Source organism: Argiope bruennichi, chromosome 5, assembly GCF_947563725.1.
Source record: "Argiope bruennichi chromosome 5, qqArgBrue1.1, whole genome shotgun sequence".
Taxonomy (NCBI): domain Eukaryota; kingdom Metazoa; phylum Arthropoda; class Arachnida; order Araneae; family Araneidae; genus Argiope; species Argiope bruennichi.
Window position 1 is genome coordinate 33,023,290 of NC_079155.1, and position 136,089 is coordinate 33,159,378.

The following is a 136,089-nucleotide window of genomic DNA, read 5'->3' on the forward strand; positions in this document are numbered from 1 at the left end:
AATTTTGAACGCAATCCGTTCAAGAGAAGTTTACCTATCCATTTATCGCTGTGCATGTGAACACAGTAACTCAAAAACACACAGAGCTATTAAAAAAATTACCATATCATCGAATGCCTATGCTTAAAACTTGGATCATATCGGCTGAAAGAAAGATACTCAAAATTCACACTCGCTTTCCTTCATCCTATTGTGAAACACAAAACGTATCTATTGAGTTAGACACACATTAACCCTTTCTAGGGCCGTGGGAAGTATGCTTCCCACCAAATTTATCAATCTTTGTATGAAATTATGTAGGTTGGCATAAGTTCTGACAAACTCTTTTAGAAAGACAGAAACTTAGATGCTCCAGTTTTTATCTCACACAAAATGATGTCTTGATTTGCTACTTAATTATTAATTAAATATATCTAATAAACTAAATGAATCCCTTTTCTTATTCTAATTTCAAGCCTAAACATATTTAAACATAATATGACTAGAAAAAAATGGCCCTTTAAAGGGTTAAATTGAAGTAGGGTGGACGGAAAGGAATGGTTCTTTGGAGTTGCCATGATTTTGCTAACCTTTTAACTCTTTCCTTACTCCCGTAATAAGTTCAGAGGATGCTCGCGTTCATAAGAAGAAAGCGGGAAAGAATTGCTCTATTATCTTATTATTGGAGAGTCAAGGGGAAAATACAATATTGCTTCATTTTTCCAAATTCGTCGACAGATCAGTTATGTTCATAGTTGTCAAACTCACAAATCAACAAAGCTAGAAAATTTTACTAGAGCTTTTAGGTTGAAGAATTTTCTATTAACCATTTCGTTTAAGATTACTATTTAAGTTAAACCAGAGGGAGTTGTCACTCCAAAACTTTCTCGCATATTCTCCAATAAAGGTATCATCCCAGAGAACGCCGTCCAGGGAATTGGCGTACAATAGATACGAAATATTAGCTTTTGAAGTAAAATTAGCATTTTTCTTGGATCTATCGTGTCAGCCTTGGCGATTAATCCCTAAATTTGATATAATTTATTGCGTTTACATCTCTCTAAAAGACGAATAAACGGTGAACCCCCTCAATGTATTTGGTTCAAAATTTGATAGGTGTCCACACTATAGATATTAAAATTGTGTACCGAATTTTACTCATTTAGCTCTCTTCATTTTGTAATTATTGTGTTAACTTATATTCGAACAGCCAGGCTTACAAGACTTCCTCTAAATGGCTTTGCTTTTTAATAGAACATCTACAAATTTTGTGTGGAAGCCGTATACCAAATTTCATTCATCTAACTCAAAGCATTTTTGAGTTATTTTTGTTACAGACAAACATAATGCGATTTTTTTTTGTTACTCATGGAGATGTTTTAACATGTGGATTGGTCAAAATTTTGAGTTCGAACGTTTTTTACAAATACAATAAGTCAATTTTACGCGATCGGCTAACATAATGATACACCATAATTAATTACAATTTAATACTGTCCAGTAGAAACCTTCTAATAAGTAGTTGAAGGAATTGCCCTGAAACAATATATTACTGAGAATGATGATGGAATGAGTAAAATATAAAATAGGTTTCATTGCAAGTGTTTTAAAGCATTTGCAATCATATTCGATAATCTCTTTGGCGCACCCAATTCATCCTGACATTTTCCTATTTTCTGTCGATCGGATTCAATCTGTATATGTTTCTTTAACAACACATAAAAAGATTAAGCATATACTTACAGGGGGTAACTTAAATAAATTCTTCAACACCTAAAGCACTAAAATTTGAAGTTCGAACATTTTTTTAATCGCAATATATATGGCACAGTTTCGTGCTGTGCCTTTTGGATAATTATTCCAGTATTTCCTTAAATGGCAATGCTGAAATAAGAAAGAAAAGAAGAAAGAGAGAGAGAGAAAAAGGCTCGTCAAACATCATAATATATGTTAGAACCGCTGGATCTATTTCCTTCTTTGAATTCTCCCCTTTCGTTGGTTTTCTTTCTTGACAAACAAGTCTTTACGTCAATATTTTCAAATTTAAGGTGTAGGGAAACAAAACAGTCTTTGCAATTCTCGAGAAAATGAAGCATTATTTCAGGACCTTTTCTCGAAATTAAGTATTTTAAAGATGCCTAAAAGTGGTTTTCAAATTTAAGCACTTCTTATGATACAACGAACTTGTTCATCATCTTAACTCATAGCATAAATTTTTTGTTGCATATAGTTTCCATGACAGGCCCTTATACTTTTAATGAAAATTATTTCCAGTTTTTTGTTTTCAAAAGCATTGGACCAAATTCCAAAAGATCATTTGATATTTTTGGTTGATTAATAGATGTTTCAATGAATAAATAAAAATAAATGCTATTTTTCGGGCTTATTTACGTCTAGTCTGTCGATACAACCCCTCCTCCACCATCTTCTTTTAAAACTCCAAATAAGAAAAGTTGAGAGATTTAGTATTATTATGAGTGTTTTCCATTCATTATTTTACCACGAGATATATATTTGGGTCATATCAATTACAAATATATAAAAATTATTCGAATCGAATCAAGAATAAAAATAATTCACGATTAGATTTTCAGCAATGTAGTTTTCTGGTTTTACTGTCTAAATTTTTGAAAAACGACTCTTTTCTAAAACACATATGATACTCAAATTGAAATATTTTGAAGTTTATACAATCTCGCTGTTACGTTGAAGAATTTTGGCAAGAATCAAAAGGTAAAGCTATTTCTTTTTACATAAATTTATATTCTTTGCTTTCAAACAAAACAAAAGTTAGTTCATAAAAATTTTATTATAATTTATTTTGATTAGCAGATAAAAGAACCATACGCTCTACGTCATAAGTTTCTAATAAGCCCCTTTACAGTTAGGAAAGTCTATTGCTTTTGTTAATTTTCTCTCATTTTGCTGCAACTGTTAAATATATAAATTTTTCTTGGGAATATGATCTTATTAGAAAAATTCAACGAATTGATTCATTTTGTGTCCATGGCACGGCCCTGCTTGACGGTTTTCCCTTATTGCTCAGCGCCGTCAATATCTGTACGTTCATTCTCAAACATGCTTCAGTAATTCTCTATAGCCTGGCAGGGCGTTACATTTTCATGAGACATTCATTCATGCAACTGTCAATAAACTGGATGTCACTTGCAGCTGCCGAGGCATGTTTACGACCGATCATTAGCAAAACTAAAATTGCCACTCGTCATACTAGAGATGTGTATGTGTCGCAACCAAGTTTCTTCAAAATAGCCTTTCAATGAAATTTTTTAGGAAGGCGTACAACTAACCTACGTACAATCAATAAAAAATTGTTTTTGAAAGTAGAGAGCTCAAAACTTTCATTGACAAAGGACTCCCCTACAGGCCTTTATCCAGTTCTAAGTAGCTGTTCTCCAGCAGGAGCTTTTGTATTGCTTAAGAAAAGGACTCCTGTGAGCAGTAATTTTGAAATTCACTAGAAGAGAAAAAGGTATATTTATATCCCTTAAAGTAACAGCGGGAGTGTTTTTCCTTCGATTTTTTCGCACTCTGTCCCAATATGGCAGATTTCCTTCTCTTCAACTGCAAACACGCAGGGAATCGCAGAGGGAGCACTAAGCACGCGAGTGAGTCACGTGCAATGATAAACAAGAAATGTTCATAAAAACTACCATACTTCCTTTGCATATGCTGAACACAATTGACGCATTTTTACTTTCTCGTATCCGTATACAGTAATGTAACCATTAAAAAATTCGAATACGGATAATTTGTTGAATTGCCGAGTTTAGACTTCGAAAAACACAATTTTGGAATTATGTCCGCCTACCTGTGACATACTCAAAAACATTAAGCCAGATGCATGAAATCTGGTCTTTAGACCAAATTTTGAATAAAATCTATTCTGAGAAAGTCTGTCTGTCCGGTAGTTTGAATTATATTAAAACGAAGGGAGCTAGATGGATAAAATTCGATGCACAGATTTAATATTACAGTATAGACACCTAACAAATTCTGGACCAAATTTAATAAGAGGCTGAACGGCACGTAAACTTAAATGCAATGACTTAAATATATGAAATTAAATTCCTGGGTTCTTGGATACTATTAATAAATCGGCAATGATCTCACGATAGATTCATTCAAAATGCTACATTCACGCCAAAGGGGGAATAATTGTCTGGCTACAATATGTCAATGCCATGCAAGTCGTTATTTTCCTTACTTTAATAAATGTTATCTATCGGACCTAAAGTTTCGGGCAACCACTCCTGTAGACAGAATATGCGCTTTGGCCGAAGCCTTTCCTTCTGATTTGATCCAAAATTTGGCAGTCATATTTACAATTTTAAACAAAAAGCCATACTCAAAATTTTTTCCCCATCTCATATGTGAAGATGAAAAGCTTCGGGTATGTTGGTTATTTCTTTCCTTCATATTGTGGTGTGTGACTGCTATTTTGACATCGATGGCAATTCGTATCTCTAAGAGTAAAGGGATAGACAGATGTATGAACTGCACCATAATAAGGCTATGTGTTTATCAAACATTTTCTTTCCTATCCGTTCATTGAGATTAATACTTATTGCTAAGTCCAGGCAGGGAGAATTGCTTATGGTTATCTTTACGTTTTTGAGTTATCACATTCACGCAAATATACAGATAGATGACGATTAACTCAGACGGATTTGGTCCAAAATCTGTTATACTTATCAGTTTCAAATGATAAAATCGTCTAAATGCCACTCAATTCTGTATTTTGGTTGTCACGCTCACACACCAACAAATTCATATGTATGGATTTTGATTAAAATAATCGAAAGGAATCTTCATCCGCCTATTTTACTGCATTTTTTAGTTATTGCATTTACAAAATGACATAGTTTTAACAAGTTAGCACTTTTTACGAGTACACTCATCATGGAGAAAGTACAAAGCTATTTTGACAAGTTTATTCATCAGAAGTAATAAGTAGTGACATTGTGTAATTTTTGAGACACAATTCAGATACTCATTTTCCGAAAGGTCGAAACAGTGAACTGGTTAAAAATGTTTTAATCGATCAAAAGAAATTCACCAACACTGAGTTCAAAATCTTAGATGGATAAAATATTTTTTCTTTTTATCCCAGAAGGTGTTCTTTCTCCCATGTAATCAGCACCCCCCCCCACTCTCCTATTTTCTACACCCCCTGAATATAGTGCAGAAATGGAGTAACACCAAGATAAAGGTGAAAAAACCCCCTAGATATTATGCAAGCAAAGTATGTTGTATGAATTGCCAAAACAAATATTACTAGTTAGCATGCTTCCATAAAATATTCTACAAAACTTCTAAGCACTTAATTCAGGGTTTCCACTCAAACCTCGGAAAACAGAAATAACTGCCTCGCAAATTGAAATGGGACTGATCTATACAAAAGGAAAGGTGCAAGTTTCTATACTACACAATTGCAAATAATATTACTTCATTTTTGGAAACCATCACTGCGATTTTTTTTATTTTTGCAATCTTTAGAGATCGGTATAAGAAAATGTCCCTGTATTTTCATGGAGGCGTGGCTATCTTGATAATTGTCGAACATCTCTTTTGAGTCAAATGTGCGAACAAGCAATCATTTCCACTATAAATATAAACTATTCAACAAATGAGAATAAAGGATATTATTGTCTAAAATTTATATTGTTTAAAATTCTCCCATTTCCTTCAACTCAATATTTTTCAATTTATTACAATTATTTAATGCATTGAGACTTTTATACCAATCTTTGTAAAAAAAAAAAAAAAAAAAAAATCTTATTAGAACCAGCATAGGTGTTTTTACTGTTATGCACACTTGAAATTGCTCCTCCTTTTTAATTCTGCTCACAGGCAGAATTAAAATAAGTGAAGAGAAAGAGATGTAAAGACTTCCAACTTGTACACCTTCTCCAGCAATGTAATACAGCATGTTTTGTATTGTACAAGATGGTGAAAACTGATCATGCATTTTGAACGCTCTATTTTGTTAAATGAATCCAAAATTTATCTAAGCCTGTATTCTTAACACACTCAAATTACGATTGACAGTTTGTCCAAAATGTGCAACAAATATACAATTCTGATTAAAAAAAACTATGCATAAAGTTTATGGCACTACAGGCGCCACATTATATATATATTTTAATCATTACGTTCACATGGCAAAAAAATATTTTTTCTAAACATATACAGAAATCAACAAATTTCAAACAAAGAGCAAAAATGAAATTGCTCCTATCTAGCTCAATACATTAATTTACATTTACATTAAGAAAATTTCAAATCAAAAATGCCAATTTCAGATTTAGTGAGTTCTATAATGTCGATATATAAACATATGAAGGACCAATTTTTTTCAATAATTTCAACACCTTCATGATAACTACAGTACTTATTCTAACAGAAAAAGATGAATTCAAACAAAACACTACAAATATTGTAGCTTTATTTATTATGAATTTCATACCAGGAAACTTTCAACATCAACTGACTGACAGGAAAACAGAACTAAATAAATGAAATATAGTTAACAAATTATAAAATGTATAAAGGAATTAACTTCTCGCATTCCAAGGCAGAAAAAAAATACAACTTTTTGAAACCAGGTTATTTATTTAAAATGGAATTAAAATTACAATATAAGACATTAAACATGTAGTTGAATGAGCTAGAAAGAAAAGAAATTTCAGTTACAATAATAATCTTATTGTAAATTCTTATTTCCAAGAAAAATGATTCTTAACTCCATAGACTTCCGATGCCTGATGTTAAGAAGACATTTAAAAACTTGAGTGAGACAAATTTCACATACACAGTTGCTACTTGAAGGAAACACAAGAAATTTTGACCTTAAATCTGTAAGGTTTTCTTAACACTACAAAATTCGTAAGTAAATGAAATTTCACTACATTTAAACATCTTTACACCTCATTTCTTTTGAATGCAGCATGCTGGTTATGTAACAATGATATTCCAGTCAAACAACAATATCACAAAATGAATATTTACATGATGGAGACAATTTCACCGTTAAAAATTGTAAAAGCAAAAGAAAACTCAAGCAGCACTCTTCTTTCCTTCTTTCTCACCACCTTCATCATCATCGCAAGTATTGCCAGAATGCCATATCAATCTTTCTTCATAGAATTTAATTACAATTTGAGGGCACTTCACATTTGCCGTCTTAGATGGGACAAGATCTGCTTCATCGCATCCCTTCCTACAAAAATCAAACAAGCATTATATAATAAATACATTCTGCAATGTTGGAATAACACATAAATTTATTCACATAAAATGTACAGTTTTTACTTTTTATTTGAGAAATGAATGAACTAAGGAGTGAGGAATAAGACCTTTAAAGTAACTTAAATGACTTGGGTTCACCCAAAGTAATGCTCTATAAAATTTTCAATTAAATAATTATGTACATTGATCACTTAATAGCTTTATCAACAAAATATTTTTAAGCGTCAAATTTCAAGAGTTATATAACTCATATTATCATAGAAGCATTACAATATTTTGTTGATTAGACTATATATTTTCCTAATTTACCATCAACTGGTATATAATTTAAATATCCCTATTCTGTAACAGATGTTTTAAACCATTTCATCAACTATCTCTAAGATACACTAATAGCAACCAGGATTTCTCATGACTAATTGGCTTAAGATTAAGGAAATGTCGATCGTTCCAAAGTTGTAATCAGGGTGGTCAGCATTACTATTCTCTGGATCTCCCCATTTTCCACATCTTTCTAAGATCTTCAGAATGATGTCACTTTATTCTCTTAAATTATTGCACAATATGTTCTTAACTTTATTTGAAAAATTATTTTACTCTTAACTAAAATCAATGTAAAATAAAATTTAATTCTTAGGGTGGAATTTTTTTTACTTACTGAATTTCACATAAGCTGCAACAATATAAAACTTTTTTTTTTTTTTTTTGCAAATGCATTAACCAACGCCAGAAGATACATGACCACATAGATTGCTTTTCACCCAACCAATCATATCTCAGAACTGTTTGTCAAATTTACTCACAAAAAATGAAGTATGAAAGTATATGCACATTGGTAGAGTGCTTAAGAATGAAACGATTTGTTTCCTTCCAGTAGGATCTCCCTAATGCATACTGTTTACCAACCCATCAATAGAACTGAACAATAATTTTATTGACAAACAAACATTTAAAAATACAAAATGAAATCTGCCTCAAAATAAGAGAAATCCCTCAATGAAATCAAAATTGTATTGACTTTTAGCTTAAAAAAAAAAAATCATGCCAGTTTAATGCTTAGCTAGTAAAATAGAGGTAAAGTGTGTGTGTGTGTGGGGGGGGGGGAGAGAGGAAGATTATGAAACATACCTATAATGTATCAAACAAATTCACTTCTCATTTTTAATTTTTCAAAATTATAGAGCAGTTTGTTGAACATATGGGAAATTTTAAACACACACACACACACAAAAAAAAAAGGTTAAAAGAAAATATAATATCCATTTCATGATGTCCATAGCATCCATTAATATGAAGAATTTAGTAATTCATGTTCATAATTTAAAAAAATAAATAAAAGTAAACACAAGTTTTACGGAAATAATAGCAATAATGCCCAATACTTCATAATTCAACAAATCTCTGAGAAGAGGGATAAAATTATTAGAAAATACTTATTTAATTAGGATAAATTGTTTTGTAATTATATTAATGAATCAATATTTTACAACCAGTTTTGAATATTAATACCCAAAATTCATGCTTTCATTCTCCTAACACTGGTATGATGGATTTAGCGTTTGAAGGAAGATAAGAGGGGAGGGAGCTCCATTTATATTGTTTTAAATAAAACAGACCATTAAAGCTTAAAATCATAACAGCAACAGAAGCTGGGCTTTAGTTAGGCTGCCTTTTCCCATAGTACCTAAAACCATTTTTGATAATTATGACAATTTATTGTTCTGGAAGGGGGGGGGGGGGAAGACATACCATTCAGCAAAAACATTATATAAGTCATAAATTAGATATGGTGGTGAATCTTTCTCTTCCATAGTCTATTTTAGACTCTCAACAAAAGTTTGATTTTCATTAGTTGCCAACAGTGTTCCATTTTACTTAAAAATATCAGCAAATTGTATTCGATAATAATTACTGATTTATATAAAAAAATTCCATCTTTGTAAATAATTTTCATCTGGTTTCACAAACGGTTGGCCACCCAGGTAAAATTCAACATTTCACAAATCGGTCAGATTTAATTGCAACAGATAGAAATGTTTATTTTCTTAAAAGCTGGAGTGTAAGAATATTTTGAAGTATATTTATAGATCAAAATAAAATATTACGGAAATCATTTAAATCTTTCTGAAAGTTAACTAAAAACTCAATTTTAAGATGAATCAGAAATGTTTTCTTTGAATATTTTGAGATACTATATAAATTAAGAAAATTATTCAGTAGTACACTTAAGACCTCAATGCTGAATGAGCCTGTTTTCAGCAGTCATATTTAAGGAGAAGGGAGAGAATGCTTGGTTTCAGTAATTTTTTTGTTATATTAATTGCAGTTTTATCATTTAGTTTAATTTAAAGAAATATTGCATGAACTGACAGGAAATTAAAGAGACATAATAGTAATAGGCCAAAAGGGATCCCAAATGAGATTGCTTATAAAAAAAGATTTTTCATTTCTAAAAAAATCCTCTGACTCCAGTAAGGCAGCTTTAGGTGTGTACTTTCTTTACAGCGAAGGTCAGCACTATTTCTTGAAGGCAGTGACTTCTTCAAGCCCACTTCCATGAATCTTAAGGCAATAGGGATTGGGGAAGCATTAAATAGTATTGCATACTTTTTTAATACTTAAAATAGAAGAAAATCAACACATTTTTCTAATCAATGCCAAGCCATCTTTAAAATATTAAAACTATTATAATATAAAGACAAACTATAGGATTACCATTGTGACTCAGTTACAAGGCGTTTTTGCACAAAACACACAGCAAATTTTGTTATCATGGAAGGAAATCATTTTGGATACCCAGTGCATTATTCTGTAAAAGGGTTGTCAATTTTTTAAAAAAAATTCTAAATAGAAAGTGCTCCTAAATAACATTGAAAGACAGGAAAACTTCAGATTGTAGCATTTTTCTCTCCTCTCCATACAAATCTAAATTCCTTGTTCAAGTGTCATTCAGAAAATTTATCTTTAGTCGTGAATTGTTATTCATGTACTTCGTAACAGTTTTTGTATTTAATCATTTGTTGTTATTTTTTCATTATAAGTAAAAGACAGCATGAACTAACTTATCCGCTTGGATGAGTTCATATTTTATAACAGCACGCTTAGAAAGTCAGATAGTTCAAGAAAGTTTGAAAGGTCTTCAAAGTTAAAAAGCAAATGAAACAACATTGCATTTGATTTTCAAAACCACTTAGAATTATCTATACAATTTATTTTTAAGTTCACAGGACAGCATCCCATATCAGTAATGTTCGATTTTCTATTCTCAACTATTCTTGAATTCATTCTTCTCAATTTTCAGATGACAGAGAATTTTAGATTTTTAAATACTCCGTCCACCAAATATATTTAATGGGTTTAAACTAGTTTCTATAAATCGTCATCTCTAAAATAAAATTTATTACAAGTCATTTTATGAATTTTGATGTTATAACAAAGTATTACATTATCACAAGTACGGTTTCCATAAGCTATATGAGGACTGATAAAACTAAGATTACGAAAGATTAAGCATCAACATTTTATATTATTAAAAGATAGTAAGCATATCCAAGTATATATTCATTAAAAAAAATTAAATTACCATTTGATCAAAAACATCAATTCTCCACCATTATCAGTAGCACCAATGATTCTTTCAGGTTCAAGTTGGCGATCAAATCCTCTGGGCTTTTCCTCCTTTAGATTGAAAGCATAAAACATCAAATTTTAACAGGAGGGGCAGATGAAAGTTAGTTTATCCATTTATCACTTCACCAAACATTCAAATATTTTTTTAATGCTAAGTAATAATCTGCATTTTTATTTGACTAGTTATTAATACATTTTTATTTCCTTTCTAATATTAAATAAAAAGTTTCTATAATGTTTTTTTAGCCACAATAATAAAAGATAAGCAATTTTAAAGTTAACCTTAAAAATATAGTAAGTTTAAGAGTTTTTCCTATTATGAAATATAAAGGAAATTAACACATTAAATGACATACCTCTGACTTTTTCTTCGCCGGAGCTTCAGTTCCCTGCTCCGCTCCATTCAACTTTCTTTTCTTTTCAGATGACTCTTTTCTTTTTTTATTCCAATTTTTTTCAAACTCTTCAATGATTTCAGGACAATCCAAATTCTCTTCAGGTTCCCAAGTATTTTCTGAACTGGGGAAAAAGTCATTTGTTAATTGAATTATAGTCATCACATGCTATACATTCCCCCCCCCAAAAACCAAATTCATAATAGAATAAATTCTATGCATGTATATCAAAATTTTTTTAAATCTGTGCACACAGAAGTCTTTAAAAATCTTTTACTGCAGCCAGAACAAGGCTTTTTAAACCCATTTATCACAATTATTTTATCAGTATTAAGAACTTAAAAGAACTAACATACTGAACATTTTATTAAAGTTATTGAAATGTATAGGTAATACAAGGAATTTAGAAATTTGTAATTTAAAGAGACGAGATAATCTTTATGGATGGAGTTGCTTTTAATGATCAACAAGGTTACAATTTCTTTTCTCTAATTTAAATGTGTTAGTCTATTATATTCCATTATAATACAAATAATTAGCTGATCACGTGAAAAAAATTTAGTTTCACAATGTAAAGATTTCAACGCTGAATTTTCAAAACTACATATTGTTATATTGTATTAATCAACTGCAATAAAATTTTCATCACCTGAAAAAAATTTCTAGAATTACAATGTCACCAGTAAAAATAATAAGGTAGATAATTAACCATTTACAGCAAATAAATTTTGTGATCATGTTCTTAGAATTTTATAAATTGCAATGAGAACTTTTAAATACTTTGATCCTTGTAAATTATCATATTTTTATCTTTTGTAAGAAGTAATTCACACGAAAGAGCTGCATGTTAGCAATCATGAGACTACTCCTTCATGCATTAAGTTTCAGACTCTGGTTACACCAGAGAAAACATTTCATATTTCTTATGTTAAACAATTCTTTAGAAAATGATTTCATTTTTTAAAAAGCAGACGAGGAAATGGTCCACTAACTTATTTAACAATAGATATTTTATAAATCCTCCGATTTTGTTTTCAAAACACTAATATTTTAGCGCACTTTGTTAATTTCCCCATCATATAGAGACATAAGTATTTTTGATTACTGTTCGTTTCAATATTCTGAGACAACCACTTTTCATCAATTTTATCTGATTAAGGAGAGAGACATGGAAGAATGAGCACATTTCCGGAATTCGTCTTATTCAATACTTTTTTTGTCCAACCCTTCCACATGTATGTTAATACTGTGTCGTTTCTGACCGTATTATTTTAATTCAGCCTGCGAATAATCCGAGTTTATTTTATTGTTAAATGTAAATATAGCCACCTTTTATCTTTCCTCTCACCCCTATCTTGATGAATTAAACCTATCCTAATGCATGTGTAAAAGCTCGGAGGGTTTTAGAATTTATTGTCAAACAATACTTGAACTTCAGAAAAATGTATGTATGCACAAATAATAATGCAATAAAAATAAAGATATCATATTTTAGTGTAATTGAATATACCTAATTTAATATACTAAATTATTGATACAAAACTATCTCAAAACAATCAATATCACACAATTCCCAGAAAGTGATAAATCTCATCTTGCTCTGAGTTTTAGTTTTATTACTATGTATTTTATTATCCATAATTTAAAGTCTTGTCAATATCATATAATCCATAAACAAATGTTTTATCTATTTACATATTCTCCAAGGAAAGATAATGCTATCTTATAGCTACGACTGCACAAATGAAACTGAGAGAAATAAAACACTAACTAAAATAAAATAAATGCAAACAGGAAAATTGATAATTAGCGAGCATGTTTCTTATATTCACATTTTATTCTGTATACACTCACAAAAATCCAATAATTCACACACTTTCCCAATCACAGTTGATATCAGAGAGAAATACTAATATAAAGGAGCAATCTCTGGAAAGGAACTGGTCTTCTGATAGACCTTCCATTCTGAAAACCCAACACAATCATGAATGACCCTTCTAGACAAGGTTCAGGCATAAGCCATAAATGCAAGTACGCGATATATGACTCTGAGGGCAGAATCCACATATGCACTATTTTCCTTGAAAAGTTAGTGAATTGCATTTTATATATAGTATTTGAAATTACAATAATCGTAGAATATTCTAATTGGTTTGCTCTATTTTATATTGGAAAAACTAGTCAAGAAAATAAAGGTTCTGCCAATATTTTTGTTATTGTTTGAAATGCAGACGGCATCAACAGTAGATTTAGAGGTCATGAATTGGCATATGAAATTTAATTTTCAAAATTAAGGGATTTGGCTGGTGACCTCTGTAATAGGATTTCCCCCACAGTGAATTATACAGGAAAGCAGTGCCCCACCATTTTTCTGAAAAATGGAGTGTACAGAAAGGTGGTTGATATTGCATTTAGAAGGATATAATGCATAACATAAAGCAGTAAAAATCAGACCAGTGGTTTGAAACGGTAATTTTCAATGGTTTGCTATCCCTATTTAACATAATGGATGAAGGAAAAATAAATAAATAAAGATCTTACTCCGGATATCCTTGCCATTTAAGAAAATACTCAGTCTTTCCAGCAACTATCCGTTTGTCAAGGATCTTTTCTACAATGAATTCTTCAGGCTCATCAGCAGGAACCTCAGGTTCCCCAGGGACAGCTTTTTTATCATCCTTCTTACTTTTCTTAGACATTTTTTCTAAAGCTAGAGAAGAATATAATATTGCATTAATATATCAAATTAATTCAGAAATACAGATTTAAAAATCTCAAATGAAGATATTCACTTAAAAATAAATATTTAAAACAACATTACTAAGGGAAGAAAGATAAAAATGTACCACAGAAGTTCAACTGATATTAAATACCAAATCCTTTTTGTAATAAACATCATTAAAAATATGGTCTAAGCGAAAATTAGTGTGCACCAGCTGTTTGTCGCCAATATTGCAACCCATCGGATATCTCTTATAGCAACCGTACTGCTGTTTTGTTTACTACTTTTTACAATGGTTGAGTTGTACATAAACTACAATTACATTATGAAAAATGTTAAATTAAAAAATATTTATTCTTTTGCAATTTTTAATTGTCAGTATGCGCTTTAAAAAAATCGTCTGCATTCTCACTTTAAAAGACAGCTGCAATGGAATTCTTCACAATTCTCGTAATTCTTTTGGTGTTATAACGGTTGGTCTTCATAATTTGTTATGTCGGGAGTATTTGTATTTCGAACCTGTAGAATGGATGAAGGGCGAGTTAAATATGCACACACATATATTTTACGAGTTGATGAAGTTAGGAAAGGATGCTTGTTTGAAATTTTGTATTGAGAATGGTTTGATATCGAACCTGTAGAATGGACGAAGGGTGAGTTAAATATGCATATATATATATATATATATATATATTTTACGAGTTGATGAAGTTGGGAAAAGTATGTTTGTTTGAAATTTTGTATGGAGAATGTTCCACTTGCTTAAATCTCCGTTTTTTCTTTTCTTTTGGTTATGTACTGTTTCTGTTATCCACACAATCTTTATGTTCAATGTGCTAGCGAAGCCACTAGGTTTCCGCTCCTAGTGAAGCCGTACGGTGTTTTTTTTTTTTTTTTAAAGTTAAAAAATTTTGTCCAGTGCCTTCTACAGATGCCCGAGGGGGGGAAAAGAATGATAACCGTAACTGTTCCGCGGAAGTATTTGTTTATTTTGTCCGCCATCTTTATTGGCGACTTGGCATTGTTGGCGCAGCTGGGTGCACACTAAAATTCACTTTTACCAAAAATATTATATCTGATATCAAATGAAATTGTTTGAAAAAACCATCCATTAGAATTATATCTATCAATATTTAAATAAAAAGACAAAATATTAGCAAGCAAACTCACATATTCTAAAAGCGATTTTATATCACATCTTAACTCGAGTTTGGTACAGCTTGGCCTGTATTGGCCCTTGCGCCATAAAAAACACACAATCAAATCAAATATATCACCTCACTGTAATAATATAAACACTCACTGTAATTCCATTAAACAGCTGATGGAATGGCTAAATTTCAGTTATATTTGAAAGACTACCCATAACAATACTAAATTGAATAGATTCTGTTGTTACTTCAGTTCTGCTTTTCCTCAAGATTTCAGTGCTTGTAGTTACATTTTAATCTGGGTATTCTAATATAAACATCATGTACATTTTTCGCAGTTGTTAAAAATTAGCAATTACTTTAACAATAGGTCAGTTACAAACTTCTTTAAAGTAGGATTTATCCTTGACTGATAGCACAATTATTTTATCTGCCATAACTTATGAACTGTAAGATACGGCAAAGTTGCCATAGTATTTTGGGATCCACATGGTCCCTTCTATCATCATCTTTCATTAGGTAGATTAGGTCTAACTCGAATTGTGTATATATACATCAGGGATGCTACTCAAATCTGGGGGGGGGGGGAAGAGAGAGGGGATTCCATGTATTTTTCTTGTACATATATTAAAAAAAAATGTATCATCTAGAATTAGCAAAACAAAATTTATATAATGGGAGGGGGAGTCTATATTGCATCTCATGCTCTTTAAATTTTAAGTAACACAAAAGTAAGGACTCGGGTGAAACAAAACAAAACATCTTTGTCATAATACATATAACTTAATAATAATAAAAAAAAAAACATTAAAAAGCAAGATCCCCCCCCCCATTTATTCAATTTTGGCAATTCAAGCATTAAGGCTTCAATCTCTGTAGATTTTTCAACTATTGCTTTCATGGAGCTAAAGATCTAATCAGGAAATAAATTTTGTTTTCAAATAAGGTACTGTATGGACTAACATTTTTTTTTAAAGGTAATTTCACTTTTAGTGAACATATAAGAAAATGTTTCTGATATATTTTTGAATGAATGAAAGGATGAATGAGATGCAAAAAGTTTCAATGCTCGTAAAAATTCAGCTTTAAATGATTGCTCTTGAACTACAAAGTTCAAAATTGGTTTATTTTCAGTCACTAAATCTGACATTTTTTGATTTGATGCACCATTCTTTTAAGTGAGTATCAATGATGACTCACTTGAACTGAAAATAAATCTTGTACATCTTTTAGCATAACTAGTAAGTACATATTTTCTCATATTATTTACATTTCTTATCTTCTTACAAAGCAAGCAAAATGCAACAAATTCAATAAACTCAAATAGGGTAGATTGAACACCACTGCACTACTTCAGCAGATTAAACGTTGCTAATCATGACAGAAAAATGCATTCTTTCGTACAGTTGCAGAGGCCTGCGCATGCTTACTGCCTGCAATCTGGGCATCTCATGGAAAAAAGAACTGTATAGCAAAGAGAAACTAGACTTATCTATACAGCAGGGGGGAGAAATTAGAATAGGAGCGATTTTCAATATTACATAATCGTGAATGACAATGCTTTGTTTTTGAAAGATATCACTACAATCCTTAAGAGATCAGCATTTTTCAGATAGGAAAAAATAACTAAGAAACAAAATTCCTCATTTTTTTAACAAAAATTTTCAGATTTCTCTGCATTTTTCCATTTGCTGTTTTTCTTACTGTTCTCTCAGTAACATAGCAACCCTGATTCATTCAATCATAAGAGTTAAAGTAATATTATATTGCATTTCATAAGTTTTGATATATGCCATTACAATCTTTGCATTGTTCTCGTACTTTTATTATTGAAAAATTTCATATTCTCCTAGGCTTCCTTCCCATCTTTTCTTCTATCTAAGATCGAATAGCAGAACTTTTGGTAGATACATTCAAATACATGTACAAGATTTATGAAAATTCTTTTTTTCCCCCTTTTCCAAAAGTATATCAAATCTCATATTATTAAAATTGCCACGATTTTTATTCTTTCAAAATTGGCTATAGAAAGAATTAAATTTTGACAAAGAACAAGTTCAATTTCTCACTAGTTTTTGCTTACCAACAACCTTCCAATAACTAAAATTCTTTAGTTCCTGCCACTTGGTGTAATTAAATGTTCTAGATCATTTTATAAAATCTTATGTTATCAGTTCTTAATCATTTTAAAACAATGATGCTAGCTAAACTAACTTTTTTTAAAAATCAGTTTAAAGTTATTGAAAAAGGGCACAGTATAGCCTTAAAAATTAAATTAAAATATTAACACAAGATATCAATATAATGGAAAAAAATTACCCAAAGATGTGACAAAATAATAACAAAAATTAAATCATATACCAACATCAAAGAAGAAATAAAAAAATTGTCACCCAGAGGCGATAAATTACTAATTTTAAACTTTCAAATTTAATGTTTAATTCCTCTTAGGAAATTATATCAAATTTGAAGTAGCTTCGGCTTAAAATTAAACAAAATTTATTCTATGAAATATCTTTAGAATTATTTATTTGGCCGAATGATACTAACTTCCGATGCATATTATCAATATATAGGTTTGGAACAACGACAAAAAAAACAAACAATTTATAATGAAACTTGAAATATTTGAAAATAAACTCGTACATCTAAACAAAAAAATTAATTATGAAGATAAAATATTTGTTAGTAGCAAAAACGACAATGAAAAACATAATAACATGTGAAATATTTCTAACATACGGAAAAAAAAAGAACAAAAAATGTATAACCGGTACTTTGTGGAAACGAAAGAAAACATAATGGAAGTTGCGAACCGGCGATTTCCAATCATAAATAAACTAACTATTTTCTAAAAAGTCCAAACAATAGGAGAGAAAAGCCACAATTAAAGCTCATAATTATTAGACGCAAAAAGTTAATAAAAATTACAGCAGCATTTCTTCACTACTAGTATCGTACATCAAATTAATTTTAGGCGCCAATTCTTAAATCGACGCTAAGAGCAGTAAGAATGATAATTTTTGATATAATGCGATATTAAAAAGCAAAAAAACATGATTTTGCCTCTCAATATTACAGAATAATATATAAATCAAGAAAATTATATAAAAATATACTTCACATACCAAAACCCTGCGAAACCACGAAAGCTCGTACAATAGAATGATTTATTTCACTTCAGTTCAATTCCACTTCAGCTCACGATGTCTTAATATTTTAATGTTGAGTACATATACGGATTTAGAATATAATGAGAATTTTTCTTCGTATATATATTTCTTAGGTTCCCTTATTATGTTCTACAACACATCGTTGCATTTTTAAATGTTACTAAACTTTTTTAAGTGATTAAATACATTTGTTTAAGAAGAAAACTTCTTTTTAGTGTAGTAAATAAAATTTAGTGCCGAAATAAAAATTGGAATAATTCAGTAAATACTTTTTATATATAATCTTGTAAACTTATTTTCATTCTTTTAAAGTAAAACTTAATGGTAAAAGTTCTTTAAATATATCTCCCGCCATTTATTGCCGCATATGTATGTTCTGTAATCAACAAAAGCAGCCGGCTTCCAAAATCGTCTGCTGCAGGTCGCTGTTTGTTTTCATTCCATTTGGCGCGTCAACCGGCATATCTGTGTTAGAGCAAAGCTAGTTTTGGTTAAACTATAATCAGGTAAACTTACACTCACTTCGGTTTAATAATATTTTTCTTTATGGAAGTAGAATTTAGGATGATATGATTCATTTATAATCTTGCTCAAATGCTTTATAAATTGCTTGCACGTTTTTATTAAAAATTTTGAGGTGTAAAAGAAGAATGAGACCATATTTTTCGAATTAATTGATTTTATAAATGCACATTAATAATTTTATTTTATTTAAAAGGTGATTTTTAATAAATTTGAAATATTTCAGCCAATGAACATATTTTTTGATAGCTAGCAATTTTTGATTGATTAATCTCACTCTAAATTACAAAGAATTTATGATAGTTTTGATATGATATTTCTATATTTTTTAAAATTGTAAAAATTAACTCAAAAGGTTTTGAATCATTTGCTATCTCTGGTTTTTTTCCCCCCATTAGATTAAAATACTTGATTGCTCAGATTTGCTTAAAAAAATAATAAAATTTGATTTTCAGTGAAGTGTGATCATTTAAAACATTTATTTTTTGTATATTTATTTAGAAGTGTAAGAGATTATTATACATTTTTTAAGATCATAATATATCAGGATCTGATTTGATAATATCTACCTTTGTCGGATTAATGGTTGCTGAAATTTTTAATTAAATATTTTATGTAACTTAATATTAATGGTTTCAGCAAGATACTTTAAGCTTCACATTTTGATAGATATGCAATTTATACTATTTTGGGAAACTTTGTGCCTTTCTGTTCATTTTACTATATATTTCCTTTACTTTGTCAGCTTCTATAGAATTTGTAAAAAATGAATGCACTTTGCAATTTCTAGCTTTTTAACAATGTAACTTAATTTCTAACCTAAAACAATGTAATATATAGTATTTTTCTTTATGATAGTAGTATTTTAATCTTTAAGCTTCGGGAACCCAAACTCATAAAAGTTACTTTGAATACGGGCATTCAGTGAGGAAAGCTAGAAGATGCTTTCTCTTTCTTTTAAAGAAGATTCTTGGAAATAACATTTCCGATATCGACCACCTGTAGTGATGTCCTCTCTGTCGTAACTACGGTTGCTTTTTTTGCGGCCTTTACCATGTCTAAACCCTAGAAAAAGCTTTTATCGCAATTTTTTTTCTTTTTTCCGCGAAACATTGGTTTACTATTCTGTAGGAGAAAGTATTAAATATTATGACATTAAATAAAATGTAAATAGGATAACTGCTGTATTGTTATTTAGCACATTAAACAAAATTTTATCAATTTTTCAATTATATTTGTAATTAAATAAATATCTCAATCATTACTGAAGCTGTAAATTTAATTCTTATAAAACTTGAACACATTATTGAAAATTTTATTTTGTTATTCTTCTAACTAATCTATTTTGATAAAATGTTATGATTTATATATCATGCATAAAGATCCTAATAGTTTAAATTTCCTTTTTAAAAATATTCTCGTTTCTTTATGCATAACATAGATAACAATCACCTGTTGTTTTGTAGATTAAAATATCTTTAAATGTTTTAGTATTAATATATTGTGCTCACAGAAATCGAATATAATTTTTATTCCTAACATATTTTGAAGGGTTTTTAATATAATTACTAATAACGTTTTCCTATTCTATTGTCGATTCTTACAATTTATTTATAGTGATTTTTTTTTTCTTTGCTGTGAATCTCAATTCCTCATTGCAGTGTAGTATTTTTGAAAACTAAGCTCAATTTTGTAGACAATAAATACCTGAATTATAAAAAAAAAATTATTTTTCTGCAGAAAAATTTACTAATAAGTAGGTAATCTCCAGATTTAAGACAATTAATTTTTAAAAAGTAGGATTACATATGGTTTACTTAGAATTTGATACATAAGATAACATTGTGATTATGCTGAAAAGTAGTTAGCAAAAACTTAAAAAAAATTTTTAAACAATATATCAAGCATTCTAAATGACCAGCATTCGTTATTAAATACAAGTATTTTTACTAGCAGCTGATTTAGATTATCTTTTTAAAATTAAATTTGGAATTCCTGACTTTTTTATGCAGCTACTTTATTTTATTTCAATACAAATATTTCTGGAATAATTTAAGTGTCTAGTAACTTCTCAGTGGATTGAAATGAAGGTATAAAGATTTTAATATTTCTCTTTTGATATAGAAAAACTACTCTAATTATTATTTTTGATAGATTTTTAACAACCTCCTTCAATACTTTGAATTATAACTTTTAATGATTGATTAATTATAAATTATTAAATCAATCAATTTCATAAATTATGAAAAATGATGGTGAAACTGACAGCTTTTTAAAACCAAATGTATTTTTCAAAATCAAAACTAAAATGTATTTTTAGCTGGAATGTATCCAGTTCATGTATTAAAATTTGAAACTGAAAAAAATTGTAGGTTTTTGTAATACTGTGTTAGACTAATGCATTAGTAACTGGGAAGTATATACAGTGGGTAAAAAAAGTATTGGCAATTGCCTTAATTTATTCATATTGACAAATAAATAAAATGTTATGCAATTTTAGCTGTCATAATTAAATACAAGACATCTTAGATATATAAAAATAGTAAAACTTATTTTAATTTGCATTTTCTACAACTTTTTCTTTCAAAATCGAAAATTTGCATGCCAAAAAAATATGCTATGCAAATTTTGCTAAAAAAAATTGCTATGCAAATTTTGTTACATTGAAGCCACGTGTTTCGACTGATGAGAAACTCTACCTGTATAAAGTCTGCAAAACTACTCCAAAAGTGTCTATGCATTATTTTGCGATTATTGCAGTGAAATGACTTCAAAATCGAAGGAAGGGGATATTAGTGTTAAAATCATGATTATTAGGCTCAGAAATGAAGGTTTACCTTATCGTGCTGTAGGAGTGCAGTTGAATATAAGTTCATTTACTGTCAGAAGTGTTGTAAAAAAGTTCAGGGAAACAGGATCAACGGAAAATAAGACTAGAAGTGGACGACTTTGAATATTTTCTACAAGAGAAAAACATGCCATTATTAACAAGGTTAAGAAAAATCCTAAAATAAGTGCACCCCAGATAGCTAGAGATGTTGCTTTCACTTCGCAAAAGACTTTCAGTGTACAGACTGTACGGAATGTTTTACATGCGGGACGTTACTATGGAAGGGCAGCTAGAAAGAAACCATTCATCTCGCAATTAAATAGGAGAAAGAGGTTAGATTTCGCAAAATCCCACGTTGATTTATCCGAAGAGTTTTGGAACACGGTTATTTTTTCCGACGAATCAAAGTTTAACATTTTCGGCAGTGATGGACGACGATATATGTGGAGGAGGCCAAATACTGAATTGGAAGAGCAACATTTAACTGGTACTGTAAAACATGGTGGAGGCAGTGTCTTAGTTTGGGGCTGTATGGCAGCTAATAGAGTTGCCAACCTGTATTTTATTGATGGTATTATGACAACACATACATACATTGACATTTTCCGCCATAACTTAAAAATCAGTGCCCAAAATCTTGGCTTGGGAACGTCATTCGTTTTTCAACAAGACAATGACCCCAATCATACAGCGAATCTCACCCGTGAATGGCTACTCTACAATGCTCCTCGCCAGTTAAAAACCATACCTCAATCGCCTGACATCAATCCAATTGAAAATTTATGGCACCTGCTGGATCTAGAAATCAGGAAACATAAAATTTCAAGTAAAGATGACCTCGAACGTTTACTCTTGCAAGAGCGGCACAAAATTCCCAACAGTACAACAAAGACCTTAGTTTCCTCTATGAGAAATAGATTACAAGCTGTTATAGATGCAGAAGGTATGCATACAAAGTACTAAACATATACTGATTTTGTTTTTGCTCATAATTTTGTCAATTTTATAATTTTGCCAATACTTTTTTTATCATGTAAATTTTGGTTTTTCTCGTAGATTTTGACTTAAAAAATATTTAAATGAAAATTTCGTTATATTTGTTTGTCTTTTCTTCTTCTGTAATCGCTATGTTTAAATAAAATTTGTAAACATACTTTGTTATCAAATATGATCATTTATAGGCCATTGCCAATTCTTTTTTTATCCACTGTATGCTCAAGGTTCCAGTAGGGGTAGAAGACAAAACAAAGTGTTTTGTCACTTTTCAATGTAAAATATAATGACAGTGAAAAAAATAAAAAAACATCCGGAGGTTCCATTTAGTTTTTCTGCATCATTTGTGACGAATGGGAGCAAAAAAGTAACAATTTGTCTAGGGTGCCGATTATCTTCATAATACTATTCCGCCAGAAATGAAACTTCAAATAATTCTTCTTGTTCAAATGATTAGTAAATTCTTTCAAGTAAATTCTTGGTTCAAACATTTAGACAAATAGATGGGCCCAACTATAACCATATATTATTCTAAAGTTGCAAAATTATATTAGGTTAAAATATTAAGGAATTTATAAAGTTACAGAATTAAGAAACAGGGGAAAAGATGAAAGTTTACAACAAGTATTTCCCACAAATGAAACTATGGAAACTCATTCCATACCTCTCAGGAATGTTACTTAAAATAATTGCCGCCAAAGCAGGGTTTACAAGACTTATTAGTGCCAACAATGATTATAACAACTGTTGGGCGAAATCTCCCGACCCTAAGGTATGTGAATGAAGAAAAGGGATTTTACAAGGCAATTAGGGTTCAGCTGGAAAGTTCAAGTAGGGGAATGAAATTCAAACTCTTGTTGCTCGTACAGCAGTTGTACTGAGCCGAAAGGAAAGGTAAAAAAAAAAAATCTGGTACAACAGTTGTACCAGCCGTAAGCTAGAGGTTAAATATAAATTAAAATCTTTTACAGATTCTTCCCATAATTGAGAAAATATGATGCTTTCTTTCTTCTGCAATCAAGAAGTCTGCTTCAGGTCTGCTATGCAATAATGATTTTTGATTGCTTACAAAAATCTGATTGTTTATGCCTATCAGAAAACTTACAATTATAAAACAGACAATTTTTGATAATGGAAAATTTAAGCATCAACTTTTATTTAAAAATCCAAATTTGAATATGAAAACTTTCTCGGTGTATAAACATTTATCGAAGAACTAGCTAATTACAGTAGATTTTAGTGTTTAAGAATGAAAATCGAAGATTTAACTCCTGAGCCTAAAATCAAATTTGATAGACTCGGGCAGTATGTAATTATAAATTATCTTTATTACAAAATAAACTTATGAGCCATTACCGTGGCTTCAACTTAAGCAGAGAATAATAAAGACAGGTACCAAAGGATAGCAAAGTAGCTTTGAAATAATATCTAAAGAATGCATGAACACAAGAAATACAAAATGCATGCCTTAATTACATATTGGGCGTCACAACCAATCTGAGGTTTAATGTATAAATTATGAACATGCATTTCAATTATAGCTCAGTTGATGTCTCTTTCTAAGAATGTCTTTGAAGAAAGAGATGATTTAATTCTGTTTTTGTGGACAAAAAACTACCTTTGATTTTGAGTCCCTGGGATTTTTGTATTAGGTGGGCTCATAAAGTTAATATTACTAAATTATGAAATTTACTTAAATATATTATTTCTTATTGTAGAGATGTCGAAAAAGAGCAAAAGGAGCAAGGAAAAGACTGAAGAGTATACTGTTGAAAAAATACTTGACAAGCGAATAACTGCTGGAAAAACAGAATACTTTTTAAAATGGCATGGGTATCCCGAGTGAGTATTATGTGTTATTAAACTAAAACTTTTATGAGTCGATAATGATTAATAACAAGGAAAAAAATTGATCTTTTATAGAAAATAAAATAAGTTTATTTTTGAATGTTGTGGAATAAAACTGTATGGATAAACTAACAATTATCTGAATATATTAAATACTAGCCGCCTTTGGCGACCAGCCGGTTTGCCAATCTTATTGCATGTTAAAATTTTAATAATTAAATATATTATAGAACTCCCATTTTAGTTGCTTCTTCATGAAAATATTTTAAAACTTCAAATTTTAATAGTCATATAATTCACTCATAATATTATAAAGGCCTTCAGCCATAATATAATATGTATCTCTCTAATTTTCTATTAGCTTTATACTTTAGAATTTATACTTTAAATTAAAGTAGAAGTGATTTAACTGCAATAAATATAATAATATTTTTTTTTTACTGGAACGAAGCATTTTTTTTAAGTATGAGTACTGAAAATAGAGTCGCTGAGTATTTAAACCTTATGGGCACTAAAGAATATTTTTCTTAATTTAAATAATATCTCAAGAAGTTTTTAACAAAATTTTCTCAGAATCATCATGAACAGACCGATTAATTAACAATGTTTAGTTTTAAATGCATCAAACACTAAAAAAATAAGCAGAATAGTTTGAAATAATCTGTCCTTCAAAACCAAGTCCGTATCCGTTGTCAACAATCAGAACACAATGCGCAAGCGTGAATTTTCAACACCAATTATGGTAACGCAAATGCGTGAATTTTCTATGCCAGTTGGGGTAACATTATGCAGATTAGAAATTTTTAATTTCCTTTATTCTGTTTTATTTTAATTCAAAAGTACTTCAGAATGAATCTGTAAGATCGATTAATTAACAATGTTTAACTTTAAATGCATCAAACATTAAGAAAATAAACAGAATCCTTTGAAATAATCGGTTGAAAATATGTTAAGTTTAACCTAATTAGCTAACTAATATATTTTTAAAGAAAAAAAAAATGAAATTTTTATTCTTTAAGGTTTAGATTTTATTAATTTTGATAACAATTTTTGCTTTTTCTCTTTTTGCGAACCTTGCAGACATTTTTTTCCCCCATAAAAAATCCTTCTATACATATAGAAGCTTGTCCTGATTGACTGAGCAACATATAGCACAAAACATTGAAGTTAGGAACATGAAATTTAACAGAAAGTTACTTCTTGGGTGTTTTAGACCTACTAAGAACAGTTTTTTCAAAATTTTAATAAAAAAAACAATAAGAGAATTTTAACGTGTTTCCGCCATAACTTCAAAGTTTATTATCATACAAAAGTTATTTATACATCATTTTAAAAATTTTAGGAAGTGACTTTCCAATTATACGAACTTTGGGTACTTTTCCGTTAGCCGGGTGCAAGTGAAAAATCGCCAAATAATGTAGAATTCTGCCAAGTTTCTTACACCAAATTCACATTTGGTTCACAATTGGCGACATTTGCGCCCGGTATGATATATCATATCGGACCATATCATATCATATATCTTGCTGGCCATATTGTAACCCTGAAAGGAATGATCATTGGAGAGAAGTATACAGAAGATTCATCCTGTGATGCAAACTTTGTTTCCTGCAAGAAATGGAATTTTCCAGGAAGATAATTCAATCTCTAGAAATCTCTATTCAATCTTTAGAAATGCATAAATGGTTCAGAGATACAGTTGCTTCAGCTATTTCGGCTCCTACAGTTTTGACTGTTTAAATGTCCGAGAGGTCGGACATTTTGTGCTTCTGACAAAAATCCAAGACATACACATCTTCACTAAAGCCTAACTCATATTACTATGATGTTTGTTTTTTATATTTAAAAGAAACAGATAGCTAAGATTAAGAATGCACTATGTAAGTATTAAAGTATAAATGTCACTTTTATTTAGAGATTTTACCTCTACCTTGGCCTGCATATTCCCCTGATCTCAATATAAACAAATGATTATAGTCAGTTTTAGAGTACTCAACCCAGAATCAAAATCCTTTACTGACAGCTTTCCTGGAACTTTTACAATATCTCCTTGAAGAATGGTACAATATTCTTCTAAGCACTATTCAGCACTTGTATGATTTGATTCCCAGTCAAATTGAAGTTACATTCCAAACATGGCCCTACAATGTATTAATAATGATTCTAGTATTTGTGTGTAATGTTTCTATTATTTTGCTACTCTTAAAAATATAGTTTTTTAAAAATTCATTTGTATTTATATTTATTTAACTTATAAAAAATAATAAATATGTTAATTAAATTAGTAAAATACATTCTAGTTTTTTTTCTAAAAGATAAGTCAAAACTAGACTAGATTTTAGGAATAATATCAATGTGATCAAATGTTATTAAATAAAGTTTAATAATTATTTAAACATTATATGAAAGTTTTAAAGTTCTGATGTAAGAGTTAATGATATTACAGACAAAGAGTTAAAATAGATTAGTAGATAGATAAAATAGATAAAGTAATAGATTAAAACAGTAAATGGAGTGGTTTTTATATTATGACCAGGAATTGCAGAATTTGCAAGTTCTTTCCAATTTGAATTGATCCAGTGACTTTAGATGCTTATGTGGATATGAATTGACAATATTAATAGTAACTTATTGTAACTTGTAATTAATTTTATAGTTCAGAGAACACTTGGGAACCAGAAGAAAATTTGGATTGCCCTGAAATCATAGCAGAATTTGAAAGACAGTTCAACAGAAAAGATAGAAGATCATCAATTGAAGGGAAACGCAGGACTGATTCTTCTGATCTGTCTTCAAGAATGACAGTAAAAAAAAAGCATGAGGTATGAAAGTTATCTATAAAATGAATTTTTAAACCTTTATCTTGAAGGGTTTTAATCTGTTCTCATACTCTATTTTTATGTTTGAATTTACTGCTTTTATAAATTAACTTTGCTGCAACTCTATTTTTTAAAATATTACTAAATTTTCCCAAAGATGGTTTTTGTTATGTTTTTTTTTTTTTTTTTTTTTTTTTTGCAGTAGATTTTAAGAAACAATTTTACTCAATAGCGTAAACTCATATAATAAACTTTGCTGTCTATGGAAAAACTGCTCGAATACAAAAGTTAATGTTTGAATATGCTTTTTTTTTGTTCATCATATCTGTTTTTTGAAAATTATTGAAAGCAACTTGTGAAGTTAATAAATTTATATGCTTAATTGTTTTGCTGATTATTACATGTAGTATTTCCTATATATTATTTGTCTATTTACATATACTTCAGAATAAAATTTATTATATAAGAAGAATTCTTTAATTCTCTCTTATTTAAGAATTTTAAATGTAACTCATTTGTATCTGTTGAAGTTCAGGTTCCATTCAGAAGTTATTTTATGTCTTACAAAAAGTGATAATATGATTTCCCGAGTAAAACTTCAGAACTTTGCTGTAATTCATTTTTTGAATAATGCCAGTTTTAAAGCTGTGCGAAGATTAGTGTCCCATTAAGGAAATAGTATCAAAACATGATTTGCATTATTTTAGATCAATAATTTTCAGGATACATAATACTTAATGAAAGGGAAGCTACTCTCATGTCATCTAATTTTTACTTGATAGTAATTGTATGCAGGTACTTATGTATTAACGCAACCAGGCCAAAATTCGTATAAATCGCCAAATTTGGCGACCCTAATTCTTACTCAACTTGTACAAATTTGGCGACTAATTCTTACTCGAACTTACAAATTGCGCCAACCTGGTTGCGATAATACGTAAGTACCTGTATGCAACAATGTATTGTTGTATGTATGTAACAATGTAATTGTTGTGTTACTAGTATTTAATTGTATGGTATGTGTTACACAGCACCACTGAATATTTTTTCTCTATGGATTCCAAAATCAAATTAGAACCATGCATTTGATATGTGATTAATGAGCATGAAACTATTCCATATCTGACACCTAAATTGAGAGTTGGGTGTTTTTTTAGATTTGATATAATTTTTGCAATATTATAAGTTTGCAAATGTTATGTATGTTTTATAATATGCTTTCTTTGATTTATTTGCATAATATGGTTTAAATACTTTTCTTTAATAGTAATTTAATATTTTATGTTTTTGAAAAACAAGAATTACATAAATTACTCAATTTTGATTTCATATATATCATATTTCACCCTCCCACTTTATAATTTATTAAAAATTGGTTATCTTCTGATCAATAAAACTTCAAGTCTTGATTTTACTCATTTTAAATTGTTGAAATTTTTTTTATTCCCATAACAATTTCCTATTTCTTTTATTCCCACAACAACCTGCTTCTTTCTTTACCCATAAACAATTTATTAAGATAATGCTTGTGCTTAAATCTGAAATATTCTTTTAAATATATGTAGTTTCTTTATAGTAATGACTATCCTGAACTATTAATTTTTAAATATATTTTATTTTAAGAGCAAATTAGAAAAGTTTGCAGGAACACTGGCTTTATTTAAATATTTTAATTGATTGCATGCTGAAACTTATATGCTGGCTTATATATAAATTGACACCGTGCAATTTATAGGAGGAAAAAAGAGGCTTTGATCGCAATCTGGAGCCAGATAAAATCATTGGTGCTACAGATACTGCTGGAGAATTGATGTTTTTGATCAAATGGTAATTATTTATTATTTTAATATAGTTATTAGGAGTCTTATGCTATGTATTAATTACTGATTGCAAAATTTTTAAAATTTAAAGCTGCCATCAAATTTTTTGATACAATATTTTTTATTTCATAATTATATCACTGATTGTTATATATGTCTGTGTATAAGCCTGCAATTTTGGAACTTTTTCTGAAACTAGATAGAAGAAGCTATATATGCATCTGCTAATCTTGTAAAATACTGGCTTTTTCCATTAGCATCCAGTATAAGTGATGATTTACCAAATGTGGCACTTTTTATTTCTGTGTGTGTCGTTGCCAAAATGATTCTTGTGTTTGCTAGTTGGTTTTGGAGAAATGCTGTACAGACATGCTGTTAGAATTTTCTGCGAATATTATCACCTATAGTTTGAAATTTGCCATATAAGAATTTCCCTTTTCATTCATGTAAAAAAATGTAAAGTCACAGAAAATAAGATTAGCATGGATACTACATATTATATACAAGACAGCAAATGGATAGGGAAATGTGCTAGCTATAGATAGGGTTGCCAGAATTAAAGCTTATCATGTTGTGTTTGATATTTTACTTTGCAGTGACTTGATTGGAAAATATTCCAACAATTTTACTATCTTGATGATGATATTTTCACCTTAATTGTAATATGTTTGCAAATAATAAGATTTAAAAAAAAGTATATTTCGATTTAATTTTATTTTGAAGTTTAAGTTACAAAGTTTGTTTACATTGTTGTAGGGAGGGTGCACTTATGGCTAATGTTTGGAAATATATGATACTAGCTTTTACTGTGACTTAGTTCGCATGGAAATTTTGATGTGTATGTATGAGAATTGATGGTCTGATCAGCACTCGGCAGTGTCTGTCTAAAATCGCCTGCGAGCAAAACGACAACGCCGCCCATCACTGTCTGATTGCCGCGGATTCCTGCAGGCTGCGGTTTTAAGCCTCTAATGCATGCCTGTGCGACATTGTGCACTCGTCCCAAATTATTAACTTGTCACTGTTTTTGGTGATATTGCATGTTGGGTATTTTCACTTCCAAGATTAAGCTGCAATTTGAAAACAGAATGTTCAGTCTGGCCGCCGTTAAGCAAAGTTGCAGCAATGTCCGAGGAAGATACAGCCAGAGCTATATTGCAGTCCTTTCAGAGTTGGGCTAGCAGGAGATTCAGCAAAAATGTCTTACCTGTACCCTCTGGTGCGTTGAGAAAGAATAATTTTCATTTCTGCATTCTGCATTTCTTCAAAATTTATTTCACTAAATAACATGCCCCAGCTACAGTAAATAATGGCTCAAATGTTTAATGGGAAAAAAAGTAGTTTTTAATTTTATTTTTATGATTACTAAATAGTTTAATTCAAATGTAGTGCATACATGTAAGATAAGGCCTTTTATGATTAAAAAATGGCAAATATTTCAAATGATCTTGACTATATTTAACATTTTGGGATCTCTTTAATTGAGTAGTTTGCATTTTTCTATTAAGTCTGTTAAATTAAGTTCCGAAGTCACCCATAACCATTATTGAGGGAAAGTGATGATGAATATACATCCACATTTCTGCAAAAATTTAGTAAAAAAAGAGGATTTTTCTGTTTAATGGAATATAATATTTCATTTATTCTGCTAATTTATCATTTTCTAATAAACCCATTTCAAAATCTAATTCTCTTGAATATGTTTAGAGTCAAAACAATTATGAAAATTGAAGCTGATAAAATGAACACTCTGAGTAATCTGTCTAGACAAAACTATTTTAACATATATATAATAAATAAATAAAGATCTAATAATAATTTTTTTTTTTGTATTTTGTTATTTATAAAATTCTGAACTGTGTCTATTCATTAATTTTCAAAATTTATTTTCTATGTTATAGGAAAGGATGTGATGAAGCTGATCTTGTTTCATCAAAGATTGCAAATGTCAAATGCCCTCAAGTTGTAATTAGATTTTACGAGGAACGATTAATTTGGCATCCAAACAATAGCTGTGAAGGCGAGCAGAGCGAAGCTGGAAATAAGAGCCAGGCTTGATTATTATATTTTTTTCACAGATTTTATCAAACAATTATTGTCATCATGTAAATATTCATTTTGAAATGTTGTTCAACAAGTTTACTTTTTTGTTATGTATGTGTTATTCATTTTGAATTTAACAAAAAAAATGTTGATGTACAAATGATGCTCATAAAACTGAACTCATGTTTTTTGTTGTTGCATTTAAAAAAAAACCATAGCTTCGGAATTCACAATGTTTGTTAGATGTAGTAATAATAAATTTATATTTATTGTTTTGAATATCTTAAGTTTATATGGACCAAATGCGTTCAGATTATGTATCTAGTCTGTAATAATTAGTTACATACTTTATTCCTAGATTTTAATTTTGTATTTCTGGCTTATAATTTACTTTAATTATTATTTCTCAAAGTATTAATATTCTAAGTCAAGTAAATGTGTAAAGCATAGATGTTTTCAGAAATTCAAAGCAATTCATTTTTATATGATGCATCTTTCACTTTTAAATATTATCATTTTATCCAGTTTTAGACAAGACTTAAAGTATGTCCTATTTTTTCCAATTGTTGAATGTTCAAATGCCATCTGTTTAGAAATTCATTATTATTATTATTATCATGAATGTCATTTTTTTTTCCATTTATTAGCAGCTCTTTTATAATTTTTATATTCCAATAAAAGCATTTAACTGTTTGAAAATAATTGTCTTTATTCTTTTATTTTATCTGCCTAATTTGGAGACAAAACAGATAGAACCCCACTTGTGGTGAAAAAAAATTATTGTACAGTCATGCTGTACTAAAAACTTGTAAACATTTTAAAGGGAGAAACAATTTATTAGGTAACTTATTCTTGAAATGAAGTGAAATATGATAATTTGTATTTGGGAACAACTTATTTCTTAAAAATTTCCCTTGCAAGTATTTTGAATGACATTTTAATTGTTCTAGACTTTTAATAATTCTTTTATAATCTTTTAAATTATATTCGTTAAGTTTTTTTCTTTTTCCATTTGAATATGCTCTAAAAGCTGAAAAGTAAAAACATGAAATATTTAATAAAATCGTAATGGCTCTTTTTTTTGTTTTTGTTGTCTTGAAAATTGTTTCACAACCCAAGTTACTTTGTTTAATTTATCATTTGTAAGAATTGGCTATTAATGATAACAAAACAAACTACTGATGAGTTCTGGTGAAAGTGATATAGAATGTGCAGATTAAATTTTTGGGTTTCTCAACTTTTATATATATATATCCATGATTTGATGAGAATTTAGAATCTTGACTGAATCTATTGTGTGATCCTTTGTGTTTTTCCTCTTTTTGGTGACTAATCTCTGGCATGCGGTTAATACTATCCGAAAATCGAATTTACGTTTTCCCAACCGCTTAAAACAAAAATTTGACACAAACTATATTTGTTGTCACAAAATCAGTTGCCAAATTTGGTGTATTTAGTCATTGCGATTTTGAATTATCGCGTTTAAATGTTTCTGAAATGCAGACTGATAGACGATGAATCCCTTGTTGGATTTCTCTAAAAATTTGAAAATTGTTAAGATTATAGACGTTAAATCTGTTTCTCGAATTTTATTCTTCTAATTCTTTTCCTTTGATAGATATCGTGTTATTATATATTCGAACAGCCGGATAAACAGATTTCTTTTAAACGGATTTTGCTCACAATTTGAAAGAAATTTTCAATTCTGTTATAAAAATCTATACCAAATTTCCTCCGTCTAGCTCATAGTATGTTTGATTTATCTTTGTCACAGAGAGACGGACATTTTCCAAAGATATGTTTTTCGAACTCAAGAAGGTCTAAAACGTGGAGATTCATTAAAATACTGTTGTCTGTCCAACATGTAATGTCGGAATGTCCAAATTTCAATGCTCAGTGTTTGCTATTTTTTCAAAATGTGAATACTCCATTATCTTTCTTGTAAAACACCAAATGCTCATATTTTTGCATACTTGAAGTCTATCAAATTTTATGCTCTCTCTCTTTCTCTCTCTCTCTCTATATATATATATATATAATGATATTTTAAACTCTTAATTTAAACCAAATTAATTTCCAAAGTTTTATCTTAATTTAGCCCATAGTAATTTCATTCTCTTATTTCCTGATACAATTCCACTTTCTGTTTAATTATTTCATCTGAAGCTGTGCAAAAATGCATGCGTGTGAGTGAAAATCCCATTTTATATAAGACTAGTGATCATTTGTTTCGTCCCTTCTTTTTTACTTCTGCTTTTGTGCTGCACTGCTCTACTTGTAAATAATCATGCCTGTCTCCATATATTTACATTTTGTGCATGAGAAAGTAAAAAGTAATGCTTCTGAATTATTTTATACTAAGAATTTGATATGTACCTGAAAGCAACAGTTTTAAGGCTTCTAATTAATTTTAATGCATTTAGAAAATTACTTTATACTTAATTGATGACACTATACCTTTTTCATTACCTTTCAAGATTATTCTCAATGATCCTGTTCATTAAAAATCATTTTTCAAAATTTTAATTAGACTTTTAATTAAAAACATTTTTACATTTTGTTAACATTTTTACATTTTGTTTATAATTTCAAAGAATTATTATCACACAAAAATCACTTGTACAATTATTTTAAAATTCAGCAAATAAACCTTTGAATAATACCAATTTATTTCATCATAAATTAATTTTCTACTTTCAGTAATGTTTGAAAAATATTTATCACATGAATTCTTTTCATTGTTTTGGATATTGAATTTCTACTCATGCGCGCTATTTAGGTTATAATTTTGTGCGTTGTGTGTGTGGCTTCTAATGAGGAATAAACTGAAATAAAGATTGTAGAATCGAGCCTAAAACATTTTCATGTTACTATGTTCCAAATTAAAAGCTCGATTTTCTTCTATACGAAGTATTCAAACACACACACACAGAATATTTTAATGGTTAAAAAATTCGAATTCGAAATTTTGTCGAGTATCTACGAATCAGTCCGAAGCTCACAGTTTTGACATTAAGTTTGTCTGTGAATACGATAACTTAAAAACACTTTAAGGCAGGCGGATGAAATTTGGTACGGAATCTTTACATCAAAATTGTAGTTGGTTTAAGTGAGAATGATGACAATAAAACATAAAGAGCTAACTGTATAAAGTGAATGCCACAGATATTTAACATCCAAAGTGTAAATCCACAGGAAATTTAAGACCAGATCTCTCTAGGTGATGATTATCTGCCAGTCTGTAAATTTCTTATGAATGCTAACCGATAATTCCAAGACTCAGTGACTTGAATAAATGAAATAATTCTCTATATGATCTTGTTAACAAAATCGTAATTCTATGATAAATTTTAGTTTCAATTGGTCCATGAAAAAACGTTCAAAATGCATATTCTGTTTATATACATATGCGCTTGCGCGCGCACACACACATATTGTACTATGGAATACAACATTTTGTAAGTGCGGAATTCTGAAAATAAAAACTTGTGCACTTTTTGGGTTTCTCCGTCTTGCAGAATATCTACAATTTTTATGCTCGAGAAAGAGAGCGGTAACATCTTTATTAGGGAATAGCAAAGTTTTCTGGAAACTATTCCACTTTTGCATTAAATAGTCCAGTACTGTATTTTTTTTTTTTTTTAATTATCGAATAGTTGGAGCATTTAATCCTTAAACAAAAACAGTGAATCGAAAGTTGCCTTTTAAATAAATCAGGTAAAATAAGAACAGAACGCGGTTTGTTTTGTAATGCATATTTATTGTTTCAATTCAGCGGAAGTTTAGATGTGAATTGTAATCGAATTATCATTAAAACTGCTATTATATATTTTTATAAAAGTACATAAAACTGCAATTTTTGTGGTTTAAATTCTTGAACCGGCTGTCCATAAAAAGGTATTAAGCTCGCTCCCGAGTATGTTACTATATCAGGGTGGGAATGGGTGTTGGAAGTTAAGACGTGAGGTTTGCGCTTTTTTTAAAAAAAGTTATTAATTGGGGAGGAAAAAGTTAAATTAGAAAGTTGTAGCTATTAAAAAGAACTATAAAATAAGCTGTCGAGGGTTATGATAGCTGGGTTAAGCCTGGAGAAAATTTGAGAAAAGTGCAAATTTAAGAAAATGTTATAATTTTTTTTTTCAAAATTTGAGCTGGACTTTTAGAATTCCAATTAAATTAATACTCAGAAGGAAATAACTAGTAAAAATGCATGCAATTTGATGTATGCAATATTGATTTTATTGATGATGTATGCTATTTGATTATGCAATACCTTTTTGTTACTTTCTCATATGCGTAGTATAGAGAAATAATCATGAAAAAATTCGAACACGATTTTGACGAATCTCCACGTTTTAGACCTCCCAGAATTTGGAAATCGTCCGTCTATCTGAGACAAATATAACCCTAAACCGCTTTCAGCTAGATGGCTGAAAATTGGAATACGGTCTTTACACCAAATTTACAGATTTCTATCAAATTTTGAGTAAAATCTGTTCAAGGATGTTTATCCGTCTGACTGTTCGGATATAAGTTAACACAATAATTATAATACGAAGAGAGACAGATACATAAAATTAGATACACAGATTTAACATGTATAATGCCAAATGTACCTGCCAAATTTTGAGCCAAATCCAACGTGGTGGTTGACTGTCTGTCGGTTAGTATTTTCAGAAATACGTAAACGCTATAATTCAAAAATACAATGACGTAAATTTATCAAATTTGGTATGGGATTTTGTGACTTGAAATGTAGTTCTGCGTCAAATTTTTATTTTTATCGATTGGGGAAAAAGGGTCTAAAATACAAATTCGATTTTTGAATATTGTTAACGCATGTGAGGGATTAATCGCCAAAGATGACACGAGGGATTCAGTAAAAATGCTAAATTCACGCTAAAAGTTAATATTGTACGCCATTGCTTTGTAAAGCGTTCTTTGGCATGACAAGTTTATAAGAGGATATGCGAGAAAAGTTTGGAGAGACCACCCCCTCAGGTTTTTTTTTTTTTTTTTTGAAAAACTGATTTTGTTGGAAAAAAAAAAGGAATGTCAATACATATAAGAACTTCTCTATCAGTCAGAATACAAGGACCGAAAACAAAATAATTCTGTTCTTAATATATTAATGTAAGATATCAAATGATATGACACTAATGGCCAATTTTATATATTACAAAAATATCTAGCTCTTGTAGCAGCCTTTAGGAGAACAAAACTGCAGGGAAAAAAAGGACCAGGAATTTTTTTGTTGAATGATTGAAACCATTTAGTAGAAATAATTATATCTCACTTCAATGACTAAATCTTATTTTTTAATTTTTATTCAAACAGAAAATCAGAAATTTTAAATACGAATAAAAGTAAAAATAATTAATCAAGATTTTGATAGTGTTGAATTTGAATCAATATTATTTCTGTTGTTTATGAAATGCCAAATATTTTCCATCCATTAATCGATTATTCCTAATATATTTTACCGATTCCCATTAAAAATATCGTTCGTTCTTATTGATAAACTATAAAGACTTAATGATAGAGAGAAATCAATAAAGGAATATAATCTAATTTAGAATTGCATGAAGAATATAGATTGTGTACATACAAGTAGGCTTAGATTATTATGAGTTATCGAAAATTAACGCTGCTTGATTTCTTGTGTTTACTGTCTAAGGGTCGATCAATATACAAACACGTGCAATCATTTAAACAAAGAAAAAGAAATGAGCTTAGCAATAAGGAACATTAAAATTGTGCTTAAAAATATTATGGAGGTCGCAGTGCTAAATAATACCTTGAATAATGACTCCCTTGACTTTTTTTTAAATAGGATTATACAAGTATCATTAAATACAGAAAGTCAAAATTAATATGACTAATTTATTCTATTAATTTTGTGTATTTTAAATTGATTGAATAGTGCAGTAGGAAATTGGGGAGCTATCTAATATCTTATCTAAAAAATGATCTTAATATAAGATATAATATGGAAATCTAATGTAAAATTCGAAATTAAAATATGGAAATCTAATGTATCAAAGACATTGTATGTTAGAATCTGCAATTAAAAGGATGATTTGAAACATTGCAGTAATGATTTAATTTTCGCGTCAGCAGTGAAAAGAAAATTTTGAAATTGCTGAAGAAAAGTCTGAATTTTGCGACAAACAAGACATTCGATAAACCTCTTGCACTTCAAATAACGTCTGTGGTGAAATAAGATTTGCCGATATTTCACAAGAAGAAATGGCAACATCTCTGAATAGTGTTTCTATGGCAACGCGCTTACGGCGATCAAATTATACGTTTTTAGTAGATGGAATACGATGTTGTTAACTTTCTTCTAGTAAATGTACCTTGCAAATAAATTTTTTTATTTTTTCCGCTTGTTTTATTGCATATGTTAACGAAAAAAACTCGCTTGATACTGAAGCCCGTTCTTAGATATCAATTTCATTCTGAGTTCAGTTTCCTGAAAAGGTTGCTTCTATCTGTTCACTTTTTTTTTGGTTAAAAAATATTGCAATAAATATGCTATTCGACGAACCTCCTGTGCTTCAAATTACATCTTCCACTTGGAACCAATATGAATATTATATTGACAAGTTATCATTTCGCAAAATGATGAAACCGTTAAGATTTATTTTTCTTTTCAACTGTATTGATATTCTGAATGATTCTGGAATCTTGAATAAGATACTTGCAGCAACTCATTTCGTATTGTGGATTACAGACACAATAACAAAGTTTCTTTGTGTTGGACTGTTTACCATAGATATAACGTTTTTTACTTTAGTATCAAGATCGTTGTCCTTGATTGCATGGTTGCTAATTTATCAAAGAAAAAAGGAAGTTAGACGCATTCTTGCTGAAATTCAGGATTTGAAGAGTTCCAAAAGGTCTAGATGTTCCGAAATGGGTTTAAAGATTTCAGTTGGATTACTTTTCGTCAGTATTTTTATTCAGAGCTTTTATAGTATAGTGAATACTTTAAACAAAGCCCACACACAAAATAACAGTAGCAGTAGACAAGATACATGCTTATCCATACGAATGAATACACTATTAAACTCGAGCCAAGAAAAGGCAGCAATAACTTTTTTCTCTGTTTTACTAAATTACTATTCTGACTGGAATATTCAATATACTGTTGCAGTTTTGTATTGTTTTTGTTGCCGTGAAGCTGAAAAAGTAATATTAACTATTAATTTCAAGAATTATCATTCAAATTACCGCAAGATGTGGTATCAATATTACCGAATTCGGATGTGCTTGAAGAAGATAGAAGAGGAACTTTCCTTGCCGATATTTATTTTCTTCACAAGGTCGTTCATGGAATTTTTTAGAATTCTCGCTTTTCTTCTTACAGTTAAAGTTAGAACTGATGATCCAGTTTTCAGTGTGGTTCTGTCATTATACTTAGGTGAGACTGTCATTATCTTCGTTGCTGTAATCTTGAAAGCGAATAATTTGTTAAAATGTTACAAGAAGTTGTGTACAAAGATGTTGACTTTTTCTGATGAAACACATTCGATAAATAATGATTTTGAAATGCACAGAAGAAGTGTCCAACTGATGAACGATAAAAGCAACAGTAGTCTTACTGCATGGGGCTTGTTCCATCTGACAAAGAGCTTATTTATTACCACTGCGGCATCTTTAATCAGCTATGGTGTTATAATTTATCAATTTCATTAACACTTTCACATCCGGTGACATCAATGAGGCGCCATTGGTTACCTGTCATTTTTTTGTCAGTGACATCAAATTGGTACCATTTGCATGGCTGTCATTATTTGCCGGGGACATCAAGATGATACCATTGACACGCAGGTTGATATTTACTGGTGATATCAAAGTGGTAGCACTGGCACGCCGATTATTATTTGTTGATGTCATCAACTGGTAAGCCAGTTATTACCTACAGGTGACATCAGTGTTGTGCCAGTGGTAAATTGATCGTTATTTGCGCTGACATCAACATAGTACCATTCTTATGTCACCTTCAAACGTCATATATGCTAATCATATCAAATGAGAAAAAAGCACAAATTTGATATGCACCTTTTGAAAAATTGCGTTATATTTGGAGGATTGGTATAACCTATATTTTGATTCAAGAATTTTGTTGAAATGGAATTATTTTATTTTAAAGAGAAGTTTAGTAAAAATATATTATAATTAAAATAAAATATATTTCAACTTTTTTTAAATAACCCCGATAAACTATATTTATTTGAATAAGTCGTTTTATAAAAGAGCAGCTAAGTTTTACTATGTTGTAAGGAATTTTGCGTTTTATAATGGTATATTTTAAAAACAACTTCGCAAAAAGTCCCAGCAACAAAGAAGAAAATTTTTGTGAACTGTGCGAACATGAAAGTGTTTATATCATTGTTAGTATATATTCGTTATTTACTTGAACAGATAAAAGCAACTTTATTCACCAGTACCAATCTTTTACATTATTAACTTTAAACTGCTAAATTATAATAAATAATGCCATATATCTGATTGGTAAAGATTTTGGAATGCACAAAAGAAATATCCAGCTAATGGATGATACAAAATAACATGAACCATACTCGATGGAGCTTGTTCACTCGATGAAGAATCAATTCATTGCCATGCAGCTTTTTTAATTATTAATCTTTTTATAATCTATCTATTTCCAGTGGCTGATTTAGACATTTTACGGGGCAATGAAGCGATGGATATAGAAATTTAAACTTTTACTAAACTCCTCCGTTTAGTTTCACATTTCAATATATTTTTGACACAATCAATATGTTAATGATAAATTTTAGATAAATTAATTATTTCAATGCCTTTTTGAGAATATATGTGTTTTTATTTACTTGTTTATTATGATTCATAACTGCATGTCAATCACGTTTGTACACAATTATATTTAAGGGGATGCTTGATGTTTATAAATACTGTGAACATAATGGGACAGAGAAGAATTTAGCAAATTATACATGATCAAGTGTTAATATTATATTGATATTTTATAATTCATAGAATTGGTATGTTTTACAAATATATTTGTTTTATGATTGGGATGGTAACATTTTTTAAATAGGAATGCTAGAAGGGTCCATCTTTCATGTAAACTTGGGCAGAAGAATATTCATTTATATAAATGCTAGTTTCTGTGTGCTATTTTTACTTTCTCGTATATATGGGTATATAGAAAGTAATCTTCAAATGCAGGTAAAATAGTTACATTTTAGATTTCCTTGAGTTTCGATAAACACGTTTTTGGAAAATGTCTGTCAGGCAGTCTGTCAATTATCTTTAATTCAAAAACGCTTCCACTGGATGGTTAAAATTTGGATACGCTTTTTACACCGAATTTACAGATTTTTATCAAATTTTGAGTAAAATATGCTCAGGAGAAGTCTGGCTGTTTATATAACTTAACACGATAATTACAAAACGAAAAGATCTGGATAAATAAAACTTGATACACAGATTTCATACCGATAGCGTAGACATCTCTCAAATGCTGAACCAAATCTAACAAGGCATTGACAGTCTGTCGGTTTGTACTTTAAGAAACATGCAAACGCGATAACTCAAACACACAATGACTTAAATGTATCAAAATGGACATGGGATATGTGATTACAAGTATAGTTCTGTGTCAAATCCTTGTTTCAATTGATAAAGAAAAACACGTCTAAAATATAAATCCGATGTTCGGATGCTATTAACGCATACCAGGGATTAATCGCCAAAAAAATTCGCCAAGTATGACACGATAAATTCAGTAAAAATGTTAATTTCACAGCAAAATTTAATATTTCTTAATTATTGTACGCCATTGCCATGTAAGGCGTTCTCTGGCATGACAAGTTTATTAGAGAGTAAGCGAGAAAGTTTTGGGGAGACCACTCAGGCTGGCTTTAGTGTGATGACAGTTATAAACAATAAAAGTTGTAATATAACAAAATATTGGTGTTCCTCTTTAACACGCGATGCTCTCTCTACATTATTCCAATGTGATCTTCTCCATGTCGCATGGCATTCACTATGTCACAGAGATATCGTGCAATATTTTATGCTAGAAGTGTTCACTTTCATAAAAAAAATTGTAAGAAATGATTTTTAATACTCATTTCATAATATTCAGTTCGGTAAATAAGAGCCAAATAGAAGGCAATCATAGAAAAATATGGAATTTGGTATTTATGATCCTCATATTAAATGTAGATGTTAGCTGCTTAAAATTTAGTTCATAATAAAGAATAAACCTATTTAAGAGAATTGCATTTTAATCCTTTGACTATAACAAAATATTTATTTTAATCAATTTCCGAAAAAATATTGAGACATATGAAAATGTCACATATAAATAAATACACGCGAAGCTGGAGAAAGTAAAAACGTTCTGTATCACAGTTACAGTTAAGCTGAAGAAATAATAATAATGCAGTAAATAAGGTAAGATCTGTAAAATAAAAATTATGCAGATTTTAGAGGTATGAGACGCGGGAGGATAGAACCTGGGACCTTTTGGTTAGCAGTCCAGTAACTAACCGATTTCACCAAAACAGCTGTTCGGGTAGAAGCGCTGCTACTGGCTTATATGCAATTCACCACAGTACTCTCCCTCCAGTGAGTCGAAGGGGAGACGAACGATACGGATGTTGAGTGGTGATATATTGAGTTATTATTATTAGTAGCTGTTGTCTTAATGGGCCTGTACCCAGTTTGAATAGCACCAAGCGTTATGGCAAGCGTTTTTTTTTTTGTGGGTGCTGATGCGCCAAGTGAGTCTGACGACTTTAGTTGCGGGTAGATGGCGCCACAACAGCTGTACAAAAGTTGAAGGTTCATCGTCTGAGGTCACCAATTTGGAGGTGAGGGACGCGCTAGGATAGAACCTGGGACCTTTTGGTTAGCAGTCCAATAACTAACCGATTTTACTTCTACCCGAACAGCTGTTTTACCAAAACAGCTGTTCGGGTAGAAGCGCTGTTACTGACTTATATGCAATTCATCACAAATTAAACAAGCAGTTAATGAATCAAAAAAGACTTTTTCAATTTTGTTATTGCCAATTTATATTATAATTGGAATCAAGGCTATAAAATAAACATACATAAGTAAGGATTAACCCGATTGATCCAAAAATATAATTTCTTCTGATCGGCACTATTTTCCAGACAGTAAAGTAAATGTCTTTCTCAATATTTAATGTCAGTCTTTGCAAGAGGGATGTCTCCGTAGGATTTGATAGGGCTCTCGCTGTAGTTATAAGGTTCTGCGAAGCTTCATTCACAGATACGGCTGAAACCATTGTTATGATGAAAGATAGAAAACTGGTGAAAGTATGATACACATTCGAACTATTGAAAAATAGGCTATCTTCAGTATGATTCGGATAATGTAAAAGATAATGCAGAAAAAAATACATAAACAATGAATTGAGGATATTCGTTAAAAATATTAAGAATGAAACTTTATCATCAATAGCTTCCACTTTGGATTTTATACAGGAGTAAATGTGTAAAAACTCATCGAGATTCAAACTGCTTTTTATGGATAGTTCTTTACGAAAGAATTTCAATTCGGACCTAATTTGCAAACAAATAGCGACATAGAATGCGGAAAATATATTCCTTGGCAATGCATATAAAACTGAATTTCCGATATAAATAAAATCGAATATAATGGTATTCGAATTTGATTTAGAGTTATCGAATTCCTTTTTGAGAGCAGATAAAATCTTAAAAGACACACGAATAACTTCTGCCAAGATGCTTGTAACAAGCCATATACATTCACAAGGCATCGTTTTATTATTCATTGAATTTGAAATCTTAAACTGCTTTGCTATCTTTCTGAAACTGTGCAATCTTGCGCATAGTGTCCAGCGGCATACGCCTAATAAAATGAAGAATATTACGTTAGTTACCATTAAAACTGCGGAATCATTTGATTCGAACGCGGAATAAATGAAGAGCGCTAATATAAAATTTAATATCATTAAGATATATTTCAGGTTTTTTCTGATAATGCTATCCTTTTGCTTCAAATGAGTGGAAAAAATTAGACTGATTTTGAAAAAGAGAAATATATAAGTGTAAATTTTTGGCATTTTAGACGACATTTTTTTTTTTTTTTAAATTTTTGGTTTACTTACATAAAATTATTTTTCTACATAAATTGTTATTGTTAATTTTGGAGATATCAATAAAATAAATTGCACACTAAAGCACTGTGTTTATTTCAGCGCCCATTTTTTAAAAATTTGTTGGAAAGAAAATTCAAAGTGCAGCAAAGAAAATAACTTTTATGTCTATTTACGGAGCCAGGATATCAGATCTTTATATCTTGGTGGTAAATATCCAGATTCCATGGATTTTTCTATGTATTAATTGAGTATCATACATTTCTGGTATAAAAATTATTGCACAAATATTTATATTCCAATTCTATTTTTTAAAAATTGTGAAAATATGTACTAGGTACAAAAATAAAATTTTCACCACCTTCAAATTCAAAAATTGTTTTTTTCAGTGATCTCAAAAGTGAAGAGATGTACTAGAAATTAAATTGATTTTGTGGACTCAAAATTTTTAATTTACGAGCATTATTATTGCTGAATAAGAAGTGATATTCAGATACTTTATAAGAGTAATTCCAAGTTAACATTTGAATTTTTATATACATTTATTTTTCAGTTTAGAGATGCTAGTACGATGGCGACGAGTTATGAAATCTTTCTGTCACCTTCCAGTCTCTGAAACTTTAGCTTTGAAAAGTTATTTCAGTAATTCTTGGTTTATTTTTGAGTATTTCCGTGGTTATTTTCTGTAATTCTTACTACTAAAAAAAGCTCTGAAAATTGTATAGATATTTTTCTCAAAATTTTATTCAATAAAATTATTTCTTGAAATCTTTTTTTCTTTATTAAATAGAATTATGTTCAAGTTTTCTTGTTTTTCTCTAATTCCTCTAACTGGCATGGGAAATATTTTTAAAGTTTCGGATGTAAGTGTTTTATAATTACCTTCTTTTATATAAGACTACATGAGAAATCATGAAAAGATCCATTTTAGTAGCATTAAGGTCTGTAAATATTGTCAATTTATTATTTTCGCACATAAATGAACGTTTGGCACAATATGGCTAAACTGGCCTTTATGCCATTAAATCAAGCAGAAATAGAAATAATGTCATTATTAGTGTAATAGAAACAGAAATTTTCTATTTAGTATAAGTCTCAATGAAAGAAGATATTCAATTATGTAGAAAAAGAGTAACCTTTCATAAAATATATTGATCATTTATTTCTCATTTGATAAACACAATTACCACTACTTAATAAAATAATATTTCAAAATATGGATTTTTGTAAAGGTGGATTTTTGATTTACATCAAATCTGATCATTGAAATTTTGAAATGTGTTATATTTTTGGCAGGGAAATATTTGTTACGGTAAGATGTGATAAACTATGGACAACCAGTGGCTTTAGGAAAGCAAAATAATATCATAATAAACTAGTGCTTCGACAGATGGATTAAGATTGGAAAACAATTATTCTTCACTTTTACAGTATGCTGTTTAAATCACTGAAACTTTCCAAATGCAACAATACGGGAAAAAAATTTACTGTCACATGAACAATGCACCAATTTAAAACCGGTAACAACAACAACAATAAACTAATTACAGTAATTGATTTCGTGTTAATGATTCAAATTTTATACTGGGTAAATAGATCCCTAAAGATTTTTCTTTTAAAGATATACTTCAGGACAGCGAACTAAAACATCGAAAATTATATCTTCAGGTCTCCCAATAATGAAACTTTTTTTTATTTTTTATTTTTATTTTTATGACTGTTATTTTTCATTGATCAAGGCAGATGTTATTTTCTAGAAAGCAGAGCAAATATCCTTTTCAAACGAGCAAGGCAGATGTTATTTTCTAGAAAGCAGAGCAAATATCATTTTCAAAGGAGCAAGGCAGGTTTATTTCCATTTATCAGATAGCAAGGCAGATTTTGTTTTCCAAACGGGGAAATAGATGTTATTTTCGAGACAGCAAGGTAGATTTTATTTTCCGGCCTGGAAAGCAGACGTTATTTTCAGACAGTCTATTCTAAAGAGAAGTCAATAATGATGTGATCAAAATAATCTTTCAGTTTATTTATTGTTGTCGTCATTGTATGAACAATGTTAGTACAAAATTCCTGTCAACATAGCTATGATATCTTTAGGATATTTTCCGACATTCAACATATCGAACAACTTCGTGAAGATAATAATACCTTGTGCTAACAGAAAAGGAACAGTAGCAAAAAAAAAAAAAAAAAAAAAAAAAAGGAGGCTAATACAGTAAAGCAATTGAAGAACTGTAATTTTGAGGAAGATGCATATTTAGCAAACAATATAAACTCTTGCAAATGTTCGCGGAATATCATATCAAGGAAAACATTAAATTCCAGTTTTAATTAATTTGACATAATCATTGGAATATAATGATTTATCGCATATTTGGCAGTAGCTTGAATATAGTACCTACTAAAAACATTTCTAATCTAATTTCCACACTGTTTTATCAAGTAATGGAAATGCAATAGTGCACATAATGGAATCAATAGTGCACATAAACCATTCATAGCAGAAAAATAAGATGCTGTTACGAAACTGAAACCGATATGTGCAAATTTAAAATTGTCGATATATTGATCCCCAAAACTTTACAAAGATTTTAAGTTATTATTGTGATTCGAATGATTTCCAATAACAACCTGGAAATAATACAACATATCAATATTTCTGTTTGTTACCTTTGAAGCTATCAACTGATTGGCCGTCTTCTTTAAGTTTTCTAACATTCTGCAAGGGATATAGTTGTTGACAATCATTACATTGTTGACAATTATGTTATTCAAAGCTATTATAATCGAAAAATAGAGCGAATTTTTAACAGTTATGACATCATTACAAACATTAGAATCAGAAGGAAACTTTAGCACTTTACTAATAACTTTGTTTCTTTTTGTCTAGCTTATTAAATATATATATATGTATGTGTGTATGAATATACAGGGTTAGCAAGAAATAAGTTACCCACTTCAGAGGGCTCTAAAATGCGTTCTATTGGTCCAATTAAGATAAAATTTGAACTGCAGATTATTTAGATGATGCGCTTTACATTTTCTAATTAAAAAAGTTTTGTACAAAAATTTATCAATAGATGGCGCTGTAACACAAATGGTATTTATTTACATATATTGAAAATATGAAACATAATTTGTGTTACAGCGCATGACTATTACCATTTTTATTTGGATAAAAAGAAGGCGGATTCTGCACGAACATTAGTTTCTCTTCTGTTTCGTCATACCTACGTTGCAAGAAAAAGCTCTACTGGTGAAATTGTTCTTCCAGCCAACCAACAAAACTCCGTTGCTGAGCTAAAGGAATTTCGTCGTATGAAGCAGATACGAAGACGTCCAATGTCTCCAGGTGCCCCACGCAAGATCATGCAGAAATTTGAAAAATTTGGGCACCTTGGTATTCTTCCAGGTACGGGATGAAAAGAAATACTGTCTGCCACGGGAGTTAACCTCACAGGGACGGTCAGAAAGCGGCCGAGCCAGCACGGAACCATCTTCAGAATAACGGCGAATCAAGGAGCCGTACCGTAATATCAAATTGCCTTTCATTTCGGGGATTTAATTCTTTTAATTCATTTGAAAATTTTTTTTCACAGGAAACTATCCTGTTGACTAAATAATATGTAACATTATTTTGTTTGCAGCAGAAGGCAAACATGGTCTATGAAGACGTAGACGAGACGTTGTATTTTTTAATTTCGTTTTAATATCGATTTCGTGAAAGCATAATTATTTACAAGCAGAGATGCGGACAAGGCACGTCGACCAGAGTGCGACACAAAAGCAGAAGTAAGAAAAAAGCACGAAACTAATGATCACTAGTCTTATATAACATAGGATTTCCGGCCACGTGCCGATGGAATACATATGTTGACCTTTGACAAAGGCAACGGAAGTATCACTTTCATTTGATACGTAGTACTGATGGCGAATTATTTTTACAAAGGAATTAATTTAACCGAAAGTGGAAATATCTTAGATATCTTTAACAGAATGTTGTAAGCATTAGAGATTTTTATCCCTTCATTTAGAGCATGAAAAAATGCTGAAGACTGTAGTTTTACAAGACGAGGGTAGAATTAATTAAATAAAAAAGTGGAATTGGATCAGGAAATAAGAGGAAACGCACACACGCACACACTAGTTGTCTTTGGCAATAAGCTGACCTTTATAATGGAGATCAGTCTTGTATTATTATTGAGCAATTAAAAATGTTAATGTGCGGTTTCAATTTCAGGACGATAATGTAATCTATTGTTGGGAGTTAGAAAAAATAATATTTTAAAAAAATTATCAAAATTATCAAAAATTAATTTTTAATTTGTTAAATTAAAAAATTAGCAAAATTTCCCGACTGTTAAATCGATTATCATTTGAAAGATAATTTTTCATGTTTTAAGGTGATACAAAAATCAGTTTCATGATGTAATATTTATGAATGTTATCACAGAAAGAATGTTTGGGTAAATTTTTAATTAAATTAAATTTTAAAATTCTAATTAAAATTTCAAAAAAAAAATCTCTCTAAGGTACTCATTTCTACCTTCCAAGGTATATGTCAAACTTAGTAGCTGTAATCAAACGCTCTGATTTGTAGAAAGCCAACACATACACACCCATTAGACCTTTTACATCCATAAAACCTTTGCATTTGGAGCAATTACTTAAAACTAAATAAATTTCGAAAAATCTGTATTTTGTAAGTAGTCACCAGCTCAAGAAAGAACCATCTAACAGATTTCAAGTTCTAGTGACATTTGGTAAAGTGAGTGATATTTTTCTTTTATGTGTATAGATATGTTAAATTTTCTATACACATAATTCTATAAAGTCAAGTAATATCCAACATATTATATCCTTTGTCATATATATACCTATATTATAATCCCCCTTTTCTGATATATTTGTACGATTTATCAGCACGAATTCTGAAAGTTTTCAGGGACTCTCACTTCCCATAATGCGCTTTTTGAGGTTTCTCTGTGTTATTTTTCCTACAGCTTTGTTCCAGGCATTTCCGCTACTCTTTGAAAAGTAAAGCTATTAAAGCAAGTGAGGATATAGAAATGAAAATCGATATTATTCAATTTATGAGGAATCCGAGGTAAGCTGCTGCTATGTTCAAATAGGATGGTAAGATAAACATAATTAAAAGGTTAATGGACCACCAGGTTAATGGATCACCCACGCATCTCCACTGGGAAAATTGCAATTTCCATCGAACAAAGGAATTAAAAGTCCTGTTTGTGTAATTTGTGAAGTTTGTGTAACTATAGCTCCATAATTAATATTCGATTCATAGCATCCAGTAAATTGATATTTACATTATCGGTATAATAGAGCTTTTTTTCTTTATCGAGAAACTTTGATATCATCAGACATAATAACACACACTGTTAATTTATTTTTCAGAAAATAATGGAAAATGCTGCATAGGCTCCAGAAACTGTTCCAATCATAAACTCAGTAATTTATTTTTTTAGTTCAAAAGTGTTCAGTTCAGGTTCAAACCTTAAAAAGAGGAATGTATTTTATGAGTAAAATGTATTTTAAAGCAACTTTTACCTTTGAACTTTTTTTTACTAAAGTTACAAAAGAAAACAACTGATCCATGCTTAAAAAACTCAACAGATATTAAATATATTAATTTGACCGTTAGAATACCATTCTGTTTTTTAGTTCACTCAATTTTGAACTCAAGTTAGGTGGCAAGAAGAAAACTTGATCAAGCCTCCTACTTTCCAGATTACTACACCAGTTTCAACATGAAGACATTTCACCTTCACTTACTGATTTAACGAATTGCAAAACACGCACACAGTGAAATCAGAAAACACTTCCATCTCTAAATCAAGATTCTGCTAACTGTCTAATGTGGCATACGAATTTAATCAAGAGCTGTACCACATTCAAAATTGTTCGAGTTGCACCAATTCATTCTCATTTATTTATTAATTGGAATATGTTTTTTTAATGATATGAAATCTTGTTGATTGACCATACGGCAATTACGGATCAAGCAACTCTTAAAATGATAAACTCATGATTTGATGCATTGAAATTCGGGCTTTTCCTTATGTTTGAGAAGTTTCAAGTCGCATCAATTCATTATCACTTATTCACTGGAATACGACTTGTTAGTGATATGATTTACTTTGACTGATGATTTGACGCACTGAACTTCAGACAACTCCTTATGTTCGAGAAGGTTCAAGTCCCATCAATTCATTCTTCCTCATTCACTGGAACACGATTTGTTATGTTAATATATGGCATTCGGGCCTCTCCATCAATTCATTCCCATTCATTCACTGGAATATGGCTTGTTAGAGATATGACTTATTTCGACTGATCATATGATGCACTGAATTTCAGACATTTCCTTATGTTCGAAAAGGTTCAAGTCGTATCAGGTTGAAGATTATGCTCGAGAATGTTCAAGTCGCATAAATTCATTCTCATTCATTTACTAGAATATGGTTTGTTAATGATATGACTTACTTTGACTGATGATTTGATGCTCTGAACTTCAGCCATTTTCTTATGTTTAAGAATGTCCAAGTAGCATCAATTCATTCCCACTCATTCACTGGAATACGGTTTGTTAATGATATAATTTATTTCGATTGATCATTTATTGCGCTGAACTTCAGACATTCACTTATGTTCAAGAAGGCTTAAACCACATCAATCCATTCTTACTCTTCCACCGGAATAAGGTACATAAATGATTTGACTTTCTTCGACTGATAATATGCTGAATTTAAAGCATGAAGTCTGAGAAGATACAATTGTATTACTTTATCCACACAAATTAAACCTGAATTGGTTCATTAGTAAAAAGAATTCATTTCGTCTGATTTGTTAAGATTTAAGCTGATATGAAATAATGAATTGGTGATTTGAGGCACTGAATTTAAGAAATTTCATCATGCCTAAGAAGGTTCAGGTTGTTCCAATTCATTCTCATGCATTCAGTCAGAATGGATTCATCAATAATATGAATTCATTTCGACTGACCATACGACCGTTAAGATACCAACTACTCTTGAATTGTATTGACATTTTCGATGACAACAGATGCTCTCGATTATGTGGAAAAGTACTGTTGATGATTTATAATGCTTTATGGATTTTGAATATGATGCCGAAGGTACTTTGTTTTAATACCACTGCTGTGGATGTTTTAATTCTTAATTTTTCTTCAAAATTACTATCTTATATTGCTTGGTGGATAATTTATTGCCGTAGAAATCTTATTCGTGAGTTTCTTGAAAGAATCTATGGTTTGAAAAAAATCATTACACCTAAAAACAGACATCGTCTCAAAATAGGTTTGAAGACATGCATAGTATTACTTTTGGCAACAGTTTTTATCTATTCCACACATGGTGCAATTAATTCTTTAACTCGAAAGCAAAAAAGAAGAAATATACAAATCAAGCATAGCAAATGCAGAACTTTAATGCTACCTATGCTTTCGATATCAGAAAAAACAACTGTAAAATTTTTATCGATATTTCTAAATCATTACGTGGATTGGAATGTGCAATTTTCTGTAGTAGTGTTATACTGTTATTGTTGTTACGAATTAGAAAAGATAATTTCCGCTTTAAACTCAAAACGTCAATTTTTGTCTTCACGCGAAACTTGGAAAGTGTACCACCAAATTAGGCTGTGCCTGAAAACATTAGAAAAATTGTTTTCGTTATTGATTTTCATCTTCTTTGCTCGAGCTTTTATAGAGTTCTTCAGAGTACTGACATTCCTGCTGAACAAAATGAAAGTCAGAATAGATGTTTCTCTCAGTATAGTTACTGGCATATTTTGTGGTGTGATATTAATAGTGTTCGTAGTTGTGGTGATACGTGCAAGTAGCTTGCTGAAGGGTTACAAGGAACTGTGCTTGAAAATGTTTTCAATCCTCCATGGAATTCATGGAGTCGTAGATGGTGATTTCGAAACCCGTAGGAGTTGGCATCTGCTAATGAATGATAGGAACCGCATTAGTCTCACTGCATGCGGCGCATTTCATTTGACGAAAAGTCTATGCATTACTGGAACAGCTACGTTGATAAGTTATGGGATGATTGTTTATCAATTTCATAGTTTGTAATAGATTGAGATTGCGATCGAGTGTTTATTGTGATGCTAGCAGTAAATTAGAAATTATAAAAAAAATTTTACTTGAAAAGATTTTCAATTTCCAAGGAAATTCATAGAACGAGTGAATTTTTTCGAAACTCGTAGGAGCTGGTACCTGATAATGGATTATAAGAGCTACATTTCATTTCACGGGAAAAACAAACAAACAAACAAACAGTGGAAGTGGTTTCCTTAAAACTTTCTCGCAATAAAGGTGATATCTCGAGAACGCCTTGTATGGCGTTCTCGAGATATCACCTTTTCTTAACTCAAGGCCAAACGGACCTTGAGTTAAGAAAATTGGTTTTTAAGCTTGCTGAAAATGGAATGTCTGTACCAAAAATGTCAGAGATTGTCGTCAAAAGTCATTCAGCCGTTGATGAAACCATAAAAGGCTTCGAAACCACTAATCTTGTGGAAAATAAGCCTAAGGAAGCCCAAAATAAACTTTCACTGAAGAAGATCTGCAATAATAAGAAAATGAATGTTTCTTTAACAAGAAAAATGAAAGCAAATCCGTAGTAGGAAATTTGCATTTTATTGATAGAAAAATAGATCAGAGTATATACCTCTACATTTTAAAGAAAACATTTGTCACAATGTATGCAGAAGCTTTCTCCTGGCAACGACTTTCAATTTTATTAAGATAATGATTCGAAACATAAAGCTTATCGGGTGAGTTCCTTCTGGCTCCTATATAATTGTCCTCACGTCATAGACACTCCACCCCAAAGCTCCGATATAAATCCCATCGAAAAGTCAGGGAATATCTTAAGAAAAAAGTCAGAGAACACGCCGTTTCCAGTAAATATGAATTGAAAAGAGTATTGTTGCAGGAATGGAAAATATTAAACCTAACTTTTGTGAAAAATTGATACAATCTGTGCCTAAACGTATTAAAATGGTTATTAAAAAACAAGAGCTTGAATACAAATTATTGATTCATTGGAAATACTAACTAGTTTTCAAAATCTTCTAATCCGTCCAAGTTTAAGTTGTGCATTATTTTTTGCTTTGCTTTTCTGACATAATTTCTGGTTAAAAGGAATTAATTTATATTTTTTGTTATTTGTTTTTATAATTGCAATAAATTTACTATTAAAAATTCATTTAACTATACTTTTTATCATTTTTTTTAAAATTTCGATTGTATTAGTATTTTTCCTTTGGCGTCCGAGTTTGGCTTGGAGCTACTGTATATATGTTTGTGTGCACTTTATTGTTACCATACAGGGAGTACGTTCTTATCGCGATTCAGTAGCTAATTTCTAAGCCGTTGGTGGTAGAAATATAATTCTAGTTGGTGAAATGCTTAAATTATAGGAAGAATTAAATTTTATATTGTTTCAGTCAATAAATGCATTTCTGAAAAAGTTACGAATTCTAACTTTTTATGCGGTTTCTGCTCCTATTAATAATATTTCATATAGAATGTGAATTCTCTAAAACAATTTTAATTGGATTTGATGAAAAAAGATCTCATTTTTTCATGACCAAAATTAATCGTTATAACTGTTTAAACTAAATAAGGGTCATATACAATTTTATTTTAAGGAATAATTTTAAGAAGTAACAGTATACAATTGCAGTTTGTAAGCGATCCCTTAAGATTCCTCTTGAGGCCCCAATTTATCTATAAAATTCATTTGAAATATTATTTCAAGCAGTTTTAGTTGCATAAGAATTAGCTTTTATTATTTAAATATTGAAGTGTCAAGAATATTTTATTAAATATATTTGATAAAATCGGGGGGAGGGTCTATCTGGAATTTTGTAATTTTTTGAGAAATATATATTTATTGATTCAAACCATAATATAATTCTTCCCATCATTTAAAGCACTTTATCAATTGGAACTATATTTCTGTCTCTAACATTTAGAAATTAGCTATTGGATCTGAATAAAATAAGAGACTTTGTATAGTTAAGAGTAAACTTTAAAAATAAAATTAAGATATATAAATTCGGTTAAATGATATTAGCTTCATTACCTTTAGAAATATATTAGCTAAATCAATTAATCGTTTGGCAATTTGGCATTCCATTAAAAAATTGACAAGAATCAGCGATCGTAATAAGATTTGAACTTTGATTTTTAAAATTTTGAATTTACCTTTGAAGTTTATTAAGATGATTTAAGACGGTTTCTTTAAGGATTGTTGATGAAATTGAGATAATTTTGCAAATATATTTGTTTTAAGATTTTAAACTATATCTAAATTTCATTGTTAGAGCAAACGATTATTGTACTCAGAAAACTTGGAAAAAATATTATTCTTATTTCTTTTTAAAAAAATTTCATATGATATTTTCATTGCAATTTCTATTCAATAAATCACTTTCACATTTGGTTTTCATTTATTTATTCATCGTTAACTTTACAGATAAATGTTTCTTTCGCTTTCAAATATTTATCTTGCATTCGTTTGATAAATACTTTTTACGCAGTAGAAATATTTTATTCTCTCAACTGCCTCCTAATATCTGGTTATTTAACGGCTCGATTTTTCTGTTGAAGAAACAAAATGTAAGTATAATTCCAATTTTTAAAATCATTCATTTGACTTATTGACAGGTATATTTTGAAATTTTTTTAGATGAAAATGAAATAATTGCTTCGGTTTCGCTGGCAAAGATTTTAGAAAGGACTATTATGATATATATGTGAGATTATTTTGAAGAGGAACTTATAATAATATTTTCATTTAATTTCTTGAATACATTGACCCATATAAAATAATTATTAAAGAATTATAAAGGGTATCAAATAATTATAATAATTAATAAAGAATAATTACAATTAAAAATAATTATAAAGAATATCAAGTGGTTGCCACCATCCAAATAATTAATGATGATGATATTTTCATTTAATTTCATGAGAACAATGACCCAGGAAAAACATAAAGAAAAGAAATATTATTATAGTTGTCACTGCACAAATAAATCTGAATTCGGTATTTCGATTTTTAATAAAAGTCCTTCTACAAAGATTTTTAATCTCGCTAAATTTCAACGCAGTTTGGATTGAAAATTATGCTCCGTCATTTCCGTTTAGAATAATTCATTATACAATCAGCTTATCAATTAGACTCAAAACATGAATGTATGACAAAACCAAGAAAATATATTTTAAAAATGCAGCAATTTAAAACACTACTGAAAATCTAAAAATAAATATATGAGAGCTCGGTTCAAACCATTAATTTATTACTTAAGAGAATTAAAACTGAAGTTGAAGTAAAATTTCAGTGGTTTGCATTGCTTGAAAATACAAGGCTTTGCTAGAGATCTCTCCTTTAAACTAAAAAAGATAATTAAAAAAGCAAAACAAAACAAGGAAAAAAAATACATTTAATTTAATTTTGATTATATTTAATAAGATCCGCACAAATACAAGAGGCTTCATTACTTATGTTATCAAAATAAAAAACTTGAATGCTGGATTTGGCATATTACGACAGTAAAAAATCAACTGATACAGAAAAACAAAAACAAAAATGTAGTCTTTTTTCATGATTTTGTATATCAGCTTATCCGTTTTTGAAAGTCGGAAATAATTTTCGATGAATTGTTTACATGAAGCAAACATTAGTAGTCTTTATAGTTAGATTACCGAGAGATTTTATTTTGTGACAAAACAGTGATATAACTGAAATGTAAGAAGTATTGAAGAGCTATAGGTCAAGAGTGAAGGCTCATAAAGGTTAAATAAACAGCACCTAATCTTATTTTTGATTTTTCAAGAAACTTATCTTTTTACCCCTTATAAAGTTTCTAGAAAAAAATTGTTAGCGTTCTCGTTTAAATTTTCTATTATACAGTAAACCCTCGAATAATCGAGACTGGATAATATCTGGTAGTTAATTCCCAAATATTGTTGAAAAAATACTTCAATCTCTACTAATAATAAAGTGCATGTGTCGGCATTTCTACAGACCAAATCACTTAATTTAAAGCAATCAAAATTAGCACAGATGTAATTTCGAAAGTGCAAATATGTTTTCTGGAACGATTTTTTTTTGAAATTTCAATAAATTAAAAAAAACAACAAATGAAAATTTGATATTACTGTACAAGACTGAATTTTACTCCATCTTAAAATTTAAAAAAAAGTTATTTTTAATGATTCAGATTTAATTGCTGTGCATTTTTAAATTTCTTTGCACAAAAATCAATTAATTTTTATTTTTAATTTTGACGATTTTTATTTTATCGTATACGAAGATTAGAGAAAGTATTGTAATTGTTAAAACACTCGATCGGACTCGAGGTTTTGACGAATCTTCACCTTTTAGATTTCTCTGAGTTCGATTTGTTGTTTTGTTTGGATTTTGTTTTGCGCAAGAGCCATGGTTTTGGACTACGCTGCACCAAACTAGGGTTAAAATCATATAAATGTACAATAATTAAAAACGGTTAGTGTACAAATGTACTTAAAAATATTTATCGAATCTCTCGAAACTCCATCTATTAAATCGCATCATCTAAGAAATTTGTCAGCAAAGGATTATGATGCTAAAAACAAATAATTAAATCGAATACAATTGCATGAAAATTCGTACTCTTAATGAGGAACTAAATCTGTCGATCTAGTTTTTAAATATATCATATCTAATTTTTAGCAAATAAATATCGTTTTTTTTATCTTTAAGCTGGAATAAATTTTAGAATAATATATGCGAAAATAAAACAAACAAACAAAAAAAAAACAGAATAGATTTTATGTTATTAAACTGTAGCTCGAAAATAACAGATATAAACAGTAGGATGGAACGAAAATGGCCTTAATTTTTTTTTTTAGATTTTAGTTTGGTAATAGTGGGGAAAAGTTGCCCTTTGGGTTCCATACGAATAAAATGAAATTTGGCTACAATATAACATCTTAAAGTGCCACAAAAAAAGGTTATAAAATTTGTAAAAAATTGAAAAAATAGACAAATTTTAAAATGGGCTTTAAAAAAATTGTTTAGATTTTTAGTTTCGTAATAGTGGGGAGAAGTTATTTTTAAGGTTCAAAAAGAATTTTAAAAAACTTGCTTGCAATACTGAAACCTTCTTAAGATACCACAAAGAGCTTTAAGTTTATAAATAATTGAAAAATTATAAACTTTGATAAAATATATTTTATGAACTTTTCATACTATAATGTTACAAAAGACTGTTTTAAATGTATATAAAAATATTACAAATAGAAAAATTATTAATTGCAAAATACAATGATAGTAATAAGATATTATTTAATGTCAAATTTTGTGTTTCTTACTTCTGTGTCCTTAATGATTATAAAGGTTGCAATTACAAAATGTTTGTTTGCACTTCATTGCCACATTAAACAGTTTTTTAAAATTAAGATTTGGCATATTCACTCGTGAGTCAATTTTTGTTCTTATGTATCCTTCTCTTGCGATTGAACTACGGACATTTTGAGCTGATTCAGTCTTCGGAATTTTAAACTTTCTGACTCTACCTTTACATTCTGTTTTTCTTTTAATACACATCACAAACTAGGTTCTCTTTGAATTTTACGTTCATCACTTAGCGTGGACAAAGGGATACTTTCTGGAGCAACAATGCACCCATTTCTATGAATAATCAAGTCTATAACGTTCTTGAAATCATCAAAGAGATAGAATGAATATGAGATAAGGTTAAACGGATGTTTGGAACCATAAATACCTGAAAGTGTTAACTTAATATTAAACCATACAAGTGTATACGCTTTCACAATGTAATCAAAAGGAGTCTTAAGACATATTTGAAGGATCTGGTTGGTTTGCCTCTTCCTGTAAAGAGCACAGTTTTTCTTCAAGACTGCTATTTTCACCAGTAACTGTTTTTGATAGACTAGTATTTTTTGTCCTTTCTTGATTGAACTTAACTATTTTCTATAGTTCTATACTTTTTCTTGCTTCTTTCTTCCTCAAAGTGCTTGTAGTAACTTTATCAGTATTACCTATAACCATTTTCTTGTTAGAGCATTGATTCTTTAGAAACTCTTGTTCCATTATTACTGGTACTTTTTTTATTTACACAAGTGCAAGTTTTAAAATTTGCACACTTACAGGCAGCAGTATCAAATAAATGTTTAGCTTCTTCTCTAAACTTTGTGAAGTTGGAATCAAACTGATCTTACCCTTGTTTGCTTTTAGACTTTAATAAATTCTTTTATTTAGCATGATAAGCTTTCATCACTTGTGAAATTCTTTTGCTAAAAAAATGGGAACAGAAGCTCTTGACTATATTTGTTCTATTTTGAGAACTAAAATGCTACGTATTTCACTCACAGAAGGATTCTTCTCTGAAGCAATTTTGAGGTTATGATAACAGATTCGTAAGCAGGCAGTTCAACTTCAAGAAAATCACTAAGTTTCCCAAAAATAGGACATTCCGACATTTGTCTTGTCTTCACTAATTTAGTCTGAGCCATTTTTACTCACAACAAAGCACACAAACTAACAAATCAGTTACAAAATACACGGAGCGAAGATGCCAACTCAAATGAACTCGGCAAAGTTGCTGACTGGACACCAGCTCTCAGCTTGCCACCACACGCAGATAAATTTCCGCTTCCCCTCAATAACATCAACTCTGGTGATGTCTCAGCGTCCTGGATCCCATGCCAGTGCAATAGTAAAACTGTTTTTGTATTTCTATTCATATTATAACGCCTACTTAAAACTTTCTATTTCATAATCAAGACACTCAAAAATCTTTGAAAAAGTTTCAAAAAGTGTATTTTTTATGAAACTTTAACGTCCTTGAAGCCCCTTAAGATGCCCTCTAATATCTTTTATATTTTTAATTTATCTTATCAACACAAAAGGCAACTTTTTTGTGCTATTACAAATTAAAAATCAAAAGATATTTTTTTCGTTTCACCTTAATAAGAAAGTTGCACAGATTTGATAAAAGTTGTGAACACAATGAAAACATTAACCTTGGAAATAATAGAAGAAGGTCGCAAAATGTTGTTACTGGTAATGGTTTGTTTTTGAAAATGTTTTAATGGAAATGATTTTTTTTTAATGTCAGAAAATAAAAATGTCTTAGATATAATCTTCTTCAGACTTTTAAAAATTGCTTAGGTATTTTAGAACTTTTTTTAATTTATACAAATAATTCAATTTACAATGACACATATCCGATGGAAAGTTTATGATAGAAGTCTTTGGTGATTCGATTTTTTTTCTAAAGAATTTTTTCCCCTAAAGTGATATCAAAATATTATTTATAAGATTCTTATGATCTTCCTGTCTCCTTTGATGTAATGACCACGCACCACATTTCATCTTTCTAGCTCAAAGTATTTTCGAATTATCGTGTTTACAGACAGATAAATAGAATTCCATATACATGATCGGTTTTTCTGTTGATCAGCAGGGAGGTCAGAAGCATGGAGATTCGTCAAAATCTCGAAGTTGAATATTTTGACCATTACAATACTTTCTCTTTGTAACAAATAAGACAAATGTAAGAATCCAGCAGGATGAATGTGAGTTAAAGATTTTTGCATCAAAATGGTTGATCGTATAAAATTTTGAATACATTCGGTGAACTGAAAATAATAATAATAAAAAAAAAACATACACCATTCTTTTGGCTGTATTAAGAAATGAAACACAAAATACATATTTTTATAAAAGAGAACATGTTTTAGATAAAAGAAAGGGGCGAACACTTTTACTAGTTAATTTAAAATAAAAAAAAATTTATTTATATTATCATTTGTAATATCCATACCTAACTCTTGAATGGAATATGTACTAGAATATTTTTAAAGATGCTTGAATTCTATGAAAGAAATTAATTGAGCATAACCTCCTTTCAAAAATAAAATATATATTACTTTTGTTCTATTTTATGTTTGAAATGTCTACTGCTATTAGCCATGCATTCTCATATTCAAGATAAAACAACGTGAACGGGATTCGAACCTCTAGTTCTAAATGCCATTGCATGATATGGTTTTAATCTTGATCCGTCTTTGTTTATTTTGTTTGTAATTACCATGGCAACAATAACGTGCATACGAAATGCTTGTTTTAATAATGACCTAAAGAGTATGAATATAAATTTAGTAACTAAAACAATGAAAAGAATTGATTTAATATATATTTGTTGTTGTTTATAATGGTACTTGCCATGGACAAGCTCGCTGACTAAGTCATCGATTTTAAGCCAAGGGAGCGGCTCTTGTTTTAGTAGCGCCAACTACGGCCAAGAGTACGTCTTAGCTATTCACGCATCGCATTCGCTTGCACAAGCCCTTTTTACAGGGGGGCACATTCACACATCTCACAGATAGAACAGATGAAGTACAGCCATGCCCGAACCAGACGAACCAAGACGTTCAGGTCACGAGGAAGGCGCGCTACCCCTATGCCAGGACGCCGGCCTATTTAAAAATAATATTATTTATTAAAATAGATAAAAGAAACTGTTTGGAAATATAGTTGACAATATTAAAAAGTTTACTTTTAAATTAAAAAAATGTAAATTTTTTTTTATTTAAGTAAAAAAACAAAACAAAAAACACTTTTTGCAAGAAATTAATCTGAGGTTAATACAGAAAAAATGTTAATATTTTTATTCATTTTCATTCCTAAATTTAAATTAATTTTTGAAAAACTTTTCTTTTTCAGCATTTAATACTCAAAAAAAAAAAAAAAACCCACATACCAAATTTGGTAGCTGATCCAATGGTCTTCAATCATACCAATTTGGTCCAATGATCTTCTCTATAAGTCATTTAGTAGTTTTTTTAAGCATACATGCAAAAAACGCATTTTGCAATTTACAGATAGTTTGCCAGCCTATAAATATTATCTAATAAAAAAAATAATGCAACGAAGGATTTAGCTGGTATCATCAGAAAAAGAAATAAATAATTTTCAAAATTATCTCCCGTTAAAGATTAAAAAGATCGACATATTTCAGCGACAATCTGAAATCTATTTGCTTTGTTGTATAAAGATAACCCTTTCCTAAAAGACAAATAAAAGATAATAACCAGAATAAAAGATGTTTTTCAAAGAAAATTCCTTATTAAGTTTAGTTTAACAAATGCACACATTACTTAAATAAAAATTACTTTACAACGAAACATTCATTTTATAAATTTTTGAAATGAATTGTTTTTATTAAAAATATAAGTTTCAAACTAGCATTACACGCCTTGGGCAAAATATTGGTTAGTCGGGATATTATGAATACTAAAAATTTCAATTAAATATTTTATGTAACTATGTCAAAATGGTTTTCCCAACGTAATATTTTTAAACTTCAAATTTTGATAGGCATATAACTCGCACTACTTTGGAAGTCTTATTTTGCATATTGTGTAATAAATTTAATTTTTTGTCTATATATTTATACATCCAATTATATCACAGAATAAAAGGGTAGTCTTTAGAAATGAGTGTACTTTTAAATTGTATCACGACTGCTTGCTTCTGAAGTTAAACCTCAAATGAAAATACAATAAAATTTCAAGAAATTTATTAATACTATACCTTATGCAGAAACTTACTCAACATGTCAAATCTTTATATCTTGATCGCTAATCCTGGAAAAAAAAAACCCAACGGAAGTGGTCTCATCGAATTTTTCTCACATAATTTGTGATAAAGATTTTATAACCCCTCGCATCGCAAAATGTTGTGACCTTTGGGTAAGGCAGAGAATGCCTAGCATTCAGTGGCATATAATAATTACGAAATATTGAGTTTCGGAGTGAATGTAACATTTTTACTAACTCTGTCGTGTGATGATTGGTGAGTAATTTTGTCGATTAATTCCTAGTATGCGCTTAATAATTCTTGTGTTTTAGATGCGTTTTCTCCAGCCGATTGAAACCAAAATTTGACACAAAACTAAACTTGTAGTCAAAAAATCACATGCTAAATTCCGTATATAAGTCATTGAATTTCTGAGTTGCCATTTTCATTGAGTTTTTACTGAGTCATCGAGTTTCTGAGTTACCATTTTCATTGAGTTTTTACTGAGTCATTCAGTTTCTGAGTTGCCATTTTCATTGAGTTTTTACTGAGTCATCCAGTTTCTGAGTTACCATTTTCATTGAGTTTTTACTGAGTCATTAAGTTTTTGAGTCATGCTCATGAAAGTACTGACCAAAGACGGTCAACCTTTTAATAGATTTAGTTTAAACTTTGACATAAATCTACAATATTGGTGTTAAATCTCTTACCTATAGAAACAGATGCATACCATTTATTTCTGTAGTAAGTACTATTATCCGATGAAGCATCTTCTAAACTATTATTTCATAAAAATTGCTTTTTGTACTATCTTAAAACTCAAAGATTTACCTTAATCAAAGAATTTTCAATGATATTGATTCCACTTCCATGCATTTTTTTTTTAAATTTTAGTAAATTTTAAAATTTTATTGATCTGTAGCAATGTAAATGCTATGATGAAATACAATCATATTTATCAAAACATTCAATCGCTGCTTTGACAATGTTAAGATTTAAAAAAAATCGTTTTCTTCGGACATTAATTCCGAAATAATAGGATTTTCATTTCAGTTTTTTTTATATATAATATACGAAATGGTATTCTGTAGCAATTTGATTCGATTAAATTCATATTTTTTAGTTTTACTAAATAGCAAGGTGACATTAAAAAATGCATCACATACTAATCGTTTAAAAGCCTGAAAGGTTCATAATCTAGGCAAACAAGTTGGTCGCCATAGGTAGCAAGTAACGCTAACAATATTTTTTAAAAAACCGATTAAAAAAAATTAAAAATTGAATAAGAAAAAAAAAAACTATACTCACAAAAAACTGGTACCTTTTTTTAAAAAAAATTAAGGTGATGTAAAAATAATTTCTGGGCAATAATGTTTTCGTAAGTTATCAAGGAAAAATGCCAAAATTTCGCTTAACGTTCGGAAATGCATAGAATAAACTGTCTATACTCGTGAATGCCAACACACACACACACACACACACACACACACACACACACACACACACACACACACACACACACACACACACACACACACACTAATATATTAACTATTTTTTTTAATGTTTTGTAGGAAATATTTGGCATTGCTTTCAGTATTGTCGATTTTCCTCGTTTTTACAGCAAGTGAAGTGTGTGAAGATGGAACAGACTGTAAAAATGCAAGTAAGTAATGGAAAACCTCTACGAATATGTGTTTTATATGTATGAATAGTTTCATACACACAAGCATGCATAACAGACACTTACACATGTGTGTATACGCATACAAGTAGGTTTTACATAGAAGACAACAACTTTTGTTCATAGAATTTTTTGGTGGACAAATGATTTTAATCTCTAACTTTGCCCTCTTTATAAAAAATACCCATCAACTACAGCCTCTTACATCCTCTTTTATCATTGGAGTACAACTCTTTATGAAATAGGGGAAGGAACTGATGGAACAGTAAAATTTTCTTTCATTCTTTTTTTTTTTTTACATCGTGAAATAATTGAAATCTGCTTTCGCTATCAGGCTAGCTAACAGAAATTTTCAAATAACAAAATGGATTCCTAATATTGATTAACTAAACTGATATTACATTTCATACTGTTGCATAACAATTCGAAAATCTGTTCAATGTTTCTAAGGTGAAGAAAGTCAACAGACTCCGTAAGCAATATCAACGTTTTATTCCACATAAAAACACAAATAGGTAATAAAATACATTCGAAACGTGCACAAGTGTTCATCAGTACACAAGCAGAAAATCAATAATAATAAACAACCATTAAAGCATAAAGCGCTCAAAGAGAACTCGCTGGACTACTCACGTCTCTCGATTCATTTACTACTGTCACTCACTCTGTAATGACTGACATTAATTTTGTGTCTCGGCTTTTTATAACGTCCGTGACAGTTCATGAATGTTCTAGAAAATCATCTTATCTCTGCTCTTGATCAATATAATGCCAAAATTCCAGCAGTTTCAGAAATTTTCTATTTTCTCGCCAAACTGTCAGCGCGTTTGTCGCTAAGGCTGGGAGTTAATGATTCGGTATCTATTCTGCACCCATTGGGGTTATGTGTAAAACTTCCTTACAATGAGAGCTTCTGAGCTGAGAAACAACATTACAAATTCTCAACAATATACATTATTCCGAATAAATTTTTTTACAATATAAATCTATTTATAATAAATTAGATAAGGTATTCTCAAACTATGGGTCACACGCAAATGAACGAGTGAATTTTTGATGGAACGTGACAAGATCTTGAAGGTATATGTGTCTTTTTACAATTTCGAAAATGTGATATGGGCTTAAAATGTTCCCCATATCCATAAATTGAGTCGAAATGCTAAAATTTTAGATATTCGCTGACATATGCACTTGATACGACTTGAATTTAAATTTATGTTCTTAATTAACGAATTTAAATTAATGTTCGCCGGCGTCCTGGCATAGGGGTAGCGCGTCTTCCCCGTGATGTGGGCGTCCCGGGTTCGAGTCCCGGTTTGGGCATGGTTGTTCTTCTGTTGTTCTATCTGTGAGATGTGTGAATGTGCCCTCCTGTAAAAAGGGGTTGTGCAAGCGAATGAATGATGCGTGAGTGGCAAAGTCGTACTCTTGGCCCTAGTTGGCGCTGCTATAAAAAATAAGAGACGTCCCCCGCAGGCTTAAATCGCTGTCTTCGTAACAGCGGGCTTGTCAGTGGCAAGTGCCATAAGAAACAAACAAATTAATGTTCCTCTATAACAATTTTCTCCCTATATTAATTCAAAGTTTATGCATTCTGTTCGATAATTATATATATATATGTTTTTTTTTATCTCTCTCAGTATGCTGCAAGTCATGGTTCCACTATAGATGCTGTAATATGGAGGAATTAGGAGTCTGTTGCAGCGGAGGTTACCAATGTTGCCCAGAAGGGTACGGCTGTCTGCGGCTTGGAATAAATAACTTTTGTGTCAATGGAACAACCATCGAAAGTCCAGCCGTAAATTCTCCACAGACAATTGAAATCATACCGGCTTCGTTTACAGAAAAGGAAGAATAATTGTCAAATTAACACTTTTTTAATTGCAGTATCTAACAGATGCGCAGTAATATACAGAATAATTCTTTAAAGTGAAAATATGGCAAATATGATAATGTATAAAATGCCATGCGATTTACAAAATGAAAACTGAATCTTTCTCAAATGTAAGTTGCTATTTTTTTCATGAAGGCAACAGTTTGAAGAAACAGTTGATCCTCGCCAAATTGGCGAACATTTCGCTGGCTTGGCAATGAGATCATATCGTAATCTTGAATCTAACCAACGTGATTGTGATTAACGGAGAACTAATTAAAAAAGTTTTTCAAAAATATGTCGTGAGGTGAAAATATTTGAATAATTTTTATTATTTTCGAGCACTTTAATATTGTTATGGAAATTGTAGAATTGGAAACAAGGACTGTAAACAACTTTGATACAAAATAAATTATTGTTAAATGATTAATATCTTTTATTCCTATTTTGACTGAATAAAAATGCTAAACATAGAGTATATTTACATATACTATTATTACTAGGTTCAAAAATTTTTGAAATTAATCACTGAAGAATGAATACATATAAAAGAAGTTTATTTGGTGTTTTCTTTCAGACAATTACTCAATGTAGTTATCATTTATTTTCTTCACTCTTTCATTTCATGGGTGCCAATAGAATTGCAACCCTTGCCACATCTTCCTACGCCTTTGTTACTGTTCTTTTTTTAAACTTGTGAATATCCTTGCACCTTAACGAAGCTCTAAGTGATAGTTTACCCATTCTTTCCCTTATTGCATGGCTTAAAAATAGGAGAGAAAACGTAATAACAGCATATCTAATTACCCGGATATCATCACCCTATCTTTAATGAATATATTTGGACTTTATTATAATTCTAAATGTCTCTCCTGTAACCAAGAAAACGGCATTGAATATATTGTAGTGTCTTGATTTAGACTGATCAAATAACGAAGCAGAATTTCCAGACAATTCTTTATTTTACAGCCCTATATATACAAAAGAACAACTTGTTCTAATCTTGGTTAAATAAATAGTTATTTACACCTGTAGTAGGAGATACAACAGTCAAAGTCGAAGGCTTTCTTGAAACTCAGTTGGTTCTCGGACTCCGAACTCGTGGGCGTAGTCCAACAGTCCGCCTGCGATTCGTTTGTTCTCTCTTTCTAAAAAAAAAGTATCCGCACTTTATTTCGGCGACAATCTCCACCTCTTAATTTACATTGGTCATTTGAGCTCTCTTTCGGCCAATCGGGGTTCAGCCAAATGCTCTCTCAGCGACGCCAGTGGGTCGTGGGAAGGTCCTTTCACAAAGAGAAACATCTAACATCCAGATGTTTGGACACCCCTTTCTCTTTGAAGGTACTATCAATACCTTTTGGACGAGGAATTCCACATATGGTCTTTCACTGTAGTCGCTAATGAACAGATGCGAGACCACCCAGGTGAAAAGATCCACCATCTGGCTATCTCGAGGAGTTTAGTATAACAGCGACAGCACAGCTGGCTATAAATGTCTTATCAGTACTGGGAAACGGGGAATATTACAATATCCTCGCGCACAGTTTGAAGTAATCAACTCATAGAACAAACACTTGCAGCAAGATCGCTTTCTATCACCAAGAAATTTCCTCTCTTCAAGTTTTGCTCCAAAAGTTATTTTTTTATACGCACTATCTGAAAATTTTCTTTCATTCACTGAAGTTTTTTTTTTCTTTGATATTTATTAACTGTAATTCTTTAGCATTAAGAGGCGACAATCTTTGCTCCTAAAATCCCTTTTTATCTGTTTCATTTATAATAATGATAATAATCCTTGCGCTTTAAGGTAGGTGACTACGTAGAAAAGTCGATTATTTGCGAAATTAGGATATTTTTTTTAATTTAATATTCTTAATATTTGGACAGATTTGTTTATAAATCCTTTAGAATTTTATTTCTAAGTCAATTTTTTGAGAAGTTACACTGATTTTTGCATTTTTATTTACATATTTAGAAATAATTTTATATTTTACACCCTTAGATACTATTTTTTAAAATTCTATGAAAAATGTTTATTGCGAAAAACCTCATAAATTGAAATCTAATGTACATTATTTGTGCAAATTCGATATAATAATTTCTCAATATGTTCTACAGTTTCTGAAGTTGAGAATAAGTCATCTATTCATTTAAAAATATTTTATAGTTGTTTTAGTGTTTCTCAGGGTGAAAATAATTGAAAATTGCGTGTTATTTATCTGTCGAATCCAATACGGCTTCTTTCTTAGTTTCAGAAGCTAGATAATACATTTCTTAAGCTGTCTGCGAAATTGAAAGCAAATATATTTGATAAACATCTAAACTAGAAGATTTTTGTTTATACCTACTTTTTTATTGAATAAAGTTCTTTTTTCCAATTTTTAAAAGACTTCTGCCACTTAATTTGTAAATTTAGTTTCATATACGTGTTTTAAATATATTTTTATGCAAATATTCAAAAATAAAACTATTTTCGAACGCTTTTTTTTAAAAAAAAATACATCCCAATGTAGTCACATACTTTAAGACAATGCTTCAGTGACCGAAGTATGAAAAAGAAACTTAGGATGTGCTCAAGGAATTAAAATTATTGCGAGATGGAAATTATTGCGGATATTATTCCTTGGTCATAATAAAAATTATTGTAAATATGAAATAAGACAAGGAATCTGCCTCCAAGAGGACTTGCGAATTGGCGTATTTTCGTAATGGCATATTCAAGATTTCGCCTTCTCAGCGATGGAACCTTGAATACCTGTAACACACACGTGCACTATATATATTCAAATTGAATGAAACCGATTTTGACCGTTCGATTAAATGATATTTTAAACTAATTCATTAAGAAATGGAATGATATATTTACAGTCGGAAAATATTAAAAAGTTCCGAATTATTTTGAACGTAGTAATGCAGTCTCATTATGCAAAACACCTGTTACTAAAATTTGAAGCTAAATTTTATGGTAATATATCAGTTAATTTCAAACGTATTCAAGATTATATTTAGGTCTATTCAAAAAGGGGGCTATAGGTTTTTCCCCCCAATATTACAGGTATCATTATATATATTCCAAGTTCGGGGATATTCTGTGGCGAAAGAAGAAAGGTATCATTATATATTATCAAAAAACGTGAAATAAGTGGTCATTAAATATGTCACGAGGATAATAATTTTAGGAGCTACAAACGATCCACAAAAATTCATAGGTTTACAAAGAAAGACGGATTTCAGTTGTCGCAAAAGTAGTATATCAAAAATTTCATCTTATATATATAATTGGCTAACGTATGTGACACAGAAATTGCCCTTATTACTTATTCCTGCATGGCAACGGTCAAATGCAAACAAATCTCTATACTATTCTTTCAGGCTATTTTATTGAATGCTCTTATACGGTTTCACTGAATTCAGTGCTTCGCTATTTAATAGAGCTGTAAAATATGATTGGAAATGTTCTGATGAGGGCTCGCCGAAAACTCCACTCAGTCCGGGAGAACAAGATTGAAAGGAAATCAAGAAATAAGTGTCAAAGTGAAACTAGGCTTAACTGTTCACCAAATCGTTAATTGCTAGGACTTAATTATGGAAATTGAGGGCTATATCTCCAAAAATTATTATCTCAAGAAAATAATTTTTACATTATCTAAATTTTTTTAAAAAAATATTACTTTTTTACTGATAAGAATTTTATTTCCATACATTTTAAAAATTTTGTTTTAAATAAATTTTTAAATTTTAAAACAGTACTCAATTTGTAAAATGATCTAGGCGTTCCGGGTTCGAGTCCTGGTTCCGACATGGTTGTTCTCTTCCTTGTGTTCTCTCTGAGAGGTGCGTGAATGAGCTCCCTGTAGAAAGGGGTTGTGCAAGCGAGTGTGTGTATGCTATCTTCATTTGAGCTAGAAGTCAGACTTCTGCCCACTGGTGCTCAGGGGTCTTTACCCTCAGAAGTTACTGCGCAAAATTTGGCTTAAAATAGTCACACGACAGAAAAAAAATCTGTAAAATATTTTTATCGTTACGATGAAATTCTAGCTAATTTTATTTTCCAATCAAAACATTCAATCACGTGTTTAAATTAAGAAGTAAAATTGCTTTATTTGGATATTAATTCCGAAATAATAGTTTTTTTACTTCCGCTTTTATTTCACAGTGTATACGCTTTTTGATTTGCACCCACAATAACTTATAGCATATTGATTCAATTAAATTTATGTTTATTAGTTAAAGCTAATAACAAGATGCAGTTTAAAAAAAATGCTTGCTTTATTGATCGTTTACAGCCTAAAAATCTATAATCTGAGAGAACAATCTGGCCCTCATAGGCGGCTAGCTTGTTTGAAATTCATTAGTGGATATCTTTTCATATCGCTAATGGATGCCACATCATAAATGCCAAAAAGCAAGATGGCTGCTAAGGTAAACAATGTAACGAAGGAACACTGAAATAAAACTGTGACTACAATTAATATGGGATGGTTATTTGGCATCCGTTGGTGATGAAAAGGAATTCTGACAAGTAGATTTTAAGCAAATTGAATTTTTGCTATATAACCTTTTTCACTTGGGGGGGGGCGTTATGCCAGATTTCATTCGAACACACTGATTATTTTGAAAATTCTGAGAAGCTAAAACAGGGGAAATTTCTATAATAATTTCAATTTTTCGGGGATTTAAAAAAAAAGAAAAGAAATTTGTCATATCTGGATGAATATGTCAAAAGAGAGACTTAAATAAAGGATGGTTTAAAGGACAAATAGATCAAACAATATATCTAATTTTTTTGTGTATATTAACATGATATCTGAAAAATGCAACGAAGCAGATAGGCAATACTCAGTATGTAGTTTTTGTCATAGAATCGGTATGGATCTAAATTTAATTTTTATCAAAATAATGTAAAAGCAATAATTCAATTTGTCAACACTTTCTTGCATACTACCAATGTTATTTTTTTCGCTCTGTTATAAATATTGTAAACTTTGGGCATTACCGTGAACGCCAAGAGTGCTCAGAGTTTTATTTTCAAAGTCTCGAAGGTGAGAATGCCGTCCTTCATATTATAGAAAAGAAAATATTTTTGAAGTCTCTTTTCTTCGACCGATTAAAACCAAAATTGAACACAAAACTACAATTTTGGTCACAGATCTAATTTCACTTTTTAAAAATAATTTGAGTTTTGAATAATCGTGCTTATATGCGTGCGAAGTACAGACTGTCAATCCTTTGACTGCTTTAATTTAAAATTTGATCTTACATCTTCATTTGAGATGTTTAAACTGTGTATCAAATTTCATTATTCCAATCGCTGTGCTTTTGAATTATAGCATTTACATACATACGGAAGGTACTGATAAGCAGACCTATCCTTGATGGATTTAATTTAAAATCTGGACCGCGGTGGCCAGGTGGTCAAGTCTTGGATTCCGAACCGGAGGGTTTCAGGTTCGAGACCCGATTCCCTCGAAGAACTGTAGTGTAAAGGGGTCTGTTGCACACCAAATCCGCCAGACCAAACGTCCTTCCGATGGTGTGTGGAGAGAGGGATGCCAGCTCAGGTGTCGTCCTCGTCATCTGACAGCGGTTCATAATGACGAGGTCCGTCTCAAAATAGCCCTAGTGTTGCTTTACAACGGAATGTTAATATAACTAAACAAATTAAAATTTGATAATGATTCTAAGTTCGAGTACCAAATTTTATCCATTTAGGTCTTCATGTTTTGTAGTTATCGTATTCACTTTTATTAGAACAATCAGACAGACAAATTTCCTGTCAATGAATTTCCATTAAAATTTGTTTTAAATAATCATCATCATTAAGGTGAAATCATCCATTTGAGCCTATTTAACACTCAACATTATAGAGCCACCTCACAGACCATCCGTGTACAATTAACTAAAAATATAAAAACAACAAAATCCACATACGCATTATCTTAAAGAATGCTAAATATTCACACGCAAAACAATATATTATCAACAGCTGCTCTAAGAAAGGCTGCTCTGTTGAATCCAAGAACAACTATTCTTTCCGAGTGCTTTCTGACAAATACCAATTACTACTTTCTTGTATGTGAAATGCAGAGAAAAGTAATGAAATCGTCAAAATAAATATATAAATAAAATTCGAACTCAAGTGTCTGACAAATCTCTACGTTTCGGATAATCCTGAATAATAAAAACACATTTTAGAATTGTTTCTGTCTGTCTGTCAACATGATAACTAAAAAATGCTTTGAGCTAGATGGATGAAATTTAGTATATGGTCATTATACAAAAATTGTAGACATCCATCAAAGTTTGAGCGAAATCTATTCAGAGGAGGTCTGTCTGTTCGGCAGTCTAAATGTAAGCTAATACGATAGCTACAGAAAGAAGAAAGTTAAATAAATAAAATTTCGTACATGGATCTAATACTAGAAATGTGGAAATGTATCAAATGCATAACAAGATCCGTTAAGGGTCCATCTATTGGTCTTACTTTCAGAAACATGTAAACGCAATAGCTCAAACACGCATGATTTTAAATATATGAAATCTGCTTGTGATTTATTGAAAGAATATAATGTAATTTTGCCTGTACGTTGATAAAAAAATGTTTCCAAGTCTTTTGCCATTACTTTATTTACAATCCTCGTGTATAAGTACATTTGTTAGAAAGAATGCGAAGAAGCTTTGTAGAGGCAACATCTACTGGTTCAACAAATTGAACTTCAATTGGTTCAACAAAACAGTACGTGAATAATGCTGGAATTTTATCTACATATTTAATTTTAACAATTGTTGTTGTTGTTTCTTATGGCACTTGCCATGGACAAGCCAATCAAAAAGACTCTCTGGGAATGGATTTCTTAAAAAAAATGATAGACTTTTACAAATTTGTTCGTAATTTCATATACGAAATTTCAATCGTATCATTCTGAGTATTTTTGTGTTATCACGTTCCTAAACAGTCAGACAAACAGACAAACATAATACCAAACAAATGTGTTCTTCAAACTCAGGGATGTTTGAAGTGTGCAGAGTCATCAAAATCTATAATTCATATTTTTTGACGATTACATTAAGTCCTCTTTGCGATGATGATGTCATGTCCGCGTTACTACGGAAAGGGGTTGCAGTAGCTACTGAGGGTAAAGACCCATGAGCACCCGAGGGCAGAAGTCTGACTTCTAGCTCATATGGCGATGAAACTCTCACATTCGCTTACACAACCCCTTTTTACAGGGGAGCACATTCACGCACCTGACAGATAGAACACAGTTGAAGAACAACCATGCCCGACCCGGGATTCGAACCCGGAACGCCCAGATCACGAGGAAGATGCGCTACGCCTACGCAAAGACGCCGGCAAGTTCTCTTTGTATACTTCGTATTTAAATTTAAAAAAAAATTGACTTAAGCAATTAATGTTTTACGTCCATGGTGCGCTCTGTGATTGGAGTTCTTTGCATCTATACCTCCTACCCCCTGCTCATTGATCGGTTCGTCACGGTGATAACAGTTTTTGCCATTTCAATAATCCATCGATTTCGTGTGAGGATCGAACATGAGGCAGTATGGGTCATTCGTGATAACCCTCATGCCATTAGAACTGGAATATCTAATATGGACAGAACTGATCAGTATCAAGTATATCTAATATATAATATTTGACTATATATGGGGCTCAGGCTTGCTGAATATTAGTATTAGACAATTAGACAATAGATTTATTTGTAAAAATATTTCTGAATCTTAAAAAAAAAAAAAAATCATCTTTGTACTGTCGATTTATCAACGGATGTAGGCTGTCCCCTAAGCTAAGTAGTTAGAGTAGTAAACTGCCAAATTCGAGGATCAACATATAATGCAAATGGTAATTTTTTTATATTTTTGAATCCCTTTTTAATAATGAATTGTCTTAATTCCATTCATTGTCTTAAAAATGCTATAGATGAAAAAAATAAAAAAACATATAAAATGAAAAAAATATAATGCTTGAGTTCATTGCATTGCCTTGAAAATGCTACAATGCATTGCCTTGAAAATGGTTACAAAAATATAAAATCTCCAGTAAATCTAATTATTTACACCCTGAAGATCTTCATTTATGGTTAATCATGTGCCACTAGATTAGGAACTACCTCAAAAGATATGAAAGTTTCAACGCAAAAGCGTACAAAAATTCTGATTTTTTCCCAAAAAATTACAAATATTCATAATATGTATTGCTTTATGTCTTAAAAGATTTGTTTCCGAAAAGTCTAGTGTATTGTTATCTAGTCTTAAGGTTCTTTCAGAGCTTTGCAAATACTGGATATAGATCTCTTTTAACTTGCGCGCGCATCCCTTCTGGCTATAAAAATAAGAAAACGGAGGAATTGATTCAGATGACAACATTTTTTCGTTGCAGTTTAGTACAAGTGGAATCGGCTGTTTTCAGTGAGGAACCAGTCTCCTTAAATAATGATGCAATTTATTGTAGGTTTGATTTTTGCAAGTTGCATTTCAGTGGTACTCTCCGCAAACTGTGATCCTGGAACTTGCGAGCTAGGTAAGTATTTTAAAATTTTCTTAACTGTAGTTCTTTTCCGTGAAACCTTGTATAAAAGCTAATTATTTATCTACATGCACTTATTCCAATTGGAAGCTGAAAGGAAGTTATTTCTTAACACATTCAGCGTTAAGTTTCATTAAATGTTCATATCAGAACCAGTGCAATTCAGTAATGCTTGCTGGCATTATCTTTGTAAATACTATTGGTTCCATCACTCGGAGGCTAGTACTTTCCGATGATTTTACTTCGCTAAAGGATGCGATGGGGAAGGACGAGGGCATGTTATTCTTTGACGTTAACTTGCGCCTCTCTAGATATTTTTTCACATGCGAGTATCGTGATTCTGACAAGATTAATTCAAAATTGCATGTTCATTGCTTATATAAATCATTCAAGAAGCAAGTTTTCGGGAGTAGCTCGAAAGATATTAAATATCACTTCGTTGCTAATTGTAACAAAGATTACGTACCGCTGTTAATTTCAAGATATTACCCAAGTATTCAGTAACAAATCTTCATTTTAACACTTTTTAAAGTGATTTACTGAATTGGGAGAGGGAAATCTTGCTTCATTCATCATAATTTAATGTTTAAACCCTATCTTTTTTTCAGACAATAAGAGTCGTCTGCTGTTTTTCAGTTCAGAGTCCATGAATAATTACACTTCCTGTTATTGTTAAATATAAACATCGTACATCTCGCCCCATTTTGAATAACTCGTCTTGACATGCGTGCATGTTGCAATCGGAGTTCTGCAGTTGTAATCGGAGTACGAACAGCATTTACAATTCTCGAATTGCTTATTTTACTGACGACGGAACATAATTTGTACATCGCCGGTCTACCGTGATCGGACTGGCCATAAAGTGCAGTGTCGGTCAACGGTGACTGACATGGCTCTTACCGTTTTATCTTGATTCATCCAATTTTTTTTTTTTTTTAAGCCCTTGTCTGAATATCTCAAAACCACACGCCTGTTTTTAATCTTCATTCTAAAAAAATCTTTCTTGCAGGTAAAACCTGCTGTCCAACTGCAGTTCCTGACGTCTACACCTGTTGTCCATACCAAGATGCCGTCTGCTGCAGAGATCATATCCACTGTTGTCCAAAAGGCACCGTATGTGACAGCGAAACAGGATCGTGCTATCCAAAAATGATGGATGTTAAACGACGGGAACTGAACAAGTTGGAGAAGAGACAAGGTGTGCCCCCTGAAGAGAGGCCATTCTACCAAATTCGATGTGACGATGAAACTTACTGTCCTTACGGTAGTACCTGTTGTATATCTGTGGATGGTTCATATGGCTGTTGTCCATATAGTCATGCAACATGTTGTCCGGACAAAATCCACTGCTGTCCTCAAAACGAGAAGTGCGACGTCACTTCGGAGTACTGCATCGCCGGATATATCACTTACCCATCAAAGACCAAGGAACAAGCTTTTACTATTGATGATGACTCCCTGATATAATCTCTTCGCTTGGCATTTTTCTACTGAAGTTGTAATACAACTTGTTGAATAAAATTATTTATTACTTAGTTGCCGTCTTTATGAAAATAAAGTGTTGCACAATTAAAAGGCTAATGAAAGTTCAGTCTTAATATGTAAATTCCACACGTTCAATGGCTTGTTTACGAAAGTGACTAATAAATTCGCAATGACACGACTCTATTAAAAAGATACAATGCAGTTAGTGCCTGTAATGTAATAAATGCTTATAAATAAGATACGAATAAATCTGTTTTAATTATTCCATTCGAAACAATATACATTTAACACACTCCAATAATTTTTTCATATCTAAATCGATCTAAGATTAATGATTTCAAACTTTAAAAAGCAGTCCGTTGTTTCAGTAGTTTTTTTTTTTCTGTGCGATGCAATTTCAGTGTCTTCTATCTGTGCCAGTTCGTCTTGTCTGTTCAATAACTCTAGTCACTTGGCAATAACTATTGTAGCTCTAACACACCAAGCCTGTTTTGCCTAACCCGCAATATCCGCTTTGATATGCTGACGACCAGAGGTCTATGATAATCATTATTTTGTAATCGCCAGATAAAAATTTATTGCTAGAATATAATCTTTAAATGTATATCGCCAGCTAACAAGAATTAACGACAAATCTTGAACGAAATTTATATTAACAGTGATTGAGTTGACCTTACCGAAAAGTGCAAAGTAAGTCGCCTGTGGCTGACATATTACAAAATGAAAATATTCTATCGGTTACGATTGACTCTAGCTGTTAGAATAGAAAGTTCAGTGTCAGTCACCGTTGACGGCCATTACATTTTACGTGTTAGTGATGTTAACATCATTAATCAATCGGTTAAACCATAGTGCATTACATGATATATAAACTGAAATGTGTGTTAACTAGAACTAAAGCCTCGTCATTCGTTCAGAGCAGTGTAGATTCTGGAAAACCCTTGAATATAGTAGGAAACGTAAATTTCATGTCTTTAATGCAATAATGTTAATATTTTTATAGTAACAAGGGTGGAAAACTTAATCGCACATACACGTAAATCACAAGAACAGAAATCGCATGTCTTCCAAACTACTTTCCTCGGAAGGTTTGAGCATTTATTGGCCAAATAAAATTTCAATTTTTGAATTACATTATCGACTTTCGCCAAACCTACTTCGACCGAAATTATAAAACGGCACTGGGCATGGATTGGACATAAAGTTTGGTTGGTCAAAGTTGGGGATTTAATCGGGAGGAAGCTTTAAGTTCCATTCCCTTGGGCTGTATGCACCTCGCGTCAAGTGCATTTTATTCTTTCTCCTCATTTGCGCTTTTCCGGAATCCGACTGTTCACACTGTTCCCATGACCCGTAGTCTGGAGAAAATCGTTTCCCGAATGGGACAACTCAGAGCAGACTGACCCCAGGTTCTCCGGCTCTTTGATGTCTGTTCATTTTACCTACAGTTTGCGGGAAGCCTCCGATGTCACACAGTCGAGGATGCTCCCATGATGGGTCGGATGGCTTGATTTACAACCCTATCCTTTAGACAACAGGCCACGGGAATGGGGCTTTAGGTTGAGTTCCAGGTTAAAGGGCGTACTGCACTTTTGATCTCACTCACCGACTTGGTGTGAAGAGAAATATCATGACAATGAAATGTCTCTGGTCCAATAGGAGCCTTTCCTGAATGAAAGCAAATTAAGTAAAGGGTTTTCTGTGCATCTATTTAATATATAATATATATATATCTAATATAACATTATTTTGGTTGAAGCAGAGTGCAGGTTTGAATACAAAGACGAGACGTTGTATTTTTTATTCTCTTTTATATCCATCTCGGGGAAGCAATTTATTTACAAGCAGACGCAGCGCAGCACAAAAGCAGAAGTAAACAAGTCAAAAAAGGAACGAACAAATGATCACTAGTCTTATATAAGATAGGATTTCCTGCCACGCGACAATTCAATACATATGTTGACCTTTGACACCTTTTCAAGGGCACCGAATATTTTACTTTCATTTGAAACGTAGTTCTGATGGCGCATTATTTTTTACAGAGGAATTAATTAAACCGAAAGTGTAATTGCATCACGAAATAAGAGAATATTTTACTATGGTCTAATTTAAGAGCTTAATATATATATATATATATATATATATATATATATATATATATATATATATATATATATATATATATATATATATATAATGATGTAAGTGGTTCTGATTGTAATGCGTTTTCGTTATGATCGTTCCATTGCTTTCTTACTATCAGGGTTAATTAATCACATTATAAATCAGCTAAAATTTTCCAATATCTTATCCAGTGTGCAATGTTCTATTAAAACTATCCCAAGTCTTCAATGGAAAACTCTTCCTGATTGATTCTGTAAAGTGAATTAATTCCACGAGGTGCCGCCTACAAACAAATAGATTATTAAAATGGCTCTAGTATGTTATAAAATTATATCTGATATTTCACGCAATATAAAAAGCAAAATACATTGCATATCAGAAGTTTAATTCTAAAATCTTGATTTGAAGATGCTTAACCAACTTTCATCCAGACATAATGATGAGATGAAGAACTATTGATTTCAAATGATGAAATTTTACGTTCCAGTCCATGTCGGTAGGACTTAGCCGAGAGAAAAAGGGAGGATCCAAATATGTGTAATTATCCATCTTCCAAGACAGAAAGTGAAATGCAAACATCACGAAACCATAATTCACTGCATTTTATTTAAAGGTCCATTACAAACAAAGATGAATATATATATATATAAAGTTGCACGAAAATGCATCAACTTCCTATCCAAATATCTTTATGTTCCAAGAAAACTAATTAAAGTGGATTCATTATTTATTTGTCTGCAAGAAAAGAGTAAAATTTTGAATGTTTATCCTTTTGTTTATTATTTGTGATTATTTCATGAAAAAAAAATATAATATTATAGAAAAGTATACAGGTTGATTCATTAAGAGTTAGAAACAATTTGAGAACTTTTTAGGATTTCTGGTGAAATCTGATGACATGCAGTATTTTATTTTCATTCATATTTTGCAATATTTTTCATGATATTCATATTTGTCACTGTCTTGATTCGATTTCTACATTCGACAAATCTCACTGAAATTCTTCAAATGATGATGTCTTAAAAATAAACTTGAAGCATCTTCTAAGAAATAAAAACAAATTTTCATGGACTAATATGCCAAAGAACCTAGAAGAACAACTATTGTTGTTGTTGTTTCGTATGGCACTTGCCACAGAAAGTCCCGCTGTTCAAAGACAGCCGATTTCAGCCTAAGGGGGAGAGCCTCTTGTTTTTATCGTAGAGCCATCTGTGGCCAAGAGTACGACTTGACTACTCACGCATCACTCATTCGCTTGTACAACCCCTTTTTACAGGGGGGCACATTCACACATCTCACAGATAGAACAGGAAGAACAACCATGCCGAAACCGGGACTCGAACCCGGGACGCCCAGATCATGGGGAACACGCGCTATCCCTATGCAGGGACGCCGGCAGAAGAACTATTCAACGAATGAATTGTTTTTTTTGGAAATCAAGTCTGATAGTTAGTTCTGATTAGTTCTTAGAAATAATTCAATATTTATAAAGAATTTAGTTATTAGATTTTTTTCCATCATGCAAAGCAGCTTCACATTCCAGTGCGTTGAATTTGAATTATTGACTTTGGTATTGGAGAACTTCATCCTCGATGATCGAGTATGCCCTTTTGCCATCACGTATGTGAAACATCCGTTAAATTTGACATTAAAAGCCAAATTCCTTACTTTGTTCTGAAAATTTTAAAGAGCCACCCTCAATTTCTGATTCTGTCCAAAATTGCTAGTTCGCCTCTAATTGTTTTAATGCAGTTTCAAAAGGAATAAAAAATGTCAAATCAATCAAGTCATATTGTAATAGAGTATGCGCGCGCATTTTTCATATTTATAAAGATTATAAAAAGATAAGTCTACTCAGAATATAGAGTGTTGTGATTGATAAAAATAGATTTATATATCTCGTCTTGTTTGGTGTATTTTGATTCGCGAAGTATGTATTTGTTAGTGTCTCTTGTTTTGATAAGTAGCGGTGTAACTGTGTTTTGTCAAGACTGTAGACCAGGTACTTGCAAGCCTGGTAAGTATTTTGAATGGCGTCTTTTATATTCGATTTTTTTTTTTATTGTGGCTCGTATCCGAATCTTTTGGGGGTCCACTTTGACAAATCTAAAAGATTAGTTATAAAAGTAAGCGGACATTTATAAATTTGTTGAAATAGAAAGCAACACAGCTGCTTAAAATATAGGAAATAATTAGCAATAAAATAATCTATACCTAGGGCCTTGAAACCAGTTTACGATTCTTTTAAAATAACGATGCAGGTAATGGTTCGGGTTTCGAAAAATTTCAAATGGACTTCAGTTAATATTTTGTAAGTAAAAGGTGATCAAGATTGCCTTGCAGTGGAAAGTTTAAAATCCCAATTTAGCTGAAGTTTCCAATCGATAATTATTGGTATTTTATTTTTGTTTTATCTCATTCTGTTCGTAGTAAAACCAGTAAAAAAAATACTTTCCCTAGAATTTTGTTTCAGCAGGGAAACATAAAAAAAAAAAAAAAAAAAAAAAAAAATCGCAAATACTTTTCGATCTAGTAAATCTATTAATTTATGACAACCACTTACTTTCATTAAGCTGCTTTTAAAACGGTGAAAATGAGCGACTAAATGATCTCTAACAAGATTATAACCGTTATTAAGGCTGAAGCATCAATTCAAAGAACAGAAATGTAATATTTTCAACAGATCTATCCGTTGCAGGGAATATTGCTAAAATTCTGGTTGACATGGTAGTTGATTTCCTATATATTGCGAAGTTATACTGCGATTCAAATCTGGAAAATATTTTGTTTATAAATAACCATATTCTAGCTTTAAACTTTAATGTATTTTCTTTTCAGATCAGACCTGCTGCCCTACTAATATTCCAACAATCTTCGGTTGTTGCGAATATGAACATGCTGTCTGCTGCTCAGATCGTATCCACTGCTGCCCAAAAGACAACGTATGCGACCTCCAGAAAGGGGCCTGTTTCCCCCGAATGAAAGAGGTAAACAAATTGGAGAAGAGACGAGGTGCTCTGGATGAAGTCCGGATTTCTCAAACCAAAGTGATGTGCGACGCTACGACATACTGTCCATACGGTAGTACCTGTTGCATGAGCGCTGATGGGTCGTACGATTGTTGTCCATATCCTCACTCTACATGCTGTCCGGATAAACGCCACTGTTGCTCCCACGGCACAGTGTGTGACGCCACATCGCAGTATTGTATCGAAGAAGATGATGGACACGTTACTACGTCCGAATTGAAGGAACCAGCGATGGATATTAATCGGGAAGATTTACTTTAATGCTACTTTGACGAAGTCGTATTTTTCTTCTAAAATGTAATACTTTGTATATATTCTTGCTAAAAGTTTTTTGAATTAAATATTTATATTTGTTGGTCAGTTACTTTCTGGAAGTGACTTTGATTTCAAATATGGATTTGAAAGAACCAAAGCTAAATTCCTTAAACTATTTGCAATACAAAATGTAATTGGAATAGTCGTTATCATTAGCGAAAGTATAAAGATTGACTTCATTGCTTCGAGACCTAAAAAAATAATGTAATTTCAGGAGGAAAATAATTAATGTTTCTCTTTCCAATATAGTATTTTTAAGCAATAAAAAAAAAAAACGTGAAACCAATACTTCTTAAGTATTTCTTATATACCATTCTTTAAGAAGTCTTATAAAATTAATGGCTTTTAAATTCTTCTAACCTATCGAATATCGCATTCTGTTTTAACAAATGAGATACGAGACAAAAAATTTAATCTTGCCGACGTCTCACTTTGAAGCTCCACAAGGATAATTTTTAGGCAGATTTCGTAATTTTGATTCGGTTAAATAATTGGGACGACATCCAACCTGCGCTGCCCTTTCCAAATTTCTGCCTCACACTAGCATCAGGATTTTGGTCCCAACGGATTTAGCTGCGACCAGCTAATAAGGTGATTCTTTGGGAGGGGGGGGGGTGGATTTCGAAACTCCGGCTCTGAAATCGTTTTTGTTGCACCAGACCATAACCTGACAACTTATACAAAGAAATGTTGTAATGTTAAAAAAATCTTGCCTTGAAGTTTTGATGAATTTACATATTTAAGACCTCCCTCTGAAAGAAAAACTAATTTTTAGAATTGTGTGTCTGTGAATAGAATAACCAGAAAAGATTTTCAGAGGAAATTTTGCCCGTTGTTTTTCCATCAAAGTTTTAATGTTCAATTATATTTCCATCAAAGTTTTAACATGACATAACAAATCCGTCTTCTAAGTGATAAAGAGCAAAATAGATGAAATTCGGTGCGTAATTTTACCGTCGGAGATATAGATGCATAATAAGCTTTTGAATAATCCTTCAAAGGATTAACTATTTATGTTGGCGTGTTCGCCTTAATGGAATAATTCGAAAACACCGACTTGGATACATGTAGTTTAGCATGCGGATTTGGGACGAAATTGTTGATTTGTATTTAAATTTGTCTTTAATTGGCTGAAAAAATGTTCAAAATTCAGTTTTTGTTTTCATTATATTACGAAACACAATGTGTACTTTGGAGTCCCTTCCACTTGCGCACATCAACATGATTTTCGAACATTGTTTGTCGAACTCTCGTGGCATGCTTAAGGAATGTAAATTCTTGGGGAGCAAAAGATTGTACTTTCTCTGTATATATATATGAGCATGCCGAGGAGAAAAAAAATGTCGCATGTGTTTATCTCGTAATCATTAAACCCATACAGGAATCGAATTATAGTTTCTCATACTTATAAGCTGAAATTAAAACATTCGAAGTCGCTATAACTCGATAGAAAAATGACAAATAATCCACAAACACTGAGTATTCCACTAATTCATAATTGAATCCTTAATTGCAACTTTCTTAAATGATCTGTTATTAGCCTTTTATTCCTTCCCGAAAAATCGATTTATTAATTTTTGCCTTTTTTTTTCATCCGATTGAGGATATCGCGACATGAAAGTCCATTCAAAAGCTGAAAGCAACAAAACACTGAAAATATATATAGTGTGTCACTGCCATCTGTAATGCTAGGCGGAGTTTAAAAATATCCCCATCCTTTTATATGTGTCCTCATCGAATGCACAAATCTTAACTTTTTTTTTTTTTGATCATCAAGCAACTTAGTGAGAATGTTGTTGTTTCTTATGGCACTTGCCACGGACAAGCTCGCTGTTCAAAGACAGCCGATTTAAGCCTAAGGGGGGTCTTGTTTTTATCGTAGAGCCAACTTGGGCCAAGAGTACAACTTGACTACTCACGCATCACTTATTCGCTTGCACAAACCCTTTTTACAGGAGGGCACATTCTCAGATAGAACAGGAAGAACAACCATGCCCAAACCGGGACGCCTAGATCACGAGGAAGATGCGCTACCCCTATGCCAGGACGCCGGCTCTTAGTGAGAATTTTTTTATGTTTAAAATGGCTGCTTTATCGGGAAGAGAATAAACTGAATTATTACAACAAATAATATATATGCTGATTCATTATATTCTGCTTTCACAGGGCATAGAAGGTCATTGCTAATGTTTTTTGTCAGCATTTTTTTGAAATTTTATATAGGGTATTGACTTTTTTTTCTTCTGTTAACAAATTATTATTTGTTTTGTTTCTGTTAACAGATTATTATTTGTTTTAATCCGATTTTAGTGGTTAATTTTGATTTGAATGTTCACGAATATTATGCATAAGGAAGATCCCATTACAAGGAAACAAAATGTCATTATGTATTTACGTCTAAATTGCAATACAAACAATTTTTTTTTTTTTTTTTTTTTTTTTTTTTTTACTTTCTCGGATAAGTAGTATAGATAGAAAATATTATAATCATCAAAGAATTCGAACTTCAGTTTTGACGAATCTCCACATTTTAGACATCCCACAGTTCGAAAAACACATTTTTAGAAAATGCTCTGTCTGTGACAAAGGAGGAAATTTGGTATTCGGTCTTTATACCAAATTCGTAGACTTCTATAAAATTTTGATGGTTACAAAATTTGCAAATCCATTCAGAAGTCTACTTGTCAGACTTGTGGTGACGCTTTATAAGCCAGATAACAGCTACGAGACATGAGTAATCACTTTTGTCTTGTGGTCATGTTATGCAGCTACAAACCCAAACGTTGAGAATTCGATCCTCGCTATCGCTAATCGCAACAGACTATTCAAATAGAAGTTAACAAGATAACTACACAACGAAGAGAGCTAGATAGATAAAATTCAGTGTTCTTATTTAATATTTGTAGTGTAGGCAGCTATCAAATTTTGGGCCAAATCCACTGAAGAGTTTACCGTCTGTTAGTTTGTATTTTAGGAGATTTGTAAATGCAATAATTCAAAAACACAATGACTTAAATATCTGAAATTTCATATGGGATTTTGCGATTACAAATGTAGTTTTCGTGTAAAATGTTTTATTTCAATCAGTGGGGAAAATGGCGCTTAAAAAACAAATTCGATTTTTGGGTGCTGTTGAAGATTGATCGCTCGCCAAGGATGACACGATACATCCATTAAAAATGCTGATTCACGCCAAAAATTAATACTTGAGATTTTCTACTACAAATTTTATTAATTCATCTGAGATGCTCCTAAATGATAGGATGATACACCGCGATATAGATTTTACACTCATAGTTAAATATATTTTTCTTGTCAAAATACAGTTCTACTGAAGTAAAGAATATATCGCAGTTGTCAGAAGATTTGGCTTAAAAGATTTCGATTTTATCGTATCGAAGTTTGTCTATCTGTCAGTGAACATAATTCATAAACGCAATGAACCAGGTAGTAGAAATTTAGCACAGGAATTTTCTGTCGAAATTATAGATATTGTTACGAAATTTCCGGGTTTGTTTGGATAGTGGGAGTTATATGGTGTGGAGAACGCTCAATCAGCAGGCGGCAGTAGAAAATAAAACAACGACGTTTATTTGTACGAAGACACACAGGACAGCACAAAGACGACAACTATATACAGAATAGAAGACAATTATCTTCAGCCGAGACTTACAGCATACAACAAGACTCTACTGCAGACAGTAGCGCACAGCTTAGTTCAGCACTAGCTTCACTCCGTCGCTGCTCCGCTTATCTCTGGAAGGCTAGTTCTTTATCGTCGATTCCGACTACTCTTCTCTGTCGCTTCCGACTACGACTCCTCTGGCAGCTGCGGCTGCTTCCTTTTATAGGTCTCAGGAGGCGCGGCTAGAAGCCTCTTAACCAATCAGGAACGTTTGAGGCGTATCTCGGTTCCTACTGGAAGGATCGGGAAAATTCTCGATGTTTCGGGTATAATCTATTTTGGTGCCAAAGTCGACACATTCGTCGCCAAGTCACCAAATTCGTCGCCAAGTCGCCAAATGGTCGCCAAGTTTGTCGCCAGGCTCCGGGACCTCCGACGCGACACCCAGACTCCGTCCAATACAGATGACTGTAAAACATTCTTTCCGATGATGGAACCCACTATGCTGGGAAGCAGCATTACAGATTCGTAACAATATTTATCAAATTTTGGAGCAAATCCATCTGTTGATAGTCTGTCGCACATATATTCATGGATGTGAGAACGCGGTAACTGAGAAACGTCGCAAATTAGATAACTGAAATTTGGTAAGAAGTATAATCATAGAAATTGCAGATTTATTTCAGATATTTCCCAAAATGGGCCCTTGCGTATATAACAGTTTAATAAGTAAACTGTAAATGAATGGTATAAATTAAAAAGAAAGGAAAATAGAAACATTTTGTCCGAAACATTATAGCATGACAATATTTTAGAATTAATTTTGCATCTAAAATGAAATTAATATAATCTAATAATTGATTTAATAATACTTTCATCCAAAACCACCAGGAGAATTTCGGAAACGTTGGTCACTAAGTTAACGTTTTAAGTGCCGCATGAATCGCTGTGATGCGCATTTACTTTCTAATTAGATGTTTCTTTATTTATTTTAGACATAGAAAAAAAGTGGTAATCTAATTATACAGTTTCGCTAGCGAGTGTGAAGCGATTTTGAAATATATTTGTATTTTTATTTTTTGTATAAATTCTTGTTTAAAACTGGTAATAATTCATTTTTATTGTTAAAATATCTTTAAAATATTTTTAAAAATGCTTTAAAATAGGGAGAAAATTTACAACAATGAAATTAGTACTGTTGAAAAGATAATATTGGTATTTGCAGAAACATTAAAACTTAGGTTACTGTTTGATTAGTTAAAATTCTAATTAAAATTTTAAAAAGATGATCGCCCGGAGGTTGCATATGTCCATTTTCCAAAGTATACTTTGGTATGTGGTCCAAATTATATTGTAGATTTCTATGCTGTAGAGTGTTGCATGTCATTCGCAAAATTTCACATGGTTTACTGAAAATATGCCAATCTAAAACAGTTTCATGTTAAAATGGTCTGTTTGAAAGGCACTCAAAATGGGTTTGTTTTAATTGTGTTAATGTCCCATTTCGAAGCAAGACGAGGGTTATTTGGAATTCATTTCATTATTTTTTTTCACGGTCAGATGATAGGACGGCCGCTGAGCTTACACCCTCTCGTCGAGTTTCCATGACACTCTAAGGGAAAGATATTAGAATCACAATGCAAGATTAGGTGTGCACCAAGCTCGCATTTAAAACAGTACTTTATTGGATCGATCGGATTTTAAGCCTCGATGTCTGGCTTCGAAGACGCGACCTTGCCACTAGGGCAATTCTAGCTCCATTCGAGGCAATAATGATTTCGATTTATCAATAATTATTACTTTATCTAAAAATATTAAGATCAACGCAGTAGATTTACAACTGTTTTTCTGAAATATAATGAAATCCCAAACTTGATTCGAGATATTTTTTTTGTTCATTGAGAACTCTTTAATTCTGGGATTCTTTTTCTCATACCATATTGTACTAAGCATCTCTGAGCGATGGTTACAGAGAATCTTTGACATGGTATAAGATTGTAGTTTCGATTTCTCAAATAAACTGTACATGTGGCAAAGATGGATATTATAACTGATTTTTCTTTTTAAACGCGGAAATTGCTTATAATGGAACAAAATCAATTCTAATATTTATTTAAATAATAGTTAAAATTCTGTGGGCAGTCTATAATAGCTGGCGAGACGCTTTGAAATATCAGGAGACCATCTTATAAATTTAGTCAATCAATAAATCGAATTTCAAATGCAATTCAAATGCGCACACTCCGTTACTATAAAAACTGTAGAAGGCGGCTCTACGTTCAGTTTACGGCATTTTCGAAGTTTCAGTCATTAGAATAGAGGCTAAGTCTTTCTTGTTATTACGGTTTGTTTGTTGTACGACGGTTTCTCCCAATGAAGATGCATTGTTTAGCAATTCTGGTCTTAGTGTCTAGCGTTGTGGCAGTATTAAGCGAGGGTTGTTCGCAAGGCACATGCAAGTCCGGTAAGTAATTTGAGGCAATCTGTGGCACTGCATTCGGAACTGTTCTATTGCGATTAATATTTAATATTAAAGCGTATCACTTCAATGAAGTTAACAGTTGCAAAAGATTTGACTGAAGACTCATGCTCCACGTCTGGATGGGTGACTTAATTGAATAAGGTTGCCTTTCTGTCTATACTTGAAGTTCCCACTGATTATCTCTAGTTAGTGATATTGAGCATTTTATTTCCGCAGAAATCTATAACTATACTTTCTCGTGCACCGTGATCATATTGTCTCTTGCTTATAAAACTTTTCCACTATTACTCTAAAATATTGTATTTAGAGGATGCGTATTAATACAATACTATCATAAGGTCACGCACAATTGTATCTTGCACATTCACATTTGGAAATCGACTTGCGTTGTGTGCAAACGACTTGAGTTTTAAAAACATTTCAGTACGAGTTCTTCGTTAAACTTATTTACGAATATACGGTGTAGTAAACATAACACTACTTTAAACTGATGCGACTTCACTTTTCTTCCATTTTATTCTAACGGAGTATGTTTATCATGTTCCTACAGTCTTGTCTCCTGTAAAGAAATTTGTCTTTGTGTCAAATAGTCTTGTCTATAGATTCCATCGATAAGTGGATGGTGGTCGTCGTTTTACTTGCAATTTACAGCTAGTAAAGCTATTATTCCCTTAAATATAAGCGGATTATTTCCACTATCGAGTCTAATTCAGTAAACAGTCTCCAATTTGCCTTTTTAATTTGAAGTGTTTCCCCTCGCAGATGAAACCTGTTGTGCTACTAGTATTCCGGGAGGGTACAGCTGCTGTCCTTACGAAAATGCCGTCTGCTGCCCAGGTGGAGCTCGTTGTTGCCCGCAAGGTACCGTATGTGATGTACCCTCGGGATCATGCCGCCCCAAAATGCAAAGGCAGCAAAGCAAGCTTCTAAACTTCGATGATCTGGTGAAGAGACAAGGCGATGCTGTAACCGTGTCTAGTGATGACTGCAAGCCAGGTACATGTTCATCTGGTAAGTATTTAGAGTGGGTTTTTTTGAAATGAAGCCACATTTGAATTGTATCTAGTGAGTTTTTGGTAACTATTCAGTTAAATGCTCACATGTTCCGTGCAAATATTTAAAGCTCGAACTCTATCAGTATTATCAATTGGCGTTCTTTCGAGTTTTCGTTTCCTGCAGTTGGAGCGTCTCCAGTGCATATGCCAAATTTTTACATCCGACTGCTTGTCGTGAAGCAGGCGCCATGGCAAAACGTCTCAAAATATTTGACATTCCTCAAGTTCCCTACATTTCTTTAACATCAGTTAAGGCTGCTGCGAGAATCGTGACTTTTTCAGTTAACTTTTCCAAAGGTTTATTGTCTAGTTCTACTAAACGAATCGTATCGGTCAAAGGATTTAAAATAAGTTCCCTACCATTAAAATCAACGGTACTTGTGTCCTGAGCACATACGAAATCGCACAGAGACGCGCTCTTCTCAGTAGCGTAGAAATCGGTTTGGTTATCGCAATTAGCATCCTTATAAGTCTCGAAAAAGCCCAATCCCGCACCAAATGAGCGTTTCTTCGTCACCCGTCGAAACTCCCCAGATTTAATCTTGAGCCGCGAAATTTCGGATAATAAAAAAAAAATCTAAAGTGCCTAAAAAAAGAATATTTACATACTGTGCAAGGTTACATTTTACTAAAAGAATGTGAAATCAATCAAGTTATGGCATTCAATGGTGCCGCATGTGTTCATGAATGGTAGTTATTGCCGGTTAAGAAGGCCTTGTATATTTACTCATCAAGGTGGGAACACCTATACTGCTTACGTGCTTTAAAGTCTAAATATCCGAAAGGAATAGAGCATTTAATTTTGACCTATTGTCTAAAACGGTCTCTGCAAGATGCAGAAGCTTCCTTGTACGTAAATACGGTTTACACGAAACTTCCCGGGATTTTGTTCTGTATATTCGGGAAAAATGTGAGTCTCTGAAATTGTCGATCGATGTGCGAGTTGGACGAATTGCATTTGGTGCCTGGGCTTTAAAGCTGTAGATTCGAATAAAGTTTAACACTCAATGTGCCAACATAATATACAAATGTGTAATGGATTCTCTTCATTACACAATGATCTAAAAGCAAGAAGTCATTTTAGAAGTCGAAAAAGGATAATGACTTCTTTTAGTCGCCACATGAATCTTTTAGAATCAATATAGTTGCTGAAGAAGGTCTTCCAATATCCATTTGCATTGAAGTTGGACACTGTTCGGCGATCACAATATTCTCAAATATTCCGTGTGGCTGCTGAAGCTAGATTTTAATGGAATTGGCAGGTCTAAACGCCTGTGGATAATTAATGCAGATTTTCTGCCCCATCCAACTTTGTTTAATGATCTGATGTTCTAAATAGCTTTGCAATCGTCTCTTAATTTTTCTTTTTTATAGATGAAACTTGCTGTCCTACTGCCATTCTAGGAGACTACAGTTGCTGCCCTTATGTAAATGCCGTTTGCTGCAAAGGTCACGCCTTTTGTTGTCCAGAAGGTACCGAATGTGATCTCGCAGAGGAAAAATGCATTTTAAATGACGAAATCGAGGAGAGCGAGTTTGAGAAGCGTCAAGGCGATCTCGATGAAGAGAGCACTGACAAGAAACAGTGCGCTGACGGTAGTCTCTGCTCATCTGACAGTACATGCTGCGTGGTTGCAGGGGGTAAATATGGGTGTTGTCCTCATCTCAACGGAGTTTGCTGCCCTGATAAGATTCATTGCTGTCCCCAAGGCGAGAAATGTGACGTCACATCGCATTATTGTGTTAAGAAAGAAATGGTGCATCACTCTTCAGTGAGAGAACAAGCTTCGCCAGTTCATTCTGAAGATTCGGCATAGCTGATTTTGGAATAGTCAAATTTAAATTCGTGGTACATGGTACCTTTTTGTTGAAAATTTGGTTTTCAATAAACATCTGCTGATTATTTGCTTTATCTTCAAAATATATTTTTGAAATTTAAGTACCTTTTGATGTTTATTCTTTCGTTGAGGTAGTATAAATTAGTTTATTGTCGTTTAAGGGGGCTCGATAACCAGAATGTTTTTCGGAAATTCGACAAAACTTGATTTGCTATAGCTAGATATTAACTTTTAAAAAGTATTTTTCTGGCCCGACACTTACAATTAAAGTTTATGACTTTTCGTATCTAAGTGCTTTTTGATCGATAGTAAACGCCTTTTTTGAAAGGTCTTCATAATGAGCTTGGTAGAATTATCGACTCGTTTTTTGGATATTAAATTTTAGAAATATATCTTAAACTTCATTTCAAGAATTCAGATTTCTAAATTTTTCCTTGTCTTTACAGTTAATAAATCTCGATTTTTTTTTTCTTTATTGACGTGTTAATAGGAAGAAATTTGAAACGCAAGTTTAATAAAATCTGTCTGACGTTTAATATTTTAGATTAAACACTTTTTTCGAGAAAACGTAATTTGGGTTCAAGCACATCAATATTACGATCAAATAAAATTTCTTCCACGTATTTGCTTAAGAAGAAATTTTATTAGTTTTCTAGCTAATAACTCTAAAATATTAATGACAGACGACCAAAAATTAAGCTATAGTCGATATATGTGTCGTTCTTCTATCCATTAAATGGATATTTATACCCATAAATAATTGTAAAGCATCAAAATCGAAACCATTTTAACGAGCAATTTCTAGAGAATTGAAAATGGACGTCTATACAAAATTTTCGTTCGGAATTTATATGAAATGTCGTATTGTAGAAAGCGATTTGTGAATCGTCGTTTACCGAAGCCAAACATTTATGAAATTATTCGTGAACCGCTTGCCCTACAACTTTTTACTATTCATAATCTATGTATATTAAAAATAAACTTGTTTGAACCTTACATGGATTCAAACAATTTGGTTACCGCATTCCTTAGCACCTAGTATTTACTACGCTGTATAAGTGTCTACAATCTTCTCCAGAATCATTCCATAAAGATTTGTACGTCTTAATTTTATTGCCATAAATTTCATTTCTAAACGACAATTTCTTTAATCTTAGTTTTAAAAATTAATTAAAACATTGTAATAAAATGTCTTCCATGTCCGTTGAAATATTAAGCATATTTTCTGTTCAGTCATTTATCAATCAAGTGCTTTTGCTACTATTGAAATTTTCTTCTGCCAGTTTTGTTTTAATACGCTACTTTTTCAATTGAATTTTTAGCATTTGAAACGCAGATTTTTTAAAAGTTGTTTCAATTTTTTAAATATATTTTCTATCATTTTAGTAATTTTAGTGTGCCCAATTTGCATATCATAAATCTTTGTGATTGGTTTTCAGTTTGAGTTGTATATGAGTTGTATATAAGTTGTATATATCATTCATAAGTTGTATATTTCAGTTGAAAAGAATAAGTTGTATATAAATTTTTAAGTCGATTCCTACTTAGGTCAACAAAGTTTACTTTTTATGAAATAATTACAATTAATATAAATATGTATATACATATGACAAAATTACAATTTTAAGTTGCAAAATTTTTTTAATTAAATTCCTACTTATTTTCTTGTGTTATTTATATATGTTATATTATTTATGATCGGGTGTCGTAAGTAATCTCAGAGCTTAGGCGACCATTTGGTGACTTTGGAGACCAAATAGAAATTATTGGACAAATTTAATATTTGAAAAAAAAACTATTAACATCAAGTGCCATCCACAAGTTTAAAAAAAATGTATTTGAACTTGAGTGGATGAATAAAAAGTATTTTAATATAACGATTGAAAATTTGAACAAGATTATATGTGTGTGTATATATATTTATAGGGAGAGTGTGAACTAATAGTAGGAATTGAAAAATTAAATACAACTAAAATATTTTCAAAATATACATTTAATTATAAACGGATTCCCAACACTCGCATTGCATCTTACTCAGCGAGTATCATTTACTTGCGGATTATCTAAATTTTGTAAATGCTGGAATTCGGTTTTAGAGGCAATTGATATTAAAACTTCCAATTATGACATTTTATTCCTATAATCCTTTACTTATTGAATTAATTCTATCTTTATTACGGAGTCTTTAGCGATCCGTTAAGCCATTGATTACGTTACCAGTTCCAGAAAAAAATTTATTACTGATGGGCAGTTTCCCCGTCCTTCAAACATTGAAAAGTTTTTCTTTCAAATCACTAAGTCAAATAGTATAGATAAAAAAAAAATCTTAATTAGAGCAAAACTGGACCAAACGATTGTATCTATGGAATCTAGGACATTCAATAATTCTTGAAATTAAAAGGCGGTTTTTCTTACAAAAATGGTCACGAAGTCAAATTCTTACTTTGAAAAGATTGTGCCTGAAATTATCATATATAACCAGAAAATCTAGCATCAAAATATATACTAAAATTATCAAAATATTACGTACCAAGAAACTCTAGAGGATATTCCTTCCATTTCATACCTTACTCGCATGGAAAAACAAACAAACAAGAGGGCGTAATAACAAGTGTAATTAGTTGCTGTTAATGACTTGCCGAAAGCCCTTTTCGTTGATACTTTCAACCCTTGATACCCTTCAACATTTTATGGTCATTGGCAATCCAAAAATGAAGAAAGGCTGCAGTAATTGTACTTTGAATCTTGTAAACTGCTTTTATTTCTATGAATTATAAATCCGTAGTACTTTGTAATTTATCGATATAGCGATTTGCCTTTGCCACTTAGCATTTTTGGACATTTTTTTTAGCTTTAGAAGGAGTTAACATTTTTTTTTTTTGACAAAGTGGGAGCAAATTGGTATTTTCAACCTATTTGTATGAATTAAACAATAGATTATGCATAAGATATTTATAATTTCTTCGACAAAATACATTTAAAATCCAGATTATGGCAGACATAAGTAATAGATTTATACCTATACATTTTAATAGATTTATACCTATTCTGTTTAATGTGTACATGAACTTTTCTAATGAAATCGATTCCAATAACATTGTAGTCCATTTAAGAATTAAGCTTCTGTAATTTACTTAAAACTGTAGGTTGTCTTTTTCGGTAAAGCAATTTCACTTTCTGTTTTCTCATGCAAGATGCTCAGATAATTAATAGAATCATTTTACTTTCTCCTATATGAAGTATTCAAATAAAAAACGATTATAATGTCAAAGAATTTGAATTCAAGATTTAAAAAAAATCGCACGTTTCAACCCATGGTCTGTATAAATTCGAAAACCGCATTTTTGGCTGTCTGTCTCTCTGTAGGAACTCGATAACTCAAAAACGCTTTGATTTTTAGTGGATGAAATTTGGTATATGGATTTTACACAAAATTTTTAGTTTTTTTAAAAATCAAATTTTTTATTCAATCTATTCAAAGGAAGTTTGGTTATCCGAATATAAATGGACACGATAGCCACAAAATGTATAAAGAGCTAGATAAGTATAATTTGCTATATAAGTTTTGCATCTAAAATGTATAGTCGTATCGAATTTGGAACCAAGCCTGTCAAGAGGTTGACCGTCTGTATAATTGTAGTTTTATATGTACGCAAACGTGATAATTAAAAAAAATTAAAAACTTATATAAATGAATTTATTTCATTATTAGGATTTTAATTGCGGATCTTTATAAATTTTGAGTCAAATTCCTCGAATTAACCGTCTGTCGATCTGTACATTTTCGTGTGAGAAAACGCGATAAATCAATAAAGCAAATTCTTATGCGCTCTTTGATATTTATTATTTTCTAATGGCATGCACAAATATCGGTTTACTTTACTATAGTACGAAGCATACAACAATCATAAATCGAATTTTGAAAATAAAACTCTGATCCTGGTGGCGTTACGAATTTTTTCAATTTTATACGGAGGCCCAATACTTTTATTAGAAAGTACGCTTAAAGCACTTTTTGGGGGGAGAGCAAATAACTCCCCTCGTTTCTTTAAATTGCAACAATGGCAGAAAACCACGCAATTAAATATATCTGAAGCAATGAAAATAGTTTGAATGGTTGACAACAGCAATATGACCTATTAATGAAAATTATGTAATTTTTTTTAATAATTTAGAAAAAGAAATTGCTTAACCCTTTTAGTGCCGAATGACGATATATCGTCTTTTGCAAAACTTGTGAAAAGTGACAACGACGATATATCGTTGCATATAGGATGACACCTTACTTTTCAATAAGTATTGAAATATTATTGATAATTTATTCTCCCTTTATGTCATAATAAGTTCTTTTATGAACATTGAGAACATCATTATACTTTCTTATTTTGTATTTGAGGAACTTTTTACAAAACCTTAGAAAATTCATCCACTTGTTCTATATTCTTTGCACAGTTATAATACTTTTAATCGGGCCTAAAAGGGTTAAAGTGATATCATCAGAAACATAATATTTTGTATTTGAAAGTGATATTTTTGATGGTTAAGGCGAAAACATTAAACATTTCTTTTAATTTGTAATTAATTAATGTTCTAATTAAAATTTAAAAAAGATCTTTCAGAGAAATGCATTCCATTTTTCCAACGAATATTTGCTCCGAATTGGACGCCTCTAGGTCTAATAATCTGTCATGTCGAGACAGACACACTAAAAAAAACCTCCTTTTACATGTAGAAAAAATAAAAATCGAACAAAATTCTCCTATTTAGATTACTGAAAAATATCACATTTCCTTTTAAAAAGAAAGGTAAACTACATGTCAAGATAATACTTATGGATTATTAGAATTAAGTTCACTTTTATTTGAAGCAATTTCAATTTTAGATTAGTTGCATTTTTAATATAAATATATAACTAAATATCGTTACAAAACTATGGAATCGAATTTTATATGAAATTAAATGTCAATATTAAATATATTTTAATCAAAAAAATATCAGAATTTTTTTGGATTTGATTTAGCTATTTTTTTTATAGGATGTTCCCTTTTCTATTAAATAACAAACGTTATATGAGGATGCCACTTATAATTTCTTGTCAAAAAAGATTGTGTTTATTTTTATGAAAGGAAAAATTCTTAATCGAAATCAATAAACACGCTCTAAATGTATTCGAAATACTTTATTCCGTTAATGTTATTATTATTTTTTTTTTTACTTTCTTGTATATTAAGTATAAAGAAAGTATTGTATTCTGCAAAAAATTCGAACTCGGGATTTCAACGAACCTTGTTTCAAACCTCCCTAAGTCTCAAAAAACGCATTTTTTTTTGGGGGGGGAGGGGTTACATCTTTCTTCTGTCTTTGAACACTATAAGTTTAAAGCACTTTGATATGGACGGGTGAAAATTGGTAGATGATCTTATGGTGAAATTTATATATTTATGTATAATTTTGAACTAAATCCATTGAAGGGGAAATTTCTGTTCAAATACAAGTTAACTCGAAAAATTCAGAGTTCAAAGAACTTCGTAAATAAAAACTAGTAGGCATATTTAGCTTCTAAAATATATCCTTTGTAATCTATGTGGTAGTGATGGGCGATATAAAGTTTGGAATGAAATTGGAAAAAGGCTGGATCCTAAAAACACAATAAAATTGAATAAGCATGGGGGGGGGGAGGGATCCATCATTTTTTGGGTTGTAGAGCAGCAAATGGAATAGGAGAACTTGCTTTTATTTATTGGTATTATGGATAGACTGGTATAACGACATTTTAAAGAATAACTTACAAAAAAGTGTCGATAAATTAAGATCAGGCTAAAACTTAATATTTCCGTGAAATAATGATCCGAAGCATACTGCGAGAATTATCAAGTTATACTTGCTGTACCACTGCAAGCAATAGCTACACATGCCACCCAAAACTCCTGGCTTAAATTTTATAAAAAATTTATAGTCTCAGTTGGAGAAATATGTCCATGAACATGACTTGAGAAGCAAAGAGGATCTCAAGAAAATCTAATGGGAAGAGTGGACCAAAATATTAGTTTAAACAATTCTACAACTGGTCAAATCTCCTTAAGCGATTACAAGCTGTGGTCCAGACAAAAGGTTCTGCAACTAAATTTTAATTTTCTTGTTGTAACAAAATTTATAAAACTGCATATTCAATTTTGTGACATTATTTTACATTTAAGTGCTATATTTATATGTTTTTCTATAAATTTTATTGCATATTTTTTTCTTCACATGTTGGTAGGGTATGAGCCCAAATTTGATTAGTAAAAAACAAAATTTCCTTGAAGCAACATTCAGCCTGTTACGTAAATATATAGTTTATACGTTCAGGTGTATACTCAATTTTGGGTATAACTAATTTTAGTAACTCAATATTAATAATTTTATGTATATTCTTTATACCGTGTTTTTCGAAATAAATTTGTTTTCCATAAAAACTAAGTTTTTTTCCTTATATAAACTGAGACCTTGTTCTTATGATTTGTACTAGCATTTGAGTTTTACTGATTTTGGTGTCTAGTATTGAATTTAGTTACCTACATATAACACTAACTCACAAAAAAAAAAAAAAATAGAAACAATTCCAAAAATGATTTATTTCGATCCAAGAAGATCTAAAGTAAAAATTCACCTGCAATGGAAAAGTGAAAGTGAAATTGATCATTTTTTTCTTTTGAAAAAATTCTCATTGGGATTTTTTTTCTCCAAAAGTTGGTTTTTTTTAAAGGAACTTAATCACATTTTGCTTAATTGCATTTTGCTAACTGAGTCACATTTTTGCTTACTTTTATATGAATCAACATTTTGCATGCATTATCATGAAGGGTATCACTCATCTTTTTGTTTCATTTCAGCGTGACATCACGAGTGAAAGTACTCACGGTGATCTCCTTTCTTTCCTGATATACTTTCTGCTGCATTTGATCGACGCCTTATCGGCTCGGAAGATTAAAAAGACATATGACTAGTAGAACAATGAAGTGCTCCACGAATCTCAACCGATAGATAAGTGATATTCAGCACTTCAGGTCATAACCTCTGCCAAACGAAAAGTATATATTGCTAGGCACAAACAAGACAATAACAACTTTTTGTTGAATATTTTCGTTTCATCAGTCCATTAATCTGGTGAGTAAATATTTATTTTATGAAATTATCAAAAGTCGTTTGGTAGGTTATTATTACCCCTTGAAATAGAATATTGTTTATTTTTTTCTTTTCTTTGGTCTCAATAATAATGCATTAACGAATGGAATCAGTTTTTTTTTTTAAAAAGAGTTTTTATAAGTACATAATGTATTTTCAGTTGCAAAGCTAATAATATTTAATTAGCTAAATTCTTCTTTTTAAACTTAGTACCTATATATATATTTATAATCTGATTTGTAATAGAAGTTAAAATTTTCCTTTACGGATGAGTTTTTTTTTTCTGTCGTACTTATACTTACCATTTTAATGCTGTATATTTATGAATTTTATTTAAATAATTTTCATCATTTACAAGTACCTTTTTAAAAATAATATTTTTGAATTACAAATCACGATTGCCAGAAATGTGTGCTATTTGATTTTCAATAGCTTTTTTATCGTCAACATTTCTACTGTTACACATTTTATATATTTAAAGGTTTTCTAAATAATTTTTTTAAAAATTCCACTGAATAATTATAAATTTTGTTTAAATTTCTCGAATTTAATATCACATTTTTGCATTTTGAGAAACTATTGTTTTAAATTAAAAAGTCTTTTCCGCAGTTGTAATTTGCATTACGCGTAGTCTGAAATTAATTCTTTTTCATTCAACAGCTTTTTCTTTATAAATTGAATAGAAGTAAGCTTAATAGAAAAAAAGTATTTTGTAAAAATATTTAAGATTACTTTTTTTTTAAATAACTGTTTAAGCTAAGTCGAATTGATTCCCTAAAGTTAATTTTGGAGTAATTTTATTAATTAATTAGAGATATTCTTGTAAAATAAATGAAAAATAGATATTTTTAAAGAAATTATGTATCCTTTATCAAGTTACAGTTTTTTTTTTCATTTCTAAGAAAATTTATGTTGCTATTCATTGGTTTTTAGTAATATCGGTTTAAAATCTTATTTCCGAATAAAGCCATAAATAATTCTTTATACATAAAATGAGATTTTACTAATTTCAACAAGAAACCTCGAGTTTCAGACAAATTTGCAGATTGAAATACTCTTTTTTTAAAATAAAATCATTTTAATCGACATAAAATAAAAATATTTCTCTTCTAATCCTTTTTCATCAAAAAATATTTCATTTTCTTTACAAAAACAATAATGATTATGAAAATAAAATTAGCGTTTCTTTATTAATTGCCTTTATTTTCGGAATTTGGAAAAAAAATGCTTATTGAATGTTAGAAGCTAAATTTATTCGCTCTGTCTAATATTCTTCTTCAGTTCTAAATTCAATTCAATTCTTCTAAAATTCAATTCAACTTTGTTCTGCAGCAACTTCTAAGTAGATAATTATCGTTTCCTATTTTTCCAATTTTCAAGTTTTCTGTCCTAAAGAGTGCAGTTCTTATTCGCTTTTATCTTAATGAGCCTCTTACAACTGAAGACATAATTGAAATAATGATTTACTCACATCAAAAGTATGCCGTCCAAAACATTAGTTTGAAAATCTCTCAAAATATAAAATAAATTTTTTTAGTAGCTCTGCTAAAAAGCAAAAATAATTTTATTTCGATTACATTTATTTCATTTATTTTTACTATTACTGTCTACTATTTACTATTTAATTTATTATTCATTATTATATATATATTATGAAATATTGAAATAAATGTTCCATAAAATAACAATGAGGTGGAAGCATGTTATGGAATCAAAAGCTAATTAAATTAAACAAGAACTGATGATATAGTTCTAAAATAAAAATAGTATATTTTTATTAAAAACTAAACAGGTACAAAAATGTTTCGACACTTTAACACATCAGAAAACTAGTGAAAAATCCAATACATAATTTTATTTTTACAAATAAGACAACTGAAATTAAATAGAAGTGTATGAAAATATTAATAAAATCGTTGGTCTTAAATAAATTAGGAAAAAAAAGCATGAAAATCAATTTCTTGCGTGAATAGAATTAATCCAAATTGATAGCCAAACTCTTGTTATTTTATAAGTAATGATTATGGCTTACTGGACGGATGTACCTAATATACCCCTTGATGAATTAATGAAATAACAAACATTTTCCAAATATATGTATATATATATATAATAAATTTTTTAATGTAAATTATTAAAAATTATAATTAAAACTGTTATAAAAATATTATAATATAAAACATTCTTTTATCGTCTTCAACATTATTTTTAATGTAAAAGTTTTTTTTATATATAAAACACTGCAGCTTCAAAATTCTTTTCATCGTCTGAAATTTTGTTTTGATCAAAATGAAAATAATTTTAAATTGTCTCAAACGATTTTTACATACCGCCAAAATTAGTTTCTTCAACGCGTTATAATTAATTTTTGAAAAATTACGCAAAGTTTTGAATTAATTTTGTGTTATAAAAAAACTCAAAATAGTTTTCATGTTGAAAGATATATTTTCGGATACTTTTAGTAACGGAAATAGATTCTGTTTAAATATTTCTCTTCCCAGTATTTTGATTATTTTTAATAATTCAGTTAGTAAAGCATATCATGGGCAACGCGATGTTGCTTGTTTGCGTAGTAAAAGTTTAATATTTTAATTAATAAGAAATTAATCATTTAATTAATTGTCTTGAAATTTTCACTAAAACCTTCACAATTCTTCATTAGTTCTGTGAGTAAATTTTTATGAAACATCTTTTCAGTATTCAGATTTATATATGGCGTAAGAAAAGTAGAGTTTTAACTTTATTTATATAGATAGAAATAATAACATTTGACACAGAATTAAAGTATAAGAGACTGAAACTATTTTTAAACGCTTATTGGCAGAATCTGTTTCAAACATAATCTTTCATTTTTTATAAAATGTCCCAATTACTAACAAAGGAAAGTAAATTCAGGAAAAAAGAACATGATTCTACTACGTTCTACTAATCTACTACGTTCAACGTTCTACTAATCAAATTTAAATCTTTAATAGTAAACATTACGATTATGGAATTCGAACCAACCTGTTCAATTTTTTTCAACTAGTGCACGCGCCATCAAGAGATAGTTATCTTTCCAATGGTCACATTTGATTGAAGTGTTTAGTTTCCATTAGATAATAATGCTTTTGGTGTTTGTATTCAAAGTAGATTTTCTGAAACATCTTTATTTTTTTTTCTAACTGAAGTAAACTTCCAGGATTACACGAATTTTATTTAATCTCAGACAAGATTTTTTTTAAATATAAAATTAAAGATTATTAAAAAATTCATTTGAAGTCTTTAAATGTAACGTTTCTAACTTGAAATCTTAGTATTCATTTTCCGTTTCCTACATGAAAATAAATAAATAAATAAAATGACACATTTGAAGGAATTGATTTTATATAGGGTCATTGCTAATCTCCAGCTTAAATTCTGATTTCAGTTCATTAGTTCAAAATATAATTCATTTTTTGATGTAAAACTGCTTGAATTATGTAAAGTTATTAATTCTGAACCCAATGCTTTTGCAAATTCTTCAATATCATTAAATTTATTGAATTGTGTTTATTGAAGTGGATGATTGATTAAAAAACAATTCAGGTTATGTTCATAAATACATTTGGAGGAATTTTTTTTTGTTGCGATAACTGAGACCTTGTGGAAAACACACAATAAAAGTACAGTATGTGTAAGATTTGCGGAAAATTATCTTACTGTCATCTGCTGATATCGAACACAATTGTAAGACACGAATAAATGTGGGAAACAGAAGACTGACAAGAAATGAAGTGAATTAGATAGGCAGCTAGATGAGACGGCATTTTTGCTATTCGTTCTTCGCTAACAAATTATATTCTAATTTCAGAACTTAATTCTGTGACAGATTACCATAAGCAAAGAAAATAAATTATGTTAATATTATTTTAGATGTAAATACCTTTTGCCATGTTTATACATCGAACTGTTGTAATTCATTCACAAGATGATGCTTGAAAATTATGGTGATGATTACACACTAAAAATTGCATTGTGATGTAATTTTCCTGATTTTTTTTTCTTACGGGAAAATTAAATACCGAATTTGATAAGATAAATGTTATTACTCTTTAAGAAGTCGAATATTTAACAACTAATGCTGTGATAAAAAGACAAAAAGAAATCCTAAAATCTAAATAAAAAAAATTTAAAGAACAACAACTGATATTTGCTCTACAGTTCACGATTTTTCAGCCCATACAAGAAGTGAAGATATTAATAAGTGTTGTTATTTTTTTCTTGTTTCATTTCTCACTGAATCACAGCTTTTCAGCAGTATAGTGAATAAATTATTTTTAGTTTTAGTTATATATATATATTACAAAATGTTTAAGAAACTCATTTCTTGATCATCATTCTTTTCTTTGCAAATGAAATAACTTAGTAACTAAATTACTCTTGTTTAATAAGATACAAAGTGTCTTCATAGGCTTTTAGCTTTTGCTTTACATTTTTATTAAAAGATTAATTTTTACAAAGTGACAAATTGCATTGAATTTCTTTTAAGTAGCTTTTTTCCCCCGTAGATCTTCGAGAATGCGTTTCTTCGCTGCTCTAGTTTTCTCCGTCGCTCTCTGCGGCGTCTTTGGTGATGATTGTCCTCAAGGATTATGTGACACCTGTAAGTATTATTTTCGTGGTTATAATAATTTATACGGATAATAGTAAGGAAAAAAGTTGCCTATAATTTACTGCCTTATTTGAATAATTTCAATTGTCTTGTCTTAATTGCTATCGAATGTATTGATACTTCTTACTATTTATGGTCCATGCAATAAATCGCTAAAATTTTTTAAATATCGCCAACAAACGAAACCATAATGCAACCATCTTGGCATTTTATGTAAAACGCTTGGTATAATCTGAAAAACTCTATGCAGACTGGGGGGGTGGGTAAATAGCAACAAATTACAAAATATATCTTTTATGGAGATAATAAATTTTAAAATTTGATTCTATTTTGAAACTGTAAAAACTGATGAATTTTCTTTAATTTTCCTTTCAATGGCTTTCACTTTTAGCGAAATTTTTATATAAAAAATATTAGGTTGATTGTTTTTTTGTTAAACGCATAGAAAAAAAATTGGGAAAAAAGATGACTGAACACTTCTTTTATTCTAATAGAATGGAATCACATTTCACTTTAGTCATATCTACAAAATATTACAAAAATTATTCCTATTTAATTGCAGAAAAGAATAAATATATCTTAGCGATATGTACTCGTGCTTCAAAACACATACTTCAACTATTATAATAGTAATAATAACAAAGAGGAGTTTGTTATGAAATCTTTGTATCTATCAAGTGGTTCTCATAAGTTTTTGATTATAAGAAATTTTATTTTACAAACAAAAAATATAAATATTTATATTTTATATTTAAAATGAATTTTTAAACACAATTACGAATAAAAAATCAAAAGAAAATTTTCCCTTTTTATTTTGAAAAATATATCCCATGAAACTAACTACTTTTAATTTTATGAAAACTTAACTAATATTAATATATATATTTCTTCTATTTAAGAGTATTTATTTAAGAGCATTAGCAATTTTTAATTTTTCGGGAAGAATTTTAACGAAGCATTTTGAGCTTTCTTGATTTAAAAATATAAAAAAAAGGGCCAATAAAAGTCATTTGTTTAATATTAATAATAATAATACACCATTTAATGTTATTAACATGCAAGTACTTAATTCATCGACTACTAACTAATATGTCATTCTACTTTTTTTTAAAAAAAATATTTTAAATGGTTCTTAATAAAATTAGTTTTTTTGGGAGGGGGAGGGGTATTTTACTGTCATGTTCCAGTTTCTGGTTTAAGAATCACCAGAAAAAAATGTTAAAGAACAGAATGTCGTTTGCTATTTTCACAAACAATTAATTTTATTTGAGTAGGAAATGAGGAATAGATTTTTTAAAAATTTATAGTCAAAAGGATGATGTTTCATTTCTTTTCAATTCTCAGTGCTTTTAAAAATACATTGGTAAGAAGTTAAAATGATTATCCTGGAGCCTTTAAATGAAATAACTTCATATTCACGTGACTCACATCAGTTAAAAATTGTATTTTGGAATCCATTCCTTATCTTGCAGAAGGAAAAATAAATAAATAATATTATAGAATAGTGTAAGATAATATGGAATTAAATATTATATGACATGCGCAGTTCCGTTTCTTATGTGAATATGGTTTCATATGGATTATCACCGTGACTGTACTTTTTCGTCTTCTACTAATGGCTAACCCAAATCTAAAAAGGTAAATTCTGTTTCTTTTGGCAAATCATATGAACTTTGTTGTAGAAAAGAGTTATTGTTATAATGGGCAAAGTATAGAATATAGACAAAGATTCTTGTCGTTCCATCCATATAATGTAATATTCTTGATATTTTCAATAGATAAAGTTAATATATTGTTCTCATATTTGTTATTTCCTGTCTTTGTTCGATCAGCTAATTCGTATAGAATATTACTTGTGTTTATTTTCAATTAATTTTCGTAAGAACAGCTAAATGTTTATGCTTCCCTCCCCAAGAAAGATCTTTTTTTAGGCATCAAATTGCAACAAACTTCAGAGTCATACTATGCTAATAATCTTATACCTGTTTTGTTAATTGAGTACATGAACCATCCTAATAAAGATTCAAAACGTCATATTGCTGTTAAGAACGTAACTTTCAAAATTGTAACATCATTTTCTCATTCCTCAAGTAAAGTTTAAAAATATTAAGCAAAACCTTTCTTCTTAGCATTCTTAACATTCAACAAAGGATAAAATCACGTGAATAAATATTTAACGGATCAATGCAAATTGTTTTAATTTCAATTCAACAACAACAAATGTCTCAATCATAAATCTTTATTTATCTTTATGTCTGAATGTTTAGCTTATTGATTCATTATCCTTCTTTTCAAGATAATATTATCTTGAATTGAAAGTTCATGTTCATATTTATTTATTATTTATAAATTTGTTTGGTAATAATCTTTGTGAAAATATTTATTGTAAAATTTGCTTTGCACTTACTTCTTTAATTTTGAAAGTTTTTTTAGAAGTGAAAGCGACATTTAATTTGATTTTTATTTAGTTAAATGAAAAAATGAAAAAATTTAAATTTTAGTCCATTTCAAACAAATTGTAAAAATTTCTTTGCATTAAAGGTGATGGTAGCACTTAGCTGATTTATGCCAGCGAGAAATTTTCGCTGGTTTAATTCTGCTGAAATAATTTCTAATTCCATTTTTTAAAAAACTTTCTTGCATAATCTCTTATAAAAGTTTATCCTTCCATTTCTGACTTAAAAAAAATCGGCATCTTTAGCATATCCTTAAATGCCATGACTGTTCAGATATTTATTTTAAGAGTCTTTAATTTGTGCTTCGTAGTAAAGTGAAGAAGACATGTAACTTGAACGTCTTTTTGTCGACTGATTGAAAAAAAAATTTGACAAACTACAATTTCAGAAACAAGATCACATTCTAAATTTTAGTTATTTAAGCCGTCGCATTTTTGGATTATCGATTTCACATGCATGATAAAATATAGAAGAATAGTCGATCAACCTGTTGTCGAGCTTGGATAAAAATTTGATATTTATGTATCTCATTCTTTGTGTTTAGTAGTTACCGTTTTCGCATCCATTCTGACAGGCAGACATGGTATTCCTATATGAATTTTCCTGAGTAGACTTAGACTAAAATCAGAACATTTTGTGTAGAAATCACGTAATTGATTTCACCCTTTAAAGGGCCATTTTTTTCTAGTCATATTATGTTAAAATATTTTTAGGCTTGAAATTATAATGAGAAAAGGGATTCATTTAAACTATTATATAAATTTAATTTGATTAATTAATTAATTTGGTTAATTAATAATTAAGTGACAAATCATGACACATCATTTTGTGTAAGATAAAGAACTAAAGCATCTAAGTTTCTGTCTTTCTAAAAGATTTTGTCAGAATTTATGCCAACCTACATAAATTCATACAAAGATTGATAAATTTGGTGGGAAGCATACTTCCCACGGCCCTAGAAAGGGTTAACTCAATGAGTTTTTGAGTTATCCTGTTTATAGACAAATAAACATAATTCCAATTTATTTATTTTACACTCAGGGAGATAGAAAATGTGGTGATTCGTCAAAATTTCGAGTTTGATATTTTTGGCGATTATAGAATTATTTCTTTGTATACTTCCTATACGAAGAAATAAAAGCATAGTAAAATTTACACATGTAAAAATTAATGAGATATATCTACCCTTTATAAGTGGCAGTTATTGCCAGAAAATTATATATAATCAAAACATATTTAAAGAATTTAAGTCGTATTGCAATGCATAGTTTCAATTTTCTAAGTTGTCAAAATTCTTACTGACTAGAAAAAGTGGTATTTCTCCAATATTTATAAACTAATTGTGAAAAAAATTAAGATATGTATCATGCTGTCGAGACGTTAACATTACACAGAAAATCACATAATCAGAAATATTGACAAATTCTTCTTTAGCTAATTATTAGTAGTTCTTTATCTTCATCTTCACTTGCTCTTCATAGCTGAAACCTGCTGCGACGGCCCATCCCCAGGTCTTTATGGTTGCTGCCCAGAACCAAATGCCGTCTGTTGTTCCGATGGGTTGCATTGCTGCCCTCAGAACACCGTCTGTAATCTGTCTGCCGGCACCTGTGACGACAAAGAAGGGAACAGGCTGCCTTTCCTCCACAGAAAGAGAGTCATTGACCCACCAGTCGAAAAGCCCAAATCTGCATTCCTGAGTCTCGCAAACAAATTAGAGGTCATTTACTGTCCAGGAGGTGTTTACTACTGTCAAGATGGCACTACTTGTTGTTTACTTCCTACCGGCCAGTACGGATGCTGTCCATATCCCAATGCCATCTGCTGCCAGGATAGAATTCACTGCTGTCCATATGGCACTCATTGTGACAGCACATCCCAGTATTGCCTTCAAGGTTCCAACAGATATGCTGCTCTCTTCAAGCGCCCAGCATTTCCCATGAACTAAAGAGACTCTAAAAGACGATTTTGTGTTTCGATTTAATGTTATATAGGAATTTTTAGAGATATATATCATGTCTAAACTTTAAATTAATGATTTTAGTCTGAACAATAAATTTGTTTTTGATACTATTTGAAGGCTCCTTCTTTTTGCTTTTATCAATATTGTAATTAATATTTCCCTTATTGGCTGTTTATACAAATGGCAGCAACAGATTTCTGTTCATTTTTTAATTAAATTTAAGATGGAAGAAATCAGCAACTTGCCATCCATATTCATAGTATTGATCTAATCATGCCAAATAGTTTTAACGAAATACATCTTTTCACAATAAAATAAGTTTTTTTTATATGAAACTTGAATAGTAAGCACAGAACATACTGATCAATTAACAGTGCTTGATAAATGTTGAAATTAATTTTCAAAATCGATCCAGTTGTTGAGGCAGGGAATTTTGTCAAGTTTTTATTTCGCGATTTCTCTCAAAATCTTAGAATGGGTTAGGCAGGCTACGATTGATGATATAACAGGTTCAAGAGCTTTCATATGAAATAAAAATTTTCGAAATCAGTAGAGCGATTATGGCTGGAGAACTCTGTTTTAGATTTTAACCGCAGAGATTGTACAATGAAGTAGTTTTTGAAAGTGTTTTTCGAAATTGGAGAGTATTGAAAAGTAGGCAATAATTCATTACGTATCTAGAAGTCGTGCATTTCAGATGCGACAAAAACTGGGAGATTCGAACCAGTGGTCTGGGCTGGGGAGATGGTTCATTAATTTTCCTTATCATTTTAAACATATAGAATTTTTACTTGTTTCCTCATGGATTAGGGCTCTGAAACTTCAACGCGAAATATAATATTTTTAGACTTTAATTGTCAATTAATCAATTTATGTGAGTAACGATATTTGTGAATTTGGGAAAAATAGTTTTTGAATTCTGTAATTTTATTAATAATAATGAATATAATTAAAACAACTAAAATACGCTTTCGTTTTAAATATTTGAGAAGTATAATTATTTTAATTATTTTTATGTTTGATTAATTTATTTCAAATTCAATATTATAAGTACTATAGAAACCGCGAATCTTAATTTCTCACCAATCCACTGTTAGGTTTCGCCAGGGAATAAAAATTAAATAAACTCATCAATGAAGTGGTAATTAAGTTCTGAGAACTGTGGATGTCTTATTTTTATAACGTATGCCAACAGTTGTATTAGTGTGAACAAGGCATGCGGCCATTTATAATGATATCATTTCTTACCTTTATGCTATTTCCTTCTCGGAAACAATCTAGATGATATTAATTACAACATTCTCTCTTCACTTCAGGTTAATATGAGTTTGTTAGAAATTTTTTGACTAAATTCTAGTTTATTTGTAGAAAGAAATATAGGCCTAATAAACAGAGACGATCTTTAGTTGACCGGATCAACTGCTCCCGAGTCGGCTCCGCACTTAGGCTGGAACCAGAGTGTTCTCTATCCTCAGCTCAATTCATTAGTATAAATAGGATTGGAATAGATGCGACACATGCTTTAGAACCCATTTTCAGAGGGTGTAAAATTAGTCTAAAAATTTTTGAAAAAAAAAAAATTAGTATGTCAACAGACGATCAACCTCTTAACTGAATATTCATTAAGAATCGATATTTTGGATAATAATGACGTGCACAAAGTTTTATTCCTACAGCCTTGTAATTTTGGAAGTTATAGTGCTCATACTCGCACAGATAGACAGAGAAACATAAAACGAATGGATTTCCCACAAATTTGTTAAAAATCCCCAAATTTGATGTGTAAAAACAATATTATAAATTTCATTCGTTTATCCCAACGTGTTTTTCAGTTATCCTTTTTATTTTTGAATTAAAACTCGTTTTGGGACAAAAACTCAGAAAATTAGTATCAGGGAGGTACGAAGCGCGAAGATTCGCCAAAATCTGAAATTCGAATTTTTCGACGATTACGCATAAGGGAAAGTAAAAAATAGTCAGCGTATTTCATTGTTTAGATCAAACTATTAATTTTGCTTCTTTGTTTCGTGTACAAAGGAATATACAGTCAAACGTCTTTTTGTTTGCAGTGAATGGATATCAAAATTGTAATACTAATATTATAGCATTACCTAAATTTATAGACAGGATTTCACAATCTAATTCATAACATCTGAATAAGTTTACTTGCTAAGAATAAAAGGCACAACATACATTACATATGAATAATGAAAATTGTGATTTATAATTTAGCTTAAGACAGAAACAAAAGCTTTAAGACTGTCAAGAGAGAGAGAGAGAAGTAAATGAATTCCTTGCTTTTTTATTTAGAATTCATTTGTGCAATCGTATATGTTCAAAGGATTTTAACAGTTTTCATTCTATAATCAATGAATAATAAATAATTTCTGTAAATTAACACTCATTTTACAATATATGATTTACTTAGTCGTTTTTATGCAGACAATAAATAATTCGGAAGTAACGAATAATCATTAGTACATTAATGAAACAACCTGATTTACACCAAATATTGCACTTTTGTGTTGATCGAATTGTTTAAGTCATTTTATGACTGAAGGACTTGAATAGGATGAAGAAAGTTTTGTTTCTAACTTCTAACTGTGCTTTTAAACAGTAGTCTTCAAAAATCAACGAACCAAGTTGTCCTTTAGCAACAAATTGTTGATTTCGATCGAACTGGTTGACATAGGTTCTTCTGATTTCAGACTAGAGAAGCACAGATTCATTTGTATTTATCCCAGATATTGGAACTCAGTCAGAGTTCTAATTTCTGTACTCCTAAGTCGTTTTGACAACCATAAAATGACACTTTCCTCTGTATCATGAAGCATTGATCCATAAATTTGATTAGATGGGTTAGACGAATGAGATTTAAACTATGGCCCAAAGCCTTATTTTAAATAATCTACCGGTAGGAAATGATAGTTATCAATTAATGAGTTAAAAATAAATCTTTTAAAACTATAGAAATTGATTTACTATTAAAGTTACCGATAGAAAGGAACAAATAATAGTAAAAGCGTTTCTTCATAATTTCCATTAAGTGCTAATTAATAAATGAATCTTGACTTTAACCAAAAAATATCATTGTACACATGCCTGTGAAGAGAATTATTTTTCGTACTTTAAACATTTTTGACACTTTCCAGTAGCAAGAAAAATTTATACAAAGATCCATCTGTCTCATCCAATGGAACAATGAACTGTCTATAAACTTCACTGTTGAGCATTGCACATTAGTTTCCTTTAGTTTTAGACCTTCTTCTCAAATAGATAATAAACACAGTGTTGTACTATAAAGCAGGCTTGCTTTATGACTAATTCAGAAACAATGTCAAGAAACAAATAAAAATATTCAAAGTATCTTTACAATTCCCAAATATATCTAATCATTTAGTTGATACATGACAACACTATAAGTAACCACTGCGTTTATCATTGCCAAGAAGATGGATTTTCGTATGACAAACAAGCCCCCTCCAGTTACTTTCAGGGATACATCTCTAATGCTCTCAAGCAGCAAGAAGAACGATTGCAAAGATCCGTCTTTATCATCTGATACAGCGATGGACTGCTTATAGACTTTACTTGAACATTCCAAGCTGATTTTCTTCAACTTCTCGCCTTCTTCCCAAATAGATGATCCACTTATAGTTATCGCGTAAAACAGGCTTGTTGCCATGAGAAGATTTAAAATAAGAAAGAAAATTATCCAGTCGGATCTGTAAGTCTCATCTTTGGAAATGGCCACACTGACGGTTATAAAAATAAAAGAATAAACATTGCAATACTGCAATAATGTGCATAAATTAAAAGCATTGTCAATTGTGGAAACAACTGAAGCAATTTCTTTCAAAGAATTCAATTCTTCAAATATGAAGCGTGATAATGTTTGGGTATTCAGCTTCATTTTTAAATTAATACGAAAAGATTTTATAAGATTTCCAACCATTAAATAGGTATTTCTGCATAGCAATGTGCTCATAGCCAAAGTTGCACCACCAATTGCTGCGGAGAAGATAACAGACATAAAAACTAAAGCTAAGCAAGTTCCACGCATCTCAGGAGGGATATAAATCGGAAATTTCACACTATTTTTGTAGTTATTCCATTCTTGATAAAAGCAGAAGTAATTCATTCCAGCCAAAAAGAAGATTTCTGTTGCCACGAAAATTATAATACTTCTGTTAACGTAATTATTTTCTGTAGCATCTTTCAGATTAAGAATATGATATAGACTACCTAATTGGTTTAGAGCGCGTGTAATTTCATATCGCTGAAAATACACAACAACTTGCAAAACAAATCCACAGATATCTGTTAAATACATAGTCATTGCCATGAGTACTGACGGTACTAATCTGTGTATAAAAACCATACTGATAAAAAATGTGATTAAAATTAAAAGTCGGAAGCATTTTTCAATTAATTTTAGAAAACCTTTTCTTTCAACGTAGCAAATTGTTGATGAAACAGTAATAGGCACTGTGGTTGCTAAAGACAATGCTAAACATAATTTGTATAGACCATTAAATTGCGATTTGAAATCTATTTGCAATTGCTTGCTTTTTTCCTTTTCTTGAACATCTTTTGGGGCGATTTTTACCATTATTTCTAGTGGAGGCATTTTTGTTAGTCAGCAAGAACATAAGCTTCTGTGAAAGACGTTTGGCCATACAATATTATCTTTATTTTAAATATTTTCTTCAGTATTCTGCTTTTCAAAGCGCCATTATAAATATTATAAACATTCAAGAATTATGTTTTTCATGTGCTTGTCAAAAATGTTAACATTTGTTATACTTTTCTTGTTAGCTATTATATGAATCAGATGTCAGAAATGGGGGGAAGGGACAGATCCTGATTTTATAGCTATCAATATATTGTGACATGTTCGAAAATTGTTTTTGCTTCCACACGGAGTCAAATTTAGCACTTATTTCAATCGATTAAATAAAGCACTTACATAGAGAAAATAACGAAAACACATGAAATAAAGTTTGAGAAAATAATGAGGAGCGAAAGTAATGGGTATAGATTTTGTTTCATCTCTCAAATAATATTGATTATCTTTCTTACAAGGAAAACAATCAAAAATGCATCTTAAGATAATAAAAAGTTACTTGCCTTAAATGTATCTATTGTATATGAGCAAGAGATAGATTTGGAAAAAAATTATTGACATAAATAGATAGATTCTTATCCAAAATTGCTCATTAAAAGAGCTTTGGTAACTGCATTTATATAAAGATCATCAATCATCGTGCATCGATTGTAAAATAAATAATAAATTTTTTTTTGGTATCCATTAAAAATATTTTTGTTACTGTTTTTATCGTATACTCAATAAACATCTAAAATTCTGCATCTTTCTGCCTTGCCATTCTTTTAACAACAATATAGCAAAGACAGTTTTCCCTGACAGCATTATCCCACTTTGCAATGCACTCAATAAATCATACCCAATGGTCAAGTTTTCAAAACTCCTGTATACGCCAAATTAAAACCAGCGCTTCGTAAAAAAATAAATATTAAAATTATAAGAATGGTCAAAAGAAATATGTACATTCAATTTATTAAAAATTATTTAAAGATAATTTGATTGTATCTTTATGTAGTAAAAAAAATTCCTTTAAAAGCAATCATACTTTTAAAAGAAAACAAAGAAAAACACACTGTAAGGCATTATTTCTGTTCAATATTGGGTAATTATGGTATCCATAAATAAATATATGTCAAATATATATAAAGTGTAAATGAGGAAATACTTAATTAGCATATGTAGCGGACATGAAAAATTCTTTAATTATAAGTAGGTTATACTTTTGTGGAGATTGATGTTTTTTATCACCTGCAAAAATTTCAAAGGTTTCTGCCTTTCATTTTTTCAGATCTAAAGATCTAAAAATTACATAAATAATTTCAAACAATTACATAAATTTGAAGGAAAATTTTTTCTGCCTATTAGTTGTTTCTTAACAGTATAAGTATCTACATGGGGTATCTGAATATCGCCATTTGTATTTAAAAAATGAATTAAAGATTTTTTTTTCCAAAACACAGAATATATTAAGGCCTCCATAACAGTATAGGTGAATGACTATCGAAATTTGAAGCGTAAATTATTTTGCTGAAGATGCTATTAAGGGGATAGCGGATTTTGAAATAAACAAAAATGGGCGAAAACATGAAATTTTATTTTCACCGTTTCTTCACCAAAATATATGTTTATATTCAATGAAAATAGTGTCATAAAATGTACTATTCAATATAATGAATATCTGAAGGGCCTAGAGAAATAAAAATTACATTTTAATGACTTTTCACAAATTTATATGGTAATTTAGAATTAAACATCTTTGAAATGTTGTAGGTGTCTTAATTTTTGAGAAAATTAAATAGAATTGATAATAAAGATTTCGGTAAAACATTAAAAGAAAATGAGGTATGCATTTATATTTCAAAGTATTTTAGGTAGTTAAGTTTTAGTTAAGAAAAAAATAAATTTCTTATGAAAATTAAGCAAGTATGCATAAAAATATTTTTAAAAAATCAGCATTTAATTGGAATTACACAATTATATACAGTTTTGTTCCAAATAAATTTATATAGGGTAATAAAGAAAAAAATACAGAAAAAAATTAAAAATTAAGTCGCCTGGAATATTTGAAGTTTTTAATATATATATATTTTAATTTTTAAAAAATAATAAATTTTATTTTAAGAAGTTTTTTAAAAGAAATTTGGCGTATTTATATTATAATATATAAGCATAAAAAAATTTTAAACCCTTAAGTGAATAATTCGCAAAAGTGCCTAATAGATGCTACCGTGCCCTTAAGGGAGAAAGTTACATAAAATATTTAATTGAACCTTTTTGTTAGCATTAATTCCGGCTAACTGGCTGGTCGCCAAAAGTGGCAAGTTCCAAATAAAAAAAACCAGTTTCATTATAAGTCTTTTGAAAGATATCTGAGATATTATTAAGTCTATGTACTGCAAACGTTGAGACCGATGTTCTGTAAAAAATGGTGTATCTCTTAGGCCTTAAATTCAAGGGATTTTCGGGTCATGAGGGGTCAATACTGTTGCACTTAAGTCAGATTCCACACAGAAAAAATCCCTTATTTTGATTCCCTGCCTGAGGCTGACCCTTGAAAAAGTCTTTAGGCCGGATTCTTATTTTATTTGGTTAATTTTGATTCTATTTTTCTTTTTAATTTGGTTTTTATTACTAATTAGTCTATATTCATCTGTGTTTTAGTAGTAGCTGCATTAGCGCTCTCTAAATAAGTAATTTGTAATAACGGTGCTGTTTTAAACAATATCCAAATAAGGTATTCTTTCTTCAATGATAGGTTCTTTCCGCAAACACTGATTTTCTAAGTATAGTTTTAATACAATAATTTTAGATATATAAAAGAAATAAAAATGTGGGATTTAGATAAGAAAATAAGAGAAAATTTTAGAATAAAGTAGTATGGTTTAATTCAGGAAAAAAATTAAGAAATTAATTAATATTTAATTTAGATTAAGAAATATCGTCACACACACATGTTAGTTTTTCCGATATGTAGTGCTTACATATGTAATAGATAAAGTTAACTGTAACTGTAATGGTTTTGCAAGATTGAGTTCTGACTGTACCGGTCATCTATTGTACAATAGAAACGCTACATCTTCTCAACAAGTGAGGTATCGTCATTATATAGTAATTTTTCCCTTTCATAAGGTGCATTCTAAATTTTTTTTTGTTTTAAAAAAGACAAGAATTAAACGATTAAATACGACCTTGATTTATTCTGTAATTCCAGAAATATTACTCTTCTTTTAACTACCTTTAAAGACTGGAATAATTCTGATGCAATGGTGGTTATTATTCAATTCTTCGTGCTATTTGCATTGTATTTATTGGGATAAAAATGTTTGAATTTTGCAGAAAAGTGAAACTGGAACCTAACTTTACGTGCATAAAAGTTTCGATGATCGATTTTTTCAGCCCACTTTAATAACTTTGTTACAAGTATAACGAAATTATTATTACTATATAACTATCATTATAAATTATATGGCAGAAAAAAAATTAGTTACAAAAGAAACTAATTATAAAAGAAATGAATTATTAATAGTTTTTTAAATGTAAAAGTTTAAAGTGAACTCATTCAACTTTTGTATGAGTAATTCACTTTTATGCACGTACTTTCAGTAATTAACTTTTATGAATCACTAGCATATGAATATTAATGTTAGAATGCTAATATGTGTGTCCAAATTTTATTCTGGTACTTAGTTTTACAGAATTATCTACTATTAAAATGATTATTCTAACATTTCATTTATGAATAGCATTTCCTTTATGAACGCGTATATTCTGTTTTAGAAATAAAAACTTTCTAGTGTAAACTAAAAAAAAAAAAAAAAAAAAAAAAAAAAAAAAAAAATCAATCTTGCTTTTAAATCAAACCCTTATCTACTACTATTCTCTTTTCAAAACATTTATCTGATGAAGTATTATAAAAACTGAGTGGCATTTCTCTGAATAAATTTAATTAAACATATCGCAGAGAAAGGCTGATATGACAAATGAAACTGTTGCACAATCGACTTTGACCCTGAGAAAATTTGCTTATCGATGTACCGTGTCTACAACTGAAGTCCTAGATGATTTTCTTTCTGTAAAAGAAGAATAGCTTAATTTCTTAATTTATGGTTAAAACATTCGGAATTTTTCCAACTAATAATTCATTCCATTTGTAAAACAAAGACAATCTTGGAATAGTCTTCAGAACAAAGTCATTTATTTAAAACGTATCTATCTACAATGAAACTTTACTGAGACTTGATTCAGAGATTTTTGAACTTCTGTTATTATTAAAGTTTAATCTAAAATTTTTATCCGAGCAGAAATAATTGGTCTTCTGGTAAAGATTTTAAAGTATAAGTGTTATTTAGTCTCGTATCACCAGTCAGTTATTGAAGTTGTGTTTAATCAAATTACATGAAACGTGAAAAATTGTAAATAAAAATTCTCTGTGACTGCGAAATATCTAAAAGGCAAAGAGATATGTGTTGCATTGCAATTCAGAACCAAACTGGCAGTCGACTCTCTCCAAATGACAATTTTTAACTAAATTGATACATAATGATACTGTAAGTTACTAATGAATTAGTCATCACTAAGAAGATATTTTTGCTTATTACAAACATTCCGCCTCCAGTTACTTGAAGGGGTACATCTCTAATGTTATTCAGTAGCAAGGAAAGTGCTTGCAAAGTTCCATCTTTCACATTTGAGCCAATTATGGATTGCTTATATATTTCATCAGAACATTGAACACTGATCTTTTTCAATAATTCACTTTCATCGCAAATCATGGATCCACTCAAGGTAATCCGCCAAAATGCATATGCTGTAGACACAAAGTTCAGTCCCATGACGTAATTCATCCAAGAGAAGCGAACAGTAGTTTCTTTATATAGAGCGACAGTGATGGTTATGAAGATGAGAGTGCTGAGTGCACAGTATTGCAATAAAGAGCATAAATTGAAAGCTCCATCAATTCCATCAACAAGCGAAACGATGGCTTTCAACGACTTCATTTCATAAAGTATAAAAGTTGACAACCTTCCGGTTTTCAAATTTCGTTTCAAATTAACGCGATAGGATCTGATAAGGTTTCCAGTCATCAAATAGATTTGATCGCATAGAAGCGTAGTAAAACAGCAAGTTAATCCACCCAGTATTGAAGAAAAGATCGAACTGAGTAAAACCAAGCCTAAACATAAATCATGGATCTCAGATGGCACATAGAACGGAAATATAACTTCTCTCCTGATTCTTTCATATTCTGAATGAAAGACGAAAACGTTCAAAGCAGATATCATAGCAGCTCCTGATACGAATAAAATTGTAAGTTGCAGATAGAAATATTTGTTTCCTATGACTCCACGTGGATTCAAAGTATCGAATAATTTGCAAAGCTGATTAAGAGCATTACGTATGTCATATCTCTTGTAATAGAAAACAATTTGGAGGATAAATCCACAAATAGCAGTCGAATAGAAAGTCAATGATATAATTGGGGTAGGGAATACTTGATGTAAAAAGTACATGCTGATGATAAATGACATTAAAATTATGATTCGCAAGCAAATGTTAAATATTTTTAGAGTATAATTCTTATTCTCATGTTGGTCATGCGATGAATTTGTTAACAGAACCGTAGTTAGCAGAGATAATGTCCAGCAAAGTTTAGACAAATTTTTATACTTGATGTTAAAATTCATTTTCATCAATTGGTGAATCTTTTCATCTTTCAAATTTAGTGACATGCTTAGTATCAATATTATTTTCGAATTTTTAGACGTTTTTATTTATCAATGTTCGGATAATTTTTTTTTTTTGTCAAATTCCCTTCTACTCGGCTTTTAGCCTTTGGCGTAAATTCTTCTTTCACAAGAAAACTGATCGCTCTTTGAAAACCAGATAATTTTCTTAGACAAAGGATATAATTACTGTCGGTTATAATTTTTTATAAATTACTCCACAGTAAATCTTTTATAGAAACTAACATGGCTCTATTGATAATACAGAGTTGAATGGTTTTTTAAAGAGTGAAAATTACTGACATGACATTCAATTTTCAATGTTTGCGGCTAAAGTGTTATGACGCTCATTTTTGTTACAGAACAAAATCATTTGCATTGGTTCCTGTAAAAAATTAATCGCAATCCCAATAACATATGCCAATTATATTTCCTTCAATAAATGATTTTCAAAGAAAGAAGGAAATCTCATTAAGCTTATCGATAAAAAAAAAGAGAAATTTCCTTTTTAGAAAAATATGATATAACTAACATGTCATTATATTTATTTTAACGTCCATAATCTGTAGTCGAATAATATTTTAGAAATCCGGTTTCAAGTTTGACGAATCTTGCGTATTTGCACAACATTCAGCGGCACGCGAGCGCTTTTACAGATAAAAATCACAAGCCTTTAAGCTTAGTTAGTCACATGTTCCATATAAAAGTCTAATTTGACTTCTTAGAAGCTTCAGAAAGGTATTGATTTTTATTTATCGATATTCTATGATAGTTTAAATTTCGGTATAATTTTCTAAATACACAAGAGGTTTTTTTTCAATACATAACAAAAAAAAAATCCATTACTTCAATTAGATGTTGATGGTATCGAAATATTGATTTGCATGAGAAGGCAGATCAAAAACATATTGTATTTGTTACAATATATCTGGTTCAACATATAAATTTTGCTGATAATTTCCACTCTTAAAATATTTCCTCACTTCACAGCTGTTTTGTATTTGCACTGCATATTAGTTGCAGACTAAACATATTTTTTTGCTTTTAGAATGATACAGTGAAATCACACGTAATGTTATTGTTTTAAAATATCTGTCCAATTTTTTTTTCTCGTTTTTACTTTCTCGTACACGTAGTGTAAAGAAAGTATAGTATTTGTCAAAAAATTCGAACTCAAGATTTTTGAAGAATCACCACGTTTTAGAACACGTTCGAAAAACACATTTTTGGAAAATGACCGTCTGTCTGTGACAAAAATAACACTAGAAAACACTTTGAGCTAGACGGATGAAATTTGGTATACGGTCTTTACACCAAATTTGCGGATTTTTATCAAATTTTGAGAAAAATCTGTTCAGCGTAAGTCTGCCTGTGCGGCTGTTCGAATATAAGTTAACACGATAATCACAAAATGAAGAACGTTAATTAGATATAATTCGACGTATATATTTAACAGGTTGACTGTCTGTTGGTCTGTACTTTCAGAAACATATAAACGCGATAAATCAAAAACGCAATGACTTGGTAATTTGACTTTTTTAACGATAATTGTAGTTTTGTGTCAAGTTTTCATTTCAATTGGTTAAGAAAAACGTGTCTAAAGCACAAATTCAATTTTCGGATACTTTTGACCTCGTGCCAAGAATTAATATTCAAATAACTCGCCAAGGATGATACGATTCGATTCAGTAAAAATACTAAATTTACGCCAAATGTTATTATTTCCTAACTACTGTACATCAAGGCGATGTAAGGTTTTTCTGACATGCAAGAAAGTTTTGGGGAGACTGCTCCGGTTAATTTCTGTTACCTTTGTCACTGAAGGATTTTACAGATTAGTTACTAATATTTCTATTCAATGAGATTATTATTTTTAAGTTTTCAATGTTATAAACGCGCGTTAAACTAGACTGTATTTTAGTTACAACTGTCTACATTTTTCATGATTTTGATGCACTGTGTTGTGCTATCTTTTAGCTTTTTATTTCCTTTCTGATGATTCCATTTTATTTTACTTTTTCGGATACAAAGTATACAAAAAGAAATTATTGTAATCATTACTAAATTTATATTCGACATTTGGACGAATCTACATTTTACCCTTCTCTGAACTTTGAATCAAATTTTGGAGTCCTATCTGTCTGTCTATACGTGAAAACGTTAACTCGAAAACGCTTTGAACTCGATGGATGAGATTTGGTACATGGTCATTACATAAAATCTCTAGATTCCTACTAAATTTTGAACGAAATCCTTTGAGAGGCAGTTTCTCTATTCCGAATATAATTTAATATGATAACTGCGGAATGGAGAGAGCTAGATGAATAATATTTGGCACACATATTATAGTCTAAAGTTCAGGTATATGTCTAATATAAAATTAAATCCATCAAGGTGCTGAATATTTGTTGATGTGTAATTTCACAAGTATGTAAATGAGATAACTCAAAAAAGCTAAGACTTAAATTTATGAAATTTTGATTATGATTTTATGACTACAATTGTAATTCTATCTCAACTTTTAATTTTTATCGGGTGGAAAAAAGACGTCCAAAACACATATTTGATTTTCTTACAATTAATAATTAATTGCACTATTCATTGCGTATGCTTTTGACGAGTAATAGTCCCGTAAGTGGCTACTAATAATGTTTTGCTATAATGGGGCTAGGATGGGGTTAATACAGAAGCACCAAAATGTGTATTTAGGGATTTTTTCCAACTGATTAAAACCAAAATTTGACACAGAACTGCAGTTATAGTCACAAAATCACATATCAAGCTTCAGATCAAGTTTTGAGGCTTTGAAGTCCGTTTACAGACCGACAGTCGATTAATGCCTTGATGGATTTGTTTCAAAATTTGATGTCAAACTAAACTTTAAACTTAAACCTGGGTTCCAAATTTTATTCATTTATCTCTGCTTTTTTTATAATTATCATATTAACTTATATATAACTTAGATAGCCGGGCAGACTGATTTCCTTTGAATGGATTTTCCTCAAACTTTTAATAGAAATCTACAAATTTTCATCCCTCTAGTTCAAAGTGTTTTTGAGTTCGCGTATTCAAAGGCAAATATAATTCCAACTATGAATTTTTTCGGGCTCAGAATGGCCAAAATGTGGTGATTGATCAAAATCTCGAGTTCAAATTTTTTTGAGCTTACTGTACTTCCTTTTAGTATACTTTGCCCATGAGGATTTGGTTTCGGTTATATTAACGTCCCGTTTGAAGCAACACTAGGGCTATTTTTGGACGGACCTCGTAATTTTGAACCGCGGTCAGATGACGAGGACGATACCAGAGCTGGCACCCCCCTCCCCACACCGCACCAGCGGGAGGTCGTTTGGTCATGACGGATTTAACGTGCGACAGACCCCCTTACACGACGGTTCTTCGTTGGAATCTGGTCACGAACCTGAAACCCTCCGGTTCCGAAGCCGAGACCTAACCACCAGGCCACCGCGGCCGTTTTGCCCATGAGGAAGTAAAAATGAAAGATATCTTAGTTTATTGTATAATAACATATTTAATGTAATAATATGGCTTTAGAATTCTAACATTAAAATGTTTTCTATTAAGTTGTGCGAAAGCATCAATATTTCAAAATGTGTATTTTGTAGTTTGTCCCTGATTGTATGACTTCGATCAGATATTAATGCTTATTTTCCGTTAGTTTCTTTGCTTTATTCATCCCAATCCAGTTTTGTTCTATTGCTTTGATTTTAACAATCACATTATCTATATACAATCTTTGAATAGCAAACTGTACTTGCACTGAAAAAACATTCCTCTAAAATACTTGTACGTTTCAGTGAACAGTTTCAATGAACGGAAAAGCATTTTTGAATATTTTTATACATGTAAGGATGTAATGCTAAGGAATTATTATTATTCTGATTATTTTTCTTAATAATATAGCAAATTAATATAATTGCTATATTAATATTGATATTAATAAAGCAAAATAAAATTTTTAAAAAATTAAAAGATAAAAAATAGTTTTTATCGTTTAATCTTAATCCTTCGTTTTAATCGTTTTCGTTAAAAATTTTTAAAAAATACTTCAATTAAAAGATAAAAAATGTTTTAATTATGACTAAATATGATTTAAATTTCTAAATTTGTTTGTGCTACTATTAATTAAGCGTAAGCTGTAGAAAATAAATTCAAATAAATAAGAAAAATCATATTTCTATATTTATTTCAGAGATAAAACATGCAAAATTTCCTTTTATGAAAAATAGTAGAGTTGTAAATTATTACAGTGATATTTTATTAATCAGTTAGTAATATAAATTTCTCTATTTACAGTTGAGGAAGATGTAAAAAGATATGCTCAGAATTCTTTTTTATGATTTAAGATACATTCTTTAAGTATTCGTCCATTAATGAATACCACGTCATTTTATGATCTCTGAACTGATATGTTCTTCTGTAATAAGTAAAATACCTGGCAATGAATAATTCTTAGAATATTGTTTGATTAACGTGGTTAAATAAAAATTATTATATTTAACTAAAAAATTTATGGTCAGATAAAGAATTACAGATATTGATATCTAGATGATGATAGTATTTATTCATTTTCACTTAAATTATCATCGCAATAAATCAATCTAAGGTACCCAACAAGGTTGAAAGCATGATTTGAGTGAAATTTTTTTTTTCGGTTTCTGTAAATAGATACGTTTCTGTTTACAGTGATATTTTTATTTTGTCTCTATGTCAATTAGATACTTAGTTATAGCAATCTATTAACATGTAAGTGATGTTTATTTAAAAGCATTTAAAAAGTATTTTCTGAAGGACGAGTTTTTTTTTTTTTTTTTTCATTATTCCCCTGTACGAGTATCGTTCATATCTCAAAAAATAATCAGGCTATATTGATGAAATTTATAATTAGTGTTCGATATGTAATGTAAAATGTAATGAACTATATATTTGATACTGAAGGCCCTAGAAGTGGATTTATGATTGTTTAATATAAATATTGTGAAAAAAAATCCAAAATTTCATAGATTATTTCTTACAAGGGGTGTTCAAATGTTAAGGTACGAAACGACACTGTGGGCATAAATGAAGACTTTATTCAAAGTATACACAATAGACCTGAGCCCAACGATCCCATTGATTAATGAGCCAAAAGATTCCTTGTTCCCAGAATTCCTGTGACCGTGACGAGACCCAGTCATTCACAGCGTCCTTGAGTTCGTCGTCCGAGTTGAAGCGCTTCTCTTTCAGATGTCTTTTCAGGGGACCAAACACATGAAATCGCAGGGCGATATGTCCAAGCTGTAGGGCGGATGGTCGAGCTGCTTTAGCTTGAACTTGGCCAGTTCCGCGTATGTGACCTGGAGACGTGTGGACGCGTGTTATCATGGAGCAAAACCACACGCTCCGTGAGTAGCCCTGGTCTTTTGTTCTTGATAGACCTGCGCAGTCTTCGGGGTGTCTTACACTACACATCGGAGTTAATGGTTCTTCTGTGCTCGAGGAATTCAACAAATAGCCATACTTGTACGGCGCTCTTTATAAGAGCCTCTGCTCTCTCCTGCGCATGCTCCGATCTACGCCGAAGACTCCAATCGCATCCCTAGATGTCTCACTACGTTCTCCCACAGCTGCATAAGCAAATATGTTAACGGTTTCGTTGTTACGACGTTTCGTATCTTTTCAATTGAACACCCCTTGTATATTACACAGAAAAAAATTTATTTTTGAATATAATTTTTGGTTGATAGTTAGTAACACTCTAAAGTGTGTTACACATTTAATATTACAAGAAAAATGAAAAACTGTGACAATTTTTCCTTGTCAAGAATAGTTCAAGTTTCTGTAAATAAATGCTAAAATTTTACATCAAAATATGCTTTTTCTTCAAAAGTTACATATATGTTTAAATAATTTCATTTTTATTCATCATTTTATCATTATATTAATAAAAAAAGCATCATATAAAAATGTTTTTTAAAACCCTTTCCAAAGCTAGTCGGATACCTAAATTTTAGAATTCATTTTGTGGAACATTTGAACACAGTGTAAAATAGCTTGCAATTAAGTGACAGGTGATATATATAGTTACGATGTCATTAAATTTTCACATGAAAAATAAGTTTTCAAAAACTAGTTAAATACAATGTTCGAACAAGATGTAGAATTCGATACTGCACTCAGATGGAAATGGTAAAATGAATCAAATGCCAGTAAATGAATTTTAGAATTGATGGTATATTGATGGTGATTCGCTAATGGAAAACTGAATAAAATTCTTAAAACATGCAAGAATTTATTTACCGACGATGATGGGAATTAATAAAATGAAGGCTTTCTCAATAATTTAAAGTCGCTACTCATCATTAAATTGATACGTGGCAGTACTATTGTCTTTAAGTTACTCTCGCATCCACCATTGTCAAGAATATTGTTTTTACGTTCTCATATATGAAGTATAGAGGAGGTATTGTAACTATCAAAAATTCGAACTCCAGATTTTGACAAATTTCCACGTTTTGGATCTCTGAAACACATTTTGTGTTCGAAAAACACATTTTTGGAAAATGTTTGTCTATCTGAGACAAAGACAATTAAAGCAATAAGGATTTGAGCAATATATGGATTAAATCTGGTATATGGTCTTTACACTGCATTTGCATTTCTACAAATTTGAAGCTACGAAAAAATATTAAATACAAAAGTTGTTCGTCTCAATGAGATGCTAATTCGGCTAATTCGATTTATTTTTAATTTTAAGGAAGTTATTGGGAAAAGAAAATTTCTACATCTCCCACCATTTCAAACACTTTCGATAGAAATTAGAGGTTTTAAAATTTCTTATCACATATTGCAAACTAGTAAAAATCCAATTAGAATTTTTCCAGTTATCATGTTAACAAAATAACATGGGCAAAGATTAGTTTTATATATATATATATATATATATATAATGATATTTTAAACTCTTGATTTAATCCAAATTAATTTCCAAAACATTACCTTAGTTTTTTAGCCCTTCCTGGCTTCATTCTAAAATGTTCTCTTGTTTCGTGATCCAATTCCACTTTCAGTTTAATTAATCCCTTTGTAAAAATAATGCGCCATCAAGAACTACGTTTCACATGAGAGTGATACTTCGGTACCCTTGAACAGGTGTCAAAGGTCATTCCCTCGGCGAGGGGCCGGAAATCCTATGTTATATAAGGCAAGTCATCATCTGTTAGTCCCTTTTTTCCCTTTTCATATTTCTGTGTGTGCCGCGCTGTGTTTTCTTGTATATAATCATGCCTGCCACTCGGAATAGAATAAAACGTAATTAAAAATACCAAGTCTCTTCACTGTTTCGAACCACTTCAATCCAAATCAAAATATGCTACATATATATATATATATATATATATATATATATATATATATATATATATATATATATATATATATATATATATATATATATATATATATATATATATATATATATATATATATATATATATAATAGTAATAAAATAATATATATATATATACAATAGTAATAAAATTTTAGATTGTTTCAATAATAGGTTTTAATTTCCTAATGCTAATATTTTTGGTTACTTACATATATATATAGTTAACTCTGGCTCGAAAAACAGGCCTCTACTTATCGGAATATATATCAAATCAAATATCTCTCACGGGCCCTAGGGGAAAGCCCGGTTGAGATTAATCAGTGCTTTTATGAGTATAGAACTCTACAATGAAATATAAGTAATAAACAAATGTGAAATCACAAAGAGTTCAGTAAACAGACGATTGCATTTATTTTCCTTTAAAATATTAGGAATGTAACATATAAGATTTCTTCTGCATTTATAGACAATTTAATAATCTCACTCCGAACAGTAACAAAATTAGTACGTTAGTAAAGAAATAATACTTTCGAGAGAAAATTCTGCCATTTCATTTTTAATTAAAAATGAAATGTTTAAATAAAAGAAATTTAGCGAAGTACCAGTCAAAATATTCTTTGACAACATAATAAAAAAGGATTTTTTTTTCCTTTAGTCATGTTTGGGGTCATTTTTCGCTTAACAGTTTTTAAACAATGGCCTGTCGATAAAATCTATTAAATGGTGAAGGCCTGCCACAAAATTTAACAAAAAGCCTCTTTTAATCTAAAAATTTGAAAATATCATAATATAAAATTTTAGTGCAGAAAGTCTTAAATTAATATCATTTGTAGAATTTTGGAGCTAATATTTGATAATGAATAAATATTTCCTCTGTGAAATTACGAACCTTAGTAATGTTTACATGTTCTTATTCTCATTTTTAAAAAAAACAATTAAGCGTTTCAAAATCCAGATAACCGTGTCATCTTCATCTATTAATCTATTTATTTCACTGCACATATTTCTTCTATACTTCATCTATTTGTTTGATGCAGTGATTTAATTCATTTACAAATAAATGTAAATTTTGGAATTTGGGTATATTTTAAAATTTTAGATGTATAAGATAACGATTTTGAACATTATGAATCACTTAGTTGATACATAATGACACCATAGGTAATGACTGCATTGGCCATAGATAATATAATATCTTTTCTTATTACGAATAAACCTCCTCCTGTTACCCTCAAAGGCACATCTCTGATGTTTGTCAGCAGCAAAGAAAGAGCTTGCAAAGATCCGTCATTCGCATTAGAGCCTGCAATGGACTGTTGGCATATTTCATTGGAGCACTCCAGACTGACACTCCGCAATTGTTCGCTTTCCTCGCAAATTAACGATCCACTCGCAGTTATTTGGTAAAACGTATAAAGTGTTAACATCGTGTTCCAGACAATAAGTCCTTTTATCCAGTAGGTTTGGAGTGTGGCTTCTCTGGTTACAGCGATGCTGATGGTAATAAAAATTAAAGATGCCTCAGCAGCGTACAGCAATAAAGCACACAACTTGAAAGCTTGCTCGACAGTATTAACAAGCGAAACAATGCTTTTGAAGGTCTTGTCTTCATCGAAAATGAAATTTGACAACCGTTGAGTTTTCAACTTATGCTTCAGATTGGAACGGTAAGATCTGATAAGATCCGCAATCATTAAATAAACAGATTCGCATAGCATAATGGAAACACCACATGTAGATCCACCATTTGTAGTAGAAAAGATAATTGAAGCCATAACTACTCCTAAATACTTCTCTTGTACATCAGGAGGTATAAAATGAGGGAGTGATGAAGGTTCAATGCTGTTTCCCCATTCCTGATAAAAATAAAAAACCATTCCAGCAATATAAATCATTACTGATATAGATATGTACGCAAGGACTCTGCAGATGTATCTGCTATCTATGACTTGACGGGAATTGAAAAAATCAGACAGTTTGCATAATTGGTTGACAGCATTGCTTATTTCGCATCTCTTAACATGCAAGATAATCTGGAGGGTAATTCCACAAATAGCGGCAGAATATATAGACATCGCTAGAGATAAAGGTAATATGCGATGAGTAAAGCACAATATGTTAACAAATGAAAATAGAATCAATATGCGAATACCAATTGCGTATCCTTTTAAAATACCATGTTTTTCAATGCAGCAAAAACTTGACGATACTGTGAATTGAGAACCAGATATAATTGATAATGCTAAACAAAGTTTATGTAATCCTTGATGCTTTAATCTGAATTCGGTCATTCGCGGCTCATTCATATTTCGCTTATTATTTTCTCTTGATCTGTAATGTCTGACGTTTTCGATTGATTGATTATTGTATTTAAATTTATTTTCCATTTTCCATCTATTCATTTATTAGAAATGATTAAAAAATAAAGACTATACTAAGAAGTACGTATTTTCAATTTTTTTCGCTTATGAAATGGTTTGCAATCGCCTCAATTTCTTCAATACACGGATAAATAAGCAACAAAATATTAAACTCTTTCATACAATAGAAAAGCAAACTATAAAAATTTAGTATAAGATTTATTCCTTCTGAATAGCAAGGCTGCCGTTTCATAAACTGCCAGAAAAATAATACTCTCTAAATAATAACTCTCTAAAAGCGTATGTTTAAGAGTTTAACACATTTAAAATTCACCAGTTTGTGCTTAAAGAGTTTATATGCTAATTGAAAGAAAACTCGCAATATAAATTTTTCTGCCCTTTAACTGCATGTATATTGATATTTTTGGGGCTATTAAAATAATTGCCAAAATCAATAGCTTCTTTACATATTGATTTAAAAAAGAGGAAAAATTGATACCACTTGTTTCTGAAAGGCTCCAAAATAAGAGTTTTGCATATTCTATTGATTTTCTTTCTGTTTTTAAAAAATCTTTTAATCAGCACATGCTAGGAAATAACGGGCATTCAAAATGCTTTTGACATGGAAAACTTTTGGGAAGAGAAGAATGTAAATATCAAAAAATTAGTATGAAAAGCCCTTCAAATCTGTTAATGCAATTAATGAATTGACATTTATTTTTGTGATACATTATTGCATAGTACATTTTACTTATTAATGAAGCATATTGCATATGGAATATCAATAAATACAATAATATTAAGAAGGTCAATCGCATTTATATATAAAATATGTTGTCAGAAAATTTCAAATTTCACTAATGCATGTAAATATATGATATTTGAAGAAATCAAAATAGTTTTGAAATTTTCAATTTCATTATGTGTTTACACAAACATTAATTTATTTATTGATATCATTTATCATGATTTCAATAAATCCCAATACTTATTAAAAATGATTGTCGTAATGTAATAAGATTGTCGTAAATGATTTTCGAAATGAATGTAAATGTCAGTTGAGGATTCATATAATATATATATATATAAATATAAACTGAAATAGTTCCAAAAGGCAAACTCGGAAAAATCTAAAGAGCATAATAAATTCTAATCTAAATTCGATAAAGTCGATATTTGAAGAAAGCAAAACATTTTAGAAATTTTCTAATTTCATTTTGTGTTTACTCAAACATTATTTCATTTATTGATATTCCATATCATGATTTTTTTTAAATCTCGATATTTATTATTAAATGAAGTTTGTTGATTAGATTTTAGCTCAAGAACAATATTTAGTTAAGTTGCGCAAACGAATTATTCAATTAGTAAACTATTAGATCATAATCATGTCTAATCCAAATTCAAGTGTAAAAAAGTTCAAAATTTTCAGTTAAAATTCTTTTTTTATAATTTCAAAGTTTATAGAGAGGGCTGATCATAATTGAAAAATATGTAGAAAATTACCTTATTTCTTAAATTATTTCTAAAGCTTCAAGTTAAGATATCATCGTTGTTCTAGTTTTCATTACCAGTGGAATTAGGCAGTATGAATGCATTGTTAGATTCAGAACGTGCGTAAATTTGTGTTTTATTTTTCTTACTGATACTAGTTATTTCTGGAGAATATTTTCTCCTAAATTGAGATTTTAAAACTTTTACATTTTTTAAGGGCATTTGAGATATTTGTATGTTGAATTTTTTTTCTTCTACAAACGGTAATAGCAAAGGAAACACAGTAAAAATATAACTGTAGACAAGTTTTAGAATAATTTTTAAAATTCACTTGCAAATTTATCTTGAAGCTTATTACAATTATTTTGCGTTTTTTACTTTCTCGTATACGTAGTATAAAAAAAGCGTAGTAATCGTCAAAAAATTCAAACTCGAGATTTTGACGTACCTCCATGTTTTATACCTATCTCCCTGAGTTCAAAAAGTACATTTTTGGAAAATATATTGTAAAACGGCAACTGAGACAATAAGTATAAAACTAATACTTGCAATAGATTATTGTGCATACAAGTGACTTATATCGTTGAGAAGGCGATAATTTTTGTCTGCATTGCGACGGTTACTAAAGGTTGTAATTTTACGAGTAGTGGCACAACAATTGAAGAGAGCTTTTCATCAACCATAGTGCAACTAAAAACGGCATCATTTTAATTTTGTATAAAATTTTTAATGGTATCCGTATCAAAAGCTGTAATTTTGCTAAATTTTAAAAACCTTTACTACAGTTAATAATTGACAAAGATATTTCAGCTATAATGGCATTAATGAGTATGTGTGGATGGTGAGGTAGTTATAAGCAATGATTGCAGAGAAATTAGTGTTTGCGCTTTAGAATTAAATTCATCTTTATATATTTTAATTTTTGAATTTTTTCCCCATTTTCTGCCTGGTATATTCTCAAAAGCCTGAGGCACCCGGCTGTTCATAAAAAGCACAATTTGAATGACTAATATTCTATAGTGGAAAATATTAGTCATAAAATTAATAAGAATATGCAATTTGGCCTTGATATACTTTTTTTATACGCATTTAAAAAAAAATCTATATTAAAAGGCAGTTTTTCATGGTAAAATTCTATTAATAAGAATGAACTTATAATTGAATTCAACACTCACTTCCGTTTATACCAGAAAGATGAAATGATATACAATTGTATATTTACCATGAAAATGCGCCATTTAATGTTTTCAGAATTTAATTTGAAGCTAATCGATTATAATAATTAAAAAAAATAATAACTAATTTATAATTTAAGCAATTTTCAACTTTTAGTACTCTGAAAAAATTGCATTATTAAAATTAATTTAATTAAAATGTGTAACTCTTTTTAATATCCAAAACTCTGATTATTAAAATATTCCAGTGGATTAAATGTCTATGGACGAATCAAATTGTGTTCAAACCTAAAGGATGGTTTTTGGAAGTTGCGGGGGCTCAGGAAGTTGTATGAGCGTTCCATTTAATTATCACTTTTTATTCAGGTAGTTTCATAGGAAATTACGATTTTTCAACTCATAGACAAGTTCTGATTTTGAAACAGATTTAAAGACACAATTAATATTTATTAAACCATTCCTTTTTTTACCCGCTGTTTTTAAGATTATATTCTATAAACGATGCTTTAAAAATATCTTATCATTTGAAAAATTGTTTAAAAATCGGTTTATCTTAAATTATATAATAAGATATATCTTAATATATTAAGGAAATACATGAAATAAATTTATTGTAGATTTGAATGTATATCTGAAAATTTAACCTTTTACTGCAATCGTTTAAATTACTTTTCCAATACATTTTCATAAATTGTTTTCAGTAATTGCTTCTGCTTGAACTTAAGTAATTATTGTCATTTTCTGCTTGGTTTAATAACATTTTAAGCTCTAGAAATATTGACAAATGCGTCACTCGGCAATAAATGCATCGCAAATCGGTTGATGTTATTTGTGTTTACAAATGAAAAATAGTTATTATATTTTCAAAGATGCTAATAAGTATGCATATCTTATAGCTACGAAAAGTACAAGATGCAATCAATGAAATTTAAACAAAAATGGAAATTAATACAAAAAGTGATGTTGTTTTTGTTAATGAAATCAATGAATTTGCATTGTATTATTCTATTAACATAAGATATTTGTTATCTCCACGATGCTGCACGATATTCTAAATGCCGTACAATATCGTGAAATATGTAACAGTGTTGCTGTATATTTTGTGTTAAAAAGATAAGGAGAAACATTTGACAAAATAGTTTTTCTTTGTAATTTTGTATCATAGATGATTTTTCATTTTCGAAACATTTAAATAGTGAAACTTTATTTATCGAAATTCTTATTCATCACTAAGTTAAAATGAGAAGAGGGTATTAATTGATAAAAGCTAAAAACTTTTCACATTTTTACTTTTCTGTTTTTTATTTGATAATCTTTTTTTAATCCGAAATATTAATCAGAATCGGATTTAGGCTTTTAAAAAGACCGATTCTAATTTTTTGAAAAATATAAAACAACATAGTAATATACTGATTTTGATTCGTTAGAGTTACATTTTGAATTTGTGTCATGCAATGATTATCCCTCTTCAAAAGAAATACAGATCTTTTATCTCAGAATGCAGGAAAATAAGTAGAACATGAAAATTCTTTATTTACTGCAGAAAGGAGAAATATAACTGTTAGCGATAAAAGAAAAAATATGTGAAGATGCTTAGTATTCACCCCCCCCAAAAAAACAAACAAACAAACAAACATGGAATAGTATTTTAAAAAGAAGAAAACTTCTGCTTAATATTTCTTAGACACGATCTTTAATTTCAAAATAAAACTAAGCCAATCCTAGAAATGTTGCAAAGTCAGTAAAATTCTTAAAAAAAGAAGCCTAAAATATAGTTTTAATCGTAGATTTTTTTAGACAAGAAACAAAATGTAGAGATGAATACAGAATTTTGTATGAAACGTGGGTATGCTAAGCGATCTCGATAAAAAAAAAGTATGTGTCTAAAGAATTTTTAAAAGAACAATTTAAGGATTTTTTTTGTCAATTTTACATATAAAAAGAAATTAAAAATAAAAATAAATAAAAAAAATGTGGAAAGAGTCTTACAAATATAAAAATAACTATTCTGTCATTAATATTTAAGAATGATGTACCATTTCTTTACCGAACCACTCATGAAGCAATAAAATTCGATCAAAACAAAGGTATCCATGCATTTAAGTTTTCTATAAAATTACTAGAAAAACTAAGAAAAAAATTGGTATATATTCAATATAATCATTTTCATCCTGTATTTTTGCGTTTTTCAGCTATAAAGCGTCGTAGAAAGACTATTAAAATACTATCAAAATTGTGAAAGAGAAGTGAAGAAATATCATTATCAGTTTTTGCAAAAGAAGCACCTTAGTATTATGGAAATTATTATAGGCACTGATATTAAGAAACAAAAGTATTAAAACTTTTAATCTATATCTATATTAAGTAGTTATCTTTAAAGAGTAAGAATTTAGTATTAAAGATATATATAAGAAAGATAGATAAAGGAGATATCAGCCTCTATTCTGACAAAGTATAAATTCGATTTGTTCTCCATTTGTATTATAAATCTCTTAACATTTCAGTAATGAGATGGAAGCTTTAATATTTTCATAACCAAAAAAAGGAAGGAAAAAAAAACACGCTAAAGCAATACATATTAAAGATTGTGCCCCAACAAAATATCTAGAAACAAGTACTTTAATTTATTTTAAAATGATTATTGATTTCGAATTACCGAATAGTTACTTCATACCTATAAACGAATTCCCCAAGTTTGCAAATTTTCCCCAAGCTAAATATTAAGAGTACTATGCTGTGATTAAAAAACTCATATCCTTCAAATTACAAACGAAAACTTTTTATTTGCCACATAAAAAACAAATTGTATGAAATGTGCTGTTTAAAACAATTGACATACGTAATGTCCTCCTTTATGTCAAAATTGTAAGAAATCTTATTTTAAACGAGCAAATCTATAAATATACTTATACGTATATGTATAAATTTATTTCTTGTGTTTCGGAAACGGCTAAAACGATTTGGATGAAATTTTATATTTAGATAAGGCTTTGCTTTTTAAATTTATCAAAATAGCTGTCCTTCCTGAAAAACGCTATTTTACACACACACACACAAAAAAACATCTTTTATAGCAAAATATTGACATGTGGCTATATATATTATGTCACATTGAATGTAAGAATTTTTTTTTCGAATAGTTCAAAAGAAATGGAATAAAACGGGCACCCGATGTCTTTGGCATCTGAAGAAGGCACCGGACAGAATTTCTTTTTACCTTAAAAACATCTTACGGCTTCTCTAGCAGCTGGAGCGGGAACCTAGTAGCTTCGCAAGCTTATTAAACTTACGAATCCTGAGAATGACAGAAACAGCATAAGGAGAAAAAAAAAAAAAAAAAAAAAAAAGGCAAGCTTCTAATAGTTTCTCTACTAGAGACTGAGCTTTTCTTAAGAAGAAATTTTAACGAATAAATATACTTACTCGGTTCAACTAATTCTTTATTTGAGCAAGGATCGATGTAGAAATTTCTATAAAATAATCGTGGTACTTTTCAGTGATGCAAACGTTCTTTTGTCTACGCTATTTATATTTCGAAATGTAGGTGTTGAATTCTCCATTACAGTATCCCCGATATTATTTGCGATCATAATGTTTCTGATAATCCCGATCATCAGAGGTTGGATTCTTGAATACTCAGAGACTTAATACATTATTGTGGAAAATCCATGAAAAAAAACAACTTTCATAGAAATCCGTTAGAATAGTAAGATAATATGAAATAAAAAATTGCGAAACAAAGACAAACGATTTTATGAGAGCTCTAGCAGATGTTTTTATTTTTTTATTTTTTGTTCTGCCAAAATTCGAAAACAGATGATTTTAATAAGAATAAAAAATTCAGTAAGAATTGCAAACGGATACATATTATTCGTTCGTAGTTCACATTAAAAATACCATAAAATGTATTATTAGCAGTAATAATACTTTGGATTTGAAAGAATAATTTAACTCAATTCTTTAATGAAATTTTATTTGTTGATTATTTTTAATTTTCATTTCTTGCAAAAATTATTGTAGTAAATGTTCAACTCAACTAGCGAAAAAAATTGTAAATAAATAAATAAAAAAAATGAAATCTGCTAACGTAAATTTCATGTTATCAAGTGAGAACATTATTATTTTTGAGCATTATTATTAAGTCACGTGGTATCCTCTCGAGGCCAGATTTTTAAAAATAAAAATAAAAACCAGTTTAAACTGGTTTGAAACATCACGTGACTATCAGATCACGTATGTGTTGATATTTAGAAAATTGATGGTTATTTTTCATTTCAAAATACAGTGGCTCCCAAAAGTGTTCGTACACCAACAAGAATAAATTAAAAACCTCATTATTTACCATTATATATTCTTATTTTTACATGAAAATTTTTTCATAGCATATTTTTACAGTTCTTAATAAAGCAGTGAAGAATAAATTTTAATTACGATGCAAATAATTTTTTTAAAAAATGACAATAAATAAAATTGCACAAAAATAGGACACAAAAGTGATCATACACTTTGAAAAAACATCACTAAATATGAAATTTTCTAAATTTTTATAAATGTTTAGTATTTAGTAGGATATCCTTTATTCTTTATAACAGCTTTTAAACGTTTGGGCATAGATTTAACTAAACGGTCGGTTACTTGTGCACCGATCTTGTTCCATTCTTCGATCATTACTGCTATCAGTTGAATTTTCGATTTAATGTCGTGACTTCTTATTCGCACCTCTAATTCTTTCCAAATATGTTCTATAGGGTTTAAATCCGGTGATTGAGCTGGTGTTTTAAGGGTTTGAGGGCAATGATAGAGGCAAAAAAAAAACGAACATTCATGGCCGTGTGCTTAGGATCGTTGTCTTGGTAATACACAAAGTTGTTTAAAATGCCCAATTTTTGTGCTGACACTTTTAAATTATTATTGAGAATATTTATATAAACTCTATGATCCATTATACCATCAATGAATACTAAATTGCCTACTCCAGCCGCTGACATACACCCCCAAACCATGACACCTCCACCGCCATGTTTTACTGTTCCAACTATATTCTTGGGATTAATTTCTTCGTTTTTTTTTTCTCCACACAGATTCTCCCATCCGACCCAAAGATGTTAAACTTACTTTCATCTGCAAATAAGACACGATTCCAATACCTCTCTGGCTGGTTTATCATAGATTTGGCAAATTTAAGCCTAGCAATTCTGTTCTTCTGACTTACAAAGAATTTTCTTCGTGCAGAGCGGCCATGTATACCAGCATTCCGAAGAATTCTACGAATAGTTTCACAGGAAATAGTAGTTCCATTTGATTCATTATATTGTGAAGTATTGCAATCAGTTATTGCACTCAGACCTGGATTTTTTAGAAATTTACTCACAATATTTCTTTGACTTCTAGCTGACAGAATTTGAGGGCGACCATTACGAGGCTTGTTTGCAATCCTTTTTCCCTCTCTGTAACGTTTTATTATGCTTTGCACCTTTGAATGAGGTAAATTAGTTATAGTTGCAATTCCTCTCATTGGTTTTCCAGTTTTAAAATGAAATATAATTAATTTTCGTACGTCTAAACTCGTTTCTTTACGAATGCGGGTCATATCTAAGAATAAAGTAAATAGAATAAATAATTGTGATATTAACTATTAAAATCAAACGGTTTTAGTGTATTTTTTAATTAGAAGAAAAATAAGCCCCAAAAGATATTTTTATGATGAATTTAAATAAATAATGTTTGGATGTACGAAGACTTTTGTGTTCTAATTTTGTGACATTTTTTATTTATTTATTTTTTAAAACAATACTACTTGATTTTTTATAAAAATATTTGTTCAGTTTTATTAAGAACTATTTAAAGATGCTAATTAAAAAAAACCAACTAATAAAATGCTTTATTAAGAAGTATAGAACACAATTTCTTCAAATTTCTTTAGTGTACGAACACTTTTGGGAGCCACTGTAGTTCGTTCTGACTCCAAAACTTTTCCACAAGGCCAGATTTTTTTTCTTTCTAAAATCCGGTTTTAATTAGTTTAGAATGATCACGTTTCTTTATTGTGCAATCGTCAACTTTTAGAAAAGCGGACGTTTTTTTTTAATCGCAAAATAATTCTAAATCCAAAACTTCTTTTGCCAACTAAAAGAAATGAAAATACACCACAGTACACATGTTTAACTATATTATACTACTATATATGATTCATATTATAGTATAGACAGCTATAACATTTTGTGACAAATTTAACGAAGCATTGGCCATCTGTCGTTTTCAGAAATATGTTAAAGCAATGAATCAAAAATGCAATGACATAAATTTATAAAATTTGGTATGTGACGGCGTCCTGGCATAGGGGTAACGCGTCTTCCCCGTGATCTGGGCGTCCCTGTTCGGGCATGGTTGTTCTTCATCTGCTTTCCATCAGTAAGTGTGTGTATGTACCCCTCCTGTAAAAAGGGGTTGTGCACATGAATGTGGCGCATGAGTAGCTAAGACCTAGATGGCGCTACTGAAACAAGAGATGCTCTCTCGGCTTAAAATGATTGACTTCGTCAGCGGGCTTGTATATGACAAGTGCTATAAGAAACAACAACAAATTTGGTATGTGATTTTGTAACTACAAGTGTAATTCTGTGTCAAATTTTTGTTTCAATTGCTTGGAAAAATCTGCCTGAAACAAAAATGCGATTTTTGGGTTCTATTAACAAAATGCCAGAAATTAATCAACAAAAACCTCTCCGAGTATTGCACAATAAATTCAAGCCAAAGGGCCATATTTCTCATATGCCAATGCCATGCAAGGCGGCACCACACCCACTAGTTATTCGGTACATATTCTAAGCTTAAAAAATACACTGCGTATGCGGCAAACAAACTCAGTGTTAATATTGAGAGAGACATCAAAAAGCGACAGCCCTTATCTTTTGTTTTCTTCTTTAATAATCGATCCATTTTTGCTGCATCTTTATGACTCAATTCTGTTAATTTTCCATCTTTTCATTAATATTGCCTAAAAAAATGCATTTTTAGTAAAAGGTAGGCTTTTTCAAAAGGCAAAGTAAAGAAAAAACAAAGATGCTGACATTCTCGTTGTAAAAATAAGGATCATAATAAAAATGAAAAAACAAAGATGCTGACATTCTCGTTGTAAAAATAAGGATCATAATAAAAATATATTCAAAGAAATTAAAGCACGAGCTTAAATTTATGCATCATGTAGAAATTTCTGGGACTTTTAAACAGATAATTTAAATCTCCCAATAAATCTGTGATAACTTAAAGAATTTTAATTAAATAAAGGGAAAAACACTTTGTTTCACGTGCATCTAATTTTTCAAATTAAGAAAACTAGCAAGGGAAGAAATTTTCTTTCTTATTAAAGTAGCAATATAAGTTGCTTCGTATTACTTTTCAATTTCTACTATTAGTTCACACTCTCGCTATATATATTTATATATCTTGTTCAAATTTTCAATCGCTAATAAAATACTTTTTATTCATCCACTCAGGTTCAAATACATTTTTTTAAACTTGTAGTGGATGACACTTGATGTTAATACAGTTTTTTTCAATATTAATTCCTTAATTATTAAATTTAATTCATTTTTAATACTTTAAATAGAATTTTAGCAGTTTGTATTGAAAATTGAAATCAACAAGCAGTAGCTCAATCTGTAAAATGCAAGGATTTCAGTATTTTTCACGTGAAGGTGAAGAATGCGAGTTCAATTCTTGTGAAAGTAGGAATTAACTTCAAAACTTTTTTTTTATATTACTTGTTTGAGTGCAAATTATTAATTTTTTTTATTTATTTCATAACTTTGGTGTTTGTCTTCATTTGTCTGTGTGTATTTGACAATTCATTATAAGGCGATAAACGTACACAAACATTAAATGTATACAAACGCGAAATTGCAAATACGATTTTAAGACTTAAATACAATTTAAGCCCTTGGAATTTTAAATTCCTTATGTATATCTCATGATAACACTATGCGCCGTTATCGAATTTATCATACTCGTGATGACTGGCTTCTTTAATCCAAATTTTCCATCTCCAATTACTCTCTGAGAGGAAGATGTTTTCTATTA

At 30.3% G+C, this 136,089-nt stretch overlaps 3 protein-coding genes and 1 long non-coding RNA gene across 4 annotated transcripts; 3 read left to right on the forward strand and 1 right to left on the reverse strand.

Moving 5' to 3' along the window:
• Positions 1-6,428: 6,428 nt before the first annotated feature.
• On the reverse strand, positions 6,429-18,347 carry LOC129969019 (chromobox protein homolog 1-like). Its single transcript, XM_056083415.1, has 5 exons — positions 18,275-18,347; positions 13,815-13,983; positions 11,235-11,397; positions 10,832-10,926; positions 6,429-7,219 (listed from the first exon to the last, which is right to left on the reverse strand). Exons 2-5 carry the CDS (start codon positions 13,970-13,972, stop codon positions 7,057-7,059), a joined length of 579 nt encoding a protein of 192 aa, XP_055939390.1. The 5' UTR covers positions 13,973-13,983; positions 18,275-18,347; the 3' UTR covers positions 6,429-7,056.
• A 357-nt stretch (positions 18,348-18,704) lies between these two features.
• LOC129969581 (chromobox protein homolog 1-like) lies at positions 18,705-31,775 on the forward strand. Its single transcript, XM_056084216.1, has 5 exons — positions 18,705-18,825; positions 24,383-24,506; positions 27,169-27,334; positions 29,067-29,158; positions 31,053-31,775. Exons 2-5 carry the CDS (start codon positions 24,385-24,387, stop codon positions 31,207-31,209), a joined length of 537 nt encoding a protein of 178 aa, XP_055940191.1. The 5' UTR covers positions 18,705-18,825; positions 24,383-24,384; the 3' UTR covers positions 31,210-31,775.
• Positions 31,776-53,877: 22,102 nt separating this feature from the next.
• Positions 53,878-64,992, forward strand: LOC129969126 (uncharacterized). The gene is made up of 3 exons (XR_008784464.1): positions 53,878-54,014; positions 62,562-62,653; positions 64,312-64,992. It is a non-coding gene; the product is annotated as an uncharacterized LOC129969126 (long non-coding RNA).
• Positions 64,993-72,925: 7,933 nt separating this feature from the next.
• Positions 72,926-105,371, forward strand: LOC129968232 (progranulin-like). The gene is made up of 10 exons (XM_056082085.1): positions 72,926-73,086; positions 74,102-74,557; positions 78,581-78,718; positions 79,540-79,988; positions 85,990-86,134; positions 86,915-87,163; positions 88,582-89,018; positions 98,907-98,926; positions 100,739-100,833; positions 104,780-105,371. The coding sequence occupies exons 1-10, from the start codon at positions 72,999-73,001 to the stop codon at positions 105,244-105,246; spliced, it is 2,544 nt and encodes an 847-aa protein (XP_055938060.1). The 5' UTR covers positions 72,926-72,998; the 3' UTR covers positions 105,247-105,371.
• Positions 105,372-136,089: the final 30,718 nt, after the last annotated feature.

Coding starts and splice junctions, on each gene's coding strand:
- LOC129968232 (XM_056082085.1), top strand. CDS start 72,999: ATGATGCAATTTATTGTAGGTTTGATTTTTGCAAGTTGCATTTCAGTG. Junction 89,019..98,906: donor CAGTTCATTCTGAAGATTCG/GCATAGCTGATT, acceptor ACATCTTTTCAG/TATTCAGATTTATATATGGC. Junction 100,834..104,779: donor TCAAGGATTATGTGACACCT/GTAAGTATTATT, acceptor TGCTCTTCATAG/CTGAAACCTGCTGCGACGGC.
- LOC129969581 (XM_056084216.1), top strand. CDS start 24,385: ATGTCGAAAAAGAGCAAAAGGAGCAAGGAAAAGACTGAAGAGTATACT. Junction 24,507..27,168: donor AAATGGCATGGGTATCCCGA/GTGAGTATTATG, acceptor TTAATTTTATAG/TTCAGAGAACACTTGGGAAC. Junction 27,335..29,066: donor CAGTAAAAAAAAAGCATGAG/GTATGAAAGTTA, acceptor TGCAATTTATAG/GAGGAAAAAAGAGGCTTTGA.
- LOC129969019 (XM_056083415.1), bottom strand. CDS start 13,972: ATGTCTAAGAAAAGTAAGAAGGATGATAAAAAAGCTGTCCCTGGGGAA. Junction 10,927..11,234: donor CGGCGAAGAAAAAGTCAGAG/GTATGTCATTTA, acceptor TTCAATCTAAAG/GAGGAAAAGCCCAGAGGATT. Junction 7,220..10,831: donor TTGATGTTTTTGATCAAATG/GTAATTTAATTT, acceptor TGATTTTTGTAG/GAAGGGATGCGATGAAGCAG.